Source organism: Bemisia tabaci, chromosome 1 (assembly GCF_918797505.1).
Source record: "Bemisia tabaci chromosome 1, PGI_BMITA_v3".
Taxonomy (NCBI): Eukaryota; Metazoa; Arthropoda; class Insecta; order Hemiptera; family Aleyrodidae; genus Bemisia; species Bemisia tabaci.
In genome coordinates this window covers 7,448,595-7,592,773 of record NC_092793.1, presented here as the reverse complement: position 1 = coordinate 7,592,773, position 144,179 = coordinate 7,448,595, and the positions used below count along the sequence as shown (strand labels likewise).

The window sequence follows — 144,179 nt, the reverse complement described above, 5'->3', positions numbered from 1 at the left end:
AAAAAAAAAAACACCGAAGCGACAAAAACTCATGGCAGTCTTGGTATATGTAAGCTAAACGACTCATAAGTTTCTGACGCTTAAGTCCTTTTAGACATAAACGGGTTGATTGACCGACCAAGCCCTTTCATTTCAAGGAGATTACACTTGAAAAAAAAAAACACATTGGTTCTAGAGCCCAGACTCTTAAGAACATCGACAAGAAAAAATACTCTTGATTCAATCGGATTTTTGCTTAAATCAAGAACCGAGCCTCTTGATTTGAGCGAATTTCCTTTTGATTTAAGCTTAAATCTGATTGAATCAAGAATATTTTTTCTTGTCAATGTTTTCAAGAGTCTGGACTCTAGATCCAATGTGTTTTTTTCCAGTGTAAAACGCTATTCATATTTGGACGTATTTCTATCAGACGAAACTAAGCGCCATTGGGAGAGGAAGGGAGAGGGGGTCAGGGGGGCTTGGATTGGCGGGTGTTGCGGAACGCGATGCGATCGTTCCGTCCTATACTCGCAATGCTTTTCTATGGCGCTTAGCTCCGTTTGACAGAACGCGCTATCCGGGATTCTAAAATCCTCAAAAGGAACTCAAATTGGCGCTTATAAGAAATACGTCCAATTCATCTCAAGACGAACGGTCGCGCTTTCAAACCGTGGAGCAAGTAGATGATGATGAAAGAAGCTGAAAATGACGTTGACACTTTAAAATCTTATGCAAGGTGTCACATAGTAAAAGGTGAATATGTTATGAACGTATTTTTGAGATAAACATAAGACTATTTTGTTCTATACCACCAATGCCCCCCCCCCCCCACCTAAAGCATCCCTTAAGGTGATTCGATGGACGCCGTATTTTGTGGCAGAACGGCATGCGATATATCGCATCAATTGGTTCTATTTTTTCAGCTACTCGTCATTTTTCTCCAATTTTGAGATCGCTATTCTGTTGTCAGGAGACTAAAGCACTCACTTACCAATCTATAACGAAGAAATTCAACGTAATAAAGGCGTGGTTTTTTTAGAGAGAAAATATCGCATTTGCGGGCAGTTTCGATATCAGTATCGAATGCGATGTTTTCTCTCTAAAAAAAACCAAGCCGTTGAATTTCTTTGTTAAAACTGGGAAATGAGTGCTTTAGTCTCCTGAAAAGAGAATTGCGATCTCAAAATTGGAGAAAAATGACGAGCAGCTGAAAAAATTGAACCAATTTATGCGATTAATCGCATGCCGCTCTGACACAAAATATGGCGTCCATCGAATCACCTTAACTGGATTAACACAAGAATAAATTGATGGTTTCAGTTTTTTTCTCGGAGGCATTTACTTCGAAGAACCGACTTAAAGCCTAGCTATGCAACCATAGAGCCTTTCGAAAATGGACTTCATTTTGCGATTAGGAACTACAAATTCTGGCTCGAGAAACAACGTGTATAACTTTAGTTTCCCTGTGCACGTAAGTGTTTTTACGGAGTCAGAAATTGCAGTTCCTAGTTACATATTAAAGGGAGCCAGCGGCCCGGCGACAGTGAATCAAAGAAATTCATCTATCTCTCAGGGGCCGTTTATTAATTACGTTACGCCCTGATGGGAGGGAGGGTCTAGGAGAGCGTTACGCCACGTTTAACGTGTTAAAGGATAGGGACCTACGTCACAAAAAATTTATAAAAGGAAGAACGGGGGGGGGGGGGGGGGCAAAATTCTGGAAAAGTGCGTCACGTAATAATTTATGAACGGTCTCTTAGCACTCGAAAATGGCTGTGTTGAAAGAAAGAAGAATAGGAAGGAGGGCGTTCTCATTGATCTATATGAAAATGGTCAAAAATATATGAGTTGGAAGGAGATGGAAAGAGAGGGAAGGGTTATATGGACCCCCCCCCCTCTCTCCCCCCTGGACCCCCCTTTCTACCCTTTCTACTGACCCTTGACCCTTTTTTATCAGCAAACCGACGGCCGTTATTGTGGAAACGCTTTCTCTTTTCGTCGTCCCTCTGACGTATAGGCGTATCTCGATTTCCTAATGAGCCCCAAAAAGCATAGATTTACATGTGATACAGGGCTCACCTGAAAATTGAGATACGCCCTTACGGCAGAGGGACGACTTTCTTGAGTGTATGTACCGCTTTCACCTGGGAAACCCAAAAAAAGGGAAATTTTCGAAATTGAAGCCACGCCTTTGGGACGAATGAGGAAAACGTTGCAAAACTCGAGAGCTCGGAAGTTCTGACCGGGTAGTTGTAGTTGAGTAGCCGTGGCGTGAGGGTGTGAGTGTAGTGGTTAAATAAGTCGGAAGATTTCATAATTAGGATCATTTGAACTTGTGATACGAAATTATATTCATCTCCGCTCTCCGGTCCGCGTGTGAAAAACTTGTCAGTTTTATTTGTGTTCGGTATTTCATTTCAGTAATTTCTTTCAGCGAATAATTTTCTCGCGAGTAAAAGTGATGAAGTGAATAGTTGAACGACCTGCCCTCCGCTAGTTTCTATCTGCCGAAAGTTCGCACTCCATGCATGGAATTGAAGGATACCCTACATAAGGATATTGTGTGAGGTAAGAACTAATTTCCGCATCACAATTTTAATATTATGAAATCTCGCCCCTCCTACCTACAGTAAAAGCTCGTTAAGACGAAAACCGAAGGGACCGAAAAAAATTTCTTCATAAGCGGCTTTTCATCTTAACCGTTCTCTGCTTAAGACGAAATTTTTCGGCATAAGCGGCAACTGAGCTTAAGACGAAATTTTTCGGATTATTTTAAGTGAAGGACTTTTTGAAAGATTATTATTTATCAGTTTTAAATATTTAAATTTTATACAATACGAAATCCAAATTTTAAACTTTTCTAAAATACGCAAATCGGTTTATCGTCAACTGTCGATTGCATCTCAGTCATCCAGCAAAACAGAGGATACCCACGAGCTACTCTCAACTTACTCTTTTTATGTCAAGGTACGTAAATCTAAGTCTATTTTCCCTAAGAATTGGCTCTTTTTTGTCGTTTTTACCCAATTTCAGGGGGAAAAATCGGAAATTTTTCTTCGTCTTAACCGGCTTCGGTTACGGGTCAAAATTTCGAAATTTCGTCGAATCTGTATTTTATTTTACATTGACTCTTATGGACGTGTCAAGGGACCGAAAAAAAATTTCGTCTTAATCGTATTTCGTCATAACGAGCTTTTACTGTACCAACGACTGCTAAAAACTTTCAGAAGAACTCGTATATTTTTTTATAAAAATAAATAAAAACTCTTTAATTATATCTTATTATCAACATTCTCGGATCAAAATTAATTACATTTCCATGCACGCCAATATATCGCAGCTCTACAAACTCAAAATTCCGCGCTCGAGATGGTCATCTGGAAAAATTGGCAACAGATCATTGCTGTCAAGTCCTTTCCCGACCAATCACATCGGCTTCATATTTTCAGCGTATTTTAAATAATGTCTGACTGAAATTTCAAAAATTTCCACACGCGTCGAAATATCGTAGTTCATGAAACTCATTTTGCTGATTTCCTATCCGAGGACAATTGATTGCAGGTGGAAATAACTTTTTTTTCTCTTTCTAACATTTCGCATTCCGGAGAGGTGATGTAGGTATGAGAGAAGTAGAAGTATCCTATTAGAAAAATTGAAATGAATTTTGTCACTTGTTTCTGCATCATGAACTTGGCCTCAAAAATCACAAATCATGATCTACGAGTACCTAGTTTTTTTTTGTTGTTTAAAGACGATTCTTAAGAGAGGCTCACAGTGATTACTTCTACCGACAAAATTTCCACCACATGACTCCATCTGCGCAATTTGCATCGGTTCACACTGGTCATATTCGAATTCTAAACTTAAAAAGCTCCTAATCCTATTTCCAACTCATAGACTTATTTTCTTTCATCCGGAAAATGCACTGGAAAAAACACATTAAATCTAGAGTCCAGACTCTTGAAAACTGACAAGAAAATATACTCTTGATTCAATCGGATTTTTGCTTGAATCAAAACGAAATCCGCTTAAATTAAGAGGCTTGGTTCTTGATTTAAGCTAGATTCTGATAGAATCAAGAGTACTTTTTCTTGTCGATGTTTTTAAGAGTCTGCACTCTAAATCCAATGTGTTTTTTTTTCCCAGAGTGTGACTCCCAATTTTCACTGTAAATCATGGCTCTCATCCCTTTGATACATTTCGATTATTCTTTTCTTTTTGTTTTATTTTTCAGATTTCCCAGCTTCACTACTTGTCTGTTTCAAAATTATGAGTCGCTGAAGGTATGTAGTCCTATTTTTTTTTACCCGTACCCGATTTCCTTGATTTTCACAATTTTTCCTGACATTTTTTCATTTTCTTAATTTGTCCTGACGAATTATTTTTCTCCCTGCTTCAATTTTCATGAGGGCATGTGCAAAGAATCTAAATCCTTGTATTTACTGCCTGTTGGCTTTCCTCTTCTCCGTCAATTCGCCCTCCGCCCCCTAAAAGAACGGATCTCCATCTCAATGTTGCCAAATCTCTCCCCGCAAATTGCACAATATTAAGGAAAATTGAGGACATTTCTAACTGAAAATTTCACTGATTATTCCGTGGACCTCACGCCAAAATCGGACAGATTTTGACTAAAAATTGCTCGAGTACGTTTTAGTAAAATAAATTTATTTATTTAGTCAATTTTGGCAACCTTGGAATAGAGTTACGTTCTTTCGTCCGGGAGACTACGAATTGGACCTGCCTCTCACGAAGAAGAAAAGTCACGGATGTTTTTAAGAATTTATTGACGTAGCATTTTACCTAAAAAATTAAGAATGGCAGAAAATCTGCAACGTCACAAACCGAGCTACGAAGTTTTGGGAGTTTTTCCGTCGATATGAGGTTAAGGTGATTCGATGGACGCCATATTTTGTGTCAGGACGGCATGCGATATATCGCATCAATCGGTTCCATTTTTTCAGCTCCTCGTCATTTTTCTCCAATTTTGAAATCGCGATTCTGTTGTCAGGAGACTAAAGCACTCACTTATCAATTTTAACAAAGAAATTCAACGTAATAAGGGCGTGGTTTTTTTAGAGAGAAAATATCGCATTCTAGGGCAGTTTCGATATCAGTATCGAATGCGATGTTTTCTCTCTAAAAAAAACCAAGCCTTTATTACGTTGAATTTCTTTGTTAAAACTGGGAAGTGAGTGCTTTAGTCTCCTGAAAAGAGAATTGCGATCTCAAAATTGGAGAAAAATGACGAGCAGCTGAAAAAATTGAACCAATTTATGCGATTAATCGCATGCCGTCCTGACACAAAATATGGCGTCCATCGAATCACCTTAAGGTGATTCGACGCGACGGTTGCCAGTTTCTGTGTCAGAGCGACGTACGGTATATCGCATCAATTCGTTCCATAATTTCAGCATCAACTTTATGCGCATTTCGGAACTTAGCGCGATTTCTTAGTCGAGAGTCGAGAGTCGAGAGTCAGGAGAGACGAGAGATCGGGTAGAGATTGCGCGATGTTGGAAGTATCCCTTTAGTTTTGCAGGCGCTTCCCATGATCGTTTGTTGCGCAAAGTTCAAAGCCTCAGAAATTTTTTTGGGGAATGAGTCCCTTTTCACAAATTCGATCACAATTATGAAGGAACAAATCTTTCTCGCATATCGAGAAGGATGAAATGGACCGCGTTGAACAGAAAGGAACCAAGTCACATAAGCTATTGCCAAATTTAATCGGGCAATTTAATTTTTTACATGTAAACGGTTGTGCGGATTTTCGTGCAAATTTCGGTGAATTTTCTATACAGTGCGAAACAAATTCCTTAAAATATTCAAAGGAATCGCCCAAACGTTCTCTCGTAAAGAATTAAATTGCCCATTTAAATTTGGTTGTTGGTTCTTTTCTGTTGAACGCGGTCTTAATATAGTTCGGTCTCTTTTTCGCTGACTCAAAGACTTTAACGCGAAGGTAGAAAAGTTGGACGGGGCAAAAGCCGAGAGCGAGACAACACTTCGGGTTCTGCCGCAAAGTGGATCGAGTTATCAGAGAGGTCGGACATGAAATTTTTGATTAAAACTGCAAATTTTTAGGTTCATTTCGTCAAATTTTAAATTTGAAGGGGTGTTTCTGGAGGAAAATTTTACGAGAAAACCAATGGAGCCATATTTAAATCTCAAAGTTTTGATTTAATGGAGCTATAGGCACTCAAGTTTCCAGATTATGTCCGACCTCCCTATTGACCCGATCCACTGTGCGCCGTAGCGTAGGCTCGACGAGATAGCGCGATGCGTGAAGTATACCTAAAGTTTTGCAGGCTCTCCACGATCGTTTTTTGCGCGAAGTACAAAGTTGCGGAATCAGAATTGCATACCTACCATTCATAGAAATGTTTGTGTTTATTTTCTGGGATACACTTTAAGGTGATTCGATGGACGCCAGAACGGCATGCGATATATCGCATCACTTGGTTTCATTTTTTCAGCTACTCGTCATTAGAGTACCTGTACAGCAAGAGTATGGACAGATCGCTTCATGGAGGTCTTAGGGCCCAAAAGTGCGGTCATCCCTATAATCAACTTCTACCACACAAAATTTCACCGCCAGTCTGCAGATTCTAATTCTAACCAAGATGGCCAAGAATGTACAGAAATGAGCGTTCTTCCGCACAAATGAGTAAATTTATGCATAAACTGAGTCAAATACGTGCTTTATAAACGACGGTTCGTAACAATAGTATTAGTAAATCGTTCTGGATAATTGAAATTCATAGGTTGGCTGCATTTCTGGGCCCTAACTTTATTCGCCGAAGCATCGGTGAACGCCTGATGGATTTTCGGAGTTTCACATCTGTCCATACTCTCGCTATACAGGTACTCTACTCGTCATTTTTCTCCAATTTTGAGATCGCAATTCTGTTGTCAGGAAGCTAAAGCACTCGCTTACCAATTTTAACAAAGAAATTCAACGGAATAAAGGCGTGGTTTTTTCAGAGAGGAAATGTCGCATTCGAGTGCAGTTTCGATATCAGTATCGAATGCGATGTTTTCTCTCTAAAAAAAAACACGCCTTTATTACGTTGACTTTCTTTGTTAAAATTGGTAAGTGAGTGCTATAGTCTCCTGATAACAGAATTGCGATCTCAAAATTGGAGAAAAATGACGAGTAGCTGGAAAAATGGAACCAATTGATGCGATATATCGCATGCCGTTCTGACACAAAATATGGCGTCCATCGAATCACCTTAAACTTCAGAGGCTTATCAGCCTTTCTAAGGCAGCGCTTATCGTGTCCGTAAAGAACAGGCTTTTAAAGGAAATCTACTTTAATTTTGGCCTGAGCACACGGCGGCGTCTTTTAAACCGGTCCCATGTTCATTGTTCATCTAACGTCCATTTTTTCAATTTTTCTGAGGTATGACTATGGCGTGTGAGCAGGGCATGTAATTATAGCATTACGTTCTCCTAGACGCGCATGGAGTAAGAATAATAATTTGACTGAATTTTGCAATTTAGAACTATAAATTCTGCCTCATCTGAAAAAACACTTGTGTGGATAGGGAAACTAATGGCACATATGTTGTTTTTAAACCGGGCCAAAATTTATAGTTCCAAATTGCAAAATGCAGTCCAATTGAAATAGCGTACGGTAAAAGTCTGATTCCTCTTACACGATGTGTTCTTTCTTACTAAAGTTCCATCATTCATACGTTGTAAATGTCCGTATATTTCCTCGAGATGGAAAAGACGAGCTAATAAGTTGACTCAACTTGTTTTCCTAAATCTGTAAAACCAATCCAGAGACGTATTTCAAAGCCCAGTATTTTTTTTTCTTTTCTTTTTTTTCCTTTTTTCTTTTTTTTTTAAATTAATTAACAAGTTAAAGCCACAATCTGTGGTTCGCAGATGAACAATTATTTTGGTCGGTATTATAAAGTTTAATTTTTCTGAGCCGTAGGGATCGTATACATACATCTTCATAACACGTAACGGAATAAATAGCGGGAGGGCGGTAGTAAATTTTGCTTTAAAATAAAATCAGCAAATGTTCCAATAAATTGCGATTACATGGCAAAGTTACTGCCATCAGATTGGAGTGATGCGTATATTGTCTAACCCCTGTCTGAAGGGACTCCTCTTTTAAAAATGTATTGGAATAAAATTGCGATAAGGTGCACTTTTTTGTATTGCAAATCGCTTGACTGTCTTATACATAGAACTATTCGATCGTTTACGATGGGAATGTATTAATCAAATCATGTAAAAATAATGCAATTCAAATGGTAAAAAATTTCAATTTTTTCCATTAACTTTGACCATTCTTTCAAATTTCCGTTGCTCTATGCTCCTTGGGAACGATATTATTATAATATTTATTACAGTTTTATGTGGAATTGATTTATTAAAGCATTCTTTTCTTTTTTTGCAGTGATTCTTTTGCGGTTTCTCCAACATTCGTCAAGGCGGTGTACGAAAACTGGGAATTTTCACATTGCATCAGAGCTGTTCCTGAATTCACGGATCATCGCTTCGTCACGGTAAAATCTCTCCAACTCCTTCCTGCTCTCAGAATTAATCGCGAACGAATCGACCATTTGTCTATTCTCTCAGTTTTTCAAACTGAGCTGGCACAGTATTCTTCCTCACCACTGATACTAGCAGTCGCCATTTGGGCGGATTTTAGTAAAATCAGCAGTGGCGTGGCGTGAATTGCGATATATCGATTGTTATGCCATTTAAACCTATGGAAAAGGATCGATAAACAGGGTGTTCGCAGCGAACCCCTTAATAATCGATTCTTTACCATAGGTTTAAATGGCATAACAATCGATACATCGCAATTCACGCCACGCCACTGAAAATCAGTCTAACTGCATTCCACGTTGCCTATTGTGCCGTGCTACGGAAGAACGACGTATGAACATCCGAGAGTTGCCAAATTTCCTTCGATACAAGGTTTATTTTTGAGGAAATTTACGAATATTTTTCTTTTGAATTTTCAGGGGTTTTAGGTTAAATTGCGAACCAAATCATTCAAACAATTGGAGGAAAAATATGCATGCATTTAATAGGAAATTCGGGTTTTATCAGGGGAAATATGGCAACGCCTGAAGGTTCATACGGTGTTTTCCCCTAGCACGGCAGTATTATAATTGGATTGCATTTTGTAAAAAGGAACCACTAGCATTGCAGAGATGCTAAGATTGTGCAACTTCATCTTTTGCAATAAAATTGCGGAAATCGTGAAAAACTATGAAATTTAGATGGTAATTTTTGTCTTAAATTTACAGTTTTTAGCAAGTAAAATAGAAACTATTAATGGATAATCGGGTTTTTCCTCCAAGACAAAAGAAGTTGCACAATCTTAGCAACATTGCAATGCTAGTGGTTCCTTTTTGCAAAATGCAATCCAATTGTATCTCTCAGTTCGAAAACTATCAAACTCGGCATGGTGCTCTTGAAGGGGGTTTAAATCGAAGTTGGTCGTGAACGAAAAATTTGAGCTGGAATGTCAAGAGAACTCTCAGATACTAAAAACCACAATTGGACTATTTCTATCAAACGGGACTATGCGCATTCAGACATGAGCCCTGAGACCCTTAAGAATATGTGCAAAACAGGGCTCACGTCATAATGCACATAGTTCCGTTTGATAGAAATACGTCCAATTTTAAAACAGGTTGTTGGAGCTCCTACAGATATAATTGCGACTTCATGGGTTTTTTAGGCTTTTTAGAAAAAAGGTTCACGTAGGGCAACTGAATTCCCTCCGCAACATTTCTTATTGGATTTATCTGAATTTTTAGTACATATTCTCCGGTATAAGGTACGACTTTTCTGAAATTTTCATGACCAAGAAAATCTTTTTGCTTCCGTTGCAACGTTGCGAAGTTTTAAGCTTCACAATTATGAATTTTGCGAAAAAATTTCTAACATTGGCCCCTTTTTTTCTCGGATTGGTCTGAATTTTAATCTCCGATATGAGAGATGCGTAAATTTTGAAATGTGTATGATCGGGAAATTTTTTTTCCTGCAACGATGCTAAGTTTTAAACTTAAAAATTTAGGGTTTGGAGGTAGCACGATGGCATGGGCCCGTTTCTCGGTGAATTAATCTGACATTTTAGTCTCTTGTCCTCCCGTCTGAAGTGCAACTTTCCTGAAAGTTTCATGACCGAGGTAAATTTTTTTTCTCCCGTTACGACATTGCAAAGTTTCTAACTTCAACATTAGGGAGTTGACCACAAAGTGATGGCGTTTGGGCGGGATATTTTGCAGAATTTCCTTTATTCATGAGTAATTATACCAAATGTTTTAATAATTTATCCATTCGAAACTGTAAAATTGTCTTGTTGCCGTTTTCATAATTTTTTCCGGATGAATGTAATTCATCCTGCTGCAACTGCAAATATGCCGGTTTTTCATTCGCTTCAGCAGCGGCTGGAGGATCATGGAGATAAGCTTGTCTTAAATTTTTGTTGGGTTCAGTTTTTTTCTCTGGAAAATGTAATTGCCAGTATCCCACGTTTATTTTAAATGCAAGTTCTTCATTTCTAAATTTTTCCTCAGAAACATGTGAAATATACGTCCATTTTCTCTCATCAAAATATTATCTTCTTGTGAATGAAGCGTCCTGGATTCGGGCCCTCCGATTCCTCTGCGAACGGAAGACGAGTCCCGGACCTGCAATTCTGATTGTTTCTTCTTTTTTTCTGTGACATATACATATGTTTACTTTAATTATCCTTGAAAAAGTGGTTTTTAGTTTTTCCTTCAGTGATATATTTCTGGGATTTTTCTTATGGTGGAGAGTCCTGGATTCGGGCCCTCCAATTCCTCTGCGGTTGGAAGACGAGTCCCGGACCTTCAATCATGATTTTTTGGGTAAAATATACGTATATTTACCATTCATTTTTGAATGGGCGGATTTTAGTTTTCCTTTTTTACACAAGCTCATCTCTATGATTCTCCATGCGCTGCTACAGCGAATGAAAAAGCCGGCATATTTGCCGTTGCAGCAGGATGATTAAAAGTCATCCGGACTAAAAAATTATTGAAACGGCAACAAGGCAATCTAACAGTTTCAAATGGATAAATTATTGAAACATTTGGTATAATTACTCATAAATGAAGAAAAGTTTGCGAGATATCCCGCCCAAACGCCATCATAGCGATGAGATTTTTGTTTCGGGGCTGAAATGCTCCCTTCTTAAACGTGAATCCAGAATTTTCGCAGTGCTGGGCGTCCCAAGATTTGCCATTGATTTTGCATCCTCTTACATCGAAATACTTTATCAATTGAGTGAAATTTATTCTACCAGAGAACACGAGACAGAAATAAAGATATAGAAGAAAAGCGAGAGAAGAACAGGAAGTAAAGAGAGAGATAAACAAGAAGAAAGAGAGAGAAACAAGAAGAAAGAGAGAGATAAACAAGAAGAAAAGACAGAGATAAACAAGAAGAAAAGAGAGAGAAGAACGGGAAGAAAAGAGAGATATTATTTACCTACCTGTATCCTAGCCTGACTGCTCATCGGAGCAAGTTACGCTTCTTAGCATCCCAAATACAATATCACCTCCAGCTCCAGTATGAATACTTGTGAGAAATACATGATGGGAATCTACGGATGAGGAGGACTCGCTCCAGTAAAGTTATTTTCGTCCGAAATTTATTTGATTTGCTACAATTACAATATGCAGCCCCTGCTGATGTCGAGTCGAAACCTACCGCAGATGGCGCCACTGTTTTTGCGGAAGTTAATGACACGTCTTTAATGTATATTATGCATTTTATTTTTAATCGATAATTGTGCTGTGTTTGAACAAGTATCAAAACTTCATAGATATATATCTGTTACAGGGTGGCAAAATTGCATGAAAAATAAAATCTTGAAATTTCAGGCGAAATATTTCATGAAATTTCAGAAATTTATGAAAGATATCGAAAAATACCGGTTGCTTTTCCTGTTTCGCGAAATGTAAAAATAGTGAATTTCTTCTATTATTGTGTGTTTGAGTGCGGGTTGCATACTCTAGCCCCTGAAAAATATGAAATATTTCACAGCCTCGTTGAATTTCATGAAATATTTCCAATCTTTCATTTCTTTCTTACGTTTCATGCTATCCTGATCTATTATCTATACTTCCCCACCATTCCCTTTTATATCTTTTTCAGCTACTTTAATACTTTATCGTATTGTACTGACTATTCAAACGCCTACATGAAACACGAGACAAGGAAAGAGACAAGGAAAGATATAAGGAAAGAGAAAAGAACAGAGACAAGGAAAGAGATAAGGAAAGAGACAAGGAAAGAGAGTAGGAAAAGTGAGATGGAAAGTGAGATGGAAAGTGAGATGGAAAGATAGATGGTAGTAGTAAAATAATTTTATTTTAAAGCGGTGCTTTAGCATCTAAGGCCATTTACACCTGAGATGGAAAGTGAGATGGAAAGCAGGCCCGCCACAAGGGGGGGGATACTGGGTCCCTGGTACCGGGGCCCGGGCCCTGGAAGGGCCCGTGACGCAGGTGACAAACCGCTACGAATTTCATGAGTAACCCTTGTCTTGTAGGGAAAAGTGAAAAAAATTACCCTAAAAATTCCGCAAAAGGTGAATAAAGTTTCAAAAACACGCTAGGGCACTATAAAATTTTTCTTACTTCTTTAGAGATTTTCAAGATTTTGAGTATATGTAGAATGATATTTTTAGTAACTGTGTTTCATTTTCTTCCGTTGTCGGATGCTAAGAGGCTCCTTTCTGGGCATCCTCGACTTCAATGGCTTAACTCCCTTGCCATAGACGTAAGAAAGGGGAGTCCAGGGGGGCCCGGCTCCCCATAGAATTGAAAATTATCATCTGCCCCCTCAAAAAAAAATTTATAGATGTTTTGAATGCAACAATTCGAAAGTTTTTGGTGCTGAAAGTAAACAAAAAGGCGTAATTATTCTGCAGAAATTGATGGAAAATCTCCATCATAAGAGCTTCATAATGCGTCCAAATAGATTTAAAATTTCAAAAATTTCCCGGGGAGGCCCCCCCCCCCCCCCTGTGCTAGGGGCCCGAGCCAGAAAATTGGTACCAGGGCCCGAGATGGGATGTGGCGGGCCTGATGGAAAGTGAGATGGAAAGTAAGTGAGATGGGAAGAAAAGTGAGGAGGAAAGTGAGACGGAAAGTGAGACGGAAAGTGAGACGGAAATTGAGACACAAAAGTGAGAAAGAAAGTGAGACACAAAAGTGAGAAAGAAAGTGAGAAAAGAGAGAGAAGGGTCTGGTGCCGGAGCCTCCTCGTGGTGGACCTGGAGCGGGTCTCTGACCCGTGCCAAACGCCGGCAAACCTGTTGTGATTCTGCACCCTCCCTCGCCTCTGGTTGTTAGCCCATATCTCTTCACACACCGTAACGAGCTATTTAGGATCAAGCGCATCCTTGGTACGTTATTACCTTGGTTGTTAGCCCATATCCCTAATACGCTCGGGCATGGATCAACCACTTCCTCGGTGCCTTGCTTCAGCAAGGCTGTTCACACCTTGGATGTTAGGCCATATCCATTGCAGCCTTGGATCAAGCGGAACCTTGGTACGTTATTACCTTGGTTGTTAGTCCATATCCCTGGCTTACGGAAGAGATCAAGCGGAACCTGAGGAACATGAGGGGAACGATGATCTTCAGAGACCACTGATAGTAGTTAGTGTTGGCGAAAAGCGTCAGCTGTTTTGTAAAGTTTTGATTCCTCCAGTTTTTCATTTCTCAGTTTCAGTTCGGTATGATACCTTGCCCATAAAGGTGATCTAAAAGCGTCCTCCGAGTGTTATTTCTTTCCATACCACCTTTAGCTTTTACCTTTAGCCTTTAGGTTATGGGCTTTACATTTCAAATGAAATGTAAAGTTAATTTTTTTTAAAAAAAAAAAAAAAAAAAAAGTAAAAGAATTTTTTTTGACGTTTTAAACCCCCCCCCCAAAAAAAAAAAAAAAAAAAAAATTTCAAATTTACATTTCATTTTTCAATGTCAAAATTTAATCCCCAAGTTAAATTTTGAGGGGGCGTGTTGGCGAAAAGCGTCAGCTGTTTTGTAAAGTTTTGATTCCTCCAGTTTTTCATTTCTCAGTTTCAGTTCGGTATGATACCTTGCCCATAAAGGTGATCTAAAAGCGTCCTCCGAGTGTTATTTCTTTCCATACCACCTTTAGCTTTTACCTTTAGCCTTTAGTTAGGCCATATCCTTGAACCGCGAGGTGCAAGGATCAACCGGTACACAGTGGTCTGAAAATCCCGATCTGTGACCGACTTTGCGCGATTCGTCAGTGACCAATTGCAGGGGTGACCGATCGAAGCCTGGCAATCCTGTACTGGTCAACCTCCGGTATCTGCCGATGCTTGCGCATTAAGTCTAAAGCCGTCATCCCCCCCGGGACACTTTAGACCAGGCAAAGTCGGAACCGGAGGGTCGGACGCCTCTCAAACGGGCTGGTGGTTGGGGCGATGTTGCAGATTGAAGTAGGTTTTGATGCAGGAGAGCCGAATACTTCACGAGAGTTCCGGGGCCTCGTGGCTCAGGGTATTCTGTTCTCCTGGGCCGAACAAGCCGGACAAAGTTTCAGCAATCTCTATCTCTGTAGAGAGTATCCAGCTACGAGTTTGTTGTCTCACTGCTGGATCGCACGGTGGTAGAGGAGTTCCCTGCATTCGGTCATTGCGAATTGTTCACTGTTGTGAGTGAGGGTGCGCCCAGAACGCCGACCCAACTCTTCATGGCATGAGATCTTGAAGAGGTCACTGGTTATCCTTACTAAATCTCACTCGACTAAACCTCTGATCTCGTAGGAACTGAGTAGATCCGTTGTGCTTCGTTCGCGCGGGAGTCCGTGTGAAAAAAGCAGAACGGAGAAGAGATCTTAAGGAGGAAAACTGGTCGGTCCGGACCGGCTATAGGGCATCCGATCTCGAGTGAAACAAAGGCATGAGCCCCATGCCTTTGTCTTTTAAAATTTCTTCTCAATTTCTTCAAAATTTCTTCAAAATTTTGAATTTCAAATTAACGTAATGCTATGGGAGTTGTAAGTTGGACGGTCTGTAAGCGTTGCCGTCTGATGTCGGTTCCTCCTCGTGGTGGACGGTGGAAACGAGGGTTTTACCCTCGGCTAAACGCCGACAAAATATGTGCTGGTTTGTTAGTAATACACAGGGGTCGATAATTTAGTCAAATTATAATGTCTCATTGTCTCATGCCCCTTTATCCCAGCACCTTTTAGATATGAATAACTCTTTAACTGATAATGTCTCCCTAGCATCTTTTATGCATAAATCAAACTTTAACTGATAGTGTATAAACCTTTCAGAATAACAAAAAGTTTTCGCTCCGCACCAAAATTGTAAATTTTAATACTACATATATTATACAGCTACAAGCAAAATCTTGGAAGCACTATTTCTGACGAACTGCCGGACCGATAAGGATGATCTTTACATGTATGTCATTTGTAGTAGATCTAGATGTGCAAAAAATTATGAAACCCCGAACTTTTAATGTTGTAGAGCTTTTAAAGCTCATGTCACTTAAGTCCAATGTTAATAGCGTGAGAAATATGTCGTTTCTGCTAGAAAGTCAAGGTGTGGGATTCTACCTGAGTGACTCGAATAAACAATAAAACAATGGAAAAGCTCGTGAAGGGCTCCTAATTCGAAGAGTTGAGGAACGGTGTATCGCTCAGGGTTCAAGGTCCAAGGTATAAGGTTCAACTCAATTTTTCATGCATTCTTCCGGCTTTGATTTGTGGCATTGGTCAATTTACTTGATTGCTGAATTTCTATTAATATCCACAGCAGATAAACAGCAGATACAAAGTGAGAAGGCAGGCGCTGCGTCGCGTCGGGACGGACCAAATATTATTACCTCTTAACGGTCGAAATCCGATTTTTTTTTCCTTTAAATTAAGTATTTTAAAATAACACAATAAATAGAAATTTCTATAGTAAGTGGACTGTGAAATTATGTACATCCAGCTATTCCTCATCATTTACAAATCTGAGTGTTACGTCAAAAATTTTGAAATCGATGCAGCTCGAACCTAAAATGGTGTATTAAAATGGAAGAACATTTTTGCCTATACATATGCGTGTAGGGCCCGCGAAGCCGGCCTGAGGGCGCGAGGCGCCCTCCCAGGGGTTGGGCCGCGTAGCGGTCGGGGGGCAGGGCCCCCTAGTTTAGAACAAGGCGCATAAGTGCAGTTTTTGCTATTTCAAGAAATACGTATTTAAAGTTTCAAAGTTACATGGAGCCTTATGATGGGAAGGAATTTTAAACTCACTTTTTGGTGGTTTAAAGTTGGATTTTAGTTGTGAATTTTTCACAGAATATACGGCGCAACGAAAGTTAGTTGAGTTTATGAATATCTCAATTTGGCCAAAAACTGCACTTTTGCGCCTTGTCCTTCAAGCTCCTCATTTAAGGGGCGCAAGTCCGCGACGCATATTGGAGACCACCTACAACTGTTATAAGTAATTATTCATTTAAAAAAATTGTACCTAATAATTTCTTTCGGCAAATCGTTAAGCCAACTTAGATCGATAACTTTCGCGGTTACGTCTCAAGTACCTCATCTTCGAATTTATCGGAAGGTACACCCGTGTAGCGGAATTTTCAAGTACTCAAATATTTGAAATTTGTTTAAAGAGAATAAGAGCGAAGCTCCTTCCAAATTTGATTTATGCCAAAAGGACGTCGCGTCTGTTCAGCATCGGTAACCTCATGAGCATTGTTCCTGTGCATATATCATAAGTCAGTGCAGATAGTTGATCCCTATTCTTAAACAGCTTATGTAACTTTAGGATGTTTAATTTGAAGACACTGACTGTTAGTTTATAACCTTTTATTGCATGTAGAAACACTGTTAGCTACTGCTGTATTGCTTTTTATTTGAATAAAATTGTATTTTTTTCCAAATGAAAAAAGGAAAAGAAGATTAAAATTGTATGCAAAAGTGTTTGTTGGTGATGTATAGAATTGTGAAAACAGAAATTTAAAATGAATGGAAAATGAAAACGATCCAATGAAATAAAAGAAATTCGAATTTACAATTTTTACTTAGTTTATTAGATTTGTTTATTACAGTGTCCTGTATAAATCCGTTTGTCGAGATACATTTCAATGGTCTCTCTCCTTACATATTATTTAAACATCCAAGGAAATAGTATTTCCCAAATATTATTTATCTGAGGAATACATATCGACGGGGAAACTACCAAACCACGTATCTCGTTTGCGGTGTTTAAAAATCTACGCTCGCATTTTATTTTTTTGAAGTCGACCAAATCAATATCATTCCTTGAAATTTTTCACAGAATTTTCTCCGCACAAAGAGGAAAAATCACAGAAATTTTCAAGACTAGACGTTAAGTAGTTTTTCATTTAAAAAATAAAGTATGACAGGAAGTCTGCGACGTCGCAAACCGAGATACGTGGTTTGGTAGTTTCACCGTCGATATATGAAACTATATACTATGTTCAAGCCGCGAATGTCGGATTTTGAAGCTTTGAGATAATCTCGTTCCAAGTTTTTTAAACTTTGTATATTTATGTTAGTGCAGCAAATGGGGTTGGATGAAAGTATAACATTTACTTAGAGCAAATTCTCCTCTAAAAAATTAACTTTAGAATTTTAAATTTGAAGGCAATGGTCAACGATAAACAGTGATTTTATAAAAGACCACATCCGCTGTTTTTCAAAAGAGCAAGTGATTTTTCGCGCCCCGCATGGAGCAACCGTCCCCCGCCCAAGCCATCAATTTCATTTTTTTTCTTTCTTTTTTGAGAGTTAAAAGGACACCTCACAATTGGATTGCATTTTCCAGGAAGGAACCATGAGCATTCTAATGTTGCTAGGATTGTGCTAACTTACATTTGTATGAAAAAAAATTCTAGAATCATGCAATAATTTAAATGTACAAAAGTAATTCTCGTCTTGAATTCATAGTTTATTGGGAGTAAAGATACAACTTTTTTATGTGATCAGTTTATATTTGCAAGGTAAAAAAAGTTTCACAACCTTAGTGACATTGGAATGCTCTTGCTTCCTTTTTGCAAAATGCGATCCTAATATAAACTCAATGAGAATACATAGCCGTCTATGGCGTTACTTTGTTGAACAGCTGACTTTTTAAACATGAGCGAAACTGTACAAAAGACAGCCTTCCGAGTGGATTTAGAAACAAGCTGCAATTTTATGTAGATATAACTTTAGGGGATATTAGTACATCACCGAAAGGAAGAAACCAAATTGAGGAGTATTTAAGGAAGAGCAGAATGAAATAAGAGGTCATTAATGCGAGCCAAAATTTTTGATTATGAATTAAACAATCGCACAACTCTGTTCAAATATCTTGAGTAAGAAGAATAATTGAGAGCCGTTGGAGGCTTGTGGTTTCTCTCACTTCCACTCCAAAAAGTTTTAAGGAGCACCGCCGAATGAACCTTCAGGCGTTGCCAGATTTCCTGTTATAAAATAAAAATTCAGCAGGAAGGTTTTAAGTAGTTTTCCTCCGATTCCTCAGAAAATTTTGATCGCAATTCAATCGTAAATATCTGAAAATTTCAAGTGAAAGTATGCATAACCTCTGCACAATAAATGTTTTATCAGACAAAATTTGGCAACATTCAAATGTTTATACTGCGTTTTTCCTTAGCACGCCGGTGTATCCTTCTTTACTTTTCTGTATCGGAACCGTTTTTTCATGGCCGACAAGGAGAGGTTAAATGTTAATTAAAAAGGGATTCACTTGGGCGTTTTTGACAATATGTCTGTTTTCATGTTCGACACTTTCCACTGGACACGGGAAACAGAATCAAGGCGATCGCAGAAGAAAAGAGTCTCAAAACGGTAAGTTCCGAGCTATAACCTACATTATTAGCCTAACACTCTTGAAGGTGCGCACATGTATGTATTCCTGAAGTTAGTGATAACTGAGAGAAATTGCTAAATTTTTAAAAATAGGAAAAGTTTCTGAGTATTCGTAAAGTTGGATTGCATTCAGCAAAAAGGAACCAGCGCGATTACAGTGTTTTCAAAATCGAGCAATTCTTTTTATTTTAAAATCACTCAATATAATGCACAGTACTGAAATTTACACAATAATTTTCCTTTAAAATGAACAATTTTTTGATGGGAAGCAAAAACTATTTTCTATTCTGGGAGATTTTTTTTAGATAATTATGAAGAAGCAACATTTTTACAACACTGTAATCGCGCTGGTTCCTTTTTGCTAAATGCTATCCAGTTGATGATACCTAAGAGAAAAAGCTAAACTTTCAATAACAAGAGGAATCCATGATATTCCGTTAAAAACACACTTTGAAAACGTGGATCTTTTTCTCGCCTGTTTAATCTCCATGTTCCATTTAAGTGAATTAAACATGCGAGGGGGGTCCCAAGCTTTTAGAATAACTTTAAACGAAATACTCCTTAGGAATTCTATTAATTCCTATAAAGTCTGAAAAAATTCATTTTTTAATTTCCTGATTTTTATGAAAAGTGCCTAACAATCTTCGGGAGAAACTGTGATAATTTTTATGAAAAATTCATCTTGTAAGTACCTACTCGGGTTGAATTGGAATGAGATTTCACCTATCAAAGATACTGTATTGTGTATGGGATACCACGTGTAGCTTAGTCTAACATGGAACAATTTATTCGTCGCTCCTCCGACGTAAGAGCGTATCTTGATTTCCACATGTGCCCTGTTTTCCATAAAACGCCATGCGCATTGGCGGATCCAGAATATTGGCAACATTGTTTTCTCCCCATTTAAACCCATGGAAATGGATCGATTCTTGGAACGGCCAGATGCTCCGACAAGAATCGATTACTTAACATAGGTTTAAATGGAGGAAACCCGGTGTTGCCAAATTGCTGGACCCACCTCTGGCTATGCTTCCCAGGGCTCATGTAGAAACAGAGATACGCCTTTACTTCAGAGGAGCGACGAATTCGTCGTTCTCCTCATAAGAAAAAACGCAACAACATTACAATGTTGCGAAATTTCCTCTCGCAAATTGCACCTTTACCAGGAGAAGCTCAGGCATTCCTAACTGGAAATGTCACTGATTTTCTTCAGATCTCATGCAAAATCAGAAAGATGTTGAACAAAAATGGAGATGTTGCATGTGTGAGGAATTTGCGATTTGACTGTTGATTCTTATGTAAAAGTTCGCGAGGAACACGATGGTCCCATTTGGTTCTCTCTGAAATCAACTCCCAAGCTCAAAAAAAGCTCTCAAGTTGAGGCCAAAATGGAGGGGATATCCCACGCTATCCTGTGAGTCCACCTCTACATCGAGACAAACTCTCTATGCAAAGATAAGGAGCAAATACATTAGCAGGGTTGCCGTATTTTCAGTTTTGGAGTCTCCAAATAAAGTGGCAGCCCTGTCAATGTATTTTGCTCCTCATCTTTGCATAGAGAGTTTGTCTCGATGTAGAGGTGAACTCTCAGGATAGCGTGGGATACCCTCTCCATTTTGGCCTCAACTTGAGAGCTTTTTTTGAGCTCGGGAGTTGATTTCAGAGAAAACCGGTGGCCACATCGTTTTTCTCGCGAACTTCTACATAAGAATTAACAGTCAAATCGCAAATTTCTCACACATGCAACATCTCCATTGCACAAGTACATTTATGTAAAAAAAAAAAAAAAAAAAAAAAAAAAAAAAAAAAAAAAAAATTAAACTGTTAAAGTTAATTTTGCAACCTTGGATTGAAGTCAAACTCCTCCGTCCGAGAGTATCCTCGTCTTAAAAATTTCTGAGTCTGCTCAATGATTATCGACAATCATGTGGAAACTGGAGGGAAATCTTCAAGGAGAAATCCGAGTTCGAGGGGAAATTTCGGAAAAAGACTGAGTCTTTGGAGAAACTGATTTTCTCAGTTACAATCTTTGAGTGCCACGATTAAGCGCGACTCTTTGCGCAGACATATTGGAATGTGTAATACAATTATTTTCACTCCCGAGTAGATGGAATTGCATAACCTCTGGATTGAAGGCGGACTGAGTTCCGCGCATTGATTCTCTCTCGTTTGATATCAGGACCCCGGAGTAACTTGATATGGGCTTAAGGGGCGTTCTTTAAAACAGTAGAAAGGAAAAAAGGGAAACCCAATCGATGAGAATATTTTTAAATTTAACGTAAACATTTTATCCCGTTTTATTTTTCTTTAAAACAGTAAAGGACTAAAGGTAACCCTATCGATGAGACTATTATTAAATTTAACATAATCATTGTATCCTGTTATATTTTTCGTGCCTTTTTTTCGCTGAGTAATGTTGAGGGGGGGGGGGGGTAGCTAATTAGGTGCCAGCAGTTGCGGTTGGACCTAAAGTTAACTAACTTAATGTTTAAATTATATTGATTAAAAAAGATATAAATAAGCCAAATTATAAGTAAGTAAAATTTTTAAAATTTAAAAAATCTTAACAATAAAAATTTAAATTTCTGTTAAAGACTAGGATTAGATGCTCCACTTTCATGTAAACAGATTGACCAGATCAAACTAATTTATCAGTTTTCTCAAGTTCTAAATGTTAACGATAGCTCTTTAAAATGTAGACTATTGCTCAGTAATGCCTTCCGTATGCAAATAAGTACTTTTATGGATGAGTTTGAGATAATACCTAGTGCCTCATTGCGAAATGAAGTCTATAATTGAACCGCATTGGCAGAAAGGAACCAAGCCACATCAGCTATTGCCGTTAATCGGGCAATTTGTTTTTTTACAAGAGAACGCTTCAACGGATTCCTTTGAAAAGTTTCAGGAATTTGCTTCGTACTAAGCAGAAAGTTCACTGAAATTTGCTCAAAAATCCGCACAACCGTTTCCATGTCAAAAAATGGAACTGCCAAATTAAATTTGGATATAGCTGATGTAACTTGGCTCCTTTCTGATTAGCGCGGTCCCATTAATATTCGTCAGATTTGAAATCTTACAACAAAACTAGAGATTTGGGGACAGCTACGGTGAATTTTGATGTTGTTTCTCTTACAGACTTAAAACAGCTGTGCTCGAAAGAGCTAGGGAATCCTGAAATGGTGCTGATTTCAGGTGCCCAGAAAAATGACCTTAACCTGGAGCCCCTTAATGTCGCAATGGCACCCGATGAGGTCTACCAGACCAAAGCAGGCGAGAAACCAATCGTCATATCTGTAAGCAACGATAAACAGGTTTTATCAGAAGAAAATCGGATACTACCCAATCCCATTTTGGTCAACGGAGGCAGCGTAGTTGATTTAGATTTTTTGCGCCAAACCTTGTTCGGCAATTCCTCTCTAGGGAAACACTCTGGAACGAGACCTGATTTCAGAACAACCAACGCAACAGTAAGTATTCATGTTAGCTTATCATATTTTTACACAGTTCCCAACATTAACTGTGCCGCGTTTAGCAGAAAGGAACCAAGCCAAATCAGCTATTGCCAAATTTAACCGGGCATTTTAATTATTTACAAGAGAACGGTTGTACGGATTCCTTTGAAAATGTTGAGGCCTTGTTCACACGAGCGCAGTTCGCGGAACTTATTCCTCGAACTTGCTCAGTTCCCGGAACTTATTCCTTGAAACGAGGCATGCTGTCCACACGGGTTCGTCCGAACTGGAACCGGAACTTCAATAAAACTATACAATTATTGCAAAATAATAGATTATAATACGGCCGCCAAAGTAACAAAAATAAATGTCAAGACGCATATAAAGGACGTAAAAAACAAAAACAAACAAATTCACATCAAAAGAAACATATGTAGAAGCTCGGAGTACGGGGGAAGTTCCTGGTTTTGGAGGAATAAGTTTTTAGCTCAGCTAAAAACTATTGTTCCAGGAACAAGTTCCTCGAAATAAGTTCCGCGAACCGCGCCCGTGTGGACAAGGTCTGAGGAATTTGCTTCGTACCTACTATGCAGGAAATTCACTGAACCTTGCACAAAAATTCGCACAACCGCATTTCGCAAATTACAAGTGAAAAATTGAATTGCTCAATTAAATTTGGTAATCGCTGATGTGACTCGGTTCTTTTCCGTTTAACCCGGTCCATTTGAAAACAGTCTCCAACACTAGCCTCCCTTACCCTTTTAAAGCGACACGATAGGCATATTGCAACAAAAAAAATTCAAAAGAATTTCTATTTAAATACAGTCACAATTCAATTTTTTACGATGAAATTGCAATATTTATACATCAAATCGATGACCCGAATGCGAAAACGCGTATCTCCATTTCAACATTTTGGCTCTTACTTCATTTTTTTCGAAGAGAAACAAGGCAACTCTATGACTTGAAATCAATCAATAATATTTGGCAAACGAAGACGAAAACTCGAGGAAGTTTTCACGAAATTGCGTTGACTAGTTTTCCGAAAAAAAATAAAAAAATATGATAGGAAGTCTGCAACGTCGCAAACGGAGATACGTGGTTTCGCACTTTGGTTATTGGACTACATTTTGCAATTTGGAGCTAAAAATTCTAGCCCGGTTTAAAAACGACGTATGTGTCATTAGTTTCCCTACGTACATAAGTGTTTTTCCAGAAGAGCCAGAATTTATAATTTCCAAATTGCAAAATGCAGTCCTATTGATGTGGTCTATGAAAGCCAATTTTACACGATCAATGATTTGAATTCCTTAAATTTGAAAAATGACGATGGACAAAGTACGAAACGACGTATCTCCGTTGGCGAGGACCCAGTTTTTTTTTTTGGGGGGGGCGGGAGGGAGAACGTAATTTCTTGAGAACTTTCTTGATTTTTCCTCCATGCTTCCAGCATATTCTGCATGAATATCAATTAGCTACATAGTTGGCTCGGTTTCCTTCGAAAAAACAAAATAGGGGCGCAAATGAAACATTGCAATGCAGGTACGTGGTTTCCAACTTTGGCCACAGATGATCATTTCACAATGGAAAAAAATAGAGTACCTGTATAGGGAGAGTACCGACAGATCGGTTCATGGAGGGCTTAGGGCCCAAGAGTGCAGCCACCCTTCTAACCAACTTCTAACGCACAAAATTTCACTGCCAGTCTGCAGATTCTAATTCTAACCAAGATGGCCAAGAATGTACAGAAATGAGCGTTCTTCCGCGACATTGAGTAAATTTATGCAAAAACTGAGTCAAACACGTGCTTAATAAAGGACGGTTCGGAACAATAGTATCAGTTAATCGCTATGGATAATTGAAATTCATAGGTTGGCTGCCCTTTTGGGCCCTAACTTTATTCGTGGAGGCATCGGTGAAGGCTTGATGGACTTTCGGAGTTTCAGATCTGTCGCTACTCTCCCTATACAGGTACTCTAGAAAAAAAGCGGAAAAAAAAACAAACACTGAAGAAATAATCCGGCCATGAAAGCCGTACTTAGGGCCTAGATAGACATACCGTCCGCGTCCCGGACTCGGAGGCCGAAAGTTCCGGGCAGGGTCGGACTGGCTCTCATCTGAGGGTGTAGACCCTTGGCTGGTTAAAGGGGCGTAAGTTGATACTATTTACGTGGATGGGGCTCAGAGAATGTAAGCAAAGCAACACAAGTTTATGCTATTCTCAGGTTCAAAGTTGATTCATCGTACATAGGGAACTTTGCCAACTTGAACGTATTGAAGTAATCGATAGACTTTTGAAGTGTTTAAAAAAAAAATAAAAAAAAATTAAAGCTACTAGCCGCATCCAAGCACAATTATTTTCAACGGAACTGAGCAAGAGCTGCGGTCCAAGAGAGCTCTAGATGTGGGTCTGCAAATTCATCCTAAAAAAGAATCAGACATGAACCTGAAAAAAAGGATCGAGAGTTCTCGCCTCGCGCTAGCGCGCCTTCAATTTTGCAGACGCAACACGGACATCCATCAAGTACGAATAGTTGTATCTCTGCGCCGTCAGCAGTGAGCGTTTCTTTGCTCTATTCCCGTATCGTGTTGGCTCTGTTTATCTAATTTGTAGTGATTCTTTAAGGGGAGCGTGAGAAACACATCCGAAGATAGGAGAGACGTATTCGGTCTCGTTTTTTTTAAAACTTTTCTCCCGAATCTCACTAGCAGCGTAGAGCACGGCATTGCGCGTTTACGCCTCTCCTCGGCTCACGCCATCGCGTCTTAAATTTTTCATATGCAATTTTTTTTTCAATGTAGACATCCATCTTGCGCGAATAGTTGTACCACGTTTAGGTGTCTCTTATTTTTGAAATTTGAGATGAGTCGGGGTCAAGTTGCTTGGAGTACAGTATGCCAGATCCTAATCAGTAGTAATTTTCTTCTTTTTTTTACCTACTTCAAATACCACACAAGTGGTAATCCTTGCGCTTCCAGTTAAAGCTCCTCCCCCCTCAAAATTTATATTTTTTGACCTAAATAACGCTTGAATATTTATACCGGGTGTCCGTAAAGTAACTGAAAAGTGTGTATAATTTTTGAACAAAAAAAGATAGAAGGTTGCGGTTTGTGGCATTCCTCATCATTGAAAGGGGGAAATTTTTCGATGGGGGAATTTTTCTTGGTGGACCCCCCTAGGGGGCCCCAGGGGGGGGCAACTTTTAAAAGTCAAATAGCAACCCCCATTTTTTTAGACATGGTTAGAAAGAACTTAAAAAGACAAGGAGAATGGCGAAAACAAAATTAAAATCGGTTCACTCGCTCAAAAGTTATAACCGGTCAAAATTTTAAATTGACCACTTTTCAAAAAATCGCCGTTGAGCTCCAAATTATCGAAAAAACAAAAACAAACCAAGAATGAAAAGTTTGAAAAGTGCCTTTTAGGAAAAGGAAAAACAACTGACGTCGTCACAAGTTCGGATGGCATTGTTTCAAAATAAAATTTTGGAAAATTCAACGTGGCGGCAAATTTGAGGAAAAATGAAAATTCCAGAAACTTTTATCTTTCAAATACCCTCTAGTTTAAGGAAATCAAAGGTATCACCTTTAATTCCTTTATTTGGCCAAGTAAGAGCAATAATTTGCTGACTTTAAAATTGTCAAGCGGGGCGCCTTCAATCGTTGGAGTATGCAACATCACAGGATTAACTGTCAAAAAATGAAGCCGATGTGAAAAAGCGTTCCTCCTTTGGGATGCGTCAGAAATTTTCAAGGTCCTCCTCCTCAAATTTAACGATAAAATAAATAAAAGAAAAATTGAGCAATTTCTACCCTTAAACTTGGCGAGCCAAAAGAACATGGTTTATCCTGATGGGGTAGGGGCGGTTGACGTTTCTGACATTTCTCTCTCTGAAAATTGAAAATCCAAAAATAATTTTAATTCTCTAACTTCTGGCACTCCTAATTGGCAAGGAGGATACCTACCTGCTGCGCTTTCAATTCCGAAAACGCCGTTCTACTCTTGATTATTATCTGAGTTGAGATTATCTTATTGTCTCAAACTCACGATTTGAGGCACCGATCTTTCAGGTAACATCTGATGCACTACCTGATCGGTGACACTGTTTACGAAGCTGAAATCAGTATGCTAAGTTCCCTTGATCATACCGAATTCTGATTTAGTTTGCAATTATCAGATTATTCTCGATTTACAGTAAAACTACTGTTTCCACTTTCCACCGGACTTTTATTTGTTTTAAACTTGGTATCTAGTCATTTGACGAATGAAGTTGTAAAATATTAATTGGTTTTATTTAATAGTGCTTACTTTTGCTGCTTTGGAAGAGGACCTTGAAAATTTCTGACACATCCCAAAGGAGGAGCGCTTTTTCACATCGGCTTCATTTTTTGACAGTTAATCCTGTGATGTTGCATACTCCAACGATTGAAGGCGCCCCGCTTGACAATTTTAAAGTCAGCAAATTATTGCTCTTACTTGGCCAAATAAAGGAATTAAAGGTGATACCTTTGATTTCCTTAAACTAGAGGGTATTTGAAAGATAAAAGTTTCTGGAATTTTCATTTTTCCTCAAATTTGCCGCCACGTTGAATTTTCCAAAATTTTATTTTGAAACAATGCCATCCGAACTTGTGACGACGTCAGTTGTTTTTCCTTTTCCTAAAAGGCACTTTTCAAACTTTTCATTCTTGGTTTGTTTTTGTTTTTTCGATAATTTGGAGCTCAACGGCGATTTTTTGAAAAGTGGTCAATTTAAAATTTTGACCGGTTATAACTTTTGAGCGAGTGAACCGATTTTAATTTTGTTTTCGCCATTCTCCTTGTCTTTTTAAGTTCTTTCTAACCATGTCTAAAAAAATGGGGGTTGCTATTTGACTTTTAAAAGTTGCCCCCCCTGGGGCCCCCCAGGGGGGTCCACCAAGAAAAATCCCCCCATCGAAAAATTTCCCCCTTTCAATGATGAAGAATGCCACAAACCCCTTCTATCCAATGCCTTCTATCTTTTTTTGTTCAAAAATTATACACACTTTTCAGTTACTTTACGGACACCCGGTATAACTTGTTGGCACAAGGTATACTGAACCGAAAAAAGAAAACCGCATGCATAATCGGATGGTCACCCGTTTCCCTTGGTCGGCCAAAACTTGGTATTTCCAATGAAATACCTACCTACTTCGATTCTTCCCTTTTCCCGTCGCTGTTTCGAGCACTTCCGATTGCAATTTCGAAATATCCTTTTGCGTGCAGATGCTTCTACTTATCCATAAGTGTTACTAAACCGTAAAAAAGTGAAAATCTAAAAAAACCCGTGTTGGAGTGTTTCCGAACTCACCGATCATTTTACATTAATTGGAAACATGATGATTGCTTGGATGGATAAGGTGGGGAGGCGGCAGACGATAGGATGGGTTAGAGTACCTAGGTATTGGTTAGAGAGTGCTCGAACTGCTCTGAGTTCCCGTCGCGCCACGCCATTGACGTATAATACAATCTAGACCGCGCATTACGAAATTCAAGCGAGACGATAGGCAACCCAGCAACACACAGCAAGTGTACCGGCGAGACAATGGTGGAATTCGTGGAAATGCCAGTCTTGCCAGTGCCGTTGCCTGATACGGGTACACTTAGCTCGTATATCCGGCGGTATCAACTAGGCTGAAGGCGCGTCTTTACCCCCCTAGCTGTCTTACCTTCCCCGCCTAAAGTCGGGCCCAATGCGCGGTCTAGATTGTATTATACGTCAATGCGCCACGCAGCCATCTTGCCTGCTCATTCGAGGGGGTCTTTGCCTGCAAAAAGTAAACATCACAAAGCACGACCTGTCTATTCAATTCTATGAATTTTTGTAAACAAACAGAAACAAAACAATGTGTAGTTCAGTGTCGTCTTATCCTCTTGTTGCCCAGTTTAGTCAATTTGTTTAATTGAATCTTCAGAATTTCAATATTTCCTGGATGTAAGTATTCTATCAACGTTGGATGTGTGCGTATTTTGTCTCAGGGCCCAAATTTTGTCGGCCATAATAGCCCGAAAGTTGTGAAACCTAACCTCTAAATTTGACTGATAGAAAGTTATACTCTCAACTCTAGCCTTGCGCATGTTGAGCCTTTATTTTTCTGCAGGATTGAACCATTAATTTCTGAACTGTGTAGTTCATTGATCAGCAATTCAATTGCGAAATCAACTTCCAGGCTGTTACCTTCAGCAGTACGTCAACTGGCCAGTGAAATTCGGACCAAGTATGACCAATTCTAGATATTCCAACCAATTTAACTGCACCTCTCTGTGAAGAGAGGTCAAAGTCATGCAATTCTAAGGTGAAAATCCTACCTTATATGGATAGCTAAGGCTACTTACTAAATAGCCAAGTTACGAGACTGGGACGTTTCAGAGTTCTAACAACCCCATTGAGGAACAGGTTCGGAATGACTGAAACCAAACTCGAAGCAAATAGTTTACTCTGGAAGTGTTCCCTCTTGAACTTATTTCAGAAAGATATTGCTATGTACTTGCGTTTTAAAGAGAGATTATAATATAATCAAGCTGAATGCAGTTGGGTCAAGTAAGATAGTGATTGTGAGTAGAGCTGCGCATGAAGGGCAAAATGTCATCCCTCCTGGAAGAATGGGGGAGGGGGTGGAACTGGGGTTGCTAGGACCCTGAAACCTACCAGCTTCGTGAGTCATCTATTTTTTAGGCGTGATCAAGTACCTATATTTTGAGTGATTTTTGATCCTTGACATGTTTCGGGCTACAGCATTTTATTCATTTTTGTTTAGCTCTGAATCAGTATCACTCAACAGATCATTGTATAGATTCATATGATACTATTGAGTGATGATGTACAAGAAGACATGGTACGACACCAGATACTTATCTAGTTTGTCTTAACATGTGATGAAGGAGTTGTAGGGTGGCATAAATGAGTCAATGCCGTTACTTAGGAGTTAGGATACTGAAAATCACCGGTGCAAAACATACCTGATCTTTTTTCTGCAGATCACAGTAAATGTGAGGAAGACGTTTACTTGATTTTAAAGTAATTTTAGCCAATTACCAGTTGCTTTTAAACTCACATTCAGCAAATTGCATTGATCAAGCTAAATTTAGGGCAAATTTCAAGTTGTAAGCTATTTAAATGAGACCTATCATAGATGTACCATTTTACAAGATGCATTAAAATAGGTAGGATTCCCAGGTCAAATTTCCAAAAGTCAGCACTGAACCTGAAAAAAAAATCAGGACTATGCCTAATAATCAGCACAATCGCAGGCATCTACATTGGTTTGTTCTGTTAGTGGGTTAGTAGAAATCTCAGTAGGCGTACATCCCTTCACACTCCTGGCTGTCCAGAAATCGATAACAAGAAATGTCATTTCAGTTTATTTTAAATGGAGGAAAAAACATGAGCAACTTTACACAATAGCATTTTACTTATTAATAATGTATTCTTGATTTTAATTTCAGAGGGCAGTCTGGTCAAAAGAGGTAGAACAGTCAAACAATGCCAAAACTACGAGATGAAGATATCAACTTGAACAATACCGTTGTTAGCTTGAAACACAGTGCCGCAAGACTAACAGCATCGTCTGCCAAAGTCGATGAAGTTCTAAAGAATGCTGCCCCAAAACAACCATTCAAAAGCCACAAAAGACTAGCCAAAGAGAGGAAAATTGAAAGGACCAAAACTAAAGGTGAAATGTGGTTTCATATGCCGCGTCAAAAACTTACAGAAAATGTGAAAAAGGATTTAGAGATATTGAGAATGAGAGGAGCTTTAGATACAAAACATTTCTACAAGAAAAATGATCGAGAAGTGTTGCCTAAATATTTCCAAGTAGGTCATGTAGTCGATTCTCCTGTTGATTACTACAGTAGCAGAGTTCCGAAGAAAGAAAGGAGGAAAACAATGGTGGAAGAATTATTAGCTGATGCTGAATTTCAGCAGAAAAGTAAGAAAAAGTACAGGGCAATAGTATCAGAGAAGATCAAAACAAGTCATTACAAACAGAGGAAGATATGATACTTTTTCTGGCATTTCCTGAGTTTGGCATCATACCACTTCCTATTATCTGTGAATACCTCCTCGTTCTAAGGAGAATTTGTGTTGACTTGTTGAAGGTTAAAAATTGGAACTTGTTCATCATTTCTTGATTGTAAAAAATAATTGTTTTATTTTGATAAATTAAACTTCTTGAAATTTTTTAATTTGAGTAATCCTTTGCTTCTTTCATGTTGCGATAGTTAATGATAATGAATGTCTTGTCTTATACACGGTGATCTAAATGAACTCAAAAAACTTAAATACTTCAATCATTAAATAATTTAAATTTGTAAACGTACCAATTTTGGAAATTAGAAATAATCATCTTTTTTTGTTATATTTTGCAACCACCAGCAGCAGATATGACCCTTGTAACCATTAAACATTTTGAGATAAAGACTTGAAATTTGGTGGTCAAAGAAAATGACTTTTGGGAACCCCTGAAGATACCATCCTGAAGAGGAGCAAGAATCTCATGGGTTACAGGGGTGGTACGCGACTTTTGAATCACCCTGTAGATTGGCAAAAATATACTTCTGTTACTAGGCTACACATGGGGCGTTATCTGTAACAACAGCTCTTAAGGTTTGGAATGTTGAGGAAATTGCAATTAAAATTTTGAAAGCCCTGTATTAGGTGCCATTGCAACCAAAAGGATTCCACTTTAGCATTTTGAGTAGGTATAGCAAACCCTCTGTTGCTAAATGCTCCGATCAGATTTTATTTGTATCTAAAAATGAGTGGGTCAGAGCAATTGTTAAGAAAGTCAACATCCTATGTTTTTACAGATAACTCCAATTTTGTTTTAAAAAGAATCTACCAATCTTCTGAAACATTTCTTTCAAAACAATAAATAACTTATGGTATATGTTCATATTTTGATATAGGTTAAACTAGATTCTTCAAGCAATGTGTTCAACCATGATCATCCTCCTCATAAGTTAGAAAGTACTTGGTCGTATGTGTGTTTGTAATTACCAAAACAGTTCTGAAGGGGAGTAATATTATGTAGTCTGAGGTACCTACATTTTTTTCAACTTCAGTTATCAATATGGTGCAGTTTTCAATAGTAATGGAAAGGAGAACTTGTTCTTCCTATAATTTTCAATCATTCAATTTTTTTCATACAGATTTTTGTCTCGTAAATCATTATAATAAAATTGTAAGTGTTTGTACAAAAAATATAAAGTGAAGAATACACTGCAAAAACTTGCAAAAGGAAATGAACTAGTTATGGTACTTAAATGAAAGCTAATTTTCAGGGAATGAAAATTTGAACCACCAACCAGAACTCGTACAGTTAAAGATTTGAAACAAATTGCAAAGCAGAAAAAAGTATCGAAGGTCATTAAAAAATGAAAAACTGAGAACTAATTTAATAGAGAGAGGTTCACCATATAAATATGTAGTGACATTATGAGAGCGACTTGGTATTAAAAAAGTTAAAAGGGATGGTGAAAGCATGAAGATAGGTATCTTTTGTAACTTTAAAATATTAAACGTCGTTTAACCGGAGTATCTCATTTGCCACAGAGATGACTCACTTGAGATGATATGTCTCAGATTCTATGCAGGGTGAGGCTGTTGAAAAACATTGAACTAGCTGTCAAGGAGTTTGGCAGATTTGATTGATTTTCTTGAACCAAAAGTCAATGATAACCCTCACCCATATACCTACTTCTGCTCAAAAAAAAAAATACCTATGTTCAAAAAAAAAAAAAAAACCCTTTTACGCATGAGCTTGAAGAATTGCTAGAGAAAAAAAAATTGCAAAAATTCGGAGGGATAGAAACAGAATTTGTCTACAAAAACAAGCATCGCCCTCAATCTCTGTATTGAATGTTAATCTAAAAGCCAAATCTTTTTTTCATTTCTCTGCATCATGGAATTTTTTTCTTCTTGAATGATGACACACTAATTAAAAATCTTACACTAATGAACAGGGACTATTGTTTGTTTTATGGGCTGATAAGTCAAAATCTACCAAAGTATTTGACTTAATTGCTGTGAGCTATCGCTCACTAGTTTGACCACACCACTAGCCCCTAGCACTTGACAAATCACCCCATCCGAGGATTAGAGGAGTTAAAGTACCTATGTAGTGTCTCTCATTCAATGAAAACTCGGAATTTAATTTATGTACTAAAAAATACCACAGGGGTAAATACATATAATGGCTGAAAGTATAAATGATTATATCTATGGGCAAAGTGCAAAAGCACATAACTCCTTTTGCGACATTGCAGACTTCCTGTCATTATTTCTTCTTTGGAAAACTAAGTTATCAGCATAATTTCTTAAAAACTTCCTTGATTTTACTTCTCTTTTTATGAAATATTCTGCATACATTCCAAGCTGTAAAGTTGGCTTGTTTCCCCTTAAAAAAACAAAATGAAAGAAATTTTGAAATGTCACAAAAGAGCTATGCGGTTCAGCACTTTGGTTATCAGTGCAAAGGTCACTAATTTTTTTTTTCAATAAGACTAACAAAGTGCAGTTTCACTAGTGCTGACTCATCTCACTTATTTTCCTTTATCCTTGGAGGAAAAGTGACCCAGAAGTCTGTACCAAACTACTAATACTCATAGAGAACCTTAAAAAGAAAAACTTACACCAATAGCTAGCAACATTGAGAGTTTCTGAATACCTTCAGCCGCTTGACCTTTCATGAATGGTTTGCAAAGAGGGCAAATAAAGAAAAAAAGAGTGAATTATGGTACAATCAAGCTTTATTAGCATAAGAAATTATAATACATCAGAATATACAGTCAAAGTTTCATTTTTTAACAGATCCCCATTTCCCTAAGATATTATCATCTTTACCTTTTTTACTGGTGCTCAATTTTTTATTATTACTAGTTTTTCGACTAATTTTCTTTGTTAAGGCTGGCTGTTTACACTTTTCTAGTATCTCGTCCCTTTTGCTAATCTCTTGAATTCTTCTTTTTCTCATTACCTTCAAATCTTTGTAATTGTGATACTTTTTCGGGGCTGGTTTTGCACCCAACTCAACAAGGATAGCCTCTTTGGCCACTTTCTGTTTTCTACGTGTGAAACCAGTAGTTGCAAATTTCATCACATCTAACCTTAATTTTTTTATTGATACTTCATCAGTCTTCTCCTTAGCTGGCTCCATTGTTTTGACCTTTGGTTTCTGCTGGTCATGACTATTCTTTTTGTACGACTCAAAAGCCACTTCTTGGTAGGGTACAGATGATCGAAACTGAGAGGATTTTGTTGGTACAAACATGATATTCAATTCCTGAGAACATAAAAAAGAACAAAATCATACTGTTACTTGATGCAAGTCAATTTATTGACAATGGCATGAAATGATGTGCCGGATAGAACTATTGATTCAAAGGTGCAACTAATGCTGGTGACTGACAGGTGTATAGTGTATTGGAATATGAGGTGGTTTGCCGAAGTAAACTTTCCGTTTGCGTTGGGTGCTCAACGCTAACGGATATCACGTGACCATTGACTTACCCGTTGGGGAACACGTTGTCGGTTGTCTCTGTTGACTAAAAACTGTTGTGTTTTGAGTGTACAATTGCTCAACGCTCTCAACTACCTCCTGAGACTGATGGCTTGTTGACTTCCGTTTGGTAAACAGTCCAGGACATTGCGCAATCCAAACAGTATCGAACAATGCCGAGCATTTGGAATCAGGTAATTCCGTTGCCCAACAGTCCTATACAGTTTACTTTGACAACACGGCTATGGTAACATTCAGCATTTGGCATCTTGGAGCGCAAGATTTTGGTGTTTGGGTGATTTACAAATAATATAACTAAGGGAAACTGTCGGTCAGCACTGTTTAAACCAAAGGTGCAATTCGAACTCAGCATTGATATTTCAGTAAAAATTAGCTGGTTCAAGCATTGATGGGTTGATTTTCCCAGTTACTCTTTCAGTCTCTGTACGCCCCTGATTGAAAAAGATGCAAGAAATTCTTTGAATTATGTAATTCAGTATGAAATATGGCGTTGATTTACCTTATCGTTTCTTACTGCTGGAGAGTAATCACTCTCTTACATGATATGCTTCCTTCTAATAATCAATCGTGTCAAAACTAGTTCTTGACGGACCGCTGCTACTGGATCACTTTCAGATAGCTACTGAACATGTATATTAAATATAAAATAATCTAGGGTTGAAGTGTTGAGTAGTTACATATTACTGTTTAAAATTAAAAAAATATGTACTTCACTGTAAACTAACTGTGAATATTGTGAATCATCTTGGCGTGCTAGTGCTGTGATGACTGAAGTTAGGTTAGGTGTTTATTTATGTTGTTGTTGTTTTTTTTTCGACATGTGACAACAACTTAGGTTATGTTATTGCGATCTTGCTTTTATCAGTTTTAAATAAAGAAAGGATTTTGATCACTCATTTTGATCATTTTTGTTGATGGTGTCAATTTCTTCTGAGGAACTCACGCTAGGTAGGTAAAGCTTTTAGCTTTTTGTATTACTATCTTTGGATTTTTGCCTGTAATGGCTGAGTTTTATGAAACTGTTTGCCATAAGATTAGGGGTGTTCCAACGAATTTATGCCGGTACGCTATCGGTATAGTCTTAAACCAAAACTGGGGGCAGTACCGTCAGTGGCGATGATATTGTTAACAGCCCGCCGTATCGGAGTTTTGAGAGCTTGCACTCAATGCATTGTTGCCCCGTGTGTCTGTTCGTCAGATTGCCTGGTGCGGTGGCGCGTAATAAAGATGTACATATTGCAACAGCTTATTTTCGTCAACTCTGAAAAGTCAGATCGCTATTGGTAAGAGAGCTCTTATCGTAACTTTTTCTTAACGGAACTGTTTCGGTAGCTTACCGACAACCACTAGAACAGTCCTACATGAGATAATCCAGAATACGAGGACGTAGCCAGCTCCTGAATATCAATGGTGAAGTTACCAAACCACGCAACTTGGTTTGCAACATTGCAAACCAATGCAAAATTGCTCAGCGTCAATTCTTGAAAACTTCCATGGTTAATTTTCTCTGTTTGAAGAAGTTGTTCTTCTCCAAAAAAAATTAAATGGAAGTAGAGTTGTCTAAACACCTCAAACAAGATACTTGGTAGTTTCAGCATTGATATGAAAGCGAAAAACAGGAGCCAGAATAAGGGTCTTCTTACCCAGAACAACACTCTTAAATTTGAGAGTGTCTATTTCAAAAAGATACTTATCATGAAATTTTATTATCAAATGAGTATACAGGACTACTTTAAGAATTTAAAGATATAGATATAACAAGGTAGTTACGAAACATCACCAAAGGAGCAGAGAAGGTCCAAATGAATAACATCAATTATCGTTGGGGGTGCAGAGATTTCTTGCATTTACTGAAAACATCCCAGGAATAACCATTTTGCCTCCACTAAAATCCTGTGTTTTTTTTTGTTTTTTTTGCAGTTTTGGACATTAAATGTTTAACTCTGTGGCTGCTCTAAACCGAGGAAATGGAAGATGATGTCAAATGAAGGAATATGAATCAATGAAATGCTGAAAGTTCTGGAAAGATGGGTGACACAACTCACTCTATTGTTGTGAGTCCCTTTTTTCAAATCAGTTCTCCCACCGATAATGAGCCGCTGAATGATTCAGATGAGACTATTGCAAAGTTCTCTAACTCCAGTTGCAATAATGAATCTTGTAGTTCACAGGAAACTCCTCCTCTAACCCCAACCAGTAAAGTGAAAACAAAAACAACATTCTCTCCCCGATATGCGCGCAGGCCAGGGAAGAAGTATGCTGCTGCTGTGAAGAAACCTGCTCACACGAAAGAAGTAAAAAGTCCATATTTTGCCTCAGAACTTGATTCGTCTGAGAGGATCAAGCAGGAAGAAGACCCGTCACGTCAAAGAGACACATGGATCCCTCCCAGATCTCCATATGCTCTAATTCAAGAGGATTTGTTTGCCAATCCTTGGCAACTTCTCATTGCAACTATATTCTTAACCAAAACTCGAGGTAAGAGTCCAATTCTCATAAACCCTTCAATTCGTATTTATGTCATTAATTCCTGTGCATAATCAAGTAATTAAGGGAGGTCTTCCCATTAGAATTCATTGCGATAAAATTGAATTACTTCAGTTGCAATTTCTCTTGGTATTGCAAAATTTCTATTTATATAACAAATGAAGCTCGCCTATTTCAATGGGTTAAAATACTAGTAAATGTGAGCTCACACTAAAAATAAAGTTTCTGGTCCAGTTTTTCTTTGCTTATAAATTAATGCTTAATCAACAGAAGAATGTATGAAGCAGAAAAGTAAATTTTTCACACGATCGAAGGGCGTAGGCTTAAATTTGTTTAGTTTTTCCACAAAGAGAATCCCCTTCGGTATGCTCCTAACTATTACCAACACACAATTGTCGCATTCTACAGCATTTTGATTTGTGAAAAAAAGCCGGTTTTTGCCCACCATAACGTTGTGTTTTCCTCTTTGAAGATTAGGTTTTTCATCGTTGGGGGGTGGAGGTTCGAACTTTCAATTTTGACAGAATCAGTTTGAAATTTGGTTTAAAGCCCTGACTTTTCATGACCTACTGTTTATCCTCTAAGAGGGGCAACTGCAAGATGATAAAATTCAGATTCATCAGGGTCCTCTGTCCGAAAGTTCACCTGGTCCGGGATTTCATCCTACCTAAAATGACAGAGATTAAAACTTTGAACAGGTGGTCTTGAATACCCTATACTAAATACTGATCTTTCCTTTGTGTATATATCTTAAGTTCTTCAATTGTAATGTTTTTAAAATTGTTCTTTTCTTCCCTTAGCCCAACTAGCCATCACACCTCTTCTGAAATTCCTAGACAAGTGGCCAACTCCTGAAAATCTTCTGAAAGCAAATTTTGATGAGATTCATGAAATTCTACAGCCTCTTGGACTTGGCGCACTTCGGAGCCGTACAATCTTGCGCTTTACTAGTAAGATTCTCTCATTCTTTTTGTCTGTTCACTCCTGTTGAGCTAGGAGGCTTATCTGATCCATCCCTCATATCGACGTTGAAACTGCAAAAATGCATACCTCGATTTCGGTGTTTCAAATCCTATCTTATTTTTCATAAGGAAACCAAACCATCATACTGGCTTGAAATTTTCACAGAATATTCTTTTTAAAGAAAAGAAAAATCACCAAAATTTTCAAAAAATGACTCTCAGTAATTTTCCAAGTAGAAAATAAGGTATGAAAAAAAGTCTGCGACGTTGCAAACCGAGATACGCATTTATGCAGTTTCACCCTTGATGTGATCTTTTTTTGTATTAAATTCGTCGAGTGGTGTGGCTCTGGCCAGTGATTTTCAAACAAAGTGCTGCTTAAAAATCATCTGTCTCTGAGTTTGAGAGGGGTAGCCTTTAAAAAATGTTTAAATTTCAAAAGCAGGTCTATTGAAAAACATGTAATTTTGTTTCAATGCAGACTTCTTCAAATCATAGTGCCTATTTGTTAGCTACTTTTTGTCTTGGGGTACCAAATTTGGATGCAAAATTAATTGTTCAACTATGTCGCACAAGCTTTCAGATTTCATTGTCATCAGAGCAAAAGAGTCAGACTTTTTGGGGAAGCTTGTTTGAGTTCATAAAATAGTTGAATTTCTAAAATTATTTTTCTTCTAATTAAGAGACTCTTGCAGATGACAGTTCTACTGGCAAATACCTTGCTTCCACACAAATGCTAATTCCTTTGGGTTCAATGGCATCCTTTTTATGATTTTTTAAACCTTGCCTATCACCGTTGTTGGGAACACAGAGGCATAGCTAAAAGAGGCATCAGGCAATTCAGACTCTCGTAGTGGTCTAGGGGTCAGCACGGGCCTCTTCAAATCCTTATTTGAATAGAGGTTGATGGAGAGGTCGTGACTATTACTTAAATTAAATTTTTTTTAATCTAAATGATAAAATCTTTTCTTTCATTGACACAAATATTTATATTATTGTTTTACTTACCAGTTTTGCTCTATTTTACAGAAGAATTTTTGGAAAAAGACTGGCGCTATCCAATTGAATTGTATGGAATCGGAAAGTACGGGAATGACTCGTATCGGATGTTCTGTGTCAATGAGTGGCGAGATGTCACACCAACAGATATTCCCCTTTCAAAGTACAAAGTGTGGTTAACCATGAACGAGGAAAGACTGGGGTTAAAGTAGTCCCTTGTCTAGCTCTCCTTACAAGGTTGTGAAGTTTCCTGTAGGTTCATACGCACTTTGATCCAACGTAATTTTTGGTTTGAAGTAGACAACGATTAATACAAACTCTGAATTTGATCACTATGCTACATAATTCCTCATCAATATTTTGCATGGCAAGTAATTCTTATAATTGACATCTTCTTAGTAAACTCTTCAAATTAATTAATTACAAATGATATCAATATTTTTCATGTCCCTAAATTCAAATGTTCTTACTCTCATTACGAAACCAGAATTTGCTTGATTTAAATGTACAGAGAACAAATATTGACATATTTTACAATGGTTGAATTTCTGAGGGAATGGCATGAAGCACTAGCCTTCCATAACTCCGCACCAACCTCTGTTGGGTTTCCATATTTTTCATCCATAATCTTAGTAGCAATGTCTGTTCATTTACATCGTTATTTAAAAGAACTCCTGATTTTCTGTGCCCTGTTCCAGTGATCTAATTTCCTATCAACAAATTATGAGTGTGTTGCAGAAAAGAAAGTTTGTAAATCTGATTCAGATTATTTGCTGCCTGCCTATAACTCCTTCAATGGCCCCATACAATATATACAGTATTTCTTATGATCAAAAATTCTAATCTGTTGAAACCTCTGCTAATTGAAATCATAAGTATCTTACCCAGGAGTTTATTTAAAATACCAAGCAAAGCATTCTCCACGATGATAATTAAACAAAAGCACAACATATTGCAGTGATTCAGACCCTTTCCTTGCAGTCCATAACTTGACATTGATGAAAGGATATGAAAAAGAGGGCTGTGATGGAATCTCCCATAAGGTTAAGTAAATCAATAAATTTTAGTTCTTGTAGAATTAGTGTATGTCTATACAGTGCTAAACGAATGCATTCAGACCTTAGTAGTCACTGTTACCTTCAAAAGAGGAAAATTGCCCCATTGACAGCATGCCAACTTTCAAAATTGAATCAGGTTAAAAAGGTTCTTCAAATGCAGATAAGGCAGTCCAAAAAGAAAACTATAGTGTCAGACTATAGTGGTCTTATAACTACAAATAATTTACTGTTTCCTGTCATCGCATTTTTGTTTTTATGTAATTCCTTATATTTGGCTGTGCATGTTGTTTACTTATTTATTTTTATTTATTCTTTATGATTAAACCTAGTTTTATTAAATTGTTTGAAACATATACATTTTTTAACCGTGAATACAAATTTTCAGTACCACTATATTTTATCTTGCCTTTTTTCTTTTTCTTTTCGATTAAAATGTGCAATAAATATTGTATGCATTGTCTTTTAGAAGTGCAGAATCTTGGTAATAGCACCTTTTCTTTCGTTTCGGTGAGACTATAGCTCCAGTGGTTGTTTGACGAGTTTGTTGTTTTTGAAGATGGGTCAATTTCATTGGCAACAAGCAACACTTAGTGCTCAGGGTTTTTTTTTTTTTTACCCAGTAAAAACAAGCTCCCTCTGTCAACGTTTGAAGTGATGTTTATAAAGGTCATGCCTTAACAAAAACTTGAGTGTAAGTATAGTTTCCTCTATATAAAAGTGGTGCTATATCGCCCTAATGTCTACTTGCTCCAAGCCGCGTCTAAAGCTAAAACCAATTAAAATTTTGAAAAAAAATAGCATTCACGTGTTAGTGAAGATCATCAAATATCATTTAATTAACCAGCATATATCGCTGGGTTGTTATACAGAAATATTCAAAACTCTTCTGTGAAAAATTTAGGCCTAAAACGCGTTGTTGCCGAATTGATCTTCCATTAACCGTCGTAGCCGTTGACGGCCGCTTGGAGCCCAGCCAACGTTCGGTCAATAAATCGCACTTCAAGAAAAAAAACTTTTGCCCACCTAAAGCATGTTCCCTGCAAGATTTACTGGAAGGATTGGCAGAGTTAGCAAGTGTGCTGAATCACCTGTCTTCAAAAAAACGGCGAGCTCGCTGAAGACTGCTCATGGGAAGGCTCGCCAAAACGAAGCAAAATGTGCTACGACGTTGCAAGTTTGGCCTGATGGCTCTTCATAGCTCCCAGTAATAATACCTTACTAGCGATATATCGGAAATTTGAACCGTCACCAAGTTACTGCAAAACTCCGAGGTTTTTTTTGGATCGCTCCTCGTATTTACCAGGGAGATAGACTCCTCAGGTTTAGCTGCAGGTACAGAATTTTAGTAGGTTTCCTATGTTTGGAAGGGTCTTTTAAGGGCACATAAATACCCAAATTAAGGGGCTTGGAGGAAGTCGCTTAAGTGCAGTTTTTGAAAAAATTGAAATATTAATTATTTCAAGTATAACTAGTCTTAATGCATTTTCAGTGAAGAATCCGCTCCCAAATTCCAATTTTTAAGCAAAAAAAAGTCAGTTTGAACTTTCTCTCCACCATGAGGATCCATGTCATTTCGGAACTTCAAACACGTATTTCTCGAAATAGCAAAAACTGCACTCATGCGCCTTGTCCTCCAAGCCCCTCAATTGAGAAAATTTTGGGAAGAATCATTTGCTCGATTTTTGTCTGAGCCTTATCCACCCAGGATTTTATGCGAGAACTTAAGGCCATTTTCCCATAAATAATTTATCATTGATTCGTTTTTTTTACAATGTTCGGTAAAAATCAGTGGTGGTTTACTTCATCGGCAAAACAGATAACGCTAGAATTATGTTGAGGTATAAGAGATACAATTTCAGTTAGTGTCTCATGATACTGAACGGACTTCATTGTATCGTCTGGATACAACTGCTCGAGCTCCATGGATGTGCGTATTGCATACGTACGGAGTTGAAGGCGTTTTGACTTCAGACACTACCCGCCTCACCAGCGGCGCGCATTGCTCAATGGAGCGAGCAAATGAGAGGAGTCGGACAACATGTGGAAAAATTAAAAGCCCATATCGATATCAACATTGAACGTAGAGGTTTTAAAAGTGGTTTCATCGATTTTCTCGTAAAATTTCCTGCTAGAGTTACCCCATTCAATTTATAAAGTGAAGAAAGTAACATCGATATTTGCAGTCTCAGTCGAAAATTGCATGTCCAACCTCTCTGAAAGCATAGAGAAAAAAAAGGAGGTGTTTGCATTTCGGGCATCTTGGAAGTTTTTGATGACTTGATGACGTAGGTGGGTACAGCGTGAAGGGGACGTAGGTGGGTACAGCGTGAAGGGGACGTCGCTGTACCCAGCTGTACCCACCTACGTCATCAAGTCATCAAAAACTTCCAAGATGCCCGAAATGCAAACACCTCCTTTTTTTTCTCTATGCTCTGAAAGGCTCGTTTTATTGTGCGACTGGCCTTACTGCGCTCTATAATGATAGGGTGCCTTCAATTATTCACTCAAATTCAAAGACATCTCTTACAAGGCATGAATAGTTGCTCAACAAATCATGCTCAGCACATCGCGATATGAAAACTAAAGAACAAAAAATACTCATCCTCCGTCTGTATGCAATTACTCGTACCTAGAAGATATCTTTGTAGTATAAAAATGAAGAATTAAAAGCGCTCTGCCATTTTGGATCCTCGCAGAAAACCCGCCGCAGGCCGCGGGTGAAGTGGTGAGTGCCTGCATAGTTAAAACGCCTTCACTTACGTGCGTATGCAACGCGGCCGTCCGTTGAGTTCGAATAGTTGCATCCAGGAGTTGATATGAGATTTCCCTCGTGTTCGAGGCATTGGACACAAACTGAGAGCGCTTTGCTTGATTCTCTCACATCGTAACTTAATACCAAAGTAGCCTATAGTTCCGTTGCAGTAAGCTAGTACTGAGTTTATTGCGATATTGTCAATTTTCGAATAACGGTTTAATTGTTTAAAGACAATACAACAACGTTGCCGTCTTGAATTGCGGGCTGCGGCCCCTATCCTCGCTGATCTAAGATCGACGAATTCGGCAGTATTGCCGTGCTATGGAAGAACGCCGTATGAGCCTCCAGAAGTTGCCAAATTTCCTTCGATAAAACCCGAATTTACTGGGAAAATTGCATATACTTTCTACCAAAATTTTCAAACAATTTTGTGCGCAGTTTAATCTAAAATACCTGAAAATTTCAAGGACAAATATGCATAAATGATGTCAGAAATACATGTTTTATCGAGGGAAATTTGGCAACTCTCGAATATTCATACGGCGTTCTTCCTTAGCACGGCAGAATACACCTCCCGGGGAGGTCTTCCTCGCGCGTTATGGGTCATACTCTTATGATTTTTTATTACAGAGTATGATCGAAATATCGAAAAATTTCGGTTTGCACGGACGACCTCTGAGTTACACAAGCCTTTGAACGAGGGTACTTGTTTCATACTGCCATGCTAAGGAAGAACGCGGTATGACATTCTGCTGTTGCCCAGTTTCCCCCGAAAAAAATATTTATTTTTGAGAAAGTTACGCATATTATTTCTTAAAATTTTCAGATATTTTAGATTAGATTACGAAAAAAATTGTCTGAAAATAGGAGGAAAAATATTTCGAATTTTTCCCAATAAATTCTTTTTTTTTAAGGAAATGAGGCAACGCTTGAAGGATCATACGGCGTTTTCCTTAACACGGCATTTTTTATTTTTTTTATTTTTCTATATTTTTTTATTTTTTTTAAATATAAAAAGTTCGAAAATTCGGCCGGAGCAGATTCTTATGAAAGTTTCAGGGGGTTTCTCCTGTAACACGAATCAAATTCCTAAACTTGTTAGAATAGTCCGAGCAACCTTTCTCTCGTGGAAAAAATTGAATTTTTCGATGAAATTTGGCAATGTCCGTTGTGAATTTGTACCTTTCCGGGTAACGTGTTCCAATTTTAAATCCAGCTATTAGAATGCCCGGCGCTGAAAGTTCGACTTTCAGACGACCGAAGCACGAGAAATCAAAGTAGTTTTATCTTAAAGTCTCAGTGAGGGTTTCCCTTACCGTGCCTTACCTATTCCATTCCTTACTCTGAGTAAAATTATCCGTAATAAGCTCTGACCAGTGGCGTGGTGTGCTATGCGATGTATCGATTGATCTGCCATTTAAGCCCATGGAAAAGGATCGATAAACAGGATGTCTGCATAAATGATCGATTTTTTACCATAGCCTCAAATGGGGAAATATCGATAATCGATTATTCACGCCTCGCCACTGGCTCTGACAGTCGTCCAACGGGAGGCATCGGCGTGGACAGGGAGGTTAAGGGAGGGGACAGAGAGGGTAGGGGAGGGGACAAGAAGGGTACAAGGAGGGTACAAGACGCTTTCCTCTTAATTAATTTGCGAGCTGCAGAATAAAGAGCGTTACACACCATTGCTTTGATTAAATTGCACTCCACTGCGTAGCAATTAAAAATAGATAAGACTAATCGATTCGGCTACCGAACGAGACATGTTTTAAACGCCGCCCCCCTCCCCCCCCCCCCCTCATCCGATGCACCTTGTGAATGCTGCCGTGTTATGGGAAAACGCCCTACGAGCCTTGAGATTTTGCCAAATTTAGTTTGATAAAATACAGATTTTCCGAAAAAGTAACGAATATTTCTTGTCCAGAGTTTCAGAGAATTTTATTCGCAACGGAGACGCAAATTTTTATTGCTTATCTGAGAGTACTTAGACAGCAGATTGCGAGGTATTTATCTATAATTTTTCCCTGATATGGGAAACAGTAGGTATAAAAATAGATTTAAAAGTGAGAAAGTGCACCGCGCCCAGACGTCATCTGGTGGCCTTTCCCATTTAAACACATGTATTTTAGCAGTTTAGATCATGCTGTCAAGTCTCTCCCATTATTTGTTCGATTTATAAACCACGGATATCTTCGTGTTCAATTCACTCAGTAGTTTCCATTTAAACACGAAATTTATCAAATTTCAGACATTTGTATCGCCATTTGCTTGTAATTTCGTCTAAAATGTCTGCAAATTTCAAGGGAACTTATTCATAATTTTTCTGAAAAATGCATAACTTCGCGGGAGATTTTTGGCAACATTCGAATGCACTTACGGCGTTTGTTTTCTTTATCACGGCAGAATGATTCTGCGCTAAAACAAGTCTTACCCCCCTCTTTTCACTACCCAGAGACTTTCACGAGCTTCATGGCTCTTGAGAAAGTACTCTTACAGTTCTATAATTATTTTTAAGGTAGGCGGTCCACATGTCCGTGTCTTTCAATAGTACTAAGTTGCTCTGGTGAGTTGCGTGGACGCCTATCGCATGTGCAAAGGTCACTCCTTTCACCCTTTTTTAATTTTATTCGATTTTTTAATCATAATTATTTTCTTTCCTCTATCTAAGAGAAAGCTGTTTTTTGTTACGTTTTACGAGAGTGGTGCCTTAAAATGATTATAAAGAAAAGAAAGTCTAATTTTGATTTGATAGTTTAATAGAAAAATAATTGAAATCTCTACTCCCCGCATCTGTAATTTTTAAGTGGGTAAGTCATTTCCGTCAATTCCTCATTTTGTAGTGCGCTCATTGAACACCGTCAACACATTTTATTACCGAGCTCAAGCGGAAGGGGGGGGGAGGTCAGAAAGGAGTGAAAATTCATGAAAATTATGGTCAGAATTGCCGAAAAAGGACTGTTTGCTATTTTGAAAAAAAGTTAATAGGAAATATATCATCGCAAAATTGTAGACATATTTCATACGAAATCCTCCACAAGATTGGCTGATTCCATAATTTTTTAATGGATGGTCAAAAAATCAAAACGAACCACTAGTTCTGGGTTTATGAATTTTTCATCGGGGTTGCGAGATTGATTTAGCCACCCCTTGAATGTTGGGGGGGGGGGGGGGGGCGAGGACACCCTAGGTTCCAGAGGAGGAGCTCGGCAAATAATATTAGAAATGTAGAGCCTATGGCATGCATATAGTGATAGTGTACCTGGTATACTTTCTTTCCCTCTGTTTACTAAACATTAATAAGTAGAAGATGAGTTCACTCTCCTTCTTCTCGGTTAGCGGTGATTCATTCTACTACATTTAATTTTAGTGGCTTTCAAAGGACATCCTTAGAATTGCCATAGAATACACGTCGGTAGAAAAATCGCATATTTTGACATTTTTCTTGGATAATTTTTTTTTTTTTTTTCGGCGGAAAAGTGGAACATTCAACCAATTCTCTTTCCAATGGAACCGCGTGACTTTAGAAATTGTGAGTCTTCAGGGACCCAAAAAAATTAGCGAGCTCGGCATCGTTCGTGGCATTAGCAGGTTAATACTCCGCTCACATTATTGCTCACTCGTTCCGGCCAGAGTTCGCCTTCAATATCTCGGTAGGCAATGTGAGCGGCTTGGGAGCGGTAATAGTTGCTCGTAACATTTTAGCCGGGTTTACTCGGCTTATACGATTCATGATCGTAGCGGTTTTTTATTGTCATACTTCCCGTTATAATCTATCGTTTATTTGCTCCATTGCAAGTTTCCTTTAGGAAACTGTGAAGTATACTTCACCTGCTACCCAACTTATCCAAGCAGCAGAGATTGCAATAAATTGTCATAACATTCCAAACCATGGGATTTCGTTTATATATTTTATTGTATGAAAGCTGCCCATGTCATTCCTAAGATCGGACAATGCTCGCGGGTTTTAAGAGTAACCGAGTCACCACTTATCCGCCGAAAAATTTATTTTATCTGGAAAAAATGTCAAAATTTGCAATTTTTTTAAACAACATTCACTCTATTACAATACTAAGGATGTTCTTAGAAAAATGTATAGTTCCTTTTTTAAAGTGTAAAACCAGGCTTCTCATGAAAGTTTGTTCGAGGAAAGTCACTATGAGTGTTTTGATATGATGAAAGAAATGAAATGGGCATTCTTACACATTTTTCCATTTAAAAATTGCTCTGACTTTCATTTCATTCTCAAAAAAATCTATTTCTTTCATCTAATTTCAGAAATGGGGAAAAATAACAAAACGAAGAAACGCCAAGTGTTTTCTAAAACTGAGAGGCCTGATTCGAACTGTGCACAAAATATAAACACAAATCCTGTAAAACTTGCACCTGAAAATCAACTCGAAACTCGTGAGGTGGTGAACGAGGATGCAACTGCTGGCCATGATTCGGGAAATAACGACGAGAAACGTATCCAACAGATCAACTTGACTTGGTTTTCTAAACCAAGAACAACATTTTTCTCAACGTTATGTCACGTGTGCAAAGATTCGAGAGCCGATGTCGTTTGCCCAAAATGCCACTTGATACGATACTGTTCTATCGAGCACAGAAAAGCGCACTGGTACTCACATGCAGACATTTGCCGTGCGGTGCAGCATCTCATGGCTCGAGAGCAGGAGGATCATATTTTCAACCAGGCCTCAGGCCTCTCAGCACAAGAATTCAGACTTTTCCGGTACAACCTTCTTGTGGAGTGCCAGAATTCTGTAGAGCGGCAACTACAGTTATGGGAGCGAGAAATGTTCCTCTACCCAGCCGTGTGTACATTTTGTCATAACCCCTCGACAAAAATTCTCGAGACGTGCAATCGGTGCAGGATGGCTGCATTCTGTCCAGCGCACAAAGACAAATCAGCCGAACATGAGGAATGGTGCGATGTCCTAACGCTTCTTCGTGACTTTGCGATTAGTGAATGGAAAAACGGCGCTATTCAAATTAAGCTTCCTATGGAAATGTCGGAGAAGAATTTGAGGATTCCAGAGACTTTCGAAAATATCCTCGACAGCTGCAATATCACGGATGTTTTTGAGCGTATTCAGCTGACTCAGCTCATTACCGCTCCTCTAACAGTTTTATTCGGGGCTGATGATCTTTTCAGGCCGCCCACGGGATCGCGGAAACAATTCGTGGTGCATTTAATAGGGGCTGAAGTTGAGTTTGAATTGGAGCCTGTTCAGAAATGGGAATTATTTTTCCAGCATTTAGTTCCCGAATTAGAGTCACTGAAGTTAGTGCTGATAGGGCCAGAGCTTTTGGAATCTCAAGTTGGTGAGAAGTTTGTTGGTTGCGCTGAGTGTAAAAGGAGAAACAAATCGTTAGACGTAATTTTCGAGTCAGGGTTGTTGTATCATGAGTATATTACTACAGAAAAGTATATAAAACCAGATTTAGTTTGTATTTTTAATCCTGGGCTGAGTCGACTTACTGGTTATAATGAGGAAGACTCATGGTCAGATACCATCAGTGTCATGTTCCAAGAAAATGTACCAGTTGTGATGACTGAATACACAGAATTTGAAATTACATCCGATCTGAAACGGATTCAGGATATAGCGAGTGTAAATATTCTAAAAGCCCCACAGAAAAACCCTTTTTCCAGTCATAGACCTTACCGCAACTTTATTAGTGATGACTGTATCCCTGTGATATTTAAGAATTATTATATCTGTGTTATGATAGCTACAAGGGCTGTCAATTAGTCATCACCTTCGTGATGTTTTTGGCGATGCGATGATATAAATGATTAATTACTAAAATAGATACCTTAACAGATGATCCTCTTTTAATTTTTTTTCAGAGTTGAGGAAAAACCATAATTGCAAAAGTATGTATCTGACGCAGGCAATTAGCAATCGCCGGCAATTTGCAAGCGGTTCACACGTTGTTCCAATAAATCGCAATGATGCGCATCAGCATTATGCAATTTTTAAGGGTTATGGTCTTCAAAAGAATGTGCTTGGCTTGAAGCGCCTTCATTTTTTGTGATACTCTACGCTTGGTCACGATGTTAGTTTAGTTGCATGTCCGATCTCAACTCAACTAATGTCACGGAGTTTACTATACACGCTCTTCTGAGTGTGCATTTTCCTGCCATATTTTAAGGATAGAAAAGTGTCTATACACATTATCTAGGCAACATAATCAGCATTCTAACCTTGTCCTATTATTTTTGATTTGTATTATTTTCTATATTTATTTACCACTGGCTTGTAAATTGCCGGCGATTGCTAATTGCCTGCGACATATCGATGGTGAATCTACCATACCGCGTATCTCAACTCCGCTCTCATTTTATTTTTTTGAAAGAGAACCAATTAATATCACTTATTGAAGTTTTCATAGACTTTTCTTCCTGCAGAGAGGAAAAATTGCAGAACTTTTAAAGAGTTAATGTTGAGAGTTTTTAATTTGAAGAATTTGAAGTAGGGTAGGATGGAGTCAGCAAGCCCGCCACATCCGATCTCGGGCCCTGGTACCAGTTTTAAGGTCCGGGCCCCAAGCACGGAGGGGGGGGGGGGGTCCGAGGGGCATCCCCCGAGAAATTTTAGAATTTATACGACTAATCGGACGCATTTTGAAGCTTCCATAAAGAATTTTTCCATCAATTTCTGCGGAATAATTATGTTTTTTTTTTTCCTCTACTTTCAGCACAAAATACTTGAAAATTGTTGCATTCAAAACATCTGGAACATTTTTATTTTTTTTTTGGGGGGGGGGGGCATATGATACTATTTTCAGTTCTAAGAGGGCCAGGCCCCCCTGGACTCCCCCTTCGTTTGTCTATGGCAAGGGAGTTGAGCCATGAGCCATTGAAGTCGAGGATGCCTAGACTGGAGACTCTTAGCATCTGACGACGGAAGAAAATGAAACGCAGTTAAAAATATCTCTCTGTACTGAAAATCATGAAAATAGATTGAAACTTTCCAGGAAGTATACTTCTTTGAAAATTTAAGAAGAATTCTACAGTGCCCCAGCGTGTTTCTGACAATCTATTCACCTTTTGCGAAATTTTTAGGGTAAATTGTTCACTTTTTCTTACGAAACAAGGGTTGCATGTGAATTCGTAGTGGTTTTTCACGGGTAACACGGGGCCCCTCCGGGGCCCGGTACCAGGGACCCAGTATCCCTCCCCTTGTGGCGGGCTTGGGAGTCAGTCTCACACATTTCTGTTTCATGATTTTTCCTGATTTCCCTAATTGATGGATGAACTTTTTTGAATTATAGGAGTTTTACTTTGGTCTTGAACTATAAGCAAAAAAGTTGTTCATCAAAAAATGAACCATACATGAGTTACATTTAATAGACGAGCACTTCTAACTGCTTACTTAACCCCATACTTTGAATTTTCAAATTTGACCATCTCTATGGACCACACTGTGGACAAGCGGACTGACCCCATCCTACCCTATGCAGTAGCGTGGCGTCAATTGCGATATATCGATTGTTATGCCATTTAAACCTCGAGTTAGGTTCGATCGTTAGGATCGATTATTGAGGCGTTTGCTGCGAACACCCTGTCTATCGATCCTTTTCAATAGGTTTAAATGGCATAACAATCGATGTATCGCAAAGCACGCCACGCCACTGACCCTATGACATGAAGTCTGCAACATCGCAAACCGAGATGCGTGGTGTGGTAGCTCTACTGTCGATTTTCATAAATCGTCGCTCCTCTGACGCAAGGTTGTATCTCTATTTTCACATGAGTCTTGAAAAGCATAGAGTTATATGGGAAATAGGGATCACGTAGGAATTGAAATACACCCTTACGTCAGAAGAGCGACGAAATGTGTCTTTTTTAATGACTGACGCAGACTTTAATCTTTGTTTAAATCATGTATTTTCGTTAATTACAAAAAGTAAATGAATACAAAAATGGAAACAAGAAAAAATGGTAAATATGAATGGTATATGATGGATATTAATGTTTTTATATGAAACATTTCGAATTTGTTTTAACTTGCTCTTCATTGCCTGCTTAAGTATTAAAATAATTTCTATTCACATATTATACAAAAGTCATTTACAAAACAATAATATAGTGCCATTAAAATTTTCCCTGCTTCATCTACTTTTCAGGATGCCTTTGACGTCTTGTCACCAATCCTCATATGAGGGAGTGAAGGAAACTGATGATACACGGTTTGGGTAAGATCCATGACCAACTTATGACCATTTATAGAAGAACTCTCGTGTTCATTTGGTCAATGGTTAACTAACTCGCCGTCTTTTTGTGGAAATTAAGTACCCTGTAAAATTTCGAGTATCTCTAAATAAAGTAAACTTTTTAAATATCCAAACAGGTTAGGTGCACATTTTGAAAAAAATGTTTGACAAATCACAGAAAAAAATTTGATCTGCTAAAACTACCTCACCAGCAAAATTGACCCTTCTCATCATGCTGATCTAATTTTTTGTGAAAAAATAAGTGTATGGTAAAAAGGAGTCATCGCGAGAATCCATCTTTCTTTGCAATGAAGGGGCTTTTCACTACAGCTGTTTAGGTATTCAATTTATTTTTTAAAATACGTGTATTTAAAAAAAAAAAAAAAGTATATCATCTCATGATGAGTGGGAGATAGGAAGCTTGAGCTGATCTCCTCAACATGTATACTCAAGTTAAGTGAACTGTGTCTTTTATTACAATTTTTACATTTGTAGAAATGAAGAAATCAGGTAAGATAATTTTGAAACTAATTCGAGAGAATTCCATTTATCAGCCATAATGAATCACTTGATCCGAAAGTACGAGAGTCATTTTGTTCTGCACGTAGGGCAAATAAGTGCTATGCAACCGTACCAGGGAAAAACGCCGTGTGAACCTTCAGGCGTTGCCGAATTTCGATTGATAAAACACGAATTTACTGCGGCAATCTTATGACTATTTTTCTTCCTGTTTTCCAAATAATGTTGCCCGCAATTTCACCTAAAGTTCCTGAAAATTCAAAGGAAAAATGTTCATAAGTTTCCTCAAAAAGAAACATTTTATCGAAGGAAATATGGCAACTCTCAAATGTTCATACGACGTTCATCCTTAGCACGGTTGTGTAGTGGAGGGTCTATTTATCTCCGAATTGTGTCATCTCTGTGTATCTCTGTGAAATAAAACTACCAATTTTCAGTACAGACCCTCTCTGCATTGTAAAGTACCTTCAGCAAACTGCTTATTGAGGATACATTTTCCCGTTCTGATACTTGAAGACAAATAAGTTTACAAAACATCACAGGGAAAACCAATTATATACACACGGGTTTAATCCCGTCAAGAATATGTGAGGCGCAAAAACTAGAAAAACTTAATAGCTATAGAAGCAAAAAGGTAACTAGAAATGAAAATCAAGCTCTGTACACAATGTGCAAAGAGAAAATATGAATACCAATAAAAGTTACTAAACAGCAAGGATAATTTACAGATTTGCCTGCTTTGCCTACCTACTTTATAAACATAGAAGAGAATAATCTGGGGGATCAGCTGAACTACTTTGGAGAGAGTTTTTGTGAGGAAAAGTAAATTTATAGAGATCATACCTCAGAAACTTGGGAACTTCCTTTTTTCTTCTCTTTTTTTTTGGCAAAGATCTGACAACAGCTCCAAGAGAACCGTATCCGTAATGAAAGCATTCCGAGGATAATGCAAGTTGAAAGTTCATAATGTCCAGGCAGTTGGTACGTACTACGGACATTTGAAAAGAATGCCTGAGGAGGGGATGCCTGAACTAGCTTTGGATTGGGTTCCTTCTGCGGAAGAGGGTGAAGGGAGACATCTTGGAAAGAGATGACGGCAAAACAACGGCGAAGAAATCCAGACATATCAGGTGCCCAATGACCTTTGGAAAGACAGGGATATGTGGCGTTGGGGTGTCGTAGAATACTAGAGTGTGCAGTAAGAGCGACTTGACTTTTAATTTATATATTAAGATATCAGAGACTAAGAGTAAAAAATCAAATGCATCTCTGTGGAAATGAGGAAAGTGGGAGCTCCTTCAATTTTTGAATATACCTCACGCACATCCGTTGAAACTGTGCCACAATCAACTCACTAGTGTAGTCTATGTACGGCGAGAGCACCTTCAATTTTCAAATTTGCAAGAGAAACATTCAAGATACTAAGAATGCAATCGAAATTAAAAAAAAAAAAAAACTCCTGAAAGAAATTTAAAAGAATAAACTTAAACATTGAATTACACAACCTGTTCCTTAGTAATTGTTTAAGTTTTTGTTTTGATGATTTTAAGTTTCGTTAAAAATCTCTGGAATTATCGTCAGAAAATGATAAGTTGGGGACATTCGTCGGTTAGCGCATGGCTCGAACTTCAAATCAATGGCCGTTAATGACCGATTGTTGCCGTAATTTTCTGATTTTTCAGATGAATCAATTTCCTGGCGAGCCACTCGTCCAAGTTTCAAAAATTTGGGTTCAGTGAGTGTCGGTTTAAGGAACTAGTAATTTTTTACGAATTGCATTGTTATTAATTAATATTAGCTCCTGATATACGACCCATTACTACTTACTTTCTCCATTATCCTTATTCTTGAATGAATTAAATTATATTTAGTGAATTGATTTTTTACGTAATCTTTTTAAGTACTTACAATTAATATTTAAAATCGAGTTGTATGAGATTGACTTTGTAGAAAGGAAAAATAATGGGTCGGACGCGCAATAAGTTGCGGATAAACTATCGAACTCTCCAAAGTAACAGCCATCCCATAATCACGATGAGCTGGTCAAGAAAGTCTATAATCTAGAAAAGTTAGTGCTGAAAAGTTCCAGGATCAGTAAAGGGATATCAATGTTTGGTGTCTCTCTCCTAAGTAAGTTTTTGACCAATATTTAAAATCAATAGTTTGTTAAAACTTGAAAATATATCAAGGAAAAATGGTTTACAGGTTTTAAGAAAAAATATAATGAAAAAAAGTTCCATCCATCTCTTTCACAGACAAAGTAAGTAAGAAATGTGAAAAGACTAGACTTAGTTCACATTATAAATAAATAATGAGGCAGTTTTCGACCAAGCCCCTGCGGAAAGAAATCAAAGATTATATCATCTAAAGCTCAAAAAAGTTGTTCCAAAAATGACGATTTCAATACTTCCTCTGTAGTTATAAGATACCCAAGCATCGAGGTCATCTGCCACAACAATTGGACTGCATTTTGCAACTTAGAACTATAAATTCTGGCTCTTCTGGAAAAACACTTATGTGCATAGGGAAACTACTGGCACATACGTTGTTTCTAAACCGGGCTAGAATTTATAGTTCCAAATTGCAAAATGTAGTCCAATTGATTGAAGTTTGGTCCTCATCGAGGGGTTGTCATTTTTGGAAATCCTCTTTAACTGAGTTGCAGACAGCCCTCTCTTGATAGTCAAGAGGAAAAAAAGCTCTATCCAGATGGAGACTGTTTTACACTAAAAGGAGCAAGCAATCTTAAAACTCTGGACCGTCATTTATATAATCAATCATCCCAGTGAGCTCTGACCTCAATCTGAGCAAACAACACAGCGTATGATTTGATTATTGTAAGGGATGTTTTAATTTTAGCATTTTTGTGGCCTTAGTCTCAATTGCAGCTGTTTCTATTTTACTTATAGTTCCAATTTTACAAATTTTGAAATAAGGCATCAGTTTTGGTATCTAATTCGCAAAACACGCTAATCGAGTTTCCTCTCATTTTTCCTAACAGTTGAAATTATTTTTGAAAATTCCCGCTGAGTGTTGTGGGGCTCCTTATTTTTGCTGTCATCAAGAAATATTCCCTCTCAACCGTCAAGAATGCAGTACATTCACAGTTCTTTTGCTCTCCTAAAAAATCGGGGTTTCCGAGAATCGCAGTTTCAGCAACGATATTCGTTTGCTGCTTTTAAGATTGTAAAAAATGGTAAAATGCCAACAAAATGTGCTACTTCAAGGAGAGCGTCCGTTTCCTGTTGCTTGTTTTAAGTACACGCCTATTTGTTCCTTTCCTAAACTCAGCTTCGTATCAGAATTCTTTATTTTCAGAAAATGAACACTGAAAAAAAATTCTCGGCGTTTTTACCAAGGTCCGTTGGTACCTTTACCATCTCACTTTTTTTACCAATTATTGGTACTTTTACCAAGACAGACTGGTAAGCTTACCTAAAAGCCGTACTGTGCCGTGTATTTTTACTGTTTTTTCCAGGTAAGAATACCACTTTTATCGGTAATCAATTTCCGGTAACTTTGCCATTTTATCTCGGTAATTCTACCACAGTCGATAAAAAATATTGGCGTTTTTACCAAGGTCCGATAAAACTATCGAGAAAGTTCAATAATTTTACCGAGATTTCTCGGTAAAATTACCAATTCCATAAATGGCAATTTTACCAAGAAATAACTGCGATCAAATAGAACCCTGAATTCTTGGTAATTTTACCCTTTTCTTAGTAAATGCACCGAGATTTTTTTTTCAATGAATGAAAGAGGCAGTTGATTAGCAGGTACCTACATGAGATCATCGAAACATCTCATTCCGTAGAAACTAGTCAGGGGTACAGTACTCCAATTTCAGTAATTTTGTCAGTGGCAGTGGAATTCATCATTTTCTTCTTTACGATACTTCTGCGAAATCTGAGACATAGCAATGCTTCGAAGACTTCGGGATCGCTCGAACAGTGATGGATCGGTGTAGATTGGTTCACTTGGATCTTGAAACACGCGACTATTGATAATTGAGTTGATCTCGGGGGGAGCATCTATCTGACTATCAATAATGCTGCTACACACGGTTCTGAAAAAGTAAAAGGCACAATTACTCATTTTACCTTACTTACGAAGTAATAGTATGAATACTCTTTTCATAATCTTTCAAACAAGCTGAAGATCGCGCGTACAGTGATCGGTTCAAAACAGGGCAGTTTCAAATTTTCTCAGGCCGAATTGATGGCACAGAATCAGTATGAAATCATCGAGCTCAACACCACGGTTCCAAAAGTACATCATACAATTTGTATTCGCTCTCTGATTGAAAACTCGATAAATTAAGCAAAAAAAACCACACTAGATCTGCCGTGCCTTGGAAAAACGCCGTATGAACCTTCAGGCGTTGCCAAATTTCCTCCAATGAAAACCGAAGAAAATTGTGAATATTTGTTTCCAAAATTTTTACACAATCGTTTACGCAATTTAAGCAATCTGAAAGTCTCAAGGAAAATTATGCATAAATTTCATCAAAAATACCCACATATTTTATCGAAGGAAATTTGGCAACCCTCGAATGTTCATACGGCGTTTTTCCTTAGCACGGCAGAGATGTACATCGGAAAATGACACCGTTATCAAGGTCTTGCGCCCAGGCGCCAAATGCAATGATAATTCTAAATGTTAAATTCTAAGAATTGCCAAGGAAAAATGCCGTATGGGCCTTCAGGTGCTGCCACATTGCTTTCGACAAAACGCAAATTTACTGAGGAAATTCTGAATATGTTTCCCCCAATTTTACAGACAATTTTTTCGCAATTTGATCTAATATATCTGACATTTTCAAGGAAAAATATGCATAAGCTTCTTCCAAAATATATTTATTATCGAGTGAAACTTGGCAACGTTTGAATGCTCATAAGAGCGTTTTCCTTTAGCACGGCAGTAAAGGATCGCGGAGTCGAAGGCACTCCCAATAGGTAAAGCCAGGAAAAGTGCTCGTCTCAAGCGGACATCTTCAAGGCGAGAGGATGCATCTTAATAAGCTCTGCTGCACTCCTCGGTTGCGTACTTTTCATTTGAAGGCGTTTTTCTTTCGCCAACACGTCTCGATCATTTAGCTAGCGTAATTAATTTTCGTCTGATAGTGTTCCGACGAATTCTTCCCTAGTACGGCAGAATTCAATCAAAACACAATTCTGGGAGTAACCCTTTTGGATTCTACCCTTTTTCAATTTTTTAAGGTATATTGCGCCTCATGTTTAGTTGTTTTATTATAACTGCAGGTATGAAATAAATTGATTTCTATTTTACGATGCATTAGTAACTACATTCATTAACATCTACTCAGGTTCTCTTCGTCTCTAGAAATTATACCGTCGGAATTGTTTTTCTTGTGAGGTTTCAGTGAAAAAAAGATATTAAAGAAGTACTAGAGCCCAGACTTTGCCGGAACGAGTGTATTCGATGGTAATTTTTAAAAAAATACGAATATTACCTGGTTGAGGTGAACTTATGAGAGCTCGGGCTGAGGAAAGAGAAAAGACTCGGACCACTAGAGCTAGAGAAGAAAGTGGGCGAAGGATTTACCACTTCATTTTTACTTTGAATCACCCAGTATCGTCTGAAATTTCACAACAACGCATAAAAAAGGTAGGCGCAACAAAATATTTTGTGCAGTGAGCAAGCACAGATCAAAATACGTACAACGGATACATATTTCCATAGCTGAAGAGAAAGAGGGTTAAGTAGTCATGTATAAAATACTTTGATTTGTAAAATATTTATCAAAGTTCAGAATTCGCCTCACACGGAGACAAAACATCAAGGAAGTTTTTAAGAATTCACATTACGTGGTTCTCCATTTAAAAAGTAAAGTATGAGAAGAAGACTGCAACATCGCCAACCGAGATACGTGGTCTGGGAGTTTCACCATCGATACCGTATGGACGTATTTCTACAAAACGGAACTATGTGCAATAAGACATGAGCCCTGAGACCCATAAGAATACATGCATGACAGGGCTCACATCACAGTGCACATAGCGACGGTGAAACTACCAAACCACGTATCTCGTTTGCGGTGTTTAAAAATCTACGCTCGCATTTTATTTTTTTGAAGTAGACCAAATCAATATCATTCCTTGAAATTTTCACAGAATTTTCTCCGCACGAAGAGGAAAAACCACAGAAATTTTCAAGACTGGACGTTAATTAGTTTTTCATTTAAAAAATAAAGTATGACAGGAAGTCTGCAACGTCGCAAACCGAGATACGTGGTTTGGTAGTTTCACCGTCGATAGTTCCGTTTGGCAGAAATACGTCCATATGGAGCTATGAGGGTGCTATTTTATTGGTGGCCTGGGGCCAGACCATTTAGGAGGCAAGCCGACGGATTGCGATCAAGTCCGAAAGACAATATGGGTGTAAAAATCGAGTTTCATAATAGAAAATCTAAAGAAACATTTATAGGCCGAAGGCAATTAGTCAAATCAGGCATTTTATCTAATGCTTAGGCCGGCAGTCAAATTTTGACAGTTTACTGAATTCTGTAAATTTATAAGGCGAGGAGTTCACGGGTTTTCAATATTTTGGGAAAAATAACTCTTTAAATTCGCGAACTCCCTTTGTTCCTTCCTTTTTACATACTTGTAGTACATTTAAATGTAAAAAAAATTTAAAATCCTATGTTTTAATAAGAATTGCTGAAAATTTTAATGCGAAATGTGCATTCAGGATTTTAAAATCGCTTAAAATACTATTGTATACTGCATATTTTTACAGAGAATTCTTTCTTACAGAAGCAACGAATTATTTTGTCTAAAATTAGGATAAATAATCAAAATTTCAATCTAAGCACAAGAATATGTAACTATTTTCCTAGGCATTTGACAAAATGCCTGATTTCACTATTTGCCTTCGACATATAATTGCTTAGTGCGCATTTTAGCGTAGTGAATGCTAATTAGACTTTGACAGTTTAAAAAAAAATTCGAAAAATTTCTGAAGCACTTTTCGGACCATGTATTTGTAAAATCTGATAATTGTTTCATCAGTTATGCAACGTTTTTGTGACACACAAAGTAATGCAATCTGGGATCGTTAACGTCACTTCTTTGGGTATTCAAAATTTCAAAACAAGTTTTTCCCAAAACAACTTTCTGACCCTTTAGATGCGCTCCTTTCAGGATCCACCAAATGGATTTTCAGCAAAAAAAATGTTTTTTTCTTAACCTTTTTCTCTGACTACAGAAGGAAGAGTTTTCTCTCAGAGGAGAAGAAACCACCTTAGAGCTTTTTTTTGGAAGAGTTTCTCTCAGAGGAGAAGAAACCACCCTTAGAGCTTTTTTTGTTAATTTTTTTCTTTCAAAAGCTCAAAAAAGATGAATTTTTTAATATTTTAAAAATTTTCTTATCTGAAGCCACAAAGAAGTCGGACATCCAAGAAATTAAACAAATTTTTTTTTTTAAAAAATCTATCCAGGAGAATTCGAAAAAAAGTACCCTAGCATCAATTAATTTTACATTGTAACGTATAAAATAAAAAAAATGAAATTGTTCAATGATTTAAACTCACTTGTAGTATATGGCAGCGAAAAATGTTGAAACAATTAGTAGTGACAGAAAGACCAGCATCGTAAAAACCATGACATAATATTCACGTGTGCTCAAACATATTGTCTGTGATATGAGGGCGTTAATCTTTTGTTTTTGAACTGGCATATCATAGCGTGAGTCAAAAACCTGTTGACCAAAGAAAATGTTAATTATAATGAAAATTTGAATTGTTAAGGTAGAGTGCACACTTCACAAAAACTAACATCTTAACAAAAAGAAAAAAGCGTAAATAATCATTTCTTCTAAATCAGGGGCTTCAATCTCGACTAAGTTTTTACAATTTAAAACCTACAATCAAAGTCTCTTTAATCCTTAGCTTTACCAACCGTTTTTACACACACAAATCTACAACCGAGGCTTCACTCACCCGTATTTAAAATACACATATAGTCTATAATTTTCGACGGACTTTTTTCATTTTTAAAAATTCATAAATTAAAATGCAATTTATCAAAAATCTAAGTTCAGATTCGGATTTCTCGTGAAAAATCGATGTAATTTGATGAACCATACCCTAGCATAGCGTGAAGGAGAGAGTCTTAACATATCGACTTACTAACATATGAGTCCAGCATGGCAACATGGTTAGTTGCTAAGTGGGTCAGCGGAGGAGGAAGAATAAGAATTTATCGTCAGGAATTCCTCGCGACGAAACTGAACGCTTAGCGCCAGTGGCGCCTCCCCGTCTGGTCTCATTTCGGGCGACCGGCGCGGCGCAGCGCAGCGGCCGGCGTAGTTAAAAGAGGTGACGTGATGGAATCTGTGCGCATCATTCAACCTCTTTCCTTCATATTATGATAACGTATAATACATGAAATAGCATCATTTTTCTCACGAGGAATCCGAATCTGAGCTTAGATTTTGGATTTATTGCATTCTAATTTATGAAAAAAAATAAGAGAAATGACAGGGGTGATTTACAAATTTATCGCACAACGCACAGTGGTGTTTGTTTGTTTTCTTTTAATAGGACGATCGTGAATAATGAAAGATGCATTTTTAGCTCTTTATTTAATGTTGATTACTTTGTACTTTCAACTGATTGTGATTTTTTGAAGTGAATTGATTAGGTTGATGCTATTACGTATTGCTTAACCTGAATCATCTATAGCCTTTTTCAAATAAATTTCAATTTGTTTAAAACAAATTTTCAATGATCATGTTTTGTTTTCACTCCCCCCCTCCCGGTCCCCGTTTTTATGCATACGACTGCGGACAAAACTCTATCGGCTTCTTTTTTTCAAAACACGAGTTGCTGTCGAACTGATGTGACGATTCTATCGATAGAGCATCGGTATGAACAATCGATTTCGATACATCGTGGACTCAGTTATTCTTCGAGGTTTTTCGGGGAAAAAAGCAAGTATCACCTATATACTAGTTGATTATCTCATGTTAAACCTTCAAAACGTTTAAAAGAAACAAAAAAAATTATTTTTTTTTTTTTATTAGTATCAAGCGAGCTTTCACAATGAAAATATACACTTTGTTTCTAAAGAATAAGTAAAAGTGAAAATACAAACAACCGAGAAGTTTGTAACTTATCTAAGTACAAAAACTATAAAAAATATAAGATTATTGGTTCAAACCGAGGGGCTGGCCAGTTCCCACGGCTTCATCCTTTTGAGGCGTCTGAGCTCAGGGGCTGGCCAGTTCCCACGGCTTCATCCTTTTGAGGCGTCTGAGCTCAATTTGAAAAAAAAAAAAATTATAAATGATCAAAATACTGACCTTGATCATCTCTCTGACCCTTTCTTCATCAGTGCTGTTAGTGATTTCCAGAACGGAGCCTTCACCCTCAAGAGAAATCACTTCCTCGCTCTCTTCGCCGATTTCCCGTGCTTGTCTCCTTAGAGCTGGCTCGTTTCTCAGGTCACTTTCCGCCACACTTTCCTCTGCAACATCCTCTTCTGCAACTGCTCTTCTTCGCCTTCCTAGAGAGGGCTCATTTCTCCCAGAATGACCCGTGCAGTAAGCCTATAGAACAGATAGGGTTAGAATGACACAATCCAGTTACACGAAGGCGGGCTGTAATGGTTTAAAGATGTCGATAGTCCTAACTATTTTATTATCGATAAAATTGCAAAAAACCGTGACTGACCTTCGAAATATCGCAATTTTCCGTCGGAAAATGTCATTTGAAAAGAGGCGACGCTTAGTAAATGCATTTATACTGAGACGGAAAATTCTCACAAAATGTCCGGAAGAAAATTGTAATTTTTAAGTTCGTTACCGTTAAGATCAAGCTTTTCAAAACTATGAAATAAAAACTTACCGGCTGACAACCATCCCTACAGGTTCTAACAGTGGCCTCAAAAACAAGGAAGTTAGATTCAGGAATTTTGAAAGCGTTGAATCTTGCCTCAAGACCATCACCCTCTCGAGAACGATCTAAGCCAGGAAAAACATAATTGTCGACAGGGCACCTACAAACAGATTAGTAGCGTTATAGATAATTTATAAATACTCATAAACGAGAAACACGTAGTTTATAACAAAATTATTAGGTTTCCGGGCTACTCATAATCGCAAAGAAACAAATATTAAGCTTTCAGCCGAATTTCATTTTAATAATAAGGAAACTTAGGCAATGCTTAAAAAAACAATGTGCAAGAGGATATTCATTTAAGGTGATTCGACGGTTGCCATTTTTTGTTTCAGAGCGACGTGCGGTATATCGCATCAATTCGTTCCATAATTTCAGCAACATGTTATTTTTTTCGAATTTTGAGGTCGCACTTCTGTTATCATGAGACTAAAGAATTCGTGTGCCAAATTTGGCAAAGAAATTCAACATATTAAATGCAGGTTTTTTCAGAGGAAAAATATCGCATTATAGGGCAGTTTCGATGTCAGCATCGAATGCAATATTTTTCTTCTAAAAAAACCCCGCCCTTATTACGTTATGGATTTCTTTGTCAAATTTGGTGCATGAATTCTTTAGTCTCATGACAACAGAAGTACGATCTCAAAATTTGAAAACCATGACAAGTAGCTGGAATTATGGAACGAAATGATTCAATTTATCGCACGTCGCTCTGACACAAAAAACGGCAATCGTCGAATCACCTTAAACATTCTCACCACATCAAGTGAACCCTCTCGTGCTAACCTGAAAATCGATCGATCATTCATTTAAGCTACGATATTGTTGACTGTCCTCCTTCATTTCGTTCAGTCCCCACGAGGTATGAGCAATATCACTCAAATTTTAACCAAAAGTTTAAAATATGTTTAAAATCTTAAATCATAATAGTAACGCATAACGCATAACGCTCAAGGCGCGAAGCACTTCGGGAGGTTAGCCCGCGAAACGGTCAGAAGACGTAAGTTAATTCAACATTGGCATGGAGAACCTCCAGCATCCCTTGAGTGAGCTAAACAAAATATTTATGTACCCATATCGGTCTATAAGTTGGACGGATCTTCCTGTGTACGGATCTCTGGCTATGACGTTTGTCGCAAAAATGTCATTGACATAGTTATAACCATCTTGAGCCTCCAGTCGGAATGTGAGTGGATCTCCAACTGCGATGGTGTTGGTTGGTCGACCTTGGAACAAGATCATAAGCCGCACGCGGGAACTCAATGAATTTTCCGCAGGAAGGTACTCGATTGGAATTGGGCTCCCGGAACTAGAGAACATTGAAACAAGCAATTATCAAGAATGGAAGGCCGAATCGAAGCGCAGGAGCGGATCTAGCAATTTGGCAACACCAGGTTTTCTTCATTTAAATCTATGTAAAGTAATCGATTCTTGTCGGAGCACCTGGTCCCTCCAAGAATCGATATGTCGCAGGCAATTAGCAATCGCCGGCAATGTACAAGCCAGTGGTGAATAAACATGGAAAATTATAAAATTCTCAAATAAAAGAACAAGATTACAGTGCTGATTATGTTGCCTATAATATGAATAGGCACTTTTCCACTCTTAGAACATGGCAGAATTATGCACACTCAGAACAGGGTGCAGTAAACTCCGTGACATTAGTTGGGTTGAGATCGGACAGGCAACTAAACTAACGCCGTGACAAAGCGTAGAGTATCACAGAAAATGAAGGCGCTTCAAGCCGAGCTCATACTTTTTAAGACCATAACCTTAAAAATTGCATTATGCCGATGCGCATAATTGCGATTTATTGAAACAACGTGTGAACCGCTTGCAAATTGCCGGCGATTGCTAATTGCCTGCGACAGATACATTTCCATAGGTTCAAATGAAGGAAATCTGGTGTTGCCAAATTGCTGGATCCGCCAATGTTGAAACTTGAACAATTTGATGCCAGGGTTGAAATGTTGGACAGCTTATTTTGCAACCCCTAATCAGAGCTCGAAGCCAACTGAGCATCAGTTTTTCAAAATCAATATAATTTTTAAAGACTTCTGTGGCGTGGCGTGCTTTGCGATGTATCGATTGATCTGCCGTTTAAACCTATGGAAAAGGATCGACGAACAGGGTGTTCACAACAAACATCTTAAAAATCGATTCCTTACCACAGCTTCAAACGGGAAAATATCGATAAATGATCACTCACGCCTCGCCATTGAGAGACTCGTGCCAGTTTTTGGTTGACAATTTGCAACAACCAGTAAGTATGTTTACTTTTAAGAGCACTTTCTTTGTAACAGTGAAATGAAAAATTGTTTTTATTTTAACTTTCCGCACTAAGTTATGAGTAGTCACTTTTGATTTTTGAGCTGTAAATATGTTTTGAAAATTTGACATCTCCCCTGAACGTTGGCTCTAAAGGTCAACCTTCCTCATTTGACAACGACTGAAGCGGTGGCGTGGCGTGTTTTGCAATGTATCGATTGATCTGTTATTTACAAATCTGGAAAAAGATCGATAAACAGGGTCTTCGTGACGAACAGCTTAATAATCGATCTTTTAGCATGGCTTCAAATGAGGGAAAATCGAATATCGATCATTCACGCCTCACCACTGGTCTGAATGCTCGTAAATCGTTCTTCCTTAGCACAACGGTATATTGCTCAATTATTATCATTTGAAACTCCTCAGGGGCTAAAATGCTACGATTTTTTTTCTATTCGCTAAAAAACTTATTTTAAATAAAAAATAAAATCTTACTTGGCTGTCATATAGCTTGAAGTGACCACTGCTTCTCCAGGGCCCCGAAACAAACACGTCAAATTATAACGCTTATCCCGACTCGTTTGCACAAAATCACTGAATTGAACGACCACAATATTGGTCATGGTGTCACCATACTGAAAAATTAGAAAATCAGTTTATTTATTTATGTTTCTATTCATTTTTTACTTATTCTTACGGAGAACACTTATGAAATAAGATTGAATGAGAACAAAAACTTAAAATTTTCAGTGACTAGGGAGATAGACAGTGAGCTGAGGATCAACCCCACAGTTAACTTTTTGTATTTTAACAAATAAAATAAGGAAATATCATTCACTATATTAACACTCCACACACCATTACTAATATATTAGAGCGCCTTCAGTTTCGTATGATACTGTGCAATACCTCTGGTGTGAAATAGTTGCTTCAAGCGCCGTGACAGGCGGGCAGCCAACGCGAAACACGCATTGGCGCCTACAAACCTAACAGGGATACTTCACGCGTTGCGCAATGCGTGAAGTATCCCTGTTAGGTTTGTAGGCGCCAGTGCGTCGCCGCTCCGCTATGTGTTAGGCTCTAATATTTTATTTGGCGGAGTCAGCGTTATTCAACTCATGATTTTGAAATGTTAGCACATCCTGTATGGATTATTCTCATTTTAATTTATGAAAAAAAAAATGTATTACAGGAAAATGTAATGTGTGTTTTGTAAATATTAAGGTAGTTCCGTATCAAACTTAATGATTTCCAAAGCACACGAATTTCTACACAATTTCTTATAGCCTTTTATAATCGATGGCGAAAAAGCAACAGCCAGGCGATAAAGTGTAAAGCCCGGCGATAGGAACTACAGCCCGGCTGCATAATTTTGTATCGCTTCGTACAGCCCGGCCGTATGATTTTCTCCGCATTCTACAGCCAGCTGTATGATTTTCTGCAGCCTTCTTTAGCCGGCTATAAGAATTCCTATGGTATTTTGAAACGCAGCTCTTATCGCCAATTTTTACCAGGGTGCTTACTTCGTCGCAATCAGTGGCGTAGCGTGCTTTGCTATATAGATTGATCTGTCAGTTGGACGTATTTCTGCCAAACGAAACTGTGCGCAATAAAACATGAGCCCTGAGACCCATAAGAATAATTGCATAACAGGGCTCACGTCATAATGCACATAGTTCCGTTTGATAGAAATACGTCCATTTGAACCTAAGGAGAACGATCGATTGAGAGGATGTTCGCAACGAACACCTTCATAATCGATTCTTTACCATAACCTCAAATGGGAAAAATCGATACTCGATCATTCACGCCCAGCCCTGATCGCAATGGAGGTACGCGGTGTCGTACCTTACACCGAAAAAAAAGGTCTTAAATTTAACGCCAAGAAGTATTTTTTCTTGAATCAAGAATTTTTCTGCTTAATATAAACTACTTCTTCGCTTTTCCCGAGCATTGTTTTCTTGTATCAAAGAAAATTCAGCTTAAGTCAAGATAAAACAAATTTTTGGCGGCAAATTCAAGAATCATCATGCTTTAGCTAAGCACTTTTTTTTTCAGTGAGCCATCGACATGTCGCGGCCATCCGTGGTCTGTCATGTACAAATAGTTAAAATAAGTAAAATAAACGTGTTAAATGTTAAATCCGGCAAATCATGGGATCCGGTTGAGCAGCTGCCGGTAAATCTAGTTTTTAATGCAGTACATGAAATTTTTGAAGGATAATAAAAGGGAAATGAATTACCCTTTGCGTTCCGCAGTCCGGGTAGCCTTGAGCTCCACTAATCCTTAAAACGTTTGCGGTGCCTCCGTTTCCTCGATAGAAACAACGATCATAATAACCGTACGTGTAAATGCGACCAATAAAGCCCTCAGGAGTTCTGAGAGTGAATTCCATTCCATCCTCACTGCAAACTTGTGACACTGAATAAAAATAATTTCTTTATCAGAGCCAGGGTAGCTAGTACATTTGGAATATTATAAAAATACATTTGAGGGGAGAAAAGAGAGAGAATTTGAGATCAAGACAATTTTGCAAGTTTTATAAAATTTAGTCTTGCGTTGATTGGAGCCAAAAAAGAGGGCAATTAAACATGTTTTGGCGAGCAGTAACATATAATTGAATTATGAGAAGGCCAACAATACTGCCGTGATAGCGAAGAGAGCCGTAAGTGCAAAAATGAAGTTTTGAGAAAACGGGCTCAGAAGCTTCTGACGAGATCATTTTATTGAAAGAAGCCTCCGTTCTTTGTCAAATTGCCACTAATCGTCCGGAAGACTCCTAGAAATCGTTTGGATGATTCAAAATCGACTGATTTTATTTCCATTACATAAAAAGGGTATTTTTCATTTTCATGCTAGGTTATTGTTAGGCAAGACAGCCGTAAGTGCTATCTTCTGCATGCTTTCGTGGTTGCGTTTTGGACGCACAACAAATACATTTGCAGGTTAGAAATTGGCAGAAGAGGGCGGCACTTTACTGGAAAGCACTGTTTTCATTGGCTCTCATGCATCTACGGCTGTCTTGAAAAAAAACTGTGTCATTTTTGTGCACTTACGGCTTTTACATACGTTTCGTTTTCATTAAATTAGGATGAATTTTGCTGTTTTAGCTGTCTCAGTAATTTCATCTAAAAGAGTTTAGACGAATTTTGAAGAAAACTCGATTTCGAAAATTTTGCACTTACGGCTCTCTTCGCTATCACGGCAGAATAACGCTTACTCTCAGTGCCTTTGTACTGCACATACTTTATGAACAATAAATAGGCTTTCAGTCACATAGGATCATCTTCATGGACCTTTCCACAAAATTATATCACTAATACATAGCAAATAATAAAATGTATAAGAAACTAATTACACAGGTTAAAATTAATAAATTGAAATCAAGTGGGTACCGAGGTCTAAAAATAACACGAAATAAGGCAATGCAGCTCGATAGGAGGAGGAAAAGGAAAACGAGACTGTTGCACAGCGTCGTGGAACAGTACTGCCGTACCAAGGAAGAACGCCGTTTGAACATTCGGGAGTTGCCAAATTTCCCTGATAAAACATGTATTTTTGGCGACATTCTTGCACATTTGTCTTTGAAATTTTCAGATATTTTAGATGAAAGTACGTACGAAACTGTCTGAAAATTTTGGAAAAAAATATTCACAAATTTCCCAGTAATTTCAGTTTTATAGATGGAGACTTGGCAACGCCCAAAGGCTCATACAGAGACAAGAGACCCTCCACTGGCCTCCTAGCGACAGGTGGAAGCTTTTACTTTCGGGGTTTCAACAATTCCTTATGGACAATTATGAGCGAGCAACAGTCATCACCCTATTTTCGGCTGTTGACTTACCTACATGGTCGATGATGAGCTTCGGATGACGTCATAAGCCAAACAACTTTCCCAAACGTCGGCCATTTTCGGCTTGTTTGCAAAACGAAACTGCCAACACGTTGTTGAACATCAACCATGTAGGTAAGTCAACAGTAGAATGCTGAAGTCCCGAAAGTAAAAGCTTCCACCATGGCCAAGTTACTAGTGGAGGGTCTCTTGTCTCTGGGCTCATACGGCGTTCTTCCTCAGCACGGCAGAGTAAATAATGTTTGTACACCCTCCCTTTTCACGCTAAGCGATTAACAGTTTTATTGAGACTCACCATCCAAACACTCTTGTCCACTTCTTCCAGACGCAGCACGTTCGTAGAAATCATAGTCTCCAGTTGTTTCAAAAAACGTCGGGTTGTTCATATCCAAATCTCTGGTGTCTCGATCACTCAGCTCACAATTTTCACGTTGCGCACCATATGGAGCCGCTCTGCAAGTAAAACGTTGCAATACTCTCTGATAGATAAAAATATCATCAATTTATAGATTTAATAATGTGGCTTGCAGCACAATATTTCAGTCATCGCTTTCATTATTTATTCATCGCTCCTGCAGAAGAAATTTTGTTTCACAACAGGTAACAATCAGGATAATCTTACGCGTACACCACTGTAAGTATGTACTTGTACCGCTAAAAATGAATTACTAATTTTCTACTAGTTTCTACCTTCAAAACTTATTCACTCATTGGCACCAAAATTTTTATTATATGGTTCCATAAAATTCTAATAACTATCATTCAACCCCCCTCCCTTTCCCAAAAAGAAAAGGATGACATGAAAGACATGACATTTTTGACACAAACTCCAAATGTGGATGTTTATTTCGTCACATTTTAAACTGTAAGGGGTGCTTCCAGCAGAAAATGTCACGAGAAAACCAATGAAACCACTTTAGAACCTCAAAGTATTGTGTAAACGAAGTTATAAGCGTTTAAAGTTTCCAAATTTTGTCCGCCTTCTCCATGACTCGACCCCATGTGCGGCGGAGGGAGGCCGGGCACCAGTCGGTTTGCTAGAGTCCCTTTATACTGAGAGTCAAGACAATGCGAATCCATTTCTGATTGGTTAACCGGATTTTAGGCCTTCACAGTGTCACAAACGGGAATAAATATTACATTTTCACCAATTGCAAAGATTATAATCTGGAATGGACCGAGGAATTTCGGGTTCGACAAGGAACAAACGGAATGAGAGAAGGAACGGAGAAAGGAATTTAAGAATGAGCCGATCAAAGAATGATCAAAGATTACGAAAAACGTTCAATTTGTGTAATCTTTATTCCCGTTTGTGACTCCATGAGGGGTGTTATCTTGACTCTCAGTATAAAGGGACTCTAGGTTTGCCCAACGAATAATACTACCCTTACAAATAGATTCACTGGGCAGCTGAGAAAAGAAAAAAATGAACCTGTAGTTGAAAGAGCGGCAAATGAAATCCCGGGAATCCGCACACTCTCGCTCACACATTGAAAGAGTTGGCGTGGCAGACATCCGCCGGATGAATTGACGCCGCATCCTCATCCTCACGCCAATCTGTCGAAAAATTCAATTTTATTTGTAAAGTTATTCTTGAAATACCCTGGTAAAAATTGGCAGTAGAATCTGTGTTCCAAAATACCATAGACCTACAGCCGGCTGTAAGATTTCCAACAGCTTCTATAGCCAGCAACACAATTTCTTAAAGTCTTTTATAGCCGATGGCGACTAAGCAACAGCCTGGCGATAAAGTGTATACTAAACGTTACTAATTGCGGATGCTAGGACTTAGTGAGTTTTTGGACTACCGCTCTCTTTTTGGGCCGTAGTATCTTGATTTATTTTGCGAGGGAAGCTCCGTACTTTTGAAGGATGCCTGCCATTCCTAATATGTTGGAGCGCCTTCAATTTCGTACGATACTGTGCAATACCTCTGGTGTGAAATAGTTGCTTTAAGCGCTGTGGTATGCTGCGGCGCGGCGCGGCGGGCGGGCAGCCAGCGCGGAACGCGCATTGGCGCCTACAAACCTAACAGGGATACTTCACGCATTGCGCAATGCGTGAAGTATCCCTGTTAGGTTTGTAGGCGCCAGTGTGTCGCCGCTCCGCTTTGCGTTCGGCTCTAATATTTTATCATAGAGTACAATAGAGTCGCAAAGTACTGGAGCGGCGATGAAGCCAATCCATGAACAGGCGTTTCCGAGCCGCGTGTGCTCCGAAAATAGTGAACCATTTGTGAACCCAACGGCATTTTGTAACACGGCGGCTTATGGAGAAATCAAGAACTGCTTGTGTTTTTTAGGTATTTTATAATTCAATCAGCATTAATTTTTGCAAATTTTGCTATTTAAAGGTAGTCAAAGCCATAATGAATCCATTGATGTATATTACTCCTGGATAATATTCATATTGGGATTTAATTTCTGACTTATACCAAGTGTGAACCAACCGGCATTTCTTATCACGGCGGCTTACGGGAAAAGCAACGACTGCCCGTGTTTTTTCGACATTTTTTAATTTCATCGATATTAATTTGTGCAAATTTTGCTATAATTAGATAGTCAAAGTCATAATGAATCCATTGATGTATATTACTCCTGGATAAAATTCATATAGGAATTTAATTTCTGACTTATACCAAGTGTGAACCAACCGGCATTTTTTTACACGGTGGCTTATGGAGAAATCAACGACTGCTTGTGTTTTTTCGACTTTTTTTAATTCCATCGGTATTAATTTGTGCAAATTTTGCTTGAAATAGATATTCAAAGCCATAATGAATCCATTAATGTATGTTACTCCGAGATAATATTCATATATGGACTCAATTTCAGACTTATTACCGGCCTACTTATTTTAGCTGGTTCAGTGTGTGTCTAGCCGACGAACGGAGCCGAGTCGGGACTGTCGGGAGTGGGGAGCGCTGAGCGCGAGTCTCTGCGTATGCGTCATCGCTAGTCGCCGCACACTAGTCTCCGGAGAACTGGACAAAACAGCCTCGAAAAGTGACTTCATCGGCGATCCAGTACTTTGCGACTCTATTGTACTCTATGTATTTTATCTGGCGGAGTCAGCGTTATTGAACTCATGATTTTGAAATGTTTGCACACTCTGTATGGTTTATTCTCATTTTAATTTATGAAAAAAATATGTATTAAAGGAAAATATAATGTGCTTTTTGTAAATATATTAAGGTGATTCCGTACAAACTTAAGGATTTACAAAGCACACGAATTTCTACACAATTTCTTATAGCCTTTTATAGCCGATGGCGAAAAAGCAACAGCCAGGCGATAAAGTGTAAAGCCCGGCGACAAGAACTATAGCCCGGCTGTTTAATTTTTTATCGCTTCGTGTAGCCCGGCCGTATGATTTTTTCCACTTTCTACAGCCAGCTATATGATTTTCTATCGCCTTCTTCAGTCGGCTATAAGAACTCCTATGGTATTTTGAAATGCAGCTACTATCGCCAATTTTTACCAGGGTAGCGAGAAACGGTACGTAACAAATAGTCAAAAAGCTTGAGTCTGAATTTAACAACTACTCAATCTGCGTTGATGGAGACAGCAATTCAAAATTGACAGGTAGATTGCACGGGGCACCGTACTCGCTACGATTGATACTCGTACCAGTGGCGTGGCGTGAATTGCGATATATCGATTGTTATGCCATATAAACCTATGGAAAAGGATCGATAAACAGGGTGTTCGCAGCGAACACTTTAATAATCGATTCTTTACCATAGGTTTAAATGGCTTAACAATCGATACATCGCAATTCACGCCACGCCACTGACTCTTACAATGGAAAGACTTACGTAAAATATAGGTAGTGGAAATAATGATTGGATACAGAAAGTTGAGCGATTATTTGCCTGGCAGTGACACCTCACACAAGTTTTGCCGTGCCTTCTGACTGTATGTGAGCATGAAGGTATTTCATAATTGAATCTCTCAGTTCGAAAGCAACTCAACTCAGGTTTTTTACGATGTTCATTTTTCTGCGTAGAAACACTACTTTTCTGGCTGTTACGCAGTTTATATCGTCTCCTGAAAAATTCATTTTTCCGAGTTGCGTCGTTTCAAACCGAGAGATCCAATTATATGATGATGCTTGATTTTCAAATTTGGGGAGAAACTTTTCTTGGACGGTCAGAGCATTTACCTCTGGGGGTTGAATAAATTGATTCGACAAGTTGAGGTTTTTTTTTTAAGAGGCTCTAGATGATGCAATTAAAGGTTTAAATGTATGATTACACAACCGTAATGATAGCAGTGAAGTGCGTACATTTTGTGAACTACGAGTTCTTCCGTCTTCATGATATTCCTTCATGGATAAAATAATTTATAGCAACCGTAGGCGGATCTATTGGGGGGGGGGGGGAGGGCATAGAAGGCGTACGCACTCTCCCCGTTCGCTCAAAAAAAGGAAGGAAGAAGATAAGAAGGAAAAGAGAACTAAATAAATGGACGTAAAAAGAAGGGAAAACGCTTATACTTGCTACTTATTCATGACTAAATCAACTTAAACTGTGTAATAAATGCTTTAAATTTCCGTAATTTCTTACGACTCCCCCTCCCCTCTACCCCTCGGTGAATGAAGTTCAGAAAATAATAATAATTACTAATAATGCCACGGACCCCCTCTCGTGTAACGAAATTTTTTGTCCTTCACAAATAGCTCTACAAAAACATCTAGGAACACGATTTTGAAGGGGGAAAAAAAAATGTGCATGAGAGATCAAAAAATTCACGAGTACCCCTAGAAAGCCTGAGCGGGTCAGATGTCCTTATAACATATATTTTACCATTTAGCATCACAAAAGCTTACTTTGAAGGTGTATTCATTTTTCTCTTTTTAATTTTTTTCAGAAACTTATAAAACAAAGCAAAATTTTTCAGATTTTTTTCGTTTTCAGTATTTAGTAGCCCTATGATTTTTTTTCCCATGCTGAGAACAACATGGCAACATGTGTATGATAAAATGGTTGCATACCCTGCGCCGTGTTTTTTAAAACTTAGATATGCTTTATGGTTAAGGCCTGTAAGGTTAGTGCACTGATATTAACTAAAAACATGAAAAAAACATAGCTAACTAATTGATTTTCAGCTGGGGTCAAATTGACCCCGCTAAGGCTTTCTCGTTGGTTCAGAGGCTCAGGCAGACTAGGGTTAAGGTGTCTGGATCCAGTGGCGTGGCGTGCTTTGCGATGTATCGATTGATCTACCATTTAAACCTATGAAAAAGGATCGATAGGCAGGGTGTTCGCAGTGGACACCCTAATAATCGATTCTTTACCATAGCTTCAAATGGGGAAATATCGATAATCGACCCTTCACGCCACGCCACTGGCCTGAAGGCTCGTATAGCAACTATAATTGCAACACCGTGAGAACTTAGGAAGCTTTAATACTAAGAAAAACTTACTTGTTTAAAACCATCTGCATCGTCGCAGCGAATATTGAACGGCCGACCAATATCAGCTGGCCCTCCATACAAGGGCGGAGGATATCCTGGACCAACAGGGGTTAATGGAGTTATGGAGGGAACCCCACCCAGTCCTGCAATAGGAGGTCCAGGCGTTGGATAACCCACACTGGATGGCGTCTGGCTAGGATACCCATATCCCCCAGAAACATCCCCACTGTGGCCCGCTATGTTACCCCAGTATCCCCCGGTGTTTCCGACGAGTAGGGGCTCCCTCCCAATGGCGTGGATGATCCTGCAGTGTAACCAGGAAAACTCCCGCCACCATAGACACCTCCAAATGCACCTGGAAAAGGGATATTTTTAATGAGGTGTAACGGTCATTCTCATGAGATTAAGGGAATGGACCATTAGACATGGCACGAATTCAAGCATTCTGGTACATGTTTCTTAACCAGAATTTCACGTAAAACACGATACGCAAAACGAAAACTAATGAAACAAACTCCAAACGTTTTTATTTCACATCGGTTACGAGAAATTTGAACTGCCCGCTGACAAGAAACTCAAAGCTCTATGTGAGTCAAATCGCGCACTACAACGGTTTCAACAAGCTTCTCAATCGAGTAATGTTCATATCCCACCATGAATTGTTCAAACTAAAAGCAATTTGCTACAGCTGAGCCAAAGCGTCAAGATTGAGGTTGCAGATTTTCATATCGCAGAGACTGTCATGATAACGTTTAGCGTGCGATGTGAATCACGCAGAGCATTGAGTTTTTATGAGCGGGTGGTTTGAATTCACGCATCAAGAATCATTAAATATCTTCGTAAGGAGTTAATTTCGGTAATTTTCGTTGTGCGTATCGTGTTCTACGTAAAATTTTGGTTAAGAAACATGTATCAGAATGCAAATTCGTAACTTGTCTAGTGGTCCATTATATTTTGGACATAGTCAGCTTAAGTAAATTTTATCGCTTGCTATACACTGCTAAAAATCGAGATGTGAAATTGGTGCCGGAGCCCACACAGCGACCCAAAACCCCGAGTGATATGATTGCGAAGTAAACTTTGCACCATAAAAAGGATACGACACTCCACAAAACGAGTAGATTTCGCTCCGTAATAGAATAAGTCATTCCGTAAGGAGAATACAGGGTGTCCCAGGTTTACGTACGAATTTTGACGGAGTCGATTCTTTGGGTCAAAAAAAAGAAGTTTTTGTGGCACAAAGTTTTTTTTCCAAAAATGCTTTCCCAGGAGGCTCCATCATTCCCCTATTATCCCCTATTAGTCCCTATTATCTAGAAAACGATGAGTCTTTGCGGAAAAACGCAAGATACATCTTATCAATATTTGTCAACGCTGAATTTAGTAGTGCCGTCAAAAATTAATTTTTATCGCTAGAAACATTAATTTTGGCCACTTTTAGGTTCGATACCCCCCACCCCCAAGACCTCCCTCAAAATAAGTCTTCCCTATTTGGAAATCAAAATGAAAAGAGCGCTAAAAATTACCCTCAGTTACCAATTTTCATTAATATTGGTTGATAAACATTGTCACAGTTTTAAAGAGACAATTTTCTTTTCTCCACTTTGGAGTGCCGTAGTTCCCAGGGAATGCGTTTTTGGAAAACAAGTTATACCACCAGAACGTCTTTTTTTACCCAAAGAATCGACCTTCTTCAATATTCGTACTTAATCCGAGGACACCCTGTAGGTTCCGCTCCGCATTCATATCACTCGAGGTTTTTGGGCTGTATACAGACTCTAGACGGAGATTTACACCGAATTCTTTCCGATATTTTTAGATGAATAATGAGTGTAGATGGATGATGAGCTTCGGGTGAAAAGATCTGCCAAAAAAGTTTACCAAATTTCGGCTTGTTGGCAAAACAAAATTCTAAATACGTTGTTGAACATCCACTTAGTGAAGGCAGGTCATCAGTTGAATGTTGGGGTCCCGAAATTAAAAGCATTCACTATTACCGAGATACCGAGGGAGGGTCTTTCATCGTCTCTTAGCGAGACGAATGTGCGTTTTTCGATTAGGTAACTATTCGTTGCCCTCCCATAAGTTTGTTGCCTATGCGGCGAAATTGAAGGCAAATCATTGATGACGCTATTTACCAATACATTTGCGAGGTTCTATCAAAGTTTATGGAGCAGGATAGATGTGCATTTTACGAATAGATAGGTAACTAACTATTCGCGCTCTACGGTAAGTTTGTTGCCTATGCGGCAAAATTGAAGGCGTGCATATTGAAAGAGCTATATATGCGTAAGTTCGCGGATTATATATATTTTGTTTCTATCAGTTAAACGTGCGGTTTTTGAATAGATAAATTTGGACCGCTTTGAGCAGAAAGGAACCATGCCACGTCAACTATTGTCAAATTTAATTGGGCAATTTAACTTTTTATACGAAAACGGTTGTACGAATTTCAAAGCAAATTTCAGCAAATTTTTTGCATAGTACGAAGCAAGTTCCTAAAAAAAACAAAGGAATCCGTTTAAACGTTCTCTCGTAAAAAATTAAATTGCCCAGTGAAATTTGGCAATAGCTGGTGTGGCTTGGTTCCTTTTTGCTGAACGCGGTCCATTTGTACTCCCCGGTACGTTTGGTGCCTTGGTGCACAGTGGATCGAGTCGATCGAAGAGGTCGGGCAAGGATTTTTTTGACTAAAACTGCACATTTTGAAGTTTATTACCTCATATTTTAAATTTCAAGGGGTGATTGGAGAAGAAAATTTCACGAGATAACCAATGAAACCACTTTTAGAACCTCAAAGTTTTGTATAAACAGAGTTATAAGCGTTTAAAAGTCTCCAAATTGTGTCCGACCTCTTCTATTGACACGGCCTAGTGTGCGAGGGCTAAATTGAAGGCGAACCTCAAATATGCACGCTACCTGCGATGAGTTCACGCATTGTTTGTTGGTTCTAAGATAGATTATGGAGTGAGATAAAAGTATTTTTAAGGAGGGGGGATTGAAATATTACTGTTTTCCGGCGGCAATCGGTGCCACTTGGAGTTAAAACATGTTTGATAAATTTGGCTCACCCAGGGGTTTTCCAATCGATGGATAAGGAGGTCTACCATGGCCATGATAATTGGAGTCTTGCCCCAAAGGATCAGGTCTAGCCGGCACTGGGGGCAGATGACTTGGTGTCGGATTGCCTAAAAACAACAATGAAAAAAATAGTCAGGATCAAAATGACGAATAGTTTTAGAAATTTCGTTCTTCTCTACAACTCAAGTATTACAGATCGCGATAAGCTGCGATTCGATCGGAGAATGTACTTATCGCGATTTTATCGACGTCGATTTATTGCAATATTATCGGAAGAAAAATTGCAATTTCATCGCATAAATTTGCAATAAAATCGCAATTTTATCGACGGTGATTTATCGCAATATTATCAAGTAAAAAATCGAGACATCTGGTGATAAAATTTCAAGTTAATAGAATGCGGTTTAATAGATACAATCGCGACAAGATTGAAGATACTCGCTCAGATGTTGATGATCCTAGCGATTTTTTCGCCAAAAAATTGTAAAAAAATCGCAACTTAATTTCAGAATATCTAGATTTCTCCGTTGAAAAATGCTGCTCTGGTACTCTCGAGCCCCCTGCTATTACTAATAGTCATGATCTACAAAATTCGCAGTCGATACGTCTTAAGCATATTATGTCCTCCAGAAAAACTTGAGAAATTAGAAGCAAAAAATAACTAAACTTTAGCTCAATAGTGAAAAAAAAGGTCGAAAAACGTACTCATTAGGTTCTCGTAGTAATCGTAGTCCGCGTCATAGATTATCCTGTGTCCATCTCGTTGGTTGAATCGACTCAAGCGACAAATGCGGAATCGTTCACTGTAAACTGCTGAGCGGCATTGAAAACTGACTTGCCGAAGACATTCGTCTAGACACTCACTCAATGATCGACTTGTAATCTCTGAGTGAAACTCGCCTCCAAGTCGGCTGTTCCGATAGCGCTGAAAAGCTGTGTCTGGCCGGCGCCCGTCAGCAAAAAGGTGGGATGTGACTGAATTTTCTGGAAACTCGTTTGATTTTTCCACTGGTGGAAAGAGAAATAAAAAGTCATTTAATGAATTCAAACACATAGACTTTCAGTACAGGGCAGTGTACGTACTAGTGGAAGATTAATTTATTTTTATCCATCGAGTAGCTCACATGTACGGGTCGATTTCATCTTTTCATCTCCCCTTTGAACCAGCAGCGAGGCGTCAATGATCGATTATCGATATATTTCCCCATTTGAAGCGCTGCTAAAGAATTGATTATTAAGGTCTTCGTTGCGAACACCCTGTTCAGTGTTCACCCACTGATTTGAACTTAAATGCTGGAAAGTCAGTGTGCCTTATGGACATACTACACATTAGTAAAAGGTTCTAATTATTACTGAAATTAGTATTTTGCCTCCTATTTGTGACACTCAATTTTACGTTGAAGAGACTTTTCTCCTTCATATTTTTGCGGTGTTACAGAAAATAAGAGTTTTGAAGAAATTTGACTCTATTCATTTACCTTCTCAAATGATTGGTTCAATTCAGGAATTTTCTGAAAAATTAGATTTTATTTATATCTGTTCAGTGTACACCATTCAGTGGCACTCACAATGTTTTACTAAGCAGCAACGTCGCAAAAGTGCGAAATTTTGTCTGTTTCAAACGTAGGAAAATTTCGGATTTCGCGGCGATATGTGACGAAATTTTAAATAAGGTCATGCTGACATCAGGGGTTGAACCGCTCGAACCCAACATTGCTAGGGTTCACCTATTCTTTATGCAAAAAGTTGCTATTTTTTGACAAGAGGTTGGAATTTTTTTACTTCAATTTGATTGTATAAAATTGAGATTTATTGACCAAATGAAGGGAAAATATATGTATTTTCGTGGTTAAAAAAATTGCAATACAACTGCAACTTTCTCTCAGTATTTTTGTTTCATGTGCTATTTCTGCCGTATATTGGATGAATGAATCTGATGAAACCTCAGAAAAAGTCGGTATAAGCAGTTTTAAGCTGACACAGAGACGTGGTTGGTCCAGTGGCGTGGCGAGCTTTGCGATCTATCGATATTTCCCCATTTGAAGCTGTAGTAAATAATCGATTATAAAGGTGTTCGCTGCGAACACCCTGATTATCGATTCTTTTCCATAGGTTTAAATGACAGATCAATCGATATATAGCAAAGCACGCCACGCCACTGGGTTGGTCTACCGCCAAAAGTTGGACCACCGAGTATTAACCGAAGATTCGTTATAACTACAATACAGTGACATATTTTAGGCCAACTTTCCCAACTCTCTTGCATTGCAATACCGCATAACCAAAGTATTTTTAATGCTCCCAGGACAAAAAAAAGAAGAAACGAATACGCATACTTACAACTATCCAAGCATACTAGGTCATACAAGTCATGAGTGGGGCTACTGCTTGTGCGCAGATCATCTTTTTGGGACATTGAGTCCTCCTCAAAAATGATGCAACGGCGAATTTGCTCATCATACTCTATTGCTCGGCAAAAATACCTATCAAACAAGATTATATATCACAAAATAAAAATTAACCCTCGCCAGAAGTGATGTAATTTGGATAGAAATAGCATTTCGGCGGAAAATGAAATGACTTGAGATAACTTGCAAGTAATGGAGAATTCGCATGGAAATTTTTTATTGCTTCATCTGAAAGTGCTTAAAGAGCTGATTTCACAGAATTTTTTATACTTTTTTTCTGATATTGGAAATTTATAAAAATAGATTTGGAAGTGAGAAAATGCACCGCCTATTGACGTCATATGGAGGCATTTCCGATTTAAACACACGTATTTTAGCAGATTAGATAATTTTGTCATATCTTCTCCACTGGAGATGTTGCATGTGTGAGGAATTTGCAATTTGACTGTTGATTCATATGTAAAAGCTCGCGAGAAACACGATGGAGCCACTGGTTTTCTCTGAAATCAACTCCCAAGCTCAAAAAAAGCTCTCAAGTTGAGGCCAAAATGGAGGGGATATCCCACCCTACCCTGAGAGTCCACGTCTACATCAAGACAAACTCTCCATGCAAAGATAGGGAGCAAATACATTAGCAGGGTTGCCGTGTTTTCAGTTTTGAGTCCTCAAATAAAGTGGCAACCCTGCTAATGTATTTGCTCCCTATCTTTGCATGGAGAGTTCGCCTTGATGTAGAGGTGGACTCTCAGGATAGCGTGGGATATTCCCTTCATTTTGGCCTCAACTTGAGAGCTTTTTTTGAGCTTGAGAGTTGATTTCAGGGAAAACTAATGGCACCATCGTGTTTCTCGTGAACTTTTACATATGAATCAATGGTCAAATCGCAAATACCTCACACATGCAACATCTCCATTACTATTTAATTCATGAACCAAGGGTACCCTCGTGATCAGTTCACTCAGTAGTTTCCACTTAAACACGAAATTCATCAAATTTCAGACACCTGCAAATTCTCTATTAGAAGAAAAGAGAGATACGAACGAGAGCTAAAATCCGGCCCCAATCTGAAAATACCTATCAATGATAGTCATCAAGCTAGGGGGGAGGGGGGATAACAATCGAGGGAAATATCCCCAGTAAGAGTCCGATGTTAGGAGAAAGTCCGGGGAAAATGTAGATCCCTGGAAGGGAGGGATCAAAATCCAGAGATCCCAGGGGAATGAACATCCAGGGGGTATCCAAAGCTGGGGGGATAAAACTCGAGGAAAATTTGAACAAGGGAACTTACTTTTCAGCTCTCAAACATTGAGATTGACACTCGGGTAGCGATAAATTAGCATATATATCAACCTCAAATGGTCCAGCAAGTCTCTTGTTTTCCTCTTTGACAAAAATTATTGGCCCGTCACAACGCCTCTCAGCTGAAATATGAAAGCAAAATAGCATGACATTGATTATAATCGGCAGCTTTTGAAGAACCAAAACTTTGAAATATTTTTGAATCAGTAAACTTGCATATGGGGCTTGTAATCAACATTTATCATTTTAGGGGCTCATATTTAAAATTTTGTCGGTTCGCGGGCCACCCTTCTCCCTTTATCACATTCCCTCCACGCTACTAAATTTACTATTTCACGATGCGGATATGTAACTATTAAGCGTGCCTATAGGGCTCGCTTTTTGAAATCACTCGGATGTACTGTAGTACAGCACACCGATCGACCAATGCTTTTCAAGGGGCGGTCCGAATTTTTTTTCCGTCGGATCCGTTCTTCCGTTTTTGAACCGTTATAGTGTCAAGCCCTGAAGGTCATTCATCGAGAAACCGAATTATCCTGTTACTGGAAACCCTTGAGAACATTTTCCCGTGGAAACCGTATTATTTTCTTTCATAGGTACGTCAAATAAGCTTTTCTACGCTCGGAGGATTTAAATTAGAAGTTTAAATGCCGCCATAACTATTTAGCGAATCAGCGTCTTTTCAAAAGCGGTTAAACCCAAGTTGGCTGCATCTCCATAGTTACAACTGCAGCGAAGTGAGCAATCTCCAATTCGACCAATTGGAAGGCAGAGTTTTGGAGGTTAGGTTCCCTTGTTGATTCTCTGAGTGTAAGTTGCATTTTTTTTTTTTTTTTTTTTTTTTTTTTTTTTTTTTTTTTTGGTGTCACGTTTTTTTTTTTTTATTTCCAGAAAAGATACCTTAAAGTCTCATTTTAATACAAATCAATCGAAGAAAAGAGAAAAGACAAAGTTTGACTCATTAAACAGAGTAAACTCCATACTCTGCTGCTGCAAACTGAGCAATCTCCAACATGACGCAACAAACTGAACAATTTCCAAACTTTAATTTGAAATTCTGAATGAACCAATTCAGTTAAATGATTTATGATGTTATTTTCTTTGTTCATCCAATATAATTATGTTACTTTCTTTATTCAATAAAATGTATTTTCAATAAAATGTATTTACATTCAACGGTATCAAATCAATAATTCCTCCCCAATTTGCAGAGAGTACTAATTTATACACATCTCGTTGAAATGGAAATAGTGCACACACTAGATTTCAGTTCTTCGGCACGCTTTTCCAACATATTCATGTTGGATGTTTCTTCTTGTTTTTTTTAAATTTGGTGCAACTCACTTTTTTCGTTTGGTCAGAATTTTTCTTTATGCGATGGCCATTCCGGACTCAAAAGTTTATCTTCAGGTACACATTAATGTTCACGAATATTTTTCGTTCACCAAACGATGTAAAAAAAAATTAAATTTTTATAAAAAACTAAAATCACGCAAGACGGATACCGCGATATTGTTAATCAATGATTTAATCAGTCAAGTTAATCAGTCATTAACAATATCGCGGTATTGGTTTCGCGCGATTTTAGTTATTTATTTATTTTAATTTTTTTACACTGTTTGACGAGCGAAAAACATTCGTGAACATGAATGTGTACCTGAGGATGGACTATAATATTGAGTTCGGAATGACCATCGTATACAGGAGAAAATCCACTATAGCTCGGGACCAAACGAAAAAAGTGAGTCGCACCAAATTCATCATGTCACCCGAAAAAGTGTCACAAAATCAAATCCTTATTTTTTGGGGGGTTAATTATTTTATTTTTACCTCTCCTAGATAATATTCGACAGTGTAAGTCCGCAACTGCGTACCTCGTTTGCTGTGTTGGAAAATCTCCGCTCCTATTACATTTTTTAAATTACAAAAAATCAACACCATTCCTTGAAGCTTTCACAGAACTTTTTTCGCAAAGAAAAGAAAAACATGGCAGTTTAGTTGAGTAGTTTTCCGTTTAAAAAATGAAGTGTGATAGGTAGTCTGCAACGTCGTAAATTGAGTCACGTGGCTGCGGACTCACATCGTCGAATTGTTGGCATATAACGTGAAAGTTCCAGTGTAAGCAAAACCAGCTTAAAATTTTCCTCAGACATCAGGCATGTTTATTGTAGTTTTCGGGCTGTTGATATAACTCAACATGGGTCCTCTTTTCAGTCTCTAAAAATTCTTCAGGCCGCTTCCATTGTTGAAGAGTTTAGACTTTGTTCGGAGGTGGCTACCGCCATTTATGATTTAAGAAGTTTTTTTGGAACAAAAAACAAGATAGATCACTGCATACCATTCAAACATGTGTTTTCTAGATAATCAGAGTTAGGATCATCTTCTAAAAGCTCTGGATGAGATCTCCGTGTGAAGCGGCTTAGCCAGCACGTTCGAGCAACTGAATCATAGGTTGCGGAACGACAAACGAACGAAAATTCATTCAAACACCTGAAATCATTCAAACGTAATTAAAATAAGAATGAAAGTAGTAAGTAACCAATGAAAAATGACAAATGTGGCTCAGGTTTGTTTTGCTTCGATGTGACCATTTACGGTCATCTCAATCTCAATTAAAAAGAAAACAAAATTATTGGATGATTGCTCAAGAGCATACCTATTTGAGGCTTTAACCATTGAATTTAAAATGTATTTTCAGTTTTAAAATTAAGAAATTTTCATTCTGTGTAATAATTTCAATTGGTATAAAAATAAGCTCGATTCCAAGGAAATTGAACATGTTTTCGTAGGAAACTAACGATCAAATATGTATAATTACAATTTATACTCCATTTCTATTGCTAGTCAGAAAGTCCCTGTAACTTTGGAGAAAAACTGAGGGTGACTTCGTAAATAATTATTTCTTACAAAAACTGGCCAAATACGGAGACTGTAAGTGCAAGCTATATGTTGCCCTTGCTGAGGAAGAACGCCGTATGAACATTCGAGAGTTGCCGCAAATTACCGCGGGAAAAAAATGTGTTTTTGAGGACGATTATGCGTGTTTTTCTTGAAATTTTCAGACACTTTATACAAAATTAAAAACAAAATCGTCCGAAAAAATTGAAGAAAAAAATTCAAAATTTTCCCAGTAAATTAAGATTATTTGAAGGAAATGTGGCAAAGTCTGAAGGTTTATACGGCGTTTTTCTTAGCACGGCAGTATGAAATAATGGACTATTTTCAATGTAAAGTAGATTTATGAAACCCTGGGCTGTATGGGTATAGCCCGAGTGCTGACCTGTCTTCACAATCTGTCCTATTAGTTGCAATGACTTCTTTTGTATCTGTTAAAGGAAGCTTCAGCTTTTTCCGTGCATGCCGCTCAAACACGTAGTGCCGATTGGGGCACTCTCGCTCAATTCGACTCGCTGTGAAAATAAGAGAGAAGAAAAATGGTTAGAGATCAAGATTATTTTAAAGTCGTCCATACGTCAAGAAATATTCACTCAAAGTAGTACAATGGGTCAGTTGCGCTGGTCATGCTTGATTGTTTTGGATTAGCTAAAAATATTAAGATCTGTCCAAACCGCAACTTTCTACGATCAATATTAACCGAGATATCGCCCTTTGAAATATAGGGATTTTGACGTCATCCAACGCGGTAATGACACCTTTAGTTTCTTCCACCGTGCTTTCATCCGAGTTTCACGTCGAATAACCACTGCAAATGTCCGCCACACCGCCTAATGAAACTAAGGTGGATGAAAACCCTGGTAAAAATTGGCGATAGGAGCTGCGTTTCAAAATACCATAGGAATTCTTATAGCCGGCTAAAGAAGGCTGTAGAAAATCATACAGCTGGCTGTAGAATGCGGAGAAAATCATACGGCCGGGCTATACGAAGCGATACAAAATTATGCAGCCGGGCTATAGTTCCTATCGCCGGGCTTTACACTTTATCGCCTGGCTGTTGCTTTTTCGCCATCGATTATAAAAGGCTATAAGAAATTGTGTAGAAATTCGTGTGCTTTGTAAATCCGTAAGTTTGATACGGAATCACCATAATATTTACAAAACGCACATTATATTTTCCTTTACTACAATTTGTTTTCATCAATTAAAATGAGAATAATCCATACAGAGTGTGCAAACATTTCAAAGTCATGAGTTGAACAACGCTGACTCCACGAGATTAAATATTAGAGCCTAACACAAAGCGGAGCGGCGGCGCACTGGCGCCTACAAACCTAACAGGGATACTTCACGCACTGCGCAATGCGTGAAGTATCCCTGTTAGGTTTGTAGGCGCCAATGCGCGTTTCGCGCTGGCTGCCCACCCGCCGCGCTGCGCCGCAGCGTACCACGGCGCTTGAAGCAACTATTTCACACCAGAGGTATTGCACAGTATCGTACGAAATTGAAGGCGCTCCAACATATTAGGAATGGCAGGCATCCTTCAAAAGTACGGAGCTTCCCTCGCAAAATAAATCAAGATACTACGGCCCAAAAAGAGAGCGGTAGTCCAAAAACTCACTAAGTCCTAGCATCCGTAATTAGTAACGTTCAGCATACACTTTATCGTCAGGCTGTTGCTTAATCGTCATCGGCTATAAAAGGCTATAAGAAATTGTGTTGCCGGCTATAGAAGCTATTGGAAATCTTACAGTCGGCTGTAGGTCTATTGTATTTTGGAACACAGATTCTACTGCCAATTTTTACCAGGGAACAAGGGTGCCACTTGCCACTACTGCGGTGAATGACGTCAAAAATCCGACTTTTCAAAGTTCAATATCTCGGTTAATATTGAACGTAGAAAGTTGTTGTTTAGACCGATCATAATATTTTTAGCTAATTTACCGAGATCAAGCATCAACACACAATTCTGTGACCAGCGCAACTTACCTATTATTCAATATATCTTAAAAAAGGGAATAATGCTCGAAATGTGTCGATAGAGGTGAATGGAATTTAAGATTCAAGAGTCAAAATGAGCGTAGAAAAATACGTACAAGACAAGCAGACTTCGGTGTAATGGACGCTATTTGGGACGAGAACTAAATTGCCTATGCCTTCTGGATGAGCTTGCTCTCGGGTTAGGTAACATGTGGATTCTTCATATTCGACTGTGCCAGTGAAAGATGCTATCCGGCTCCCTGGCTGGAAGTCGAAAGAAGTACACGTTCTGACTAAGTTATTCGTTGCTGTTCGATCCCGCAGACATAATTCTTGACACTTCTCAAGAACTCTGAACGGAGGAGCTGTGTCTCTGACCTGTAAAAAATAAATCAATCAATTTAACAATGATAATTACAGGATCAATACTTTTTTTTACAGCAACGAATTTTCCGGGAGCTTTTCTGTACAGTTCTGTTCGAGAATTCTACTTTCTCTGAGAAAGTTACTGGTGAGGAGATGACTGAGAAGCCATCTCGTTTTGCTGTCTTCGTGACTACCTGGCAAATTCTGAGTTGTCACTTCTCTTTTGTTGTTCACCATTGACTTGAGAGTTTTTTGTTTTTGGATTATATTTACATTTACATTACATTTACATTTCATTTACATTTGAATAGCTGACCTTCTCTCTCGGTGGTGGTAAGTTGTTTACCAAACAACGTAAAGCATAGATTACAGTATCTAAATCAAGCACAATTTCTTGAGAATATACGAGAGGGTCATCTAGTAAGATATCCGGTTACAGAGCCTCCCAAAATTTCGCCCCTTTTTCGGTATTCGATTCGACCATCGAACCAAGGTTTAAGTGGAAGCTTATAATAACAGAAAACTCAGGAAAAAATTTCAAGATGAGTATAGGAACCGTTTTAGAGTTACGGGGGGGGGGGGGGCGGCGGCAAAGGGGTCAAACTTCGACCTTATTTTTCGCTATTTCCTTGTTGAATTGATGTGTCTACGGGGTTGTTATCGTTGTTTACACATATCATACACACCGGTTCCTATTTTTACACGCAAAATCGAGTTTTAATGTTGACGAGTCGATATATTGATCGGTTATATAGATTTTTTAAGATTCTTTACGGAAAATCGACGATTTTTTGATATTGAAATTGTTCATTTTTGATTCATGGATGACTAAATGCACCTAATATGACTGTAGTACACCGACACCTACGTATTTTTTCTTGTGGAAACAATTTTTAACGTTAACGAGTCGATATATCAATCGCTTAAATCAAATTTTTGCGATTTTTTAGGAAAATCAATGATATATCGATGGTGAAAGTGCAGAAGTGAGTATCTCGGAAAACACAATTTTTCAGGAGAGTAAAAAAAACTGTCTACATTCCTCCTTATTGTCAGTAGAAGGGTAATAATTCTTGAGGATAGCAAGAATAACATGCTTTTTCACACTTCATCAATATTTTGAATAATTTCTCGCGCTGTTAGAAAATACGGCCGAAATGCCGAGATTCGCGTTTTCGGCACTAAGAATTAACACTTTATCACACTTTTTTACGAGATACGCATTTCTGCAATCAGTGTTTTAAACCTATTGTTAGCGGATTTTGATCATTTAAAAACTGAAAATGTTTACAATTGTCAATGTTTACAATGCTTTCATGTTTACAATTCTTTATCAGAAGCCTTAGTTTGACCTCATACGGCCGGATCAAGCATTGTATGATTGGAAACTGACATTAGATTACGAGATACGCATTTCTGCAATTAGCGTTTTGAAGCTAAGTACTCTTGATCATTAAGATTAAAAATAGACTTTATTCAACCTTAAAACTTATTTAGAAGCTTTAGTCGATCCAATACACTAAATGAAGCATTGTTTGACCGGATTGACTCTAATAAAACTGACCGTTGTGATGAACCGTCAGTTCAATCAGTTCATGATTGCATTGGCCCAGAGAGTAAAAATGGACATGAACGCCGCGCGCTGCTAGTAGGTAGTAGATACTTATGAAGAAATGATACTGGAGGGCCCTCGGGTGATAATCCGCCTTCAATTACAAGCGTATGCAACATTAATGACAAGCAACAGTACCTAATCCCCCCCTTCCCTCGTCTATCGGCCTATCACCAGCATTCACTGATATTATGCATGCTGGACTGCCTGATCATCCACATTTATCCACATCAACTTTCCTTTTAGATAGATAAATGAAAACCATTAAAAACAAACACAGAACAGCTGATCAGCTGATGTGCGGTGTTGGCGGGAAACACTGCTGAGGAGCGCGCGTTGTGATTGGTTGTGCGTAAGGCGCGCCGAAAAATTAACAGGCCTGAACGAGATACGCATTCCTGCACTTAAGCCCGAGATACGCAAAAAAAGTTCCACGGTTTTAGGTGACTTCCCGATTTTTTTCGATTATAATCTCTTGCTGGCTGATAGACGACATCTTCAACTATACACGTGTATGCAGCTAACTCAAAACTGTCAAAAATCGAGATACGCACTTCCTGAGTTTTCTGTCATTATAAGCTTCCACTTAAACCTTGGTTCGATGGTCGAATCGAATACCGAAAAAGGGGCAAACTTCAGCCCTTATTTTGGGAGGCTCTTTCTCGCACACGTAGTAATACTAGGAAAAAAACTAATCGTGGCGTTGAATTCAGTATACTCATAGCTTCAATTTAAACCCAATTTTTTTTTAAAAATAATGCATCAAAATATTGTAGGAATCACGTCAGAGACTTTAACGCAAGGTTAGAAAAGTGGACATTCCGATTAACAACAGTTGCTTGAGGCAGAGACATTAGTTATTTAAAAGTTTCATCATGTTGAACCACATGAGGGATCGCCAAGGCGGCAAAATACAGGAATCACCTCAGAGACTTTAACGCAGGTCAAAAAAGCAGGCGCACTGACAAACACGAGTTGCTTGACGCAAAAAGTTGTGTCTGTTGACAAAGAGCCTTATGCAAAAACGGCCAAATCCCCCATAGCTCCGATTGCTTCCATTTTTTAGTATGCTATTTTACCATAACAAAGGGCCCCGTTTCTGATAATTTCAAGTCCAAAAAAAATTTTCCCGCGCTTTGGCGGCGTTGCCAAGTTGCAACCTTAAAAATTCGATAACTTTTGAACCAATTGAGTTATTGATCTGCGGTTTGCGCTAAAATTCTTTAAAAATTATGAACTTTTGTTTTATGTATGATTTTTGGATGGAACGTAACATTAAACTTATGATTCACCTCTTTTTTTGGATTTTTGATCCGTCGAATTTTACATGTTCGTAAATACCCAAAAAATCTATTTTTTGATTTTAAAAAAAATATGCCCAATCGATTTCTCGTCTGATTCCGCATCTATCGATATGTCATACTTGGCGGGGAAACGATTGGTATAGAAGTTATGACCATTTTTATACGCGGGTTTCGACGCGCCGTACCCATTACGCACCGTTACAGCCGTCCTGGGCTCCTCGCCGCGTGGCCTATAGCGACTGGTTCATCGACTTTACTCAACTTTTTAGTTTTAACTGACTTACTCAAGAGATAATTTGTAATAATAAAGTTTTTGTGCCCAGTGATTTGTTGTTCTAACCCATAGTTAATAGCCAGTTCTAAGTGTCAGAGACCATCCAGGCAAATGAATAATGTAGAATAAGTAGAAAATGACTGAGATAAGTGACTGTTCGAAGTACCACTATTTTAACGCCAGTGCGCGCGGCTGGTATCGCGCTCAAATTGAAGGCGCATAATCGTGAGAAGAGAACAAAAGTGAGGGCGGATACAGCTTTAAAGTGAAGTATTCAGCTGCCGCTTCTTGTTTTCTGCGTTTAATTGTGTGACTCAAATTTGACCCTTTTGATCAAACAATTACTTGTTTGCGATTGAAGTGCAATCAGTGTTCGAAACTCACTTTTGAGTTTCAGGAGCCATGTGCATCAAGCCCGATTTTTAGGCGCCATTGAAGATTTTTTAGGGGCCAAATTGACTTTTTGCCTATATTTTACGCATATTTATTTAGTTAGACGCAAGATGTTTTCGTAACAGAACTAGTAAGTAGCTGTAACTTGGGTAAGACAAAAGCACTAAAAATGAAATTGTGAAGAATAGAAATAGAGTTTTTTTTTTTAATTCAAATAGATTTGTTTTCTTTCTTTATGTGAGTTCTTATGAAAATCAAGATTTTTCGGGAGCAATTTTTAGGGGCCACGTTGGCGCAGTACCTTCATTTTTTAGGTGCCATGGCCGATTTTTTAGGCGCATTTGGCGCGTTGGCGCCTGTGAGTTTCGAACACTGAGTGCAATATTAGTATTAAAAAAAAAAAACGAATGAAAGAAGATGCGGTAATATTTTCAGTTGCAATACATAAGATCTAAATAACGATTTTGTCTCTCAAGTCACCGATTCTTCTCCCTGAGATAACAACGGAAATTTTCGAGTTCAGGTAAAGTGATCGATAATTAAAGTGACAGTATGGGAACACACTCTCAAAGGCGCAAGTGAAACTATTTATAAAAGTCCCGAGGGGTTTTCTTCATAGAGAAGAATGCCTCTGCAAGTTATAAGTATATCGGATTATAGCCGATGTCTCATATTATCCAATCATCACTTTTGCACTTAAAGACTAATGGAAGCCTTTCATTTACCCATCATTCAGAACTACTCAATACTCTTGATACGCGCGTTATTTGATTAGGAACGGTTGTTGGAATAATTATTTTTAGCGCAACTCTTACTCGGAAATGGATAAACCACGATATTTTAATACGCTAGTATAGACAAAAACTATTTGTCTTTAAGCTTTGTATACCTCTGTACTAAAACGAAAATAAATTAAATTTAACAATTCAACAACAACAAAATGATATTCTGGGACTTTTTCAGAGCATCCGCGGAAAAAAAGCTTGTATGCGGAGACAAAATTCGAGAAGGTCAATTGGACTGCATTCTGCAATTAGGAACTACAATTTCTGGCTCTGTTCAGGAACAACGTATGTGCCATTAGTTTCCCTATGCACAAAAGTGTTTTTACGGATGATGCAGAAATTGTTGTTCCAAATTGCAAAATGGAGTCCAATTGGATTTACCTGACTTTTTTGCGACTATCCTCCTTCTCTCCTCCTTCCCTTTTCCTCCTTTCCTGATCTTCCTTTTTTGTTTTGGAATATCCAAGCAAAAAATTAGCTTGCATCGGAGACACAATGCGGGGCGATGAATTGGACTGCATTCTGCAATTAGGAACTAAAATTTCTGGCTCTGTACAGGAACAACGTATGTGCCATTAGATTCCCTATGCACAAAAGTGTTTTTGCGGATGATGCAGAAATTGTTGTTCCAAATTGCAAAATGAAGTCCAATAATTGGATTTACCTAACTTTTTTGCGACTTACGGAATATCCAAGCAAAAAATTAGCTTGCATCGAATATACATCAAAGGTCGATTGGACTGCATTTTTCGATTGAGAACTACGATTTCTGGCTTAGTTTAGGAACAACGAATGTGCCATTAGTTTCCCTATGCACAAAAGTTTTTACAAATGAGACAAATATTGTAGTTCCGAATTGCAAAATGAAGTCCAATTGGAATTACCTAACCTTTTTTGCAAGTCACACCTCCCAGTTTAGAGCAAAAACTGTTGCAAGTTGCTTCTTATTTCAGTGCACGCATGGTGATTCCGTGACAATTTTGAGAACGGAGAAAAAACTACGTTGTTTTGAACGCAAAATAAAGTTCTGCGTTGATTAATTTTTCCCCATTATCATCACATTATAGACGCTCTTGTTTCTGGAACATTCTGGAACAGTTCATTTAGAAATTTCCTCTCTTTTTCGCCCCTCCCCAAAGGGTTTTGGGTTAAGTATTTTTCTTTTGTTTTGAACTTTTACGGACTTTTACCCCTCCCTTCCCCCAAAAAATACATCCTCACAGCGTTCTTTTCGTTTCTTATTGTTTACACAATTTAATCCTTTTTCATTGTTTTGTAGTCTCGAAGTTTCTCGAAGAACAGAACAGGGATTTTCAAATCCTGTTTACAATAAAGAGGTCCCTCCACCTCAATGGAACAAAAGGGATGCATTTTTGTCCTTTTGTTCCGTAAAATTCGGGTTTCCCGCCACAGGACAACGAGGAAATAGTTTCTAAATTACATCCTAATTGCAGGAGGGGTCAGCAGAGGGGGGTGGGAATTTTGGAGGTGGCTACAGACCAACCGAGCTTACAAAAGGGAGACCCCTTCCCTAAAGTTCAATCAGTGTGAGTTTAGAAAGCGAAGAAGTTCCATGGGTGAACAGGTCAGAGGGTCAGTGGTTCAGTGGCTTAGTTGTTTAGTGCTTCAGTGCTTCAGTGCTTCAGTGCTTCAGTGCTTCAGTGCTTCAGTGCTTCAGTGCTTTCAGTGTTTCAGTGTTTCAGTGGTAGTGATTTAGTGGTACACTGCAGTCAGCAACCGGAATTCCAACATTTGTAGTAACTCAATTTGGATTAAGCTCCTAATATGTAAGTGAACCTTATAGCTTACTCATACCTTCTATTTTTATACACTTGAAATTTTGATAGTTTTAATTTTAAATTTTTTATTTTTCAAATTTTATTTTTCCAATTTAAACATTTCAAATTTAAATTTTTAATTTACAAATTTCAAATTTTGAATTTTCAAATTTTTAATTTTTATTTTTCAAAGTTAAATAAAGCAGTCATTTTTCAAATTGAAATTTTTTCGCTTATAAATTATAAATTTTAGGTATATTCTATAGTATTTTATCATTACTACGGCCGTACCAGGTTTAAATTTTTATTAATCATCGTTTTAGGTACTCGTATTCTCAGAAAAAAGATAAAGGAAAAAAGAAGGTAAATAAATAAAAAAGGAAAAAGGAAAGTAATAATATTTTATTCCAATTCATTCGAATTCTATGGATCAACAGTATATTAAGGTGATTCGATGGACGCCATATTTTGTGTCAGAACGGCATGCGATATATCGCATCAATTAGTTCCATTTTTTTAGGTACTTGTCATTTTTCTCCAATTTTGAGATCGCAATTCTGTTGTCAGGAGACTAAAGTACTCACTTACCAATTTTAACAAAGAAATTCAACGTAATAAAGGCGTGGTTTTTTTTAGAGAGAAAATATCGCATTCGAAAGCAGTTTCGATATCAGTATCGAATGCGATGTTTTCTCTCAAAAAAAACCACGCCTTTATTACGTTGAATTTCTTTGTTAAAATTGGTAAGTGAGTGCTTTAGTCTCCTGACGACAGAATTGCAATCTCAAAATATAGAAAAATGACGAGTAGCTGAAAAAATGGAACCAATTGATGCGATAAATCGCATGCCGTTCTGACACAAAATATGGCGTTCATCGAATCACCTTCATTGTTTTCCTGCAATTTGCACAGATCTACACAACCAAAAAAACCCTTAGATTGTGAAAACTTTCTTGAATTCTTGAGTAATTTTCAGCGCTTATTCTGAAAAAATAAACGAGAATCAACCCTCAAAATCGCAGATTTTTTAATAGAAGTGAACATTCGTTTGGTTAAAGTTTAAAAGTAATCAATCAAAGTATTTATTAATTGGACTGCATTTTGCAATATGGAACTATAAATTCTAGCCCGGTTTAAAAACAACGTATGTGCCATTAGTGTGCACTATGCACATAAGTGTTTTTTCAGATGAGCCAGAATTTATAGGTCCAAATTGCAAAATGTAGTCGAATTGTCCAATCGCTCTCATGCTTTTTGACTTATATTATTGCTATTTTTCTTTTAGGTCATTTTTTTGCATTCTTGAATCTTGAGTAATTTTTAGCGCCTAGTCAAAAAAATAAACGAAATCAAAATCCCAGAATTTTTAGAAGAAGGTCATATTTGCTAGGTTAAAATTGATTAATAATCAATTCAATTATTCATTAATTTCCCAATTATTTTCATGCTTTTAGACTTTTAATAATTCTTTTTTTTTATTTTTGTTTGTTTCAGGTCATTATTTTGCATCCAGAATCGCATCAAAATACATTGATTAAATAAAAAATGCGCAACTACACCTCCACGTTTGAAAATCTCCGATGGTGTTCCACTTTCAGAAAAGAAAAGTAACCGAGGAATCTCCCTCAAATTCTCCGTAAATATTATAGAATGAGTGAAAAACTCATATTAATGAAAAACTGCTGATTAGTTCTGGTTGAAAATAATAAAACAAGAGCAGAGATTTGCGACGTCACAGTCAAAGATAAGTATTTTCAACCTTCAGCTATCGATATTCGAACTCTCGTTAAAGTTTTAGTAAAAAAAAAATTGCGCACAGGCTATAATTTTAATTTACATTAGATCTTTAGCAGCTCTGCTTCCTTCATTTTTCTATTTTTCCAGATCGGCAAAACAGTAATGAAGTTTCCGGCATTTTGCTTTTTGAATGAAATCAACTTATTTTATGGGACTAAATTTTTATTTTTCCTCTTCAAAGGCTTCATGCTAATTTTTCTTTCTCCTTTCTCGTGTATTTATCTCTTCTAAATTGACAAGAGACAGGGTCAGAGCACAAGCTACTTTCAGCATACTGATCGCGGATAAAATTGCTTTACAGAATTGGTAGTTTTTCTCAAACATCATATTACTTTTTCTCTCCGTGTTTTTTTCAAATCTTTATCATGTTTTTTCTTTATCTATTTCTTTTTACATCGATAAGAAACGAACACAGTGAAAGTTGTTTCATCTTCTTTCATTTTTCTTTTTTTTCTTTTATATATTCTAAATACCTCAAACTAATTTTCCATTTTTTCTTCTTCTTTCAGATTGGCAAGAAACGGGTGCAGTGAAAGCAGTTCATACCTAATTTTATTTTGCTCTCTTCATTTTATTTCGTAACTACCTCTTATTAATTTCTCTTTCTTTATTTATTCTTTCTTCCATCTTTCATTAGCGTCTCCTCTGAAGACCCAGATACACCTGCGAATTAGAAGCGCTTGTTGAAAGTGAAACACCAATAGGAAAGGAAGATTTTGATAGCTAGACGTCGAGCGATTGAAATCCCGGTTTCCTATTGATGTTTCACTTTTAACAAGCGCTTCTAACTTGCAAGTGTATCTGCCACTTTACACCATTTGCAGTTGAAGTACATATTGTAATTGGACGTATTTCTGTCAAACGGAACTATGTGCCTTAAGACATGAGCCCTGAGACCCATAAAAATACATGCATAACAGGGCTCACGTCATAATGCACATAGTTCCGTTTAACAGAAATACATCCGATTGAAACTACTAATTCTTTTTCCCTCACAAAAGCACTTATCTGCAAACTGCTAATATTTCTGAAATAAGACAAATTATCAATTCCTCTACTGTACAGCATGGTCCAATTTAGACGTATCATAAAGTCACATTTTGATCATTGAATCGCTCATTAATGATGTTTGATATTTTAAGTATTTAAAATCAGAACAATTATAATTGGACTGCATTTTGCAATTTGGAACTATAAATTCTGGCTTATCTGAAAAAACACTTACGTGCATAGGGAAACTAATGGCACATACGTTCTTTTTAAACCGGGCCAGACTTTATAGTTCCAAATTGCAAAATGCAGTCCAATTATGCTGCGTTCAAAAAGCCACTTGAAATGACTAATTATTTGCTCACAGAATAAATAGCTCAGGAGAACAAATAGCGTAAAAACAATTGCACTAAGGTGATTCGATGGACGCCATATTATGTGTCAGAGCAACATGCGATATCGCATCGACTGGTTCCATTTTTTCAGCTACCCATTATTTTTCTCGAAGTTTGAGATCGCAATAATGTTGTGAGGAGACTGAGGAATTCACTTAACAATTTTGACAAACAAATTTTACTTAATAAAGCCGTGGTTTTTTTAGAGGAAAAATATCGCACTCGATACTGATATCGAAACTGCACTCGAGTGCGATATTTTCTCTCTAAAAAAACCACGCCTTTATTACGTTGAATTTGTTTGTCAAAATTGGTGAGGGAATTCTTCAGTCTCCTGACAACAGAATTGCGATCTCAAAATTCGAGAAAAATGACGAGTGGCTGAAAAAATGGAACTAATCGATGCGACACAAAATATGGCGTCCATCGAATCACCTTAAGTTCCAAATATTTGCACGGAATGAATTTAGCATTAGAAAAGAGGAGGTATGAGTTTTGACAAATATATTAAGCAAAAATCAAAACTAATTTGTTATAAAAGTTTTTATTTTCAAGTTAGGTTTAGGTTAAGAACTAATCATTCCTTTTTTTTTCTTCTTAGTCTGTTTCAGGTCGGAAAGAAACGAAGAGGATGGATGCTCCGCATGTTGAGTCATTGAGGACGGAAGTAGTGCCCTCCTAAATGTGTATTATTTCCATATAATTTAGAAAGTAGTAATTACTAGTATGATTGAAATTTTATCCAATCAATTTTTAATTAATTTCATTCATAAAATCCATAAAAATAATTATATTTTAAACGTGTCGTATCCTTAAGATGATTCAACGGACGCAATTTTTTGTGCCAGAACGACGTGCGATATATCGAATCGATTCGTTCTGAAATTTCAGCTACCTGTCATTTTTTTCGAATTTTGAGATCGTTCTTCTGTTGTCATGAGTCTGAAGAATTCATATTCCAAATTTGACAAACAAATTCAACGTAATAAAGGCGTGGTTTTTTTAGAGGAAAAATATGGCATTCGATACTGACATCGAAACTGCACTCGAATGCGATATTTTTCCTCTAAAAATACCGCGCCTTTGTGAAGTTGAATTTCTTTGCGAAATTTGGTACATGAATTCTTCAGTCTCATGAAAAGAGAAGTGCGATTTTAAAATTCGCAAGAAATGACGAGTAGCTGAAATTATGAAATGAATCGATGCTATATATCGCACGTCGCTCTGACACAAAAAATGGCGTCCGTCGAATCACCTTAACTTGAATGCCCTCAGCTGTTTAAAGGGATATAAGAAGTATTTGCTATTCCTTCCAGTTCTGCGCATGGTTCTCATTTAATTCAGTCAAATAATATTGCATTTAACTGGGAGAAATTAAACTGCATTACGCAAAAATAAATTATCTTTTTCGGTTCACCGTAGAAAAAACACGAGTTTCATTTTTCCAACATAAGTAGGTGAATTTTGAAGAGCCAAGAATATTAATTCCTTTTTGCGTAATGCAGTTCAATTACTACAACTGAATGCAAACTTGTAATTGGATTACACTTTGTAATAAGGAACCATTATTTCTTGCCAATTTTAGAAATAACACACATGCCATTGGTTTCCCTATTCAGATATGTGCTTTTATGAGAGCTAGAGATAGTGGTTTCTCATTGCAAAATGTGATCCAATGATGTTGCAAGTCCAAAGAGAGTATGAAACTGCAATTCAAATTAAAATTTGGAAAAATAACGTTTGATTCATTATGGCATAATGCATCGACTAAAATCTTGGCGAGAGAGAACTGGACACATTTAGGCTAGAAGCAACTATGTTGCAGGCAAATCCTAAGCACATAGTTCCTTTTAGCATACATGGGTCCAACTAATTTAATTGCTGATAACAAGAAAACTTCTAATTATAATGAGGGGTTTAATAGAGAATTCTAAAAGCCAGTTTTGTCACCCATTGCAAACCATACTAATAACTCTCGATTTATCTTGTTTGTTCCAGAAGATGCGGCAGAAGAAGCGGGGGTTTTGGGGGAGGGCTCGCTGAGGGGGGAGATTCCCGGGGAACGGGGGGTTCGTGGGGTTGGGAAGAACCGCGAGACGAGGATTCCCAAGGGGGGGAGGATTCCCGGGGAAAGGGGGGCTCGTGGGGTTGGGGGCGGAATCGCGGAGTAGGGTTTCCCAAAGGGGGTTCCCGGGGAGAGGGGGGACTCCGTTGGGTTTATGTAGGATCGCGGAGCAGGGTTTCCAAGGGGGGAGGGGCCGCGGAGTAGGATCACGGGGGGAGGACTAGGGTTTTTTTTTTTTTTTTTTTTTTTCTCCGCGACTGGCTTGCTGAGATCCTCCGGGGCGTTACGTCCCGGGGTCTGCCGTCGCCGGCAGGGGCGCCCGCCGGGACCCCGTGGGTCCGTTGGGTGCCCCTGCCCCCGACCCCCCGCGAGGGGGGTCACTTTGCCCCCCCGCAAGGGGGGGCTTTTTGACCCCCCTCGCGGGGGGTCGGGGGTGGGGGCGCCCAGCGGACCCTTATGGGGTCCCGGCGGGCGCCCCTGCCGGCGACGGCGGCTCCGGGGCGTTACGCCCCGGAGGATCTCAGCAAGCCACGAGTGGAAAAAAAAAAAAAAAAAAAAAAAAGGGAGGAGGTGGGAAAGGAACCGGGACGCTGGAAGCCGGGGTTGGGGGAGGCCGCTGCTGGTGGACACCGTCGTACCGGGATCGTCGCATTTTTTTTTTTTTTTTTCCCTTCTTTTCTTTCTTTTCTTTTTTTTATTCTCTGTTGCAGGTGCTGCTGCTGGGTGCCATCGTACCGGGATCGTCGCATTTTTTTTTTTTTTTTTTCCCTTCTTTTCTTTCTTTTCTTTTTTTTATTCTCTGTTTCAGGTGCTGCTGCTGGGTGCCATCGTACCGGGATCGTCGCATTTTTTTTTATTTTTTTTTTCCTTCTTTTCTTTCTTTTCTTTTTTTTATTCTCTGTTCCAGGTGCTGCTGCTGCTGCTGGATCTTCCCGCAACCGAAGGTAAGATACTGTTTTATTCCTCCTCCATAATCAGTTGCGGAGGGCGCTACTTTCGTCTTCTGCGGGCACAGCTGTTTTTAGGAGTATCAAAAACGGCATGGAGAAGTGACAGGTGGAGATGCATCGGCGTTGGTGAGTGTATTTTTTTGTTTCCTCTTCCCCTTTCCTCTCTTCCTCTTTCCTCTCCCTTTTCCTCTTCCCTCTCCCTTTTCTTCTTCCCTTCCCCGTGGATTAGGGCTCTTGGCGACACCACGTTAAAAAAAACGCGCCGTAAGCTCTACCTCCAGGAGCAGCACCGTATCCTCTACCTGATCGGGCTTTCCTAAGGTGGTGTGGAAACGAGCTTGTCAAAATATGTTCCTCTATTCCTCCTCTGAGTAAGTAAAATCAAAACCTGAGAATCTTTTCATCAAGTGCTTTTTTATCTTTTTTATAGGGAGAGCATAAATTCAAAACCTGGCAAGTGCCCCCAGGTGTTGCTACGATTGAGCACCAGTTTCTATAAGGTCAAAGTTCATAGAACATTTCTTCACTAAAATTTAATGAAGGGAAGTATTCAGGTCCTTTTACGCTACGGAGCAAGATGCACAATTTTAGCAATACCGGATGACACTTTCCAGATTTTGAATTTCCACTCTTCACGTATCAATGGCTAAAGGCGAAAAAGTAAAACCTCAATTGTAACGCTTAAGGTGATTCGACGGTTGTCATTTTTTGTGTCAGAGCAACGTGCGATACATCGCATCAATTCGTTCCATAATTTCAGCTACTTGTCATTCGTTTCGAATTTTGAAATCGCACTTCTATTGTCATGAGACTAAAGAATTCATGTATCTAATTTCACAAAGGAATTCAATGTATTAAAGGCGTGGGTTTTTTAGAGGAAAAATATCGCATTCGACTGCACTTTCGATATTAGTATCGAATGCTATATTTTTCTTAGTCTCCTTAGAATTCTTTAGTCTCATAATGACAACAGCAGTGCGATCTCAAAATTCAAAAAAAAATGATAAGTACCTTAAATTATGAAACGAATTGATGCGATATATCTTTCGTCGCTCTGGCAAAAAATAGCAACCGTCGAATCACCTTAAAAAACGTCCGACTCGATCTTAATCAAAGAAAACTAATTGAAATGTTTCATTGCAATTGGCTGTGATTTATTTAGAGAAAGCGATGAAAATATACAGAGAATTTCAATAGGATCTAATGGTTGGTTATCCTTGAAAACATTAAAAAACATTGAAGACTTTTATCATCGTAATCTGAAAAACGCATTTCCGATTTTTATCAATGCGTAACCGTCAATAGAAAGCGAAACATTAGTCGACGAAAACAAAATGTTTAGTGGAGCAATTTCTGTAGAGTTCCGTTGAATAATCAAAAATGGAGAATCCCACATATAATTTGGTTGAAAAATGAGAATCCCGCATATAATTTGAAGACATCTAAGAGCACTTTTTAGATCCTTAGCGGCAAGCCTTTTCGCCTCTTGTGCCGCTTCGATCTACAAAAAACGCGATTTGCACCGAGTATAATACAACTCTACGGTTGCAAATGTGGCTACATTGAAGTACCATAAAGAGTATTCGGAGATTTTTTTGAGGAAAATAGCTAACCACCTTGTGAAATTATTCCAAAATTTGTGCATTTTGACTTTTCAGATTTTAGTCACACGCGTTTATACCTTATGATGGGACCCTCCTGATCGCCCGAAAACACGATTCCAGCTCAATTCCCTGATGGAATCCCGGAATCTCAGGAAATAAAAATTATTCGTCAGGCTTTTTCATGGGCTTAAAATACACATCCTAAACAATGTCTTGGACACTAGCCGTTTTTTATTGGTGGCAAGAGCGGTTGTGAAAATCAACATTTCCGACAGCTTGCAATTTTCAGCAAATTAAATTCTTAAGTATTCTAGTCAATTTCAGAGCTTCAAAAAGTGATCCAATTGAGGTACCTTTGGGAGAAAAGTCACTTTAGGTGACCAGCCGTTACGCAATTATTTTATTTCTCAAAAATTACAAGACGAAATTGACGAGAAAATGACAAATTGATTTTTAACGAGTTGATTTTGGGTATTTTTATATCTTTTATGCGCCATTCTTCATAAATTAATATGAATTTTATTTCATTTTTATGTTTAGACGGAAATGAAAATGCTCAATTCGAAACCGCAGAAATTAAAAAAATTTTCAGCACTCCACTACGAAGTGATGGAAGTTTTTTCTTCTGATTCTCTATTGCGACCATCATGAAGAAAAAGTAACAAAAAAGATATATACTGTTAAAAGGGCAAAAATACATCTTTAGATGTAAATTCTTACCACGTCATCATCAAAGCCCTGCAACTGCTGATCTGGTAATCTCTCATAGACAACTCGACCAATTCCTTGATTGCAGGTTGTTTGAGCTGAAACAAGAGAAAATGCATAATTTATTATTTTTTCTCTTACCACAATAATTAAAATTATTTCTGTGCTGGTTTCATTGATATTAATGGAATTTGTTCTCAAGATAAAAAAATGGAGCGATTTAAGTACATGAAAAATTCAATGCAGATTCAATTACATTTACCTAATGCATATCGACGGTGTAAGTCGGCAATCATAGAACTCGGTTTGCGACGTCCCAGACTTCCTGTCATACTTTATTTTTTAAACGGAAAACTACTCAACGGTAATTCTTTAAAACTGCCGTGATTTTTCTTCTCTGTGCGAAGAAAATTCTGCAAAAACTTCAAGGAATGATGTCAATTTGTTCTCCTTTAAAAAAATAACACAGAGGCGGAGATTTTCAGACACCGCAAACGAGTTATGTGATTGCCGACTTACACCGTCGATATGATGGAGGAGGAATCAAATACAGGGCGATACAGCTCCGGGTTTTGCGCAGAAAATACAGGTATTTTATTCTATAAAATCGTACATTTTTTAATTTGCTACCACCATGGCCAACATAATTAGCCAAAATTTGTGAGAATCATTGTTGACTCAATTTTGTGAATACCTAGAACCACTCGGAGTTCGCGCGATTCTCCCATAAGCCACCGTTTTAAAAAAACACTGGGGAAAAAAAACACATTGGATCTAGAGTCCAGACTCTTGAAAACATTGACAAGAAAAAGGACTCTTGATTCAATCAGATTTAAGCTTGAATCAAAAGGAAATCCGCTCAAATTAAGAGGCTTGGTTCTTGATTTAGGCTTAAATCTGATTGAATCAAGAGTATTTTTTCTTGTCGATGTTTTTAAGAGTCTGGACTCTAGATCCAATGTGTTTTTTTTTCCAGTGAATGCCTCATGGTTCCCACTTTAGGCGCACAAGAGGCTAGAAATGCATCGTTCAAGGACTGACTTCAGCGACGCTCCAGTACATTGCGACTTTCTATGGTTTTCAAGAACGAACAAACTAAGAAACTCTCTGACGAAATTTTAGATCGGATATTCAATTGGACTATTTCTATCAAACAAAACTAAGTGCAGGTGAGAAATACGGGGTGTGCTCCAGAAAGCTGGATAAGAAACAATGTAAAAGTGGGCGTGATTCCTTTTGAAGAATTGAAAAAGCGAGATTTTAAATTCAGCAAATAGAACTATGTGGCAATTGAATGCGGGATTCATGAACCGCGGGCATGGCACAATAAGAGCCTTGTGGACAGGGCTCATGAGTTAATGACCACTACGAGGAGCCGCGATGACGGCATCCATCTCCGTTGACGTCACTGGCGCTTTATTATTCTCATTCACTCTTACGGCCAGAAAACTAACGAGCACACCCCATATTTCTCATACCTCTAAATAAATCTCTTTGCTAGAAATACTTCCAATTATTAAATTCACAGTCTTCACTTTTGCAAAAATATGCCATTCTTACTGATTTTGGTATTCAATATCCTATCTTACTCTATACAGGGTGATCCAAAAGTCCCTTCCACCCCCTCTAACTTTTTACCTAATTGAGGTAAAGATTTGAAACTTAGGGGATATTCCTAGGTCAAAGGGAGCTACTTTTTGGCCCCCCTAAAATTTTCAGGGGGGCCCCCTTGGGGGGGCAACGGCCACACTTTAAATTTTCAAATGGGAAGACCCCCTTTGTGATAGCTCGTTCGAAAGAGCATAAAAAAAGAAAACTTTTCGCGCAAACCCGAAGTCAATATCTCAAACTGTTTCAAAATGGCGGCCGGTTAAAGTTCAAAATGGCCGAAAATTCACACCGGTTATTTGTTGATGGGTTTGCGGGAAAATCGGCATGTAGGGGTATTTTGACACGAGAAAAACGAATTTGACGTTAGATTTTCAAAAAAAACCGAAATTTCCAAAATGGCCGCCGGTTAAAGTTCAAAATGACCAAAAATTGATTTTTTTATAAATCTAAGTTCAAATTTGTTTATCTTATGCCAATATACTCTCAAATTCCAAGTTTTAGGCAAATCCATCAGGAAAAAACCAAGGTGAAAATTTTCGGCCATTTTAAACTTTAACCGGCGGCCAATTTGGAAATTTTGGTTTTTTTGAAAATCTAACGTCAAATTCGTTTTTCTCGTGTCAAATACCCCTACATACGATTTTCGCGCAAATCCATCAACAAATAACCGGTGTGAATTTTCGGCCATTTTGAACTTTAACCGGCCGCCATTTTGAAACAGTTTGAGATATTGACTTCGGGTTTGCGCGAAAAGTTTTCTTTTTAGCGGCTCTGGTGCTTGCACTAGAGCTGCTATTCCGGACGGTCCCAGCCGGGGAGTATCAACGGACCATGTTACATTGGAGAGACCGCGTGTCGGTTGATGGGAATCGGCGCCATTTTCTGCAGTTTAGGGGGGACTGATTTTATTTAATTGATATCTTTTTCCTGTGAGCGAATGCTATGTTGTGTAGTGTATTTTTGGAATCATTGTGATACTGTCATAATTCAAAACAGGTCTGTGCTTTAATCTCGCACTGGAAAAAATGTACTTTACGTTTAAAATTTGAAAATTCAAATCTATAAGTTTTCGCGCTTTTTTCGAAGAATGCCGTGGTTGGAGCTTCCTAATCATACTACTCGACATCAGCTGATAGCAAACAAAGGTTACCAAGGAAACCGTAAACGCGTAACAACTACCTACCGTCGCCAGAGCCGCTTTCCGACGCGAATGCGTTGGAGCTTCCTGCTTGTTTTATGCTCTTTCGAACGAGCTATCACAAAGGGGGTCTTCTCATTTGAAAATTTAAAGTTGGGGGCCGTTGCCCCCCAAGGGGGCCCCCCTGAAAATTTTAGGGGGGCCAAAGAGTAGCTCCCTTTGACCTAGGAATATCCCTAGTTTCAAATCTTTACTCAATTAGGTAAAAAGTTAGAGGGGTGGAAGGGACTTTGGATCACCCTGTATAATATAGTAAGCTCAGGTAACCCTAACGCCAAAAATCTAGCTTACCGCGAAAATCCTAACGCTTGGCGTGTCCACTACCCCTTCCAAAGCCTACCTTCCTTCTATTCCATCACCTCTACCTGCGCATTTTTCGCCCACTTGATCTGCCATCCCTTCTCCTACTCCACCCCCACATTCCCTTCCAGTTTTTGGCGATTTCCATTCCGCCTTTATGCCACTCTTTTCCGATCATTGCAGGTCATTTTCCTCTGTGCTCTCAATTAGTTTCCTCTTTAATTTCTACTTTCGTTCACTTATTCAGCAATTTTTCCAATGATTCGTAACGCACTCTTTACAATTTTTTTTTTATTTTCGTTGTAAAGTTTTATTATTACTAACCCTCTCGATAATTCTGAGCTCATATTACCATTTTTTTTTTTTTTTTTGAATATTTCTCCTTTTACCGTAGGAATTACCGAAAATGAATGAATCGCGTCGCCCAAAAATCATTAATAGGGTCGGCGATAATTTTTTTTTTTTTTTTTTTTTTTTTTTTTTTTTAGATCTTTGTCTTATTTGGACCGCGTTCAACAGAAAGGAGCCAAGCCACATCAGCCATAGCCAAATTAAATTCGGCGATTTATTTTTTGTACGTGAAAACGGTTGTACGGATTTTTGTTAAAATTTCAGTGAATTTTCCGCGTAGTACGAAGCAAATTCCTTAAAATTTTCTTAGGAATCCGCACAAACGTTCTCTCGTAAAAAAATTAAATTGCCCAGTTAAATTTGGCGATTGCTGATGTGGCTTGGTTCCTCTCTGTTAAACGCAGTCCATTTCATACCGAATAAACTTACAAGAGGTTCGCGGTGGGTTGGGCCGCGTAGCGGTCAGGGGGCGTACCCCCAGTAGATATAATAAAGTCGTCGTATTTTTGAAAAAGAATACATTTTTCTCATGGGGTAGACGTTGGTAAATAAACGGATACGCGAGTGCGCAAGTTCGGCGATAGATGTGAGGTTGATGACCCAGCAAATGGTTCCGCATGAGAGGCCACTCCCCTTTACCTAGCTGCCTGCCCACGGGAGGGGGGGGGGCGGGGGGCGTCCCTCCCTCCGAGTGGAAAGTGGGAGCATTCGCCCGAGCGCCGCCGTGCTTCCAGGAGTCACTGCATTCCCTGCTCTCCCGTCAGTCCATCACCCTCCCGCTTTTCCTTTTCCTAAAATCGTGTCACTCATGGGATCATCGTCCATCGTTCCGCCGCCGCCGGGCGGCACACAGTAGGTCATGGATGGATCTCAAAGATTCATTGCACATGGTTGCGTCATTTCAGGGAGGGAGGGGGGGGCTTTCGCTTTTTGAGTAATAGGGACCCTTTGCACTGAAAAAAAATTCTCGGTGTATTTACTAAGAAAAAGGTAAAATTACCAAGAATTCAGGGTTCTATTTGATCCCAGTTTTTTCTTGGTAAAATTACCATTTATGGAATTGGTAATTTTACCGAGAATCTCAGTAAAATTAATGAACTTTCTCGGTAATTTTACTGGACCTTGGTAAAAACGCCAACATTTTTTATCGACTGTAGTAAAATTACCGAGATAAAATGGCAAAGTTACCGGGAATTGATTACCAATAAAAGTGGTATGCTTACCTGAAAAAAGCAGTAAAAATACAGGTTTTTAGGTAAGCATATACCAGTCTGTCTCGGTAAAATTACCAATAATTGGTAAAAAAAAGTGAGATGGTAAAGGTACCAACGGACCTTGGTAAAAACGCCGAGAATTTTTTTTCAGTGTGGTGCTCAATCGCCGTGATTTGAGTGGAGACAGAAACACTACATGGACGGCATTTAATGAAATCAACCTGACTACATTTTGTGTTGCAAAATCGACTAACATGCCTTAAGGTGATTCGATGGACGCCATTTTTTGTGTCAGAGCAACACGCGATGTATAGCATCGATTCGTTCCACAATTTCAGCTACTTGTCATTTTTTTCGAATTTTCAGATCGCACTTCTGTTGTCATGAGACTGGAGAATTCATGTACCAAATTTGACATACAAATTCAACGTAATAAAGGCGTGGTTTTTTTAGAGGAAAAATATCGCATTCGAGTGCAGTTTCGATATCAGTATGGAATGCGATATTTTTTCTCTAAAAAAAAACCACGCCTTTATTACGTTGAATTTCTTTGCTAAATTAGGTACATAAACTCTTCAGTCATGACAACAGGAAAGCGATTCGAAAAAAAATGACAAGTAGCTGAAAATTATGGAACTAATCGATGCGATCTATCGCATGTCGTTCTGACACAAAAAATGGCGTCCGTCGAATCACCTCTTCGTCACGGTTCCATGGCGTGTTTAAACTGGCGTGCGATATCGCATTGATTATGACGAAAATCTTGGCAGATTTTGAATTTTTAGCAAAAAAAGGACGGTAACCCCCGCGCATGAGCCTAAAGAATCATCCTAAACAAAAAAATTAGCCAAATTCAGAGAAATGAAAGCAGAGTCCTGTTTGGGAAAACATCTCGCATCGGATACAGCTGTCGATTTCTGTATCGAATGCGCGGCTTTCATTTCTCTGAATTTTGCTAATTTTTTGGTTTAGGACGATTCTTTAGGCTCATGCATAGGGGCTGTCGTCCTTTTTTGGCCATAAAAATTCGAAATCTGCCAAGATTTTTGACATAATTGATGCGATACATCGCACGCCAGTTCGACCACGCTAGAAACCGTGACAAATCACCTTAATTTTTAAGAATATACTGAGGAATATTATCCTTTTGGATGAGGATTCCCTTCAGCTCACAAAATTTGCACAGGCAAAATTTCAAGGCATAATGTTGCTTAGTTCTCCTCGTGAAAGTGTACAATAGCAAATAAATTTGACACCGTAAAATGCACTAGGTACGGCTGAATCTGGTCAAAGTCATGCTGGTTTTCCAGTATCGGCCGTGAGCCAATTACCAATAAGAGGGAAACGGAAAACTTTTCTTGGGTACCACACCGAGAAAATTATTTGTGTCCTCGTGTTACTTTTGGTTAATAAAGGACGTGACACACAAATCAACCCCTTATTTGTGTTGATTATGGTACAGTTTGCGGTGGATTTAGATTTAACTCAGAAAACAATGAAGAGACTCGGAAACCCCCAGAGTCAACCGGAGGCTCGGGTTATTTTGTGTTTTGTTCCCGTATCGACCAAACTTTTGTGTTGAGTTATCTCTTTGTGTAGGGTCTCCCGAACTTTTTCAAGAGCAAAAGAAGAGCTGGCTCCATCGGGAAAAAGTTTGAGACACAGATAAGTCAATCCGGTTTCACAACTCCACCCAAAGATTCCGTAAAATGGGTCAGTAACGCTGGTCTCAGAATGGTGTTTCGATGCTTGATTCTTGTAGATCAGCTGAAAATGAGAAGATCTGTCCAAACAGCAACTCTTCACATTCAGTTTTAACCGAGATAGCGCGCTTTGAAAAATTTGGTTTATGACGTCATCCACCGCGGCAATAACACTCTACCTTGCTTTCAACCGGTTTCACGTTGACGTTGAGTAGCCAAAACAGATGTTTTTTTTTTATTTTTTATTTATTATATTTTTTTATTATAAAAAAATACAGATAATAAGTTTACATATAATTAAAATATGATAGGAAAATGAACAAAATAGATGTGGTCTCACTAATTGATTGAAGCAAGGCAGAAGAAACCGTGGGAGGGTGTCACTACCGCGGTGGATGACTTTATAAACCGATGTTTTCAAAGTACAAAATCTCGGCTAATATGCAACGTAGAAAGTTGCTGTTCTTACAGATCTTAATATTTCTAGTATGTCCACAAGAATCAAGCATCAAAACACGATTCTGTAACCAGCGCAACTGATCCATTCACTGAGGCACTTTTCGGCTTACGCCATTACCAGAGCATTATGAAAAATCTTGAACACTAACATATTCTAAACGGTCAAACTTCTCGTCATGGTCCAGCAAACAGCGTCGTTCATTGACCTAGTTTTAGCTGATAATATGTTAAATCGGATTTGCCGAACTAAAATGTTAAAAAAATCAAACTAAATATACATGGGAACTGGGTCAAATATTTTCTGAACCACAGAGTTCTTGCAAAATCGAAATCAAATCGTATTTTTGTTTGTATGTATACTCTCTATAAACATGTAGTTTATTTATGCGAAATTTTTTTACCAACTAATTCGTTTATTTTTATTTTTGTAGACTCTCCGAGTAATGAAAAATGACCTGGAAGAATTTTATGTCTGTCATTAATATTTTGCGCTGCTATAGAGTTTGGGCGTATGATCAAGTATGAAGGTACGTGAGAGCAATTACGTCATTTTGTGAATTACTCGCAACCCGTAACGGTGACTTCAACGCTGGAACAAGAAAGTAGCGATGCCCATTGAACACAAAATATTGGCGCACAACGCTCGTAGTCCTCAGAAATTTCTTATCTAGCGAGAACGCATCTAGAGCAAAAGCAGCATGCTCCAAGACGCGAAGGTTGATCGAAAAGCACAATTTACCGAATTTCGCACTAAAAGATAATGAACAGCTGGAGCGCGTCTTTAGAGGATGTTTGGTTTTTGGAAATCTTTATTCCCCATTCTGAACGCACCATGGTTGCCAGATTTTGTGAAATAATATGTATATCGACGGTGTAAGTTGGCAATCACATAACTCGGTTTGCGACGTCGCAGACTTCTTGTCATATACTTTATTTTTAAACGGAAAAGTTCTCAACGGCAATTCTTTAAAATTGCCGTGATTTTTTTTCTCTGTGCGAAGAAAATTATGCATAAACTTCAAGGAATGATGTCAATTTTTTCTCCTTTAAACAAATAACATAAAGGCGAAGATTTTCAGACACCGCAAACGAGCTATGTAGGATTGCCGACTTACACCGTCGATATATTACATTGCGTAATAATCTAAAAAGTGCTGAGTTTTCAGCACAATCTGGCAAAAATGAAACGCACTGATTCGAAACTTTTTAGGGGATCAAAAAATTAACAAAGATAAAATTAAGGACCATCATTTATATTTTTCAGTAGATATTGTGTCAACTTCTTTTAATTTTAATTATAAGTGAGTCGGCCTCTTCCCGTTGGTCTACTGACATCTTAGGAAATAATATATTGGCTTTAATTTGTAAATTGAACCGATAAATTAGAATACAACGATCGCGAGGTACTTGAAGTATGTTGATAGTCTTGCTGTTCGACAGCAGGTAATAAATCGCAGAGCTACTTAGGCTCAAAAGAGGGCATTCATCACGTTGAGAAAACAAACGCAACTTTTTGGCAGCGCGGATTACGTTGAGGATAAAAAATTGCGTGAAAACACGGAAATTCGATAGTACTTCAATTCAGAAATGGACTGAGCGCGTTTTCTTACGTGTTCAATTGACTTGATACAGCGACTGCGACGAGCTAGACTGCCGTGTTAAGGAAAAACGCCGTATGAGCCTTTAGACGTTGCTAAATTTAACTTTAAAAAATTACTAACATCCAGGAAAGTTTGTAAACATTTTTTACCATGTTTCAAAGAACTTTGTTCGTAGCATGATCTAAAGTGCCTGAAAATGGCAAGGAAAAATATTCAAAGCTTTCCTCAAAAATATATATTTTATCGCTTGAAATGTGACAACATTCAAATGTTCATACGGCGTTTTTCCTCAGCTCGACAGTAAAGGATCGCGGAGTCGCAAGTCACTTCCAAGAAAGCAGGGCAAAGTGCTCGTCTCAAGCGGACATCTTCAAGGCGAGAGGATGCATCTTAATCAGCTCTGCTGCACTCCTCGGTTGCGTCCTTTTCTTTTGAAGGCGTTTTTCTTTCGCCAAAACGTCTCGATCATTTAGCTAGTGTAATTCATTTTCGTCCCACAGGACCTCGGCGAATTAGTCCTTGCCACAGAACCTGAACGGTGTGCCGGTTGCGATTATGCATTATATCTCATAGCACGGCGGATTTTTTTCTGCCCTATGCAGTTAGAGTGAATGCACCGTCACAATTATTTACGTGGATAAACACATGCGTGTTTCTAAGAAAGTCGAGTGGTTAAATTCTGGCTTTTAATTAGCCTTGAAAACGGCAAAATCACATGATCGAAGAATAAAAACGTATAAACTACTCTCTTTTATGTTAAAGTTTATATATTTTACATTTTTTTTATAGCCGTGTCGTCGCAGCCACGATCTTACGCTATGTATTTTATGAACGACACCTGTCCTTGTGAAGAATATTTTCTTATTTTTTTCAGCGTTAACCGCAATTTTCACACTAAAAGCGTTCTGGAGACATCGATTTTGAAAGTTTTGCATACATAAAAATTTCACACCTTTGTCCTTTTCCCCTCAATGTCCTAGAGGGCGAAAATGTCGCTCCGAAATTGAGAACGCTCACAATGGGCCTGTTGCAAACTTTGGCTAAAGCAAAAATAAGAGTTGTTTCTATCAGTGACTGTCTCAAAAATCACGGTGAGCGCATCCACAAAGTTTGGAGTGCACTCCTAACTTCACAATCTGCGTGAGAAATGTGCATTTTTTGGAGCTTCCCGCTTCAAAACGATACGACGGTACAGGTGAACATTTCGTTAGAGGTGTCGTTCCAGCCAACCCCATGTGCACTAAGATAATACACAATATTCAACATGGCCGACACCAATTCTCCAAAACACGTGTGCCTGGACGAAATTCTAACCATTTGTTAACAACGTAAATTTCTCACGCAGATTGTAAAGTTAAAAGTGCATTTCAAACTTTGCCAATGTGCTCATCGTGATTTTTGAGACATTTACTGATAGGAACAACTCTTATTTTTGCTCTAGCAAAAGTTTGCAACAGGCCCACTAGTACAAAACCTGAGCAAAGTTTAATTCAAAACTATGAGAGGGTCATTACTGTTAATTTTAGAACAACCTCTTTGCATGCCTATTCTTTTTATAATAAACTGTAGGAAGCTACGTCTCCTGAGCACTCCGCAGTCCGACCCCTCGAGGCGCTTCGCGCCTCTTAAATGCGGGTTATCGATAGCCTCAATATTCTTAGATATTTTCATAATTTTTGTGATAAATCAATATTAATACTTGGATATAATATAAAATAGAGAAATTAAAAAAAGAAGAAAAAACAAAAGCAATTTAAAAAATGAACCAAAAACAATTGAAATAAAATGTTAAAATTAAGCATATTAAATGATTGTATTATGAATCTAGAGTGCCAGAGGCCAGAAGGACGAGGGGTGGGGGGTGGGCTGGGGGAGCGGAAGGGGAAGCAGATTGCTTAGGCGTTATGCGTTACTCGTATCTCATGATTTCGACGTATTTCTGCCAAACGTAACTACGTGTATTATGACGTGAGCCCTGTTACGCATGAGTTCTTATGGGTCTCAGGGCTCATGTCTTAATGCACATAGTTCCGTTCGGCAGAAATGCGTCCATTTTATATTAAAAGATTAGATTAAGAGCGATATTAAGAGGTATTTTTTAGAGGAAGATTAAGATTTAAGTGTCTAACAGAAATGAAATGAAACTGTTTCAGAAACGACAACACCGAGATTGATAGATGCCTAGTGACACAATTGGACTGCTTTTTGCAATAAGGGACTAATATTTCAGAATTAATTTAGAAACGACGTATGTGTCATTTGTTTTTCCCCTGCGGAAAGGTTCTTTACAGAATTGCGGGTGAGCCAGAAATTGAAGCGCTTGGTGCTGAAAGGGCATTTCTTGGTTTTGTTGTCTCAGAATCTTTGTTAACGTTTCATCCATTATGATTAAAGCAAATGTATAGAATTCGTTGAAACTTTCTCTGAATAATCTTTACGATTTTACGATGCTGAAAACGAAAAATTTCAGAAAATTCACCCTATAGTTTCCTCTCTAAAATATAAATTAGCAAAGAAGATTCTGAAACGCCCCGACCAAGAAATGCCCTTTCTGCACTCAACGCCTCAATTGGACACCTTTCTGCCAAACGGAACTATGTGCAGTAAGACACGAGCCCTAAGACCCATAGAATTGTGTGCATAACAGGGCTCACGTCATACTGCATATAGTTCCGTTTGGTAGAAATACGTCCAATTGTAATTCCCTATTGCAAAATGTGGTCCAATTACGAAACACAAACTCGCGGTTGGCCAAAGCCAGTTGGCGATATTATCAGAGAGAGCTCTGTAAACGCACGAGTACTGAAAATGATTATGAATATGTTACCGTTAGTCGGAGCTTATTCACAGCGAATAGTTAATGGCGCGCCGTAATTATGAGCGAGGAAATTCAAGGAGTCACTGTAGCGTGTAGAGAATAGGGGGCACGAAAAATCCTAGTCCTCCCACCGATTCCAGCGTTCACAGCTCCCTTGCAGCCTCGACGTGCTATAGTTGCTAGGTTACAGAAGTGAATTACAACCAGAGAAAAATAGAGACCCTTCATCGGTATCTTGGCAATGGCGGGGGACTCCAACATTCAACTGTTGACCTACTTACTAGAGGGATGACCAACTAGTTCAACGTGTTAAGCATTTCGTTTTGCCAACAGACAGAAGTTAGGCAAATTGTTTGGCTCATGACGCGGCACTCGAAGTTCATCATTGACCTCGTGGGTAGGTCAACAGCCGGAAAATAGGAATAGCTATTATTCTATGTCAGTATCCTTCGAGGACCCTTGCGGCTGAGGAGGGTCTGTCATCTGAGCCACAACGAGGATGCCCCCCGGCCACTACGTTGCTCAACTCCCAGACCCAGAGAGGGCACTTTGCGCCCCCTGGGGCCAGCTTCACGAGCTCTCGTGAGTTAATCTAAATAAAGCAAGCTCGTCCAGGGACTATCTCCAATCGATGGTGGTAAATTCGTGAAAATCGACCCGGTATATCTTAAGGAGGAACTGTGACAAAAAATAAATCTGTATTCGTTTAAATAGAGAAAATTCACAAATTTATCACGATATATGCAAGAATCTGGGTCATATATCCAAAATTTTGATAAAATGGGCTCATCCAGGGGCCATCACCCGTCGAGAGCCGCATATTTCATGGTAATCAGCATCAGATCATGAAAATTCTATCGGGCTGAGTTTCAGAATTTTTACGACAATGGGTCAGTTGCGCTGGTCACAGAATGATGCTTGATTCTTGTAAATTAGCTAAAAATAATGATCTGCCCAAACAACAATTTATTATTTTCTACGTTTAATATCAACCGAGATATCGCCCTTTGAAAAGTCGGGTTCTTGCCGTCATCCACCGCGGTAGTGACACCCTTGGTTTCTTCCACCGTGCTTTCATCGTCATCCGAGTTTCACGTTTGAGTAACCGCTGCAAATGTCCGCCACACTGCCTAATGAAACTAAGGTGGAAGAAAACAAGGGTGCCACTCGCCACCACCGCGGTGGATGACGTCAAAAACCCGACTTTTCAAAGGGCGATATCTCGGTTAATATTGAACGTAGAGAGTTACCTACTGTTTGGGCAGATCTTATTAGTTTTAACTTATCTAGAGGAATCAAGCATCAAAACACGATTTTGTGACCAGCGCAACTGACCTATTGATAAACTAGGGGAGCGAGAAAGTAAAAAGTCCCTAGATGATAGCTCGCTTCATTTTGATTGACTCGCCTGGCTCGCAAAGGCGACTCATAGGACGCGAAGCTCTCACTGACGGTTTGGCCGCGGAGCAGCCAGGGGGCGTGGTTCCCATGTTTATCCTTATTCGTGCAATTTCAAAATTTTCGAGGATTGTCTCCACTTCATCGTCTGTGTATTCCCATGCATGGTCCATTTTGTAACATTCTCATTTTGCATGCATTTTCTTATTACATTGCTATGAGCTCTCTGACCCTCTAAATAGTAGAAAAACAAGGGGGGGGGGGAACGGGAAACAAGGCTAAAACACACAAATATACAGAAGCCGAGACGTTTCGACTCAAAACTGAGTCATTTTCAGTCGGAAATATTACAATAAAAATTTAAAAAAAACTATCATCATTTTTTATTAAAATTTTTATTGTAATATTTCCGACTTAAAATGACTCAGTTTTGAGTCGAAACGTCTCGGTTTCTTTTTATTTGTGTATTTTAGCCTTGTTTCCCGTCCCCCCCCCCTTTCTTTTCTACTGCCACCAAGGTCTCGGGCTGCTCTATACAAATTTGTATCTACGACCCTCTAAATTTTCAATTTTTGTTACAATTCGCCCAATGGCGTGATCGATGACGTCCCCCTGGCTTTACCAATGACGTTTTCTGATCGGCCACTTCATTGACCAATTAGAACGAAGATAACAACGCGATCACACAAAAATTGGCTTATTTTTTTCAAGCATACACCGCAATCACACGCTGAATGTAGGAGCTGAATGTGGGCAGTTGAATGTGGAAGTCATCGGCCCGATGCCTGAATTTTGCGCGTGACGCGCAAAATTCAGCAACGATTCTCAGCAACCATCGGACCAATTTTGAATCTGTCCGAACTATTCGAGTAGATTTGATACACATCTGGATGAAAATAACTCGAATTTGCTAAATTTCAGCCGTTGGGCGATGACTGTTGACTTCCACATTCAGCTGCTAAATTCAGCGTCTGATTGCGGCAATACCATAAGACTAGTCGGCAACTGAGCATGCTCAGGCACGGATGGAGTGGGATGGAAGAGGATCGCAAAAGGTTGCCAAATTGCAATTATTCTCAGATTTGTTCACCGTTGCCCGACGAGTTTCCACGGGTTTCGGCGCGGAATCTCGCAATGGCGGGACTAGAGAGCGGGCTGAAACAAAACCGAGCGCGGACGGTAGGAGAGTGGCAGCGGGAAACAATCGGCAGAAACAATCGGATTGATCGAATTCATCCACTAAACGGATTAGTACATCAATAGGATAACGGTGTCAAGGCTTAGCGACTTTTCACACTTTTCTTCTCGTTTTTCCATTGCCCACTCTCGAGGCTCGACGCGTACCGCGGGAAAATGGCCCCATTCCGATAGGTCCACCATCTCGTCGGTCCAAGAGGGCCTTAGTCTGGTTTTCAACTTAATACGTCGTTTCCCGGACGAAGCAACGTAACTCCGTTGCAAGGTTGCAAAATTGACACAAACAATTCAATTTTTGTAGAAAATTTGTCTGATTTTTGCTCGACATTTGAAGGAAAATCAAAGAAATTTTCAATCGGATATACCCTAAATGGAGATGTTGCATGTGTGAGGGATTTGCGATTTGACCATTGATTCTTATGTAAAAGTTCGCGAGAAACACGATGGTGCCACTGGTTTTCTCTGAAATCATCTCCCAAGCTCAAAGAAAGCTCTCAAAGTGAGGCCAAAATGGAGGGGATATCCCACCCTACCCTGAGAGTCCACCTCTACATCAAAACAAACTCTCCATGCAAAGATAGGGAGCAAATACATTAGCAGGGTTGCCGTGTTTTCAGTTTTTGAGTCCTCAAATAAAGTGGCAACCCTGCTAATGTATTTGCTCCCTATCTTTGCATGGATAATTTGTTTTGATGTAAAAGTGGACTCTCAGGGTAGGGTGGGATATCCCCTCCATTTTGGCCTCACTTTGAGAGCTTTCTTTGAGCTTGGGAGATGATTTCAGAGAAAACCAGTGGCACCATCGTGTTTCTCGCGAACTTTTACATAAGAATCAATGGTCAAATCGCAAATCCCTCACACATGCAACATCTCCATTCTCCCGGTTACAGTGCTATTTTTACGGGAAAATTTGACAACATTGAAATCGAGTTACGTTCATTCGTGAGAAAAGTGACGAATAGTCAGATCATAAGAATTAGGTATATCGGATTTTTTTTGTTTTTTTTTGCTCATTTAATTTGCCTCAGGCATGCTCATAGTGGGGAATAGAGCTCCTGAATGTGTAGGGGATTTGCGATTTAGGTACATAATTTTTCTTGCAAAAAATCACACTAAAATCACGATAGTATAATTGGTTCTCTCTGAAACGAACTCCAAGGCTCAAAGAAAGTTCTAAAAGTTGAGACTGTAATGGAGGGGATCCTGAGAGTCAACCTCTGTATCTAGTCAAACTCTCCATGCAAAGATAGGGAGCAAATAGGTACATTAGCAGGGTTGCCGTGTTCTCGGTTCTGAAGTCCCAAACAAAGAGGCAACCCTGGAAGTGTATTTGCTCCCTTTCTTTAAATGGAAAGTTTGACGTGTGTAGAGGTGGATTCACAGGATAGACTGGGATATTTCCTCCATCGCGGCTTCAACTTTGAGAGCTTTTTTTGAGTTTTGGCGTTTGTTTAAGAGAAAATCAGTGGCACCATGGTGTCTCTAGCGAAATTTTATGTAGGTATCAGTGTTTAAATTGTAAATTCCTGACACATGCAAGAGCTCCATTGTATGAAAATGGGTCTTAAGGTTTCGATACAAGATCAAATTCGGAACCAATTCCGATCAAAGTAGACCATTTGATAACTGATGGTCACCGTGCAACAAACAACAAAATATCATGTGGTCTTCTTTGATCAAAATTGGACGGTCACCTTCTTTGATCTATGTGGAGACCACCATTCATCATTTCTTGCTGCATGGAACATTTCTGACAATTTTTCATTTGAAAATAAAGCAAAGTAACAAGTTTAGAACTGAGGACTGCCGACGCGACGCGACGCGACGCGACGCTTGGATAATGGATAATTGCTTTGGAAATTCAATCGTGTATGTATCGAGACCTCGTTCTCCTGTTGCACGCATGAGTGTGAATACACTTGTGAATAGACCGGGTAAATAGACTGACTTATTACTACAGATGAAATGGCACGAACTTAACGATAGTAACATTAAAAAGTCCGAAATCCACTCCTTAAGACGCAATCAACGTAGTTTAGAACATGCTTCTTCGAATTTCCCGCGTCTGAGGGCAGTTTCCGGTCACCGTATCTGGACACAAAACAACGGCAATTTTCGGCAACTTCCAGTACTATGTGATTCACGAAAACTGACAATTCTGAACATAATATTTCTCAACATAAACTGTAGATCAATGAATTGGAGAAATGGTGTGCATAGTCATAGTCATGGACCACTATTCTGCCGTGCTAAGCAAGAACGCCGTAAATCCATCAAGATTTTCCCGCGTTTTTTGGAACGCAACACTTTATGAAATAAAAACTGTTTTACCCATGCACCTCAAATTTTCAGGCCTAGCTCTTGATAGTATTCGCAAAAGAATTCCGTAAAAAAGTGTCTCAAGGTACATGAGTTTTTCTGCTATGATACATCGTTTCCAAAATATTTAAAATGGCGTTTACGGCGTTTTTCCGTTGCACGGCAGTATTAACGATAACGTTTCTCCAGTGAGCAAAACGAACAGCCTGAAATTACTGTTTGCTTGTTGCCGTGTCTAGAAAACTGCACCTAGATGCGGGAAAGGAGGGGTTGCGATTTGGGCCGAAATCAGTCCCTCCGCAGAGAATCGGCAAACTTGTCGATATATTTAGCAGTCAACGATGCAAATTTTACAGAACTAGTCGGATTTTGCCGATACTCACATTTTCCGGCCCCGAAATATGGGCCTTAACACGGTCTCGAAGCCCAAATAGGTGGAAAATTCGCGTTTTTCGCGGTTCTACCGCAGATTTTGACCTGGGCCCAAAGGTGACGGGTTATGAGCCTCGGTTATGTTGTGAGGGACCAGGGACATCCAGAGACGTAGCATAGGAGAATATGGTCTCCCGTCGCACAGTGGATCGAATCAATAGGAGAGGTCGGACAAGATTTTTTTGACTAAAACTGCAAATTTAGATGTTTATTTCGTGATATTTTAAAGTTTAAGAGGTGCTTTCTGAAGTAAATTTTAAGAGATTAAGATCCCTACGTTTTGTAATAATGAAGTTACGAGTTTTTAAAGTTTCCAAACTTTGTCCGACTTTTCCAAAATCGAATTTTTGAACTTCGAACTTTGACTTTCGAAAAATCGTGTTCCAAACTACGCACGGAAATTGCGTTATAAAGAGAGGATTTCAGACTTTCTAATGTGACTATCGTGATTTTTATGCCATCTAGTCTAAGTGAAAATGTTACATCAGGTTCCACCTTCCCTGCACCAATCGGTTCATATCGCGATCATTTTGTGCTTCCATTCGGCATTGATCGCGATAAGTTGCGATTCGATCGGAGAGTGTATCGCGATTTTATCGACGTCCGTTTATTGCAATATTATAGGATAAAGAATTGCAATAAATTGCGATTTCATTGCATAAACTTGCAATAAAATCGCGATTTTATCGACGGTGATTTATTGCAATTTTAGTACATCAAAATCGTGATAAATCGAGATCAAATTTCGATATTATCTAACACGATTTTATAGATTTAAAATTGCGATAAGATCGAGGATAATCGCTCAAATGTTGATGATCATAGCAATTTTATCGCCAAAACATCGCAAAAATCTTAACTTAATTTCAAAATAACGCAATTTTTCTGTTAAAGAATACTACTTTAGTATAGCTGGAGGTTTCTACTGTTTTTTTTTGCTCCACTTCACACTTTTTCCTATTTGATTATGTTCAGCAGCTCTTCGATGTCGTCAGCAGCGTCTCACACGGACAAAACAGGGTTGCGCCGGAGACACAAGATGGCCGGTCAATTCTGCCGTGCTAAGAAAAAACGTCGTACGAACATTCGAGAGTTGCCAAATTTCCCTCGATAAAATATGTATTTTTGACGACATTCATGCACATTTTTCCTTGCAATTTTCAGATATTTTAGATTAAATTGCGTACACAATTGTCTGAAAATTTGGAAACAAATATTCAAAAATTTCCCAGTAATTTCGGTTTTTATCGAAGGCGACTTGGCAACGCCTGAAGACTCATACGGCGTTTTTCCTTTGCACGGCAGAATTATTGGCGCGACCTCACTTTTTTGCGTCCCATATCTACCATAAATAGGGCCGCAACATACCCACTCCGCTTTGCGTGTCAGCCTTGAGTCATGACAACTGAGGACCACAAAAAGATTGGGTAACGCCAATTTACTAACCTATCCGTCTCGTGTTTCCAACGCAAACTTGTTTTTTCCGTGCAGATCCAAATTACGCTCCAGATTGAATTGGGGGAAAAATGTGCAAATAGATATCTACGGTGTTAGTCGGCAATCACATAACTCGTTTGCGGTGTCTGAAAATCTCCGCCTCTATGGGTGATTTCACGATAACAGGAATAGTTAAAATGTGAAATACCTGAGAAATAAAAGTGCACCAATTTTAACAGGATTTCATTACCTCATTCTAAAGGTATTAAACTTCCTTTTTCCAGCTTTGGCACGCTCTATTTTGATTCAGTGCAAAGTTAAAGTGATTGATAAACAAGCCATTGAATCAGGTATCAGCGCTTTCCGCGGGACTGCTGGAGGTCCACGCAAACATGGCGGCCCTGCCAAATTGTGTCGGTTACGTAACAGACACAGCGTAACCGACACTCAAAAATGTGAGATTAAAGATGATACAAAAGATGAAACTTGGCAATTCTTGAGTTATGAGGTGGAATTAATGCTGCCTTAAAAGTTTTCTAAACTTTGGAGACTTCGTTTTAGTTTAATACTATTAAATTGAGGTTTTTGCGTAGTGAGGAATTAGTGCTACACACGTAAAAATCACTGGTTTTCATAATAATTTAAGTTTTCATTGTAAAAAAAACTGACTTATCAGTAATGGTTTTGTCAAGAAGACTTCAGCGAACAATTTGATGGCAGTTTTGAAACTCCTGACTCCATCTGGCGAGATAAACACTGCACTTAATACAACTGCAAAAATTTGTTGCCAAATGTGGCGACACCTCTTTCTTATGACTTTTCTCGCTCAATAATAAACATTTCAGTTCAAACTGGCAATTTTCTTGAACACTAGAGTCTCTTTTCAGCAAATATTGCCAAAGAGTTCATGATCAGTACTGATATGTTACCGCAAATTGCTCTTTTGCTTCAAAATCGGGGTTGGCGACGCGTAACCGACCGGACATTTTCGGCCTTTAAAGTCTCATATTATTAAATATAATAATAATTCATCATATTTTTTAGCATGGATAGGTTCAGGGACATCATTCCTATTGATTAATTAATTTGGTTTTCAATCGTTTTGCCCTATGTCGTTCATAACCCACGGCGACACGACTATTCCTATTATCGTGAAATCACCCCTATGTTATTTTTTTAAAAGAGAACAAATTGGCATCATTCATTGAAGTTTTTGCAGAATTTTCTCAGCACAGAGAATAAAAATCACGGCAGTTTTAAAGAATTGCCGTTGAGTATTTTTTCGCTCAAAAAATAAAGTATGACAGAAAGTCTGCGACGTCGAAACCGAGTTATGTGATTGCCGATTTACACCGTCGATATGTAACTGTCAGTCGAGAAGCAGGCGAAATAGGTTTACTAGATTTCAAGCTGTGTAATCGTCAGATACACGCTGTCTAATCTTATTTCATTGATTGAAAATATTCGTCACGCCATAGGCAACATGAGTGCGGGCAAAAATTACACACCCTTGAAACAAGGAGGCAATGGATTTTTTCGGATTTTTTTAGACGATGAAAACCAACGAAAAACGGGTTCAAAGTTGGATATTTTGAGCTTTTTCAAAACGCGTATCGCTAACAAAACCAAAATTACGAAAAATAGCAGTTGTTCATAACCACGTGTTCATGACCACATTAATAACACTCCGATTCTAAATTGTAACCTTTTCACACATTCATTTTTGTGACTTCCGAGATTTAGAGTGGGTCGATTAAAACAGCTTTCACGATGTATCTCTATTTCTCAATTTGGGCGCTTATAAGTTTTTTTTGTCATCATTTTTTAAACTATTCTGAACCAACCGATTGCTGAGTATATTTGAAGAAATTTTCCCCACTGAAAGACCGAAATATTAAACTGTTACATCATGACACTAAAACACACACTTGGTTGAGGGGGGGGGGGGGGGGTTGAGCCGTCGTTACGGTGATTTACAAGGGGGAGGGGGTCAAATCCAGAGTTACGGATCAAATTCGAGCCGGAGAAAAAATTGAAAAAAACATTCAAAAATTGAAAATTCCGCACTTCCCAAATGAATCCTTTTGGCGCGTGACGCGTGACCCAGCCGACGCAACACGTGTCGCACTTACTCACCCCTCACCCCCTCTTCCCGTTTTATTGCAGTAAAATATGTCCCGAAAAACCCGAATATTTTTCAAGATGTTTTCTAAGCGTTTTCTTGCTGTTTAGTAAATGAGGGGGGGAGGGGGTTGCTGGGCTGCGTTACGGCTACATTTCAAGGGGGGAGGGGGGTCAAACATCGGGGAAAATGCGTTACGTAATACTGGAAAGGTCCTTTAGTGCGGATTACACTTTGAATTACGGAACGATTAGGATAACAGCAAAATAACGATGAAGATGACACAGCGTTTGTTGTCGGGAGGTGAAGAAACCATGCACTGAGAGGGTGCGCCTTCGAAGCGGAAACTATGCAACCGGCATGACAAAGCGCAGGCCTCCGAGGAACGGAAGCTGAGCGAGCCGCGACCCTCGGCCCGCGAGTGAAAGAGGCTGAAGATAGGCGTGCGGATCTGAGAAATATACTCACCGTTGGTCAACATCTTGAGGACGGTCAGGACTGTAATTGCTTGGACCATGCTTGGGAAGTAGCTCTGTTTGGTCATGTTGGTCCTAGATTGGCATGATATCCTGCCACAGGCGCAGCACACGGAACTGCGAGAGCACACCGCGACTGTATCCCGTCGGACCGAAGCACGAACTGGATTCCAACTGTCCACTCCTGTCGATGTCCTTGGTTCATCTCGTTCCCGGATGTGCCCGACCATTGTTCCGGTGTTTCCGGCAAGAGACCAGGGACAGGGGTCAGTGAATGCCCACTCGGCCAACGCAACCCCCCCCCCCCCCCGAGCCAAAGGTGACGAGGCGCCCCGCGGTGTATGAATTTTCCCGCATTAATTAGCCCCCTGATTAATGATTTCATTTCATCATAATCCTCTCCGCTTCCCCTGTGCCCACCGTTCGTTGTCCCCTCGCTCTACCCTCAGCGGTCTGGTACCATGGACCAGCGGCGCTCGGAGCGACTAGACCGAACCTGGGGGTTCTAGTGGTTCTAGCTTCACCGCAATGTAATCAGTCGTGCGTCGTTTGGATTGCATTTTGCAAAAAGGAACCACTAGCATTGCAACGATGCTAAGATTGTGCAACTTCATCTTTTGCAATAAAATTGCGGAAATCGTGAAAAAACTATGAAATTCAGATGGTAATTTTTGTCTTAAATTTACAGTTTTTAGCGAGTAAAATAGAAACTATGAATGGATAATCGGGTTTTTCCTCCGAGATAAAAGAAGTTGCACAATCTTAGCAACATTCCAATGCTAGCGGTTCCTTTTTGCAAAATGCAATCCATTTGGACCGCGTTTAGCAGAAAGTAGAGTACCTTTATCGAAAGAGTATGGACAACTCGAAAATTTGGAGGCTACGTTTGATCAGGTCATGTAGCTCTTGGGGCCAAAAAAGCAGCCAACCTATGAACTCGAATTATCCGGTGGTGCTAATTTTCATAATTCTTACTACCCGTCATTTCATAACTGATCAAAAATTATAAAATCACGTATAAAACTTCGATTTCTCATAAATTTTCTCAGTTTCGAGGTCTTAATCCTTAAAGACGCTTGTTTACAATGCTCTGTCGGCCCTACTGATTAATCTTTCAAATGCATAGGTTGGCAGCGGCTTTTTATCTAGTGATTTTCCTTTTACACGTTGTCGCCCTTTTGGGGCCCTATGAGCTACATAGATCGAGTTGTCCACTCTCTCCCTATAAAGATACCTACTCTAGTAGAAAGGAACCGAGACACATCAACTTTTGCCAAATTAAATCGGGCTATTTAATTTACTTCATGAAAACGGTTGTGCGGATTTTTGTGCGAATTTCAGTGACTTTTTTGCATAGATTGAAGCAAATTCCTTAAAATTTTCAAAGGGATTGCACAAACTTTTTCTTGTAAAAAATTAATTCGCGGAGTTGAATGGACCACTAGACAAGGTACGAATTTTAGCATTCTAATACATGTTTCTTAACCAAAATTTCACGTAAAATGCGATGCGCCCAGCAAAAATTGCCGAAATTAACTCCTTACGAAGATATTTTTTGATTCTTAATGCGTGAATTCAAACCACCCGCTCATGAAAACTCAATGCTCTACGTGATTCACATCGCGCGCTAAACGTTATCATGAACGTCTCAGCGATATAAAAATTTGGCGACCTCAGTCTTGACGCTTTGGCTCAGCTTATTGCAGCAAATTGCTTATAGTTTGAACAACACATGTTGCGAAATGAACATTGCTCGATTGAGAAGCTTGCTGAAGCCGTTGTAGTGCGCGATTTGATTCACGTAGAGCTTTGAGTTTCTTGTGAGCGGGCAGTTCAAATTCCACATAACCAATGTGAAATAAAAAGGTTAATATCTTCGTTAGAAGTTGGTTTCAGTAACTTTTGTTGCGCGAATCGTGTTCTACGTGAAATTTTGGTCAAAAACTATGTATTAGAATGCTTAAATTCGTACCCTGTCTAGTGGTCCATTTCTGATTTAGTATAAATGGATCGCATTTAGCAAAACGGCATCAGCTGATGTGGCTTGGTTCCTTTTTGCTTAACACGGTCCATTTGACGTTTCAGTTTTTTGTCTCCAGAGACGATTCTGCCGTGCTGAGGAAGAACGCCGTTTGAACATTTGAGAGTTGCCAGGTTTCATCGGATAAAACATGTATTCTTGAAGGATTATTTTTTTGTATATTTTTCCTAAAACTTTTCAGATATTTTAGATCAAATGCCAAACCAAATTTTCTGAAAAAGTTGAAGAAAAATATTCACAATTTTCCCAGTAACTTCGTTTTATATTTAAGGAGATATGGCAACGTCTGGAGGCTCATACGGAATTCTTCCTCAGATTTACAGTTTAATCAATGTTCAAATGGTTTCAATTTGTTACCGAATCTCTTTAATCAGAACATTTTTGAAAATTTTGCAAGTGAGGTTCACAGGCGGATCCAGACGTTTCGAAATTCCAGGGGGATTTAACCTAGTAAATTTTTGAAATCTTAAAGCATCAAATTAATATGTAGTTCGAGTCAATTTCGTCTTAAATAATTCCTAAATATAAGCGTCCTTCCTTTTTGTTTCCTCCGTTCCTTCCTTAATTCTATCTTTCTTCCCTACTTCTTCCGGGCGAAACGCGAGGGGCGCACACGCCCAGAGGCGGATCCAGCAATTTGGCAACACAGGATTTCCTTCATTTAAACCTATGATAATTAATCGATTCTTGTCGGAGCACCTGGCCTGGCCCCTCCAAGAGTCGATACATCCCATGGGTTTAAATGGAGAAAAGACAATGTTGCCAATTTGCTATAGATCTGCCAATTCGCACGCCACCCTGCAGATCCGCCTATCGTAATATTTAGCCATTGAAGACTCTCATGAAATGCCCATCCTTTGCGCATTACGTTTTCCCAAACTGATCAGCGCCTGGATTGTTAAATCATTATCGAATCACATTGATCGACAAGTAGCGATTTACCCATCAAGTTCATTCGATAACGATTTAATAATTGATCCGCCAGCTGCATGATGGTGGTGATATTGTCCGATTATTTTGATTACAAAGAAGCCAAGACATCCTCCGTTACCACGTACCTCCGGACTGATTAGAGGGAAATGATAGCATTATTCCATAACACGGTGGTCTCAGTAAAAAGAACGCGAAGGAGGCTAAAAAGTTGAATGACAAGTTAATATAATGAGAGTTTGTCCTAGGTTGTGGATTGTGCTTGAACCTGTTCATCTCGAAGTTATGTAATGCATACAATACAGGATTACTAGGTCACAGTCGGTGTTAATGTATCCAGACGTGTAATAAAAATTAAATGGGTCAATTTTCGGAGAGCCTTGAGACAGCCCCTCTGACGCTCGCGCTCTCTGCGGATCATTGTTGCGTAGCGTTAGGCTTTGCTGCCGTGCTAAGCAAAAACGCCGTAAATCCATCAAGATTTTCCCTCGTTTTTTCGGAACTTAACACTTAATGAAATAAAAACGGTTTTACCCATGTACCTTAACTTTTCAGGTTGAGTACTTTATTGTCCTTGCGAAAGACTTCTGTAAAAACATTCCCTTAGGTAGGCAAGTTTTTCTGCTATGATGCATTGTTTCCAAAAAATTTAAAATGGCCTTTACGGCGTTTTTGTGTTGCACGGCAGTTCGCCACTCGCGAGGCTCTCCTAACAAAAGGGTATGCTGCCTTGCTAAGGAGTTTACTGATCTTCCTGTTTTTAATGAGCATCGCTGCGAAAAGACTAGTGACTTTCATTCGATTCTCCCTCCAGAAAAAAAAAATTTGGTAGCGATATTGAGGTACCTATGTTGCAAAAGCTGGGATGAAACAACCCAATTTTAAAAATTCTTTGAATAATCATGCTATAGTTTGACCTAGAGTTAGTCATAAAGTTTTTTTAAATGAGAGTTAAATTCTTTATCAGATACTTTATGATTGAGTCGCTAATTTCCTCTAGAGGGAATTCAACGGTTGAGTGGAAGTCGCCATCTCGTTTGTGCTTACGGCCACAAGCGCACCATATCAGGCTATTTTTCGCGACCAATGAAAAACTGGCACACAAATGGCCATACCCTGTCTATATAGGTACTCAAAGGTCCACCATTGACAAGCGTGTCCATGTGAAAAAGATTCAAAGCAACTCCCTGGAAGTAGAGAAATATAGACGGTGAAACTACCAAACCACGTATCTCGTTTGCGGTGTTTAAAAATCTACGCTCGCATTTAATTTTTTTTAAGTGGACCAAATCAATATCATTCCTTGAAATTTTCACAGAATTTTCTCCGCACGAAGAGGAAAAATCGCATAAATTTTCAAGACTGGACGTTCAGTAGTTTTTCATTTAAAAAATAAAGTATGACAGGAAGTCTGCGAAGTCGCAAACCGAGATACTTGGTTCGGTAGTTCCACCGTCGATATATATTATCACGTAGGAAAAAGATAATAAGTCGCAAGCGGCTCGTCCATACCGTCCTGGAGGCATTTCTAAGTCTGGCTTTCCGACCCCTTTTGACGGGAGAGCCTCGCGTGTGGCGAGGTCCAGCGCTACGCAACAATGATCCGCAAAGAGAAAGCGCCAGGGGGGTGTCTCAAGGCTCCCAAAAATTTGACCTTCGCACAGGCGTTATGGCCCAGACTTCATCACGGTCTCCCAGTAATAATATTTAACATGGTGGCTTTGGAAATCATACAATATTTTTAAATCGCCAAGGGGTGCGCCGCGCCCCTGATGGCCGCTCAATGAGCCAACCCCCTCAGGCACTTTGCGCCTCTCATATGAAAGAAATATGAATTTATAAATCAAAAATTTCTGGCCAAACTCCATCATGAATCACATCATTCAAGTTCTTATTCCCCCCATTTACCATTTCATTTTTATACCATGTTTAAAACATGTTTACCATATTTTAATTTAAATATTTATAATGTAACGTAAAGTTTCCTAAGCTGAATAAGAGTATCTCGTAAGCTGAATAAGATAATCTCGTAAGCTGAATGAGAGCCGATTTATAAAAAGAGCAACTTCATCAAAACTCTGACCCTGTGATTTATTAATCGTCCTTGCAAATGCAAGAGAAACTGTTGAGTGCAAAATTTAAACTGGTGCTTCACACATCTAATTTTTTGGGATAAAAACAAAATCGTCCTAGTGACAAAGGGAGGGGAATACACAGTCGTCTTGAAGCCCAAAAAATGCGAAAAAATGTACCCAAAAACGGTTTGCAGGGGATGAGTCTAAGGTGCGTGGACCTAAACTCGCGAAAAATCAAAATCTTGGCTGATACTAATTTCGAAATATCGCAATTTTGAGTTTTTATACTGAATGCAAGTTTTCTACAGATTTTGATCAGCTTTGTTACTTCTTTGTCCATTTTATCGGTGGTGATCGGTTCGTTTTTATTTTTCGTTCGATTCATATCGATCGATACATACCCTCTCGTTACATGCAGACATCCTATCATATTCCGCCTTCAGCAGCGTCAGCAGTAATTGGAAATTATACATTTTTTTAACACTATAAGATTTAGGTTCGTAGGACTGGCTAAAACGCCCGTGTGTCCTCTCATGATCCCGAAAGGCGAGCTCGGTAGCAACATCATATCTTCTCATGCCGTTGAACGTTCTTTTTGGACTGAGTATGTTTGCGTCATCGCTGTCAAACTCGGGAGGTGGGCGTAATGGTATATTATCGTCAAGGGAAATGAGGTTCAGAAAAAATGAGCATAAAAGATAATATTGACCACTGTAGGATCACTAGACACATTTTTGACATTCTAGGTGCTAAAACAGCATACTATTTTTTTCAGTATATCCAATAAAAATCTTTCTTACTTTTTCCCTATCATTTTCACGTTCGGAGCCCGTTGTCAGTGCCAGCATTTTGACAAACTTGACCAACTAAACGAGCTTCTCGATGGAGTCGACGACTGACTGCGTCCTGAAGAAGACCTCCTAGATAACCTCCTCCTTGACCGTGATTGGAATGAGCTGCCCACACGTTTTATAATGGCCGTAGGAAGGTTTTCACCATGTCGACTATTATCATACATGCCCTTCCTTAAGGTGTTGCTACACAGAATCATATTCACGTGATGACGCAAGAATCTCCCGGTACACTTGCAGACCTTCTCCGAGCAGACACCGCCTTTGATGGATGCTGAACAGTCGGAGCTTTTGCTGTTTGGCAAAACGGAGAAACCCACAGCTAAGAACTTGCAGTGCGTGTTACATAGATCTCCAGGATTCGCTGTTGTCATCTGGGGGCTCGTTCGAAGGCTGGCCGTGAAACAAGGATCGATCGTCTTTTCCAACAACATCGACACCGCATTCTTCACAGCGATCGAAGCCTCAGCTCGCCTCATCATTTTCTCCTCATTCCTCTGCCGGAAAATCAAATGGGTTGAAAACCTGTGAGTAAATGCATCAGTTGCGCTGGTCACAGAATCCTGTTTTGGAGCTTGATTCTTGTAGATCGGCTAGAAATAATAAAATCTGCCTAAACAGCAACTTTCTACGTTGAATATTAACCGAGATATCGCGCTTTCAAAAATTCGGTTTATGCATTGAAAAAAAAACTCTCGGCGTTTTTACCAAGGTCCGTTGGTACCTTTACCATCTCATTTTTTTTACCAATTATTGGTAATTTTACCAAGACAGACTGGTAAGCTTATCAAAAAACCGGTATTTTTACTGTTTTGTTCAGGTAAGAATACCACTTTTATTGGTAATCAATTCCCGGTAACTTTGCCATTTTATCTCGGTAATTCTACCACAGTCGATAAAAAATATTGGCGTTTTTACCAAGGTCCAGTAAAATTACCGAGAAAGTTCAATAATTTTACCAAGATTTCTCGGTAAAATTACCAATTCCATAAATGGTAATTTTACCAAGAAAAAACTGGGATCAAATAGAACCCTGAATTCTTGGCAATTTTACCCTTTTCTTAGTAAATACACCGAGATTTTTTTTTCAGTGCGGTTTCATCAAGTGCGGTACTGACACTCCTGGTTCCTTCCACCTTAATTTCATCAGTCAGGGGTAAACTTACATTTGCACTGGTTACTCACCGTGAAACTTTGATAATCAACGTATAGAGAGTTGCTGTTCGGACATATCTTATAATTTTTTGCTCATCCACAAGAATCAAGCATCAAAACACGATTCTGTGACCAGCGCAACTGACCAACCGACACACATATCTTGCATTGGGGGATTTTTTTAGAACCTACGAGTGTGTCACTTTTTTTGTGACTTGAACATTGCGTGAGGGATTCGAATCGACTCAAATCAAGACAAGCCAATGATGTCAGCTATGTAGCGCTGTGGTGCTTGAGTATTTTAAAAAATGACTGGAATTTGTAGATATTTTTCAGACCTTAAAAATCAGTTTTTCTGCTTGTCACTTTGCAACAAGGTTCATCCGTGCCGAAGCAACACCAAACCACCAAAAACTCAATTTGCGATTTTTTGACGTCTTAAGCCTCTTCGAGAATGGCCGATTGAATGGACCAGTAGACAAGGCACGAATGTAAGCATTCTGATACCTCACGTTATTTTCTCCAAAATTTCACGTAAAACACGATTCGCGTTGAAAATTACTGAAATCAACTCCTAACTAAGATATTAGTGTTTTTAGTTTAGGTACTTTGGTCACGAGAATTTTGAATACCCTGCTTCCGAGAATGACGATGGTCTACTTGAAACTTGAATCAAATCGTGCAATACAATACAATTTTGGCAGGTTTCTTAATAGAGCAATGTTCCCTCCCCGCCTCATGTTGTTCAAAGTGTTAACAACGTGGAACAGCTAAGCACTGAAATCGAAGTTGCCATAATTCGCAGGGACTATCACGGCAACGTTTAGAGCGCGATTTGACTCATGCGTAGACGGATGAGGGGGCGATTTTTCAAGAGCGGAGGGTTTGAATTTTTGCATCGAAAAACGTTAAATATTTTAGTTATCAGATAATATCAGTAATTTTTGTCGCGCAAATCGTGTTTTGCGTGACATTTCGGTTCAGAAACATGTATTAGAATGCTTGAATTCATTCATTCCTATAACCCTGATGTCTACTGATCCATTAATATTTTATGTCAATCTATCCAATACCAACAGGTGACGGACTCCGATCATACTATGTTTGCTGGTTCAGTCTCAAAGATGGAAAGTGAAATTTCATGTAATTTTTCAGGAAATTTCAACAGGCTCAAATTAATGTCACGATATTTGAAATTTGTTGATTTTTTTTAGGAAAAATTAATTCAACCTTCGGAATCTGGAAAGCGCTTCAGCTGGCCTTCCTGTTGATGCGGCAGCACATGGTACCCTAATGAGGTACAATACACGATGACGGGCACCAAGGGGAGCTCAGAGAGGAATTGGATTGCATTTTGCAAAAAGGAACCACTAGCATTGCAATGATGCTAAGATTGTGCAACTTCATCTTCTGCAATTTAATTGCGGAAATCGTGAAAAACTATGAAATTTAGATGGTAATTTTTGTCTTAAATTTACAGTTATTAGCGAGTAAAATAGAAACTATTAATGGATAATCTGGTTTTTCCTCCAAGACAAAAGAAGTTGCACAATATTAGCAACATTGCAATGCTAGTAGTTCCTTTGCAAAATTCAATCCAATTGAGCCTCAGCCTGATCTCCAAGCCAAACAAAAACGTTTGCTACGCGTGAGTGTCTTAGGCTTGGGATGAAAAATGTCAAAATCGAGAATCAGTGTTAGTAGGCAATTTTTGGCCTCCTGATTGCGTCCCCAAAAGTTTTAAAAAATTTCATAAAATTTCGTGAAATTTCACGCGAATAAATTGAATGAAATTTTCCAACTCTGCTGAGCATGGACATGAACACGGTCGTACCTTTTCATTCCGGTTCTTCCACACTTGCTCCCGGTACAGGACTACGACATTGTTCATGATTTCAGCAAAGGTAGCGGCGAACTCAGGCTCGGCGAACTGATAGAAGTCCGTGATGCTCATCAAGGAGGCCATGGCATCCATGGGTACGTCACCGAGAAGTTGCGTGGACATGGGTGTGGGCATCATGTTGCGGCATCTCTGGAGCATGTGTGAGATCATCTCTTCCCTCTGGCCTTCGATGAGAGGCGGCCAGTCCGGCTCCTGTTCTAGCAGTGGCACTCCCAGATAGAAAGGACCTCGAAGGATCCCGTCAATCAACGTGATGCTGTTGGGAAAATAGACAGTGGCTATGGATTAATTCTGGATGAAGGACATTTGATGAGGTACAGCTGCATTTTCTTCTTAAGCGCCCTTATTTTTTAGTGAAGGAGAAGAGAGGACTTGTTCATGAATAGTAATTCATGCCAGATATGTGTTCAGGGAAACGTTTCACCTCAAAATCAGTGCCTTCGAACAGCAGCGAACGCAACCATGTATACTAGGGAGCCGATATCCTGAGTTCCCTCTGATGAATGATGATTGCCAAAAGATGCAACATCTTTTTTTGAGTCTCTTGCCTCATCACTATAAGAAATTGCCTTTCAATTTAAGAAATTATTACAGTATAAAGATAGACTCATTGTACTTAATAATACTTTAGAGCCAAGGAATGTAATTTTGAATCAAGAACAATTTTTCTTTCAAATTCAAAAACATTTTAAAATGTTTTTTAGTGTGTATTAGATACTGTTGATACTTAATTTTCAATGAGACTCTGAATCTGGGTTTTCCTCTGCAATCAGGTTGCTGCTGACCAATATCCCTACTGCGAGGTCATGTTACCTTATGCGGATAGGACCCAGCCTAACCGCGAGGTATTGATTCCCATGTAAAATTTCGCGAGAAACACGATGATGTCACTGACTTTCTCCGAAATCAACTCCAAAGCTTACTAAAAGCTCTCAAAGTTGAGGCTGTAATATAGGGATATCCTACGCTACCTTAAGAGTCCACATTTTATACCAAGACAGACTCTCTATGTAAAGATATGGAGTAAATACATTAGCAGAGTTGCCGTGTTTTCAGAAGTAGATTCCCCCAACAAAGTGACGACCCTGTTACTGTATTTGTCCCCCATCTTTGCATAGAGAGTTTGTCTTGATATAGAGGAGAGGTGGACTATCAGGGTAGCGAGAGATATCCCCTCCATTACAGCCTCAACTTTGGGAGCTTTTTTTGAGCTTTGGAATTGATTCCAGAAAAAACCAGTGGCACCATCGTATTTCTCGTAAAATTTTACATTATCACCAGCTCCTACATCACAAATTCCTGACACACTAGTGACACATGCAAGAACTCGATTGAACTCTATCACTAGTTAGCGAAAGTTGTTACGTGACAAAGAGTAAAAGTTGCGGCTACGATGTTTGTTTATGAGGTGTTCAAATCAACAATACCTGCGGCCTCCACGAAGCTTGGGTGCCATGACGAAAAAGAAGTTGGTCGTTGAGTAAATTCGATGCTTTTGCTCATCTTGGTGAACCTTTTTGCATCCAAAGCCCCCCGATGTGCGCCGCCATGCTGGTGGTGACCAATCCTTTCTGCCTTGTGACGGCGATGAGGGTCCCTCAGATGTGATAGGAGACTGTAATTAATAGATAGTATTTCTCACGGGTTATATTACCCTGCTTTCCTCTCAAAAACTAAGGTGACTGGAGAGAGTTGAGCCCAAGTAGCAGTGATCGCGATAAGTTGCGATTTAATCGCGGAAAATGTATTGCATTTTCATAGACGTCGATTTATTGCAGTATTAGCGGATGAAAAATTGCTACAAATTGCGATTTCATCACATTAATTTCCAATGAAATCGCAATTTTATCGACGATAATTCATCGCAATATTATCGGGAAAAAAATCGTGGCAAATTGAGATATTTTAACTTTTTTTAACTGATTTTAACTAACGCGATTTTATGACAATATATAATTCCGTAAGCCCGATCCTTTGAGTAAAAAATTTAGCGGGTCCGCCGATGGCGGAGAAAATAGAGGGATCGTGCGGCGGGCCCCGCGCCCCTTGCGCCCTTTGAAAAATCGGTTATCCCGTTCGTCCCGTCGGGAGATGCGCGGTTTATACCGTTATTTTCGGGCGCTTTTTTTCGGTCAGCTGACACTTCGGCTGCCCGAGGTGGTTATTGTCATGGAAATCGCTGTAGGTGGTGGATTTACGGCGAATGCGTACCTCAAAATTTTACGTAAATAAACCATACTTGGGACCTTAGGCCGCTACGCGGCCACTAAACACTGAAAGGGAACTGCTCGTAAGAAATCATTGAACAACCACGTTCAAGTTATTTATTATTATTGTAGTTATTTATTATAATTAATTATTATACAACTATACAACCTCGACGGATGTCCGTATTGCGTTCAAAAAATTGAAGGCGTTTTGACCTCCTACGCATAAAACCTGTAGTTGATTCGATCGACAAACGCGTTGGTTAGCGGTGACGGGGACTTGATGCATTTTTTAAACTTGATGGATGTCCGTATCGCAGTGACTGAAGTGCGAAACCACGTATCACCATTGCGCTGTTTCAAAATTTCCGTCCTTAATTCATCTCTTCCATGAGAAACAATCCAAATTTACGACTTTAAATTTTGAACCAAATCTTCTGCTATCGAATACCAAAAATCATGGAGAATTTAAGTTTTATGTTGACCAGCTTCTCGAAAGAAAAATAAAATTTCAGAGGAAGTCTGCAACGTCGCAAAAGGAGAAACGTCGTCTCTCATTTTGCCCAAAAATATGTATGTATAAAATTGAAGGCATTATGACTGGCCTCTCTCAACTTACATTCGTATGTAACAATAAACAATGGGACGCGTTTGCTACGGCGCCTTGAATTTTTAACTTGTTTAATGGTCCTTTCAATTTACAAAAGCGAACATAGAAAACTTTTGTAACTTTTTTCAGAAAAAATGTTTTATCGAGAAAATAATAATAAGATGTCTGAGTAATGTGAAAATCTTACCGGATTTGCCGGGACGAGGCATTCCCAAATATTCCAGGTGACACTAGTCCCTTGAAAATGCTTAGTTTCGATGTAAAACGTGGCATCAATGGCTGGAATTGAAAGACTGATACAAACGATCGTAGCTATGACGTGAAGGTTCAACATGTGTGGCAGAAGAGGCTCCTGGAGGTGCATTTTCTGGAAAATCGGTATTAACTAAGGGGTTTACAGGCCGAGGCGCATAAGCACAGTTTTTTTAAAACATTGAGATATTAAGTATAATGAACTCAACTAGAGCTAGCTTTAAAATATATCCTGTGAAAAATACATCCTCAATCATATCTTGTTTACGGTGTTTAAACATTTCCGCTCCCATTTTATTTTTTTGAAGGAAAAAAAAATCAACATCGTTTCTTGAAGTTTTCACAGAGTTTTCTTCTCTTAGAAAAGAAAAATCATGGAAGTTGTCCATTTGAAAAAAAATGGACAAGAAGCCTGCAACTTCGCAAATCGAGATACGTGGTCTAGTAGTTTCACCATCAATATGCACAAAACACACTGCAACCAAACAACTAAAAATAGTGACTGTAAGAAAGCAAAATCACAGGGAAAAAGTTGTTTCTCAGACGCACATGGAAGGCACAAACTTGAATTGATTTAAAACAAGTCACCAATGACCTCTAACTGTAAGGATAGCTCTTCAAATTGTGATGGTGGACATATCTAATAGATGTGTACTTTAAACGCCCTTGTACAACATCCTTTACATACCTGCATGAGTGTTCTTTTTAAATCGAAAAACCCTAGACACACACGTCATCGCTGTTCATGGAACACAAAAAATAAACCCACGAGCTCTACCGTGCTGAGGAATAACGCCGTATGAGCCTTCAGACGTTGCCAAGTTTCCCTCGATAAAAACCGAAATTACTAGGAAATTTGTGAATGTTTTCCCCCAAATTTTTCAGCAAATTTTGTACGCAAAATATCTGAAAATTTCAAGAAAAAATGTGCACAAAGGTCGTCAAAAATACATATTTTATCGAGTGAAATTCGGCAGCTCTCAACTGTTCATACGGCGTTCTTCCTTAGCACGGCAGAGCTATGATGTCAACGATCAGTGCTCCAACTTTGCACACACACAAACACATTGTTTTCCGCATGACGCGAGGTGATTACATTGCGCAACACACGCCTTTAAAAATCATCTCTGACTGAGTCGCGTCGCGAGGTTATCCAATGTTCCCTATTCTGCCATGATGGAGAAGAGAGCAGTTAGTGTCAAATTTTTGAAATTGAGTTTCAACCAAAATTCGTCTAATCTCTTTAAGATGGGATGACTAAAATAGTTAAAACGGCTTAATTAATCTTAAGTGTATAGAAACAAGACGTATGAGAAAACCGTGAGTGCGCAAAAAATGACGTAGTTTCAGACAAAACAGCCGTAAGTGACATTATTCCTCCAGAGAGCCAATGAAAACAGTGCTTTGAAGTAAGGTGCCGCCCTCTCCTGCCAATTTCGAACCGGAAAATGTGTTTGTTGTTCGTTTAAAACGCAACCACGAAAGCATGCAGAAGCTAGCAATTACGACTATCTTGCCGAACACTATCCTAACATGAAAATGGAAAATACCCTATTTATAGAATGGACCAATAGACAAGGTACGAATTTAAGCATTCTAATACATGTTTCTTGACCAGAATTTCACGTAGAACACGATTCGCGCAACAAACATTACCGAAATCAACTCCTAACGAAGATATTAACGTTTATATTTCACATTGGTTACGAGGAGTTTGAACTGCCCGCTCACAAGAAACTCAAAGCTCTACGTGAGTCAAATCGTGCACTAGAACGATTTCAGCAAACTTCTCAATCAAGCTATGTTCATTTCCCACCATGTGCTGTTCAAACTATAAACAACTTGCAATAGCTGAGCTAAAGCGTCAAGATTAAGGTTGCCAGATTTTTATATCGCAGAGACTGTCATGATAACGTTTAGCGCGCGATGTGAGTCACGTTGAGCATTGAGTTTTCATGAGCGGGTGGTTTAAATTCACGCATCAAGAATCATTAAATATCTTCATAACGAGTTGATTTCGGTAATTTTCGTTGTGCGCATCGTGTTCTACGTGAAATTCTGGTCAAGAAACATGTGTTAGAATGCTTAAATTCGTACCTTGTCTATTGGTCCATTAAAATGAAATCGATCGATTTTTAACCATCCAAAAGATTTCCAAGAAGAATTTCTCCAGGAGTCTATCGGATGATTAGTGGCAATTTGACCAAAAACTGGGGCTTCTTTCAATAAAATTTTCCGGTCTCCGTTTTCTCCAAACTTCATTTTTGCACTCACTGTTCTCTTCGCTATCACGTTAGTATTTTTGACACCATGCTTATAACTTTTTGAAAACTCAATGGATCTTAATGAAACTCTTCCACTTTGCAGTCCCAATTGAGATGCGTCCGTAGACACCAAGATCGTAGGAATCCGTGCCGTCGTTTGGGCTGCAGTCGAATTCCAACCGAATCAATTTTCAGATTAAGGGAGTTGCCTGTGACTAAGAGTGTCGGCCACCCGTTTGTTATCGGGACTTTAGTAGGACGTCATTTTCCTCGACCGGGGGTGGCTACCGCCACTCTTGATTAAAATCGTTCGTTAATTTATTGTAAATTTTTCAGAGAATCTGTGTGTATCTTTAAGTACATATTGATTGAAATTGAAGCATTAACTGTGGTTTGCAATGTTGCAATCGAGGTAAAGAAGCTCCTTAACGCGTAAAACCGTCGATATTTGAGTTCATTCACGTCAGGCGTGACATACAACTATTTGACCACGGGTGTACGCATGTTGCAGCTCCGCCGGATTGAAGGCGCGTCAAACTGCGAAGATGTCTTGACCGCCCTGCCGACCCTCTCGACCGGGACCAACGCTAAGATCGCTGCGACACTAGGGTGCGGCTTATACGAGAAATTAAAAAGTAGTCCAGGCGCCTGGTAGCTAAAAATGAGGCTACCTGGAATTTTGGGTACACAGCGATTTTTTTGGCTTACTTTATGTTTTTTGGGTCGCTGAATCCGAATCTGAAGTTTCCGCACGCGTATCTGGTGAGCATTTTCCGCTATTTTGAAAAAATGGCCTATAAAGGCCTTTTTTTGCGGTTTTTTTGATATAGCGGCTACGGATGAGGAAAAGTCCCGGATTTAGCTAATGTTTTGAATAGCTGACAAAATTTGGAAGAAAATGGTATATAAATATGCTAGGTTTGCTCAAAAATTGAGGAATCTCGGATCTCGGAACTTTGGAACGCTTCGGTCCTTAGCTGACCGCGGCGAGCCGGATCACGCGTTAACGGGTGCGCCGCGAAAACGTGAATGGGCGCGATGTTCACGATGCTGTATCTTCCTCAATTTTTAAGCAAACGTAACATATGTATACACTATTTTCTTCCAAATTATGTCAGCTATTCAAAACATTAGCTAAATCCGGGACTTTTTCTCATCCGTAGCCGCTATATCAAAAAAACCGCAAAAAAAGGCCTTTTTAGGCCATTTTTTCAAGATAGCGGAAAATGATCACCAGATACGCGTGCGGAAACTTCAGATTCGGATTCAGCGACCCAAAAAACATAAAGTAGGCCAAAAAAATCGCTGTGTACCCAAAATTCCAGGTAGACTTACCAGGCGCCTGGACTAAAGATTGAATTTTGAAATTGACAAGAGACCCCGCCAAAACGTTCCTAATAGTGTAAAAGCAAACGTTGTAGAACAGTTTTGCGAAATAGAAACATTTTTTCGTAGAAGATTACGAAGATCAATTCTCCAGATTTTTCTGAAGAGATTGATGGGTTTTACATGACACTTTCTTCTCGAAGACATCGATTAGCTGGACCTGGAACTTCCTTGATTCGCTAAGTTCGAAATCCATTTTTGAACGGCGATCACCGGAATCTTGCTCATGAAATAATATGTCGACGGTAAAACATTAGAACCGCGCGTCTTGTTTGCGATGGATAAAATTCTCTCCTCCTCTTTTATTTTTTAAATGAGAACAAATGAAGATCATTCCTTTGCAGTTTTCACAGAATTTTTTTCGCATGAAGGAGAAAAATCCTGGATGTTTTTCAGAATTGACAGTGAGTAGTTTTCCATTCAAAAAATTACGAATGACAAGAAGTCTGCAAAGTCGCATACGAGATACGTGGTTTGGGAATCTCACCGTCGATATTCCGCGTGGTAAGGTAAATGGCAACATCATTATAATTACTTCGACTCGATAGAGTAATAACAAAAACATAGGAGAAAAAACAGGAAACAAGGCTAAAAATTACACATGAAAGTCCGAGACGTTTCCGGATTTTCGGATTCGGATCGGATTTTTATGTGTAATTTGTAGCCTTGTTTCCCGTTTTTTCTCCTATGTTTATGTTATTACTCTTTCGAGTTGAAGTAATTAATTTTGTTATCACCATTGTCACGGGCTCCTGTTTTAGAAATTTTAACCTCGAAAGAGTAATTGACTCCGAATTGAATTTTTCCCCTCTCGATCGTATGTCAGTTAAAGAAGACGTATTTTTTTAGCCACATATTCCCTGGCATTTAAATGCTGATTTTCTTTTATTTCCAGGGGACCACTGCTACTCCTCCTCACCACTCCGCTGTCCAATCCCTTAAATGCTTTGTGCCTCAGACGTTATGCATTACGTGTTGCTCCTATGATTTTTCTATTGTAGAGTAAGATTAGCATATTATCATTTGCTGTTATTACAATTCAATTGAATTTATGCGGTATTATTAGATGTTACTCCTAGCCAAAAAAGACGAGATACTGATGAATACTTCGTCACTTTCCGGCTGTAGTATCACAGGTGCCATGCGACGTTTAAAGATTTCCACCGCAATTTTATTTTTTTACAGAGAAATTGGTCAACGATAATGTCCGAAAATTTCAGCGAATTTTCTTTGTGCTGCTGATGAAATTCAGTAAAATTTTCAAACAGATTCAACCAACAAATTCTCTGCAAAAAATAAAATGGCGGCGGAAATCTGCGCTCTAAAAATACGAGGGGCGTTCGTAAAGTAAGTATATATCTTTATTTTCTCCGGAACTAATGAAGATAAATTAAAACGGTAAAAAGTGTTTTAACCGTCATACTTTCAGCTTTTCAAAAAGCCTTTGTTTTTTGAATTTGGTCCACCTGTTCGCGAGTGACGTCATTTTTCCCGCGCCCATCTCTCGTCACCGCGTGTCCAAAATATTCGAACGCGGCGGAGTTCCTCAGACGAGTGAGTACGCACGTTTTCACTTTAAAAAAGGTTGTAACACCATTAATTGGATTCATATGTGAAACTTTCAGGCTTTGAATTGTCTTACCTTGCTTTTCGACATGATCTCCATCCAGTTGAACACATTTCTGATTATATGCTAGCAGTTTATGGATTCAATCTTCAAAAAAGTGCGCATATCCTGTCGTTGGAATCATTTTTTTACAGCTTCTTGCAACTCTGCGTCGGTGGAGAACTTTCGGCTACCCAAGCTCTTCTTTAACGCAGGAAAAAGATGAAAATCGCATGGAGCAGGTCATCGGTGAGTACGATGGATGAGGAAAAAGGTCCCATTTGAATGAGGCGAACAAGTCTCTAGTCACATGAGCCACATGAGGCCTAGCGTTGTCTTGAAGGAACAAAACTTGACGAGACAAAAGATCGGGCCGTTTTCGCTTGATCGCTGAATTAAGTTTTTTCAAAACTTCACAATATCTTGCGGCATCGATCGTTTTTCCTCTTCCTAAGAAATCGATCAGCAATATTCACTGAGCGACCCAAAATCCCGGAGCCAAAACATGTACTCGTCTGAGGAGATCCGCCGCGCTCGAATATTTTGGACACGCGGTGACGAGAGATGGGCGCGGGAAAAATGACGTCACTCGCGAACGGGTGGACCAAATTTAAAAAACGAAGACTTTTTGAAAAGCTGAGAGTATGACGGTTAAAACACTTTTTACCGTTTTAATTTATCTTCATTAGTTCCGGAGAAAAAAAAGATATATACTTACTTCACGAACGCCCCTCGTATTATCCAGCGGATTAAAGATTCACACAGATTCTCTGAAAAATTTACAATAAATTAACGAACGATTTTAATCAAGAGTGGCGGTAGGCAACCCCGGTCGAGGAAAATGCGATGCTGCTATGACGGAAAAAACACCCAAGTCCCGCCTGGCTATTTGCTGTCTCTCTCGCACTTATAGGCTTCCTACCTGGGCGATTTTCTGTCTCTCTCGCACTTATACGCTTGCTACCTCGGCGATTTTCTGTCTCTCTCGCACTGGAAACGGGGCAACCGAGGGTGCAACCACTCTCGGAGGGTCGCGGGGGAACGCAATGCTGCTTTGACGGAAAAAACCACCCAAGTCCCGCCTGGCTATTTGCTGTCTCTGTCGCACTTATAGGCTTCCTACCTGGGCGATTTTCTGTCTCTCTCGCACACTTTAGCGAGCCGCCTGGCTATTTTCTGTCTCTCTCGCACTTATAGGCTTCCTACCTGGGCGATTTACTATCTCTCTCGCACTTATACGCTTGCTACCTCGGCGATTTTCTGTCTCTCTCGCACTGGAAACGGGGCAACCGAGGGTGCAACCACTCTCGGAGGGTCGCGGGGGAACGCGATGCTGCTTTGACGGAAAAACCACCCAAGTCCCGCCTGGCTATTTGCTGTCTCTCTCGCACTTATAGGCTTCCTACCTGGGAAATTTTCTGTCTCTCTCGCACACTTTAGCGAGCCGCCTGGCTATTTTCTGTCTCTCTCGCACTTATAGGCTTGCTACCTCGGCGATTTTCTGTCTCTCTCGCACTGGAAACGGGGCAACCGAGGGTTCAACCACTCTCGGAGGGTCGCGGGGGAACGCGATGCTGCTTTGACGGAAAAACCACCCAAGTCACGCCTGGCTATTTGCTGTCTCTCTCGCACTTATAGGCTTCCTACCTGGGCGATTTTCTGTCTCTCTCGCACACTTTAGCGAGCCGCCTGGCTATTTTCTGTCTCTCTCGCACTTATAGGCTTGCTACCTCGGCGATTTTCTGTCTCTCTCGCACTGGAAACGGGGCAACCGAGGGTGCAACCACTCTCGGAGGGTCGCGGGGGAACGCGATGCTGCTTTGACGGAAAAACCACCCAAGTCCCGCCTGGCTATTTGCTGTCTCTCTCGCACTTATAGGCTTCCTACCTGGGCGATTTTCTGTCTCTCTCGCACACTTTAGCGAGCCGCCTGGCTATTTTCTGTCTCTCTCGCACTTATACGCTTGCTACCTCGGCGATTTTCTGTCTCTCTCGCACTGGAAACGGGGCAACCGAGGGTGCAACCACTCTCGGAGGGTCGCGGGGGAACGCGATGCTGCTTTGACGGAAAAACCACCCAAGTCCCGCCTGGCTATTTGCTGTCTCTCTCGCACTTATAGGCTTCCTACCTGGGCGATTTTCTGTCTCTCTCGCACACTTTAGCGAGCCGCCTGGCTATTTTCTGTCTCTCTCGCACTTATAGGCTTGCTACCTCGGCGATTTTCTGTCTCTCTCGCACTGGAAACGGGGCAACCGAGGGTGCAACCACTCTCGGAGGGTCGCGGGGGAACGCGATGCTGCTTTGACGGAAAAACCACCCAAGTCCCGCCTGGCTATTTGCTGTCTCTCTCGCACTTATAGGCTTCCTACCTGGGCGATTTTCTGTCTCTCTCGCACACTTTAGCGAGCCGCCTGGCTATTTTCTGTCTCTCTCGCACTTATAGGCTTCCTACCTGGGCGATTTTCTATCTCTCTCGCACTTATACGCTTGCTACCTCGGCGATTTTCTGTCTCTCTCGCACTGGAAACGGGGCAACCGAGGGTGCAACCACTCTCGGAGGGTCGCGGGGGAACGCGATGCTGCTTTGACGGAAAAACCACCCAAGTCCCGCCTGGCTATTTGCTGTCTCTCTCGCACTTATAGGCTTCCTACCTGGGCGATTTTCTGTCTCTCTCGCACACTTTAGCGAGCCGCCTGGCTATTTTCTGTCTCTCTCGCACTTATAGGCTTCCTACCTGGGCGATTTTCTATCTCTCTCGCACTTATACGCTTGCTACCTCGGCGATTTTCTGTCTCTCTCGCACTGGAAACGGGGCAACCGAGGGTGCAACCACTCTCGGAGGGTCGCGGGGGAACGCGATGCTGCTTTGACGGAAAAACCACCCAAGTCCCGCCTGGCTATTTGCTGTCTCTCTCGCACTTATAGGCTTCCTACCTGGGCGATTTTCTGTCTCTCTCGCACACTTTAGCGAGCCGCCTGGCTATTTTCTGTCTCTCTCGCACTTATAGGCTTCCTACCTGGGCGATTTTCTATCTCTCTCGCACTTATACGCTTGCTACCTCGGCGATTTTCTGTCTCTCTCGCACTGGAAACGGGGCAACCGAGGGTGCAACCACTCTCGGAGGGTCGCGGGGGAACGCGATGCTGCTTTGACGGAAAAACCACCCAAGTCCCGCCTGGCTATTTGCTGTCTCTCTCGCACTTATAGGCTTCCTACCTGGGCGATTTTCTGTCTCTCTCGCACACTTTAGCGAGCCGCCTGGCTATTTTCTGTCTCTCTCGCACTTATAGGCTTGCTACCTCGGCGATTTTCTGTCTCTCTCGCACTGGAAACGGGGCAACCGAGGGTGCAACCACTCTCGGAGGGTCGCGGGGGAACGCGATGCTGCTTTGACGGAAAAACCACCCAAGTCCCGCCTGGCTATTTGCTGTCTCTCTCGCACTTATAGGCTTCCTACCTGGGCGATTTTCTGTCTCTCTCGCACACTTTAGCGAGCCGCCTGGCTATTTTCTGTCTCTCTCGCACTTATACGCTTGCTACCTCGGCGATTTTCTGTCTCTCTCGCACTGGAAACGGGGCAACCGAGGGTGCAACCACTCTCGGAGGGTCGCGGGGGAACGCGATGCTGCTTTGACGGAAAAACCACCCAAGTCCCGCCTGGCTATTTGCTGTCTCTCTCGCACTTATAGGCTTCCTACCTGGGCGATTTTCTGTCTCTCTCGCACACTTTAGCGAGCCGCCTGGCTATTTTCTGTCTCTCTCGCACTTATAGGCTTCCTACCTGGGCGATTTTCTATCTCTCTCGCACTTATACGCTTGCTACCTCGGCGATTTTCTGTCTCTCTCGCACTGGAAACGGGGCAACCGAGGGTGCAACCACTCTCGGAGGGTCGCGGGGGAACGCGATGCTGCTTTGACGGAAAAACCACCCAAGTCCCGCCTGGCTATTTGCTGTCTCTCTCGCACTTATAGGCTTCCTACCTGGGCGATTTTCTGTCTCTCTCGCACACTTTAGCGAGCCGCCTGGCTATTTTCTGTCTCTCTCGCACTTATAGGCTTCCTACCTGGGCGATTTTCTATCTCTCTCGCACTTATACGCTTGCTACCTCGGCGATTTTCTGTCTCTCTCGCACTGGAAACGGGGCAACCGAGGGTGCAACCACTCTCGGAGGGTCGCGGGGGAACGCGATGCTGCTTTGACGGAAAAACCACCCAAGTCCCGCCTGGCTATTTGCTGTCTCTCTCGCACTTATAGGCTTCCTACCTGGGCGATTTTCTGTCTCTCTCGCACACTTTAGCGAGCCGCCTGGCTATTTTCTGTCTCTCTCGCACTTATAGGCTTCCTACCTGGGCGATTTTCTATCTCTCTCGCACTTATACGCTTGCTACCTCGGCGATTTTCTGTCTCTCTCGCACTGGAAACGGGGCAACCGAGGGTGCAACCACTCTCGGAGGGTCGCGGGGGAACGCGATGCTGCTTTGACGGAAAAACCACCCAAGTCCCGCCTGGCTATTTGCTGTCTCTCTCGCACTTATAGGCTTCCTACCTGGGCGATTTTCTGTCTCTCTCGCACACTTTAGCGAGCCGCCTGGCTATTTTCTGTCTCTCTCGCACTTATAGGCTTCCTACCTGGGCGATTTTCTATCTCTCTCGCACTTATACGCTTGCTACCTCGGCGATTTTCTGTCTCTCTCGCACTGGAAACGGGGCAACCGAGGGTGCAACCACTCTCGGAGGGTCGCGGGGGAACGCGATGCTGCTTTGACGGAAAAACCACCCAAGTCCCGCCTGGCTATTTGCTGTCTCTCTCGCACTTATAGGCTTCCTACCTGGGCGATTTTCTGTCTCTCTCGCACACTTTAGCAGCCGCCTGGCTATTTTCTGTCTCTCTCGCACACAATCGCGTCGTGCAAGGCGATTTTCTATCTCTCTCGCACTTATACGCTTGCTACCTGGGCGATTTTCTGTCTCTCTCGCACTGGAAACGGGGCAACCGAGGGTGCAACCACTCTCGGAGGGTCGCGGGGGAACGCGATGCTGCTTTGACGGAAAAACCACCCAAGTCCCGCCTGGCTATTTGCTGTCTCTCTCGCACTTATAGGCTTCCTACCTGGGCGATTTTCTGTCTCTCTCGCACACTTTAGCGAGCCGCCTGGCTATTTTCTGTCTCTCTCGCACACAATCGCGTCGTGCAAGGCGATTTTCTATCTCTCTCGCACTTATACGCTTGCTACCTGGGCGATTTTCTGTCTCTCTCGCACTGGAAACGGGGCAACCGAGGGTGCAACCACTCTCGGAGGGTCGCGGGGGAACGCGATGCTGCTTTGACGGAAAAACCACCCAAGTCCCGCCTGGCTATTTGCTGTCTCTCTCGCACTTATAGGCTTCCTACCTGGGCGATTTTCTGTCTCTCTCGCACACTTTAGCGAGCCGCCTGGCTATTTTCTGTCTCTCTCGCACACAATCGCGTCGTGCAAGGCGATTTTCTATCTCTCTCGCACTTATACGCTTGCTACCTGGCGATTTTCTGTCTCTCTCGCACTGGAAACGGGGCAACCGAGGGTGCAACCACTCTCGGAGGGTCGCGGGGGAACGCGATGCTGCTTTGACGGAAAAACCACCCAAGTCCCGCCTGGCTATTTGCTGTCTCTCTCGCACTTATAGGCTTCCTACCTGGGCGATTTTCTGTCTCTCTCGCACTTATAGGCTTCCTACCTGGGCGATTTTCTGTCTCTCTCGCACACTTTAGCGAGCCGCCTGGCTATTTTCTGTCTCTCTCGCACACAATCGCGTCTGCAAGGCGATTTTCTATCTCTCTCGCACTTATACGCTTGCTACCTGGGCGATTTTCTGTCTCTCTCGCACTGGAAACGGGGCAACCGAGGGTGCAACCACTCTCGGAGGGTCGCGGGGGAACGCGATGCTGCTTTGACGGAAAAACCACCCAAGTCCCGCCTGGCTATTTGCTGTCTCTCTCGCACTTATACGCTTCCTACCTGGGCGATTTTCTGTCTCTCTCGCACACTTTAGCGAGCCGCCTGGCTATTTTCTGTCTCTCTCGCACACAATCGCGTCGTGCAAGGCGATTTTCTATCTCTCTCGCACTTATTCGCTTGCCATCTGGGCGATTTTCTGTCTCTCTCGCACTTGCTGCTTTTAAACGGGGCAACCGAGGGTGCAACCACTCTCGGAGGGTCGCGGGGGAACGCGATGCTGCTTTGACGGAAAAACCACCCAAGTCCCGCCTGGCTATTTGCTGTCTCTCTCGCACTTATAGGCTTCCTACCTGGGCGATTTTCTGTCTCTCTCGCACACTTTAGCGAGCCGCCTGGCTATTTTCTGTCTCTCTCGCACACAATCGCGTCGTGCAAGGCGATTTTCTATCTCTCTCGCACTTATACGCTTGCTACCTGGGCGATTTTCTGTCTCTCTCGCACTGGAAACGGGGCAACCGAGGGTGCAACCACTCTCGGAGGGTCGCGGGGGAACGCGATGCTGCTTTGACGGAAAAACCACCCAAGTCCCGCCTGGCTATTTGCTGTCTCTCTCGCACTTATAGGCTTCCTACCTGGGCGATTTTCTGTCTCTCTCGCACACTTTAGCGAGCCGCCTGGCTATTTTCTGTCTCTCTCGCACACAATCGCGTCGTGCAAGGCGATTTTCTATCTCTCTCGCACTTATACGCTTGCTACCTGGGCGATTTTCTGTCTCTCTCGCACTGGAAACGGGGCAACCGAGGGTGCAACCACTCTCGGAGGGTCGCGGGGGAACGCGATGCTGCTTTGACGGAAAAACCACCCAAGTCCCGCCTGGCTATTTGCTGTCTCTCTCGCACTTATAGGCTTCCTACCTGGGCGATTTTCTGTCTCTCTCGCACACTTTAGCGAGCCGCCTGGCTATTTTCTGTCTCTCTCGCACACAATCGCGTCGTGCAAGGCGATTTTCTATCTCTCTCGCACTTATACGCTTGCTACCTGGGCGATTTTCTGTCTCTCTCGCACTGGAAACGGGGCAACCGAGGGTGCAACCACTCTCGGAGGGTCGCGGGGGAACGCGATGCTGCTTTGACGGAAAAACCACCCAAGTCCCGCCTGGCTATTTGCTGTCTCTCTCGCACTTATAGGCTTCCTACCTGGGCGATTTTCTGTCTCTCTCGCACACTTTAGCGAGCCGCCTGGCTATTTTCTGTCTCTCTCGCACACAATCGCGTCGTGCAAGGCGATTTTCTATCTCTCTCGCACTTATACGCTTG

General features: G+C 39.5%; 5 protein-coding genes and 1 long non-coding RNA gene across 9 annotated transcripts; 4 read left to right on the top strand and 2 right to left on the bottom strand.

Annotated features, from left to right (window-relative positions):
- The first annotated feature begins 2,249 nt into the window (after window positions 1–2,249).
- Window positions 2,250–12,188, top strand: LOC140226029 (uncharacterized). The gene is made up of 3 exons (XR_011900844.1): window positions 2,250–2,547; window positions 4,214–4,262; window positions 8,396–12,188. It is a non-coding gene; the product is annotated as an uncharacterized lncRNA (long non-coding RNA).
- A 15,924-nt stretch (window positions 12,189–28,112) lies between these two features.
- Window positions 28,113–30,524, top strand: LOC109040382 (deoxynucleotidyltransferase terminal-interacting protein 2). The gene is made up of 2 exons (XM_019056317.2): window positions 28,113–28,272; window positions 29,784–30,524. The coding sequence occupies exon 2, from the start codon at window positions 29,821–29,823 to the stop codon at window positions 30,337–30,339; it is 519 nt and encodes a 172-aa protein (XP_018911862.2). The 5' UTR covers window positions 28,113–28,272; window positions 29,784–29,820; the 3' UTR covers window positions 30,340–30,524.
- Window positions 30,525–34,656: 4,132 nt separating this feature from the next.
- Window positions 34,657–39,765, top strand: LOC109040252 (methyl-CpG-binding domain protein 4). The gene is made up of 4 exons (XM_019056121.2): window positions 34,657–34,807; window positions 35,780–36,337; window positions 37,147–37,296; window positions 38,338–39,765. Exons 2-4 carry the CDS (start codon window positions 35,887–35,889, stop codon window positions 38,517–38,519), a joined length of 783 nt encoding a protein of 260 aa, XP_018911666.2. The 5' UTR covers window positions 34,657–34,807; window positions 35,780–35,886; the 3' UTR covers window positions 38,520–39,765.
- Window positions 39,766–44,556: 4,791 nt separating this feature from the next.
- Window positions 44,557–47,953, top strand: LOC109040441 (putative protein MSS51 homolog, mitochondrial). Of its 3 annotated transcripts, none has more exons than XM_019056405.2 (2): window positions 44,557–44,686; window positions 46,399–47,953. In XM_019056405.2, exon 2 carries the CDS (start codon window positions 46,401–46,403, stop codon window positions 47,877–47,879), a length of 1,479 nt encoding a protein of 492 aa, XP_018911950.2. In that variant the 5' UTR covers window positions 44,557–44,686; window positions 46,399–46,400; the 3' UTR covers window positions 47,880–47,953. The 3 variants fall into 3 exon arrangements, with proteins under 3 accessions (XP_018911950.2, XP_018911942.2, XP_018911935.2); XM_019056397.2 differs by having other exon boundaries at window positions 44,599–44,930; XM_019056390.2 differs by having other exon boundaries at window positions 44,627–44,720.
- Window positions 47,954–49,996: 2,043 nt separating this feature from the next.
- On the bottom strand, window positions 49,997–119,783 carry nompA (no mechanoreceptor potential A). The gene is given in 21 exon segments (XM_072306308.1): window positions 49,997–54,931; window positions 56,339–56,464; window positions 58,418–58,584; window positions 60,190–60,435; window positions 60,734–60,884; window positions 61,857–62,093; window positions 63,548–63,687; window positions 65,295–65,473; window positions 67,201–67,358; window positions 68,338–68,462; window positions 72,333–72,579; window positions 72,582–72,678; window positions 75,395–75,511; window positions 76,110–76,412; window positions 77,745–77,887; window positions 79,101–79,233; window positions 81,450–81,601; window positions 82,392–82,521; window positions 84,103–84,364; window positions 99,020–99,105; window positions 119,636–119,783. Coding segments are annotated over 21 exon segments (3,486 nt in total). The 5' UTR covers window positions 119,712–119,783; the 3' UTR covers window positions 49,997–54,720.
- Window positions 119,784–124,715: 4,932 nt separating this feature from the next.
- On the bottom strand, window positions 124,716–132,742 carry LOC109038060 (uncharacterized). 2 transcript variants are annotated; one of them, XM_072306279.1, is made up of 5 exons: window positions 132,263–132,742; window positions 131,603–131,782; window positions 130,026–130,213; window positions 128,530–128,854; window positions 124,716–126,037 (listed from the first exon to the last, which is right to left on the bottom strand). In XM_072306279.1, the coding sequence occupies exons 2-5, from the start codon at window positions 131,777–131,779 to the stop codon at window positions 125,525–125,527; spliced, it is 1,203 nt and encodes a 400-aa protein (XP_072162380.1). In that variant the 5' UTR covers window positions 131,780–131,782; window positions 132,263–132,742; the 3' UTR covers window positions 124,716–125,524. The 2 variants fall into 2 exon arrangements, with proteins under 2 accessions (XP_072162380.1, XP_072162377.1); XM_072306276.1 differs by having other exon boundaries at window positions 132,217–132,350.
- Window positions 132,743–144,179: the final 11,437 nt, after the last annotated feature.

What these genes read in the sequence shown, in the direction of transcription:
- LOC109040382 (XM_019056317.2), top strand. Translation starts at nt 29,821, where the DNA reads ATGCCAAAACTACGAGATGAAGATATCAACTTGAACAATACCGTTGTT.
- LOC109040252 (XM_019056121.2), top strand. Translation starts at nt 35,887, where the DNA reads ATGGGTGACACAACTCACTCTATTGTTGTGAGTCCCTTTTTTCAAATC. An exon ending in ATTCTTAACCAAAACTCGAG is followed by an intron (nt 36,338 to 37,146) that starts GTAAGAGTCCAA and finishes TTCTTCCCTTAG; the next exon opens with CCCAACTAGCCATCACACCT. An exon ending in TACAATCTTGCGCTTTACTA is followed by an intron (nt 37,297 to 38,337) that starts GTAAGATTCTCT and finishes TCTATTTTACAG; the next exon opens with AAGAATTTTTGGAAAAAGAC.
- LOC109038060 (XM_072306279.1), bottom strand. Translation starts at nt 131,779, where the DNA reads ATGCACCTCCAGGAGCCTCTTCTGCCACACATGTTGAACCTTCACGTC. An exon ending in GCCTCGTCCCGGCAAATCCG is followed by an intron (nt 130,214 to 131,602) that starts GTAAGATTTTCA and finishes TATTAATTACAG; the next exon opens with TCTCCTATCACATCTGAGGG. An exon ending in AAGCTTCGTGGAGGCCGCAG is followed by an intron (nt 128,855 to 130,025) that starts GTATTGTTGATT and finishes TTTTCCCAACAG; the next exon opens with CATCACGTTGATTGACGGGA.